Here is a 142,239-nt window from a genome sequence, read left to right on the forward strand (position 1 = left end):
TCCAGAAGGTTGGATCAACTGGGTGCAGCTACAGGCAGATATGGACCAAGGACCGTTGGAAGAATGGGCGGAAGGGTGTGCAAGCTGAGTGTCAAGACTCTATCCAGAAGGTTGGATCAACTGGGTGCAGCTACAGGCAGATATGGATAAAGGATTGATTCTCTTCTGCTCAACATATTATTGTGAAAAACTTCAAACCTGCAGAAAGTTGAAGGAAGAGTACAACGCACAGCTCTTCACCCTTCACCTAAATTCATCATTTGTTAACATTCTGCCTCATTTACTTTCCACACACACACACCTATTCATTTTGGGGTGAATCACTGGAAATAAAGTTGCAGATACGCCTAAATACCACAGCATGCCTTTCCTAGGAACAAGGCCATTCTCCTACATGACCTCAATGCCACATCCCACCCAAAGAAATTTAACATTGAATCGGTAACATCATCTAGGAAACAGACCATATTTACGTTTCCCCAGAAGTCCAGACACGGCCTTTATAGCTGCTTTCTATTTCCTGGTCCTGGATCCAACTGAGGTTCACTCCTTCCCTTTTGTTGTCAGGTTTCCATACTTTAATCGGAAACAGTCCCTGGCCTTTTTCTTGTCTTTCAGGGCACTGACATGCTTGAAGAGTTCAGGCCACTTGTCACGTTGCCTGTCCCCATACTGGATTTATCTGATTGTTTCCTCATGACTGGATTCAGGTTAAACATTTTTGGCAGGAATACCACATAGATGATGTGAGCTTCTCAAGGGAGAGTTTTTAAAAGATGGAAAATACTCCATCGACTTGAATGCAGATGTAAATGATGCAGTAGATCAGGATGATGAAGGGGAGGGAAATTGGCTCAGTGAAGGAAGTCATAACATCCTTAAATTGGCCAGAGGTAGGGTGCGGAGCCGGGGGATGGGGAGGGTGGAAACGGATGAAGGGATAGACATACCTGACTGGCAGCAGGTACGTCTCCTTGGTTGTAGCAAACAAGGAGAAGCAGAAGGTGGTGTGAATGAATGAACATAGTCTGAGGCAGGGAGGGTGAGTCTGTTTGGATCTGATAGCTTCTACCTCCTCACTGAAATGAGGTGGCTGGTGGGAATGTAAAAAGGCACAGCCGCTGTGGAAAACAGTATGGCAGTCCCTCAAAAAATTAAGTAGACAGGAATTCCCTGGTGGTCCAGTGGTTAGGACTCTGTGCTTCCACTGCAGGGGGCATGGGTTCAATCCCGGGTCGGGGAGCTAAGATTCTGCATGCCGTGCGGCATGGCCAAAAAAAAAAAAAGAAAAAGAAGAAATTCCCAGGCCTAGATGTTTTCACTGGATAATTTTATAAAGTATTTAAGGAAGGCTTAACACCAATTTTATACAATGTCTTCCAGAAAATACAAAAGTAGGGAGTACTTTTACAGGAGCAATGAGACATCCACAGGCAAAATAGAAAAGTAGGGAGTACATTTTATGAAGCTAGTATTATCCTGACACCAAAACCAGACAAAGATAGTACAGAAAAGAAAACTAGAGACCAATATCCCTAATGAACATAGATGCAAAAACCCTTAACAACGTATTAGCAAGAAAAGTCAGTCATATATAAAATGAACAATACATATTGACCAAGTAAGATTTATTTCAAACAATAAAATATTTGAATGCAAGTTTGGTTCAATATTTTAAAAATCTATCAATGCAATCCACCATACTGACAGTCTTAAGAAGAAAAATCACATAATCATATCAATCAATGCGGAAAAAAGCATTTGCCAAAATTCAACATCCATTTACGATTTGTAAAAAAAAGCTCTTAGAAAAATAGAAATAGAGAGGAACTTAACTTGAAAAAGGAATCTACCCAAAAAATCTACCACTAATGATATACTTAACGGCAAAAGACTGAATGTTTGCCCCGTAAGAGCAGGAAAAAGGGCAAGTAAAGGCTCTCACAACTTGTATTCAGCATCGTGCTGTAAGTTCTAGTCAGTGCAATAAGGCAAATACGAAAACAAAAGAAACAAAAAAAGTAGGAAGGAGTAAAATGCATATGAGTGGAAGAAAAAAATTGTTCCTGTTTGCAGAGAACATGACTATCTATGTAGAAAATCCCAAGGAATCTGAGAAAACAATTCTAGAACTAATAAGTGAGCTCAACAAGATCTCAGGACACAAGTTAAACATATAAAAATCCATTGTATTTCCATGTTCTAGTAATGAACAGTGGACTCCAAAATTAAAAATACAATACCATTTACAATTGCACAAAAAGAAAAGGAAATACTCAAGAGTACACGTCTAACAAAACTTGTTCGAGATCTGTATGCTAAAGTGACAACATGCAAGTGAAAGAAATGAAAGCAGATCTAAATAAATGGAGAGACATAGTATGATGGTGGATTAGAATACCCAACATAGCTAAGACGTCAGTTCTTGACAAATTGATATACAGGTTTAAAGCAAACCCTATCAAATTCCCAGAAAAGGGTTTTTTTTTTTTAGATACAGACAAGATTATTTTTAAACTTATAATGAAAGGCAAAGAAACTAGCATAGCTAAAAGAGTCATGAGAAAGATAAACAAAAAGAGAGGAATCAGCCTATCAGATTTCAAGACTTGCTGTAAGCCTGCAATTATCAAGGATGTATGGTATTGGCAGAGGAATATACATATAGGCCAATGGAACAGAGTAGAATATTCAAAAATAAATGCACACAGACTTGCCCAACTGATTTTTTACGAAGGTGCCAAAGCAGTTCAATGAAGGAAAGAGAGCCTTTCCTACAGGAGCAATTAGACATCCACAGGCAAAAAAAATTATCATCAACCTAAACCCCACATTTAATACAAAAATTAACTCCAAATGGATTGCTGACTTAAAGGTAAAATGTGAAACTATAAAACTTTTAGAAATATGCATAGGAGAAAATCTCTAGGACCTAGGGCTTATACTTGATACTAAAAGCGCTATTCATAAAAGGAAAAATCAGTAAATTGAACACCAAAATTAAAAACTTTTGCTCTATGAAAGATCCTGTTAAAAGGTAGAAAGACAAGGTACAGAGTGGGGAAAAAATATTTGCAAACCATGTATCCAACAAAGAACCATTATTTTGTGTATATAAAGAACTCTCGAAACTCAACAATAAGAAAAACAAACAATACAATTAGAAAATGGGCAAAAGACATGAAGAGAGATTTCTGAAGAGGACATACGGATAGCACGTAAGCAGTTGAAAAGATGCTCAACGTTATCAGCCATCAGGGAAACGCAGTTTGAAACCACTATGAGATATCAATACACATTTATCAGAAGTCTAAAATAATAATAGTGACAATGCCAAATGCTGGCAAGGATGTGGAGTAAATGAATCCCTCCTACATTGTTGGAGGGAATGTGAAATGGAACAGCCCAACTGGGTCTTGGAAAATCTAAACATGCAACTCCCATATAAGCCAGAAATTGCACTGTGGGTAAATCATCTCAGAGAAATGAAAACTTATGTTCAGACATAAACTAGTACGTGAATGTTTATAGCAGCCTTATTTGTAATAGCCAAAAACTGGAAACAACCCAAATTCCTTTAGGGGCAAATAGTTAAAGCAACAGTAGTACATCCATACCATGGACTACTGCTCAGCAATAAACAGGAACAAACTATTGACATGAGCCGTAACCAGGATGAATCTCCAGAATGCTGAGTGAAAAAAACCACCAATTGTGAAAAGAAATCTAAAGAAGAATGAATATATGTATAACTGAATCACTTTGCTATACACCTATATAACAAATTGTAAATCAACTATACTCCAATAAAAATAAAATATTTAAAAAAAACAAAAAGTTTTTCAAAAGCCAATTGCAAAAGATTACACATTGTGTGATTCCATTTATGATTCCATTGTTGAAATGGCAAAATTATAGAAATGGATTAAGGAGGGAATGGCTGGGCTTCCCTGGTGGCTCAGTTGTTAAGAACCTGCCTGCCAATGCAGGGGACATGGGTTCGATCCCTGGTCCGGGAAGATCCCACATGCCACGGAGCAGCTAAGCCCACGTGCACAGCTACTGATCCCGTGCACCTAGAGCCCGTGCTCTGCAACAACAGAAGCCACCACAATGAGAAGCCCGCGCACTGCAACAAAGAGTAGCCCCCCCCTCGCCACAACTAGAGAAAGCCTGCGCGTAGCAACAAAGACCCAACGCAGCCAAAAATAAATAAATAAATATATATATATATATAAAAGGAGGAAATGGCTGCAGGAGGCAAGTGGGTGTGGCTATAACAGCTCAACATGAGAGCCCTCCCCATGTACACAGGATCACTCTGTATTACTTCTTCCAACTACATGTGCGTCCACAATTATCTCAAAATAAAGTTTAATTGAAAAAATTCCAGTTGAATTATCAGGAGATAAAGTCAATGACATTTTCCAAAAGTAGAATGGCAACAAAACATGATAACCTGGAAACTAGGAAAGAAAACGTTAGAAAAATACAGCATTCATCCAGGTGGTCTGACATCCAGCTAAGATGAGTTCCAGACAAAAGAACAGAGAAAAACAGTGGGGCAGGAGATTATCAAGGAAATTATACAACAAAATGACCAGAATGAAAGGAAGTGATTTTCCTATTGAAAGATTCATATAAATGTAAATCATCACGAATGTCAGGACTCTAGGGTGGAAGAACCCAGAGAAGGAGAAAACAGAAGTGTCTCTGGGGTCCTTTGGTGTCAGTACTTTCCACTTCCCCACTGCCGGCCACTATGGATCCCTGTGTCCTGGCTGCTCAGTCAAGTAACAGCCCCTCCAGCTTCTTGTCTCTGTAGGGTTTCTCTCCCTTTACTGTCACTTGGATTCAGGAAGGAGCCGACACTAATACCTGTGCTCGGTCTACCCTCAACTCAGACGTCAGGTGCTAGAATTTTACTCTGTGTTTGAACCTAAAATCTAAATTCTCTCCTCTGCCACCTCACAAAAGGCTCATGTACAACCAACAAGCCAGTCCCCTCCCAGCCTCTCAGTCTGCAACTGTGCCTTCTTCACGGGAGTTCACACCTGACTCTTACTGTTGTCTAGTCCACATTTCACCTGCATGGCAGAGTGAGTGCTTTATCCCTCGGTTGGGAGGTGGGGCGGAGTCTGGAAAATTCACTTTCCAGTGTAACTTGCCTGCCTTAGATCAACATTGCCTAAATGTCATGTTTTTTAATTATACGAGTAATATTTGGATGCATTCTTTTCATAAAAATTAAGCCCTTACAAAAGATTCTGCCTTTACCCAGCATTCCCAATACAGGCAGACCTTGCAGGTTCGGTTCCAGGCTACGGCAATAAAGCAAGTCAGGGGCTTCCCTGGTGGTGCAGTGGTTGAGAGTCCGCCTGCCGATGCAGGGGACACGGGTTCGTGCCCCGGTCCGGGAGGATCCCACATGCTGCGGAGTGGCTGGGACCGTGGACCATGGCCGCTGAGCCTGCACGTCCGGAGCCTGTGCTCCACAACGGGAGAGGCCACAGCAGTGAGAGGCCTGCGTACCGCAAAGAAAAAAATAAATAAATAAAATAAAGCAAGTCAGATGAACTTTTTGGTTTCCCAGTGCTCGTAAAGCTATGTTTACACTCTACTGGAGTCTATTAAGTGTGTGATGGCATTAAGTCCAAAAAACAATGTACACACCTTAATTAAAAAGTACTTTCTTGCTAAAAAATAACTCTCATCTGAGACTTCAAGGAGTCATAATCTTTTTGCAATAGTAACATCAAAGGTCACTGATCACAGATCACCATCACAAATATGATAATAATGAAAAAGTTTGAAATATTGCCAGAATTACCAAAATGTGACGCAGAGACACGAGGTGAGCAAATGCTGTTGGAAAAGTGGCACCAATAGACTTGCTCAACGTGGGGTTGGCACAAACCTTGAATTTTTGTGAATATTGTAAAACATGCGATATCTGCAAAGTGCAATCAAGTGAAGTGCGACAAAACGAGGTGTGCCTGTACCAGAGGGATGCGTTTCCAGTCCCTTTTCTATACATTTTCATACATATTCACAAGCCCATAGAAAACATAGAGCATTGTTTTATTGCAGATTTTCTTTTTTACATTTAACACTTGAGAAAACTGTATATCCTTTTTCTACTCAATAACATGTCTCAGCCACCTTTGCACGTCAGGTCTTATAAATCTCCCATCTTTATTTCTTACTACTACACGGATTTTATGCTATGGACATAACATGTTTATATAGTCATTCTTCTATTGATAAGTATTTAAGCTCTTTCCAGTTTGTTTTGCAAGCAGCACCGCTGAGCATCATGACTCAGAGTCTGTGGTCCAGCAACCAGGGCTGACCCCGAGTTGTGAGGCAGGGGGGTGGGAGGGAGTGGTAAATACTGAGAAACTTTTAGAGCGATTTAGCAGTGATGTTATGTCAAATCTCACAATAAAAATCACGGGCTTGTATTTTGTAAGCCTTTCATTTTTAAAACTTTATCTAGTGATTCATTTTTACTGTAAAAGCAAAAATGTATGAGTTTGTGACAGATTGGAAATAAAGGCTAGAGCTAGCCCAGGACCGCTGAGAAGCCCTGCTTTTGTGAACAACCTCACGCACACCCAAGACCTTACCCTCCTGCTCAAGGGTCTCTGTCCCACAGATTCAAAGACGTGATTCTCTGGGTTATAGGATGTGGACATTTTTTTTTTTTTTTTTGCGGTACGCGGGCCTGTCATTGTTGTGGCCTCTCTCGTTGCAGAGCACAGGCTCCGGACGTGCAGGCTCAGTGGCCATGGCTCACGGGCCCAGCCGCTCCGCGGCATGTAGTATCTTCCCGGACCGGGGCACGAACCCGTGTCCCCTGCATCGGCAGGCGGACTCTCAACCGCTGTGCCACCAGGGAAGCCCTGGACATTTTTTTATTGCAATAGATAGTCTCAACTTGCCTCTTTAATTCACTAGTATTTTTTTTTAAGAATTTATTTATTTTCTGCGCTGGGTCTTCACTGCTGCGCGCGGGCTTTCTCTAGTTGCGGCGAGCAGGGGCTACTGTTTATTGCGGTACGCAGGCTTCTCATCATGGTGGCTTCTGTTGTTGCGGAGCCCGGGCTGTAGGCGCACGGGCTTCAGTAGTTGCAGAACGCAGGCTTCAGCAGTTGTGGCACACGGGCTTAGTTGCTCTGCAGCATGTGGGATCTTCCCAGACCAGGGATCAAACCCGTGTCCCCTGCATTGGCAGGCGGATTCTTAACCACTGTGCCACCAGGGAAGCACCTTCACTAGTATTTTTAATTCATATGTTCCTGAAAACCGGTGAGGTGGAGCTTCTTTTTAGATTGTTTGTTTTTTAAAAATATTTAATTATTTTATTTTTGGCTGTGTCGGGTCTTAGTTGCCACCACGGGTTCTTCGTTGGGATCCTCCACTGCAGCGGGTAGGCTCCTGGTTGCAGCGCATGGGCTTCTCTCTAGTTGTGGCCCACGGGCTCAGTAGTTGTGTTGCGCGGGCTTAATTGCCCCAAGGGCATGTGGGATCTTAGTTACCTGACCAGGGATCAAACCCACGTGTCCTGCATTGGAAGGCAGACTCAACCACTGGGCCACCGGAGAAGTCCCAGAGCTTCTTTTTATATGGTTATTGTCCCTTTCCGTTCCTTGCAGGCCAGGAAGTCAGCCAGGCCCTGGGTTGTGACAACCCTTTTGTCACCTCATCTTCTTTGAAGCCCTAGGCAGTCCTAGGAGGGGGACCAGGCGAGGGTAATTTCCTCTTTAAATTTCCTCCTATGGGTAAGGGAGGCGGGGGCTGCACCCGGGCCCCACATCCACGGATATTTATTGGCAAAGCCCAGGTCCCCACCTTCCGGACTCAGAACGAAAGCCCAGGCCCAAGAGTTCACCAGGAGAACAGGCTGGGAATACAGGAGGGGCCGGAGGGGTAGTGAGAACATGAAACAGGAACTAGATGCAGGAGGTCAGGAGGGCCAGGGGAACAGTGCAGAGCTGGGACACACGAAGCGTGACTCGGTTCCCTCTTCTGGAGCCGTCAGAGGGGCTGCCTGGGGCCAGAGACAGCGGACTATCCATCAGCCCGACAGTCTAAGTCAATAAGAAGCCAGGCGTTTCGTCTGCCTATTCACCTAATCTTTTAACACTGTTTATTGGAGGGGTTGACATAACTCAAGCCTCCTGAAATAATGCAGGGGCTTTTCCCCAACCAACTCAAACATCGAACCTGCAACTACCAAGACACTAGGCGGAACCATCACAAACACACACCCTGCCCAGCCTGGGAGGCAGTTTCCAGGCTAGCAAGAGGGCTGCAGAGGAGGAACCTGCCGTGAGAAGCAGGGGCAAAAGGAGAAGGCTCTAGGGTGTTCGGTGGAGACTTAGAACTGTCCTCACCCAAATTCATATCTTCAAGCGCCAGCTCTCAGTACCCCAGATAAGTCACTTAGCTTCTCTGTACCTCAGTTTCTTCACCTGTAGAATGGGGCTATGCCTGGAGTGGATGATATGGGTGTCCTGCCCGTAACCTGTAGACCCTCACCATTCCTGGGCACAACTTTGCCTGAGGACTTTCTCCAGCCACCATAGCCTGCTCTGCCTGCATCCTTAGAAGAACTAGAGAATGAACACGCCCAGGAGCAGCCATCAACCCAAACTAACGGGAATCGGTATATAAGCACCCCTGCTCCTGAGGGGCCGGAGAACTTAGGTATGAATTCCACACTGTCTCCCAGGCTCTCCAGCAGGACTGAAGTCCAGTTGCTCATGGTGATGATTTGCTTGATTATACAATAATAATACAATAATAATAGAGCAATGGCTGCCCTTCTCTCCCTGTCTCACCTCCCCACACCCCCGAGATCACTTCCCACAGAAAGGCCTTGCCCTTGAATCGTTATAACAAGGTCAGCTTCTGAGGGACCCAAATGAAGGACCTCCCTTCCAACAACATTCTCAGTTGTTGGTAAGCTCAGTCAAAGCTCGTAGACAAAGGTCAAGGTTATCATCATGATATCTTGGCACTTTCTGTCTGCCACGCAAAGGGAGCTCCTGGTCAGCATGACTTGGGTGTTCTCCAGCTTTTGAACCCTAGGGGCTCCCTGGGGGGACTCTAAGGTAGAAGGAACAGAAACCATAAAAGACAATAATTTGGAGCCAAACTAGGTCCTACCTGGTTTGAATGGCTCCCGACAAAACAATCACAACTTCCAACCTCCAAATGGTGGGGATTTCTGCAAAGACCCAGCTCTGCCAACACACCAAACAACTAAGATATATGTTTTAGGTATAATCTGGCCCATAATTGATTCAAACAGAAGATGTGACCTGTGGCCTCAATAGCCCACAGAACCCAAGGAGAATATCTAATAATTAGCCGAGTGAGGGCGGCAGCAAATCCTAGAAAACCGAGGGGAACCAGAAAACACGGGGCTGGTCCAAAGGGTACAGGGGCCCTGAAGGAGCTCCCAGCAGCCAGGGCTGAGAAATGTGAACAATAAAATAAAAAATGATAGTATCAGATTATCACCCACAGAATAAAATATCCCTAAGTCCACACAGATATAAATAAGTATTTGATTAAATAAGTCGGAGCAGAAGGGACAGCTCTTTCTTTTTTAATTTTTTAATTTTTATTGTGGTATAGTTGATTTACAATGTTGCGTTAGTTTCAGGTGTACAGCAAAGTGAATCAGTTATATATATATATATATATATATATATATATATATACGTATATCCACTCTTTTGTAGATTCTTTTCCCACATAGGCCATTACAGAGTATTGAGTAGAGTTCCCTACGCTATACAATAGGTCCTGGGACAGCTCTTTCTTGCAGTGGAAATCCAATCAACACATGTGGAAGGAAGGAGGGAGGGAGTGAGGGAGGGGAAGCCAAAGAAGTGACGCTGCAGACAAGATCTGATGGAGGCTAGAATCTTGAAAGGTTTAAGGAGAAAAGACATTCTCCTGAGATGTCTGTCGATGGGGCTGGGGGTGGGGATGGGAGGTGAATATAACCTTACAGAGGAAAAGCCCCTCAGGACCACTTGACCAGAGAGCCAGGCATCGCTGCACAAACCAGCATCGTGACCCCGTGGCCCCAGGTCCGGAGCTCCACAGCAGCGGTGCCCTTGCCAGATGTACGCCCTCCACCCAGGCATGAGGACCCCACAAAGCCTGGGCTCAGGGGTGTCGGTCAACACTCCTCGCGGGTATCCGGGTCTGGGCAGACAAGGAACAACTTAGGGACTGTTGCTGATAGCAAAGCAGCAGAGATGCAGAACAACCAAATGCACGGGCGGGATCCCGGATGCATCCTTCTGGAGCCAAGAAGGACGTTCGTGGAAAAGCTGGTGAGGTTCACGCAGGGTCTTGGGTTGGATTAAGGGTGTTAGGATGAGAGCTAACCTCCTGGCTTTGATCTCTAGGCTGCGGGTTTGTAAGTTTGGGGAAGTTGGGAGAGGAGGACAGGAAACTTTCTGTACTGTTTTTGCAACTTTAATACTATACTTACTATGTTTTACTCCTACTTTTTGACATGTAGTTCAAAATGAAAAGTTTAGAAAACAGCAGCCAATGTCCAGTTTGCCAGCAATGTCCTTCTTAGAAAAGGAACAATCGCCACACCTGTGCTGATCGGAGCAATGCTCAAAACTGGGACGACAGACCTCAAAATATTTTGCCGCGTGTGAGTGGGGAGGTAAGAGCCAAGGCCTTTTCTCTCTGCAACGCGCCCCCCAGGTTCAGAGGAGGCAAAAATTGCAGGATCGCATCTGAATAAACTTGGCAGAAAAAATGTTTGGTGGCCTGTCCGAGGGCCGGTCACACATTTACCAACAGCGTTCGCAGCTCTGGGCTCCCCACTGGGGTCTCCCAGGCCTGTGCACAGCATCCGCCAAGGCCAGGAGCTGATTTCCTGGAAAATAACGTGCAAAACTGTTTCAGGCAACACGTCCTTTCACCACAACCTCTACGTGGCTTGTTCGAACTGGGATCAGGAGCCCATGTTGCAGCCAGGAGCAGTTTGGGACATTTAGAATATTCTCGGGACCTCACTTCTAGGCCCGTGGACCAGACCCGACATGTGTGGAGCCAGAGGACAGGTTCGAGGTGGAGTCGAGTGACCTGGGAAAGCCATGCTGGGCCCAGGGAGCCTGCTCGCAGAGAAGGGGGAGCCCCCAAGGAAGGACAGGGAAGCAGAGGGCAAGGAGGCGAGGGCTGCCATGTCTGCTGCCGCCCTTTAAGTAAATACCAGCCTGTTTGAGGAATAAATATTGACCAAGGTGAAGAGCAGCACAAGGCCAGGAGGCTGAGGCTGCAGAGGGAGCCTGGCTTAGAAAGGGTCCCCTGGAGAGAGCTCTCAGGATCCCCAGGCCACTGAGGTCCTCTCCCCAGGGCGTTGGAGAGGGGCCCTCACACACGTCCTCGATGTCTTTCAGCTGATGCTCCTGGGGGACTTGGGGTCAGTGGCCAGGATGGGAGCCACACCAGGGGCAAAGGCATAGCCCAAGGGGCTGTCCCTGGTCTAGGATGAGTGCCAGGCCTAGAAGGTCCTGGGTAAACACAGTCCTGCTTCAGCGGGTGCTTCATGGGTCCCGGGTCCAAAAGGCCTACCAGCATTCTCAGGGTCAGGGGAGCTTCTCAGTGTGTGGGTACAGGGCTCTCATCAGAGGCCCCTGGGGCGCTGGGTAAAAATGCACATTCCTGGGCCCCCCGGGCCCCTCCATACACTCAGAGGTGAAGCCTGGGACTGTGCATTTTTAGCACCTTCCCTGGTGATTCTGATGCCGGTTCAGGCATGAGGCCGGTTAGACCCATTTCGCAGAAGAGTAAGTCGAAGTCCAGAGCGGGAAGGGTGGGCACGGCTTCCTTTGGCTGCAAGGCGGGTGAGGGGCAGTGAGGGAGGAAGGGGAGCCCTGGCTTCACCTCTCCTAGCCCCCGGGAACAGCCAGCCGCTTCCACCCTTTGACTGGGAACGTCTTTCCCTCCCCCCACCCAGATTGTACAGATGACTCCTCTGGGCCACGAGGGTCTCAACCTCTGCCTCCAGCCCAGGAAGGAGTCCCTGCTTGTCCTCGGCCCCCAGCCCTGGCCCTCTCTCCCGGCACTGGCCACGGCGAGTGTGACTGACCACGACCCCCGGAGGCCCCACAGCAGCACGGACACGGGTGCTGGAGCCACAGCCTCAGGGAAAGCTCTGCAGCACCACACTGCCCACCTCCACCCGGCAGCTCTAACAGACAAGGAGCTGGTCCTCCAAGTCCCAGGGCCGTCCCCCATCGGCCTGCCCAGGTCAGGGGAGAAGCTCACCCAGGCCGGACCTCAGGGCTTCAGCCTCACCAGGCATAGGGGCAGCCCTAGCAGGAGGGCAGGGCTGGGAGTGGGGGAGAGGCTCCTGGGATGGGGGGGGTTCCTCCCAGAGGAGGGAGCAGCTGGGGAAGCAAAAGCCAGCACCTGTCACCCCGCCCACCCCCTCCTGACCCGGGTCTCACCTTCCGTGAGGGCTGCATCTCCTGCCCATCCCTTTCGCTCACCAGACGCCCCCTAACGGGCTTGCTGGCAGCTCCCGTGTCCACCCCCAGCCACCCCAGGCTCCACTCCCCTCACACGGGTGTATCCCTGGCCCAGCACTCCCACTTCCTTTGCCTAGAATTGCAGACCCCTCCCCTGCCCAGCCATGGACACCTGCCCTTCCTCGCACGTGGCCACTTCCCTGCTCAAACCCTCAACGGCTCCCTATTACCTGCCGTCTGAATCCTCACTCTGGGGTTTAAGTTCCACCTAAATCTGGCCTCCAAGGTGTCACTGGCAGTGTCACTCTTCCATAAGCCTGTTCTGATTACTTATAATAAAAAAGGTAAATATCTCCAGATTCTCTGACCCTCATAGAGATTGGACCTGCTTGTGGCCACTCTTTTCTTCTTTATTCCCACGTGGGATGGAGAAGACACCAGCCATTACCTTCCCTCACTTTTCCTCTGAGCCTAAAGCTGCTCTAAAAAATAAAGTCTTAAATAAAGCCACCCCCCGAAAAAGTACCTGCGAGAGAGGAAGGGAGAAAGTGAGTGTGTTTGGGGTGGGGTGGGGGACCCACACTTGTGCAGAAGGCTGGAAGGCTGTGTGGGTGTCTCACCTCTCCGTCCTGCCACTCAGTGACTTAACGTGTAATTTGGGGGACATTAAAAATCAGTTTAAGGAACTTGGGGGGCAAGAGGCAGTTTGCATGAGAAAAGGCACCAACCACTACATTACACAGGCTGGGTTGGAATCTCCATGGTCACATGGCCTTGGGAGAGTCACTTGTGCCTTTTTCTCTCTGAGCCCTGGCTTCTCACCTACAATGTGCGGGATTATAGTAAATTGCAAACGTGGCCGCAATCTTTGCAGCACCTGCTATCAAAAATTGGATCGATTTGCCCTCCCCTTGAATCTTATATGTTGACAAAACATGTCCGAAGTGACCGTGCCTGTTCCAAGCCCAGACTTGCTCTCCTGGAAGCTTGTCCAGCGGCCACGAGCACAAGCTGGGTAAGGCCTGCTGGGGGCCGGGAGCCGAGAACACTCACCCCAGTGGAGGCTATCTGAAGCCCCCCACCCCAGCCGGCCTGGCCGCTGACCTCAGGCAGTTGAGTAAGCCCAGCTACCAGAAAAACTGCACTGCTGGGTCCAGCCAGTAAAAATAAACAGCTGCTATTTTAAGCTACTAGGTGCTGGGGTGGCTGTTACACAGCACTAGCTAACAGATATACTCACCAAAAATGCCCCGACCTTGCAACCTTTGCCCTTGCTCTTTCCTCGGCCTGGACCCTCTTCCCCAGATACCCACATGCCTTTCTCTCTCATTGTCCTCAGGTCTCTGCTCGGTGAGGCCACCTCAGCAGGTCCACCCCCACTCACCCTCCCAGATGTGTACCTCACCAGAGCGCCATCACCTTGCTTCTTTAAGTGCCTGCTTGTTTGCTTACTGTCTCTCTCACCCCAACACTCACAGTAGATTAAAGCTCCACAAGGGCAAGGACAGTGATTCCTGCCCGGCTGGCTCTGCACCACCCTTGGTGGCTTCATGCCTGCAGCCCCCCATTGGCCCGCCTTGCTCTGGATTCTCACTGCCCTGGTCTTTGCATTCGAACCGTCCCTTTACCACACCATCTATTCGTCTCCTTTCCCTCCATCCACCACTGGGGACACTCCCACCTCTATTTTTCAGAGGGGAAACTGGGGTCTGAGTGACTTGCCAAAGGAGATGGGGGTATTTCAAGGCACATCTTGCCCAGAGCTCCCTCAGACCACTGGACAGAGGTACCTCCTGCCTCCTAGCCCAGGGACCCACTGGAACCCTGGTCATGAGACCGCGCTGGAGCCTTTTCTTCTGCTCCAAGCTGCACTGGGGCCTGACCTGCCCTCCCCGCAGAAGAAGTTCCAACAACCCCAGTGCCTCATGACGCTGACCTCAGCATTGTTTAATGTGAAGCACACCACAGGGGTCTTCGACTTTGGCCTGGGGTCCCTCTACACCGAGAGCTTCAGAGACTAAGGAAGAGGGGCAAGGAGGGGGTCCCCTGCAGCCTTGGGGCTGCTGCCACCTGCACCTCAACCTCCCTCCCACCCCCATGGGCACCTCGGGGTTGTCCTAGTAATTTGGGAGGAAAAGCACCGAGGGCAAATCTCTGGAGTTCCCGGGTGGGCGCTCCATCCTGTTTGCCGTGGTTCGGGCTCTTCCCAAGCGTACGGGGAGGACTTGGGCATGTTGTATTTGGGATGTGGCCCGGGAAGCCCTGGAAGGGGGTGTGGAGGTGAGTGGGGTCTGGGACTGTGGACCCACCTCTAACTCATCCCACCGAGGGCCAAGGACCCCCCAGCTCCTGCCCCTCTCTGGGTGGGGTCCCTCCCAGGAGAGCAGCCAGGCCCGGGGGCACAGGGCCAGCTGTATGTGCAGCAACAGCAACAGGTGGCCTTGGTGGCCAGGGTTGAACCCAGGGTACCTGCAGTGCCGTGCGGGACAGAGACCAAAGAGTGGCTCCCCAGTGGCTGTGTCAGAGGAGAGCAGGGCCAGGAGGAGGGCTCACGTGGCTGACTCTCCATCTCCAGGCTGAACGCAAGGTTTTCCGAGCCCACCTGGCTAAGGGCCTTTGCCCGCAAAGGCCCCTGTGTGTACACAGTATTCTCGGAGGGCAGCTCCAGTCTGGGGAGCAGGTCTAGGCCACTTCGGGAGCTGCCCGCCTGGCCAGAGTAAAGCCTGTTGCCTCTGGCTGCCCTGCAGGCGCCTGAGATATGAACTCTGGCGGAGCTGGAACTCCTAGAATTAGCCCCAAGGAAAGTGGCTCCAAACCAGTGGAACAAACAGCAGTGATTGGGAGTCTGCTGTGTGCACGGCCCTCAGCCAGGAGATGGCAGGATGGATAACAGGACGACCTCACTTTTGTGAAGCACTGACTGCGCCGCTCAAGGCTTTGCGTGGACCATCTCCCTCGGTCCTCACAGCCCCTCCAGCTAGTCGGAGCTATGACATTCATCCGAGATGACACTGATATTCCAGCATCTCAGGTATGTGCGGGGGCCCATACCTCCCCAGCTGGACCCTCTACTGTGCTCAGAGCAAGCCCCACCCTGTCCCCCGTCCCTGCGCACACGTGCAGAGGCCTGAGCTTCGGGAGCGGAACCCCTGTCACCGCTCATGGGAGGGAGGTAGATAACTCGGCCTGGATGACGTGGAAGCGTCACAGAGTCCTTACCCACGGGAGACACAGTCCAGGCAGAGAAACAAGCCCGAAGGCAAATGAGCAAGAGAAGTTAAACCCCAACACAACGCAGTGACACAGGAGACGGTACCACCCAGAGCCAGACGCTGGGCACCAGCTGTCCTGCCCCTGCTCTTTACCAACGCTGTGGTTTCTAACAAGTGTCTGAAAAGGCACTTAGAACAGCACTGGGTGGATGGAGGGGCCGCTGCCCCCTACTCTAAACTGTTCACAACAGATCTTCCCACCCCTTGCAAGGCTCTGCAAACAGCCGCTGTCCCCCTCCGCTCTCGCCCAGAGGGGTCAGCCAGCAGGAAGGCAGTCCCTTCACTAAGGCACGGATGGGCCTCCTACTGCAAATGGAGCCCCCAGGCCTTGGGACACTGCTGGGGAGACAACAAAATTAGAGGGAAGGGCAGTGAGCAAAACACAGAGTGGGAGTGGGCGGTTCAGAGAGCCTCTCGTTAGGCTGGTGAGCTGTGCAGTGTGAGCCCAGGCCCTGCGGAGGGGTTACCTACCTCCTGGGGGGTTGAGGGCCCCTCTGAAGCCCAGGGCACCCCAGCCTTGGCTTCCGCCTTCTGGGCAGACCCTGTCCCCTCACTGTAGGGGAGGAGCCAAGGGGCTGCCGGAGGGACCCTTTGACCTGTGTGCCCGGCTGAGCCTCATTTTCCTCATCTGTGAAATGGGGCTTATGAGAACCTGACTCACAGGCAATGACCAGGGATCCACCTAAACAAGTGGTTCTGATCCTGCCTCTCCATCAGAACCACGGTGAGTGCTGTGAACTGCCAGCACTGGGGCTGTACCCCCCAGCACTGAAATCAGAACCTTGGGAGTGGGCCCAGGCATCAGCATTTAAAAATCTCCCACACCAACAGCAGGTTGAGACTAGACCAGGCCTGTGAAAGCAGCTACAACTCCTTGGTTCGTGTCACCAACACCAAGTGGCCGATTTGGAGTCGCCCTCCCAGATCCCCACCCTCCTAGAACAGAGGCTACTTGAGGTCAGGGCCCTCATCTGTCACAGCCACCTTTGCAGCCCCAGGGCCTGGGACAGTACATGGCATACGGTGTTTGTTGAATGAATGCTGGTAACAGAACAAAACCTTACACCTACAGGGAATCTAGGGTCAGCAATCAGCCGTGCTGAATACTCGAGGGCGTTTGGAAAGACAGCCCTGCCTCTCCACTAAGCAGTGGTCACTCCTTCCACAGACGTCTGCCAAGGACCCACTGCATGGCAGGCACTGTTCCAGGCGTCCAGGCACATGAGGGAACAGAAAAGGTGTGGAGCCCTGCCCAGCCTCCTTGAGCTCACAGTCCAGCAAAGAGAGACAGAAAATGAGCTGAACATATCAAGAGTAAAGATGGAGAGGTTTGTGAACATTTTTTCAATAAAGTAGGTAAAGTAGATCAGGAATTAAGTAGGATGGTGAGGGAGGCCTCAATGAAAGGCAAGATCTGAGCAAAGATTGGAAGCATGTGAGGGAAGGAGCCAAGGGCGTGTGGGAGAACATTCCAGCTCAGGGCCCGGGGTGGAAGTGAGCTGGGTTCCTGGGGGACTGAGGGAGTTCCAGCTACAAATGACCACAAATTTAGCGCATGAAACAAGCACCATCTTACCGCACTCAGGGATTCTGTGGGTCAAGGACTCAGGGCCTAGGGGGACAGCTTGTCTCTGTTACACATCGTCTGGGGCCTCAGCCAGGGAGCTGCAACTGTCCTGAGGTGAATGACTGGACCTGGCTTTCTCTAGAGGACACTGGCCAATACAGTAGCCACCAGAAACATGTGGCTGTTTATTCAAATTTTTAAAAATTGAAAAGTCACTTCTTGCTAATTCCCTGACAGTCCAGTGGTTAGGACTCGGTACTTTCACCGTCGTGGCCCAGGTTCGATCCCTGGCTGGGGAACCAAGATCCCACAAGCTGTGGGAAAGAAAAAAAAAAAAGTCACTTCCTCAGTTGTACTAGCTGCATTCCGGGTGCCAAGCTTTGCAAATAAAAATGCAGGATGCCCAGTAAATTTGGATATCTGAAAAACAACACATAATTGTTTTGGTATAAATATATTCCAAATATTGCATGAGACATACTTAACACTAAATAAGTAGTGTTGAATTCAGAAACAATTTGACAGGGTGTTCTGTGTTTTCTCTACACCAGAACTACCATGTGGCCGACAGGCACCTCGCTAGACCACACAGACAGAACCTTCCCATCACACAGAAAGTTCTATTGTCTGCTTCCTGGGCTGGGATGGCTTGAAGGCTGGGCTTAGCTGGGACCCGTGACCTCCTGCATGTGGCTTGGCTTCTCCCAGCACAGAAGCTGGAGACAGAGAGAGACAGAGACCAGAGGCAAGAGAGCGAGCAAGGCTTCCTCTGGTCCCTACCGGGAAGTTCCACCCCCACCCCACCCGCGGTGTCACTCTGTCCCATTCTATGGATTACAAACATGTCACTAAAGCCAGCCCAGGTTCAAGGGGAGGGGAAGTAAATTCCTGTGCCAGGCAGTCACATTACAGAAGCACACAGGGGACGTGGACACCTTTGGAAAATACCACCTCAGGGTGGGGTCTACAAATCAGGTGGGGTCTTGCAGTCGTTGTAAGGACTTGTGCCTTTATGTTGCATCAGATGGGGGCATCCTGAAAGGGTGTTTTGTGGATGAGGGTAATGATCACATTCAGGTTTTAAACTGAAACGTTAGGAGTGAAGTGGGGGACCGTGAGCTCGTCCAGCAAGTGGCTGCCAGTGCTGCTGATGCGGAGGCTCCCTGACAATCCCGGCCCCTGCCCACCTCCTCTCTGCTTACCCAACAAGGACCCTTGCGACAGCATCCCACGCTGGCCTGTCCCCCCGCCCCCCTCAGTGGGACAAGCGCTTTGCAGGCGGTGTGAACGGGCCCAAAGGCAAAAACCAGACTCCAGAAAAAACACTTGTGCAAGCCCCACAGGCTTCTGAGCAGGCGTTTCCAGAGTTTCCCTCTCGACATGAGCTTTATCCATCACCTGTTTGTGGGCGCTCACCGGCTGCTTCCCTTTTCCTCCCCCTCCTCCTCTGGCCACTTTTTCTGCCCCCAAATCCATGCCGCATGCCTCCCAACAAGACCAAATGGGCTCGTGATACGATCAACACCGAGGACAGGGAGGCCCCAAGAGCCTCTGTTGGAGCCAAAGGCTGACTCACCCTCGAGCGACCTGCTCAGCTGCTTTGCAGGAACCTCCCTTCCCCAGACAGGACAGGCCACTGTGGCGTTGGGACTCCCACCACTAGGCCAGGAATTAGCACGTGTACCAGGCCTGAATCTGGGGAAATTGGTACTAGCCTAAGCCCAGCAGCAGCGTTTTAATTTGCTGTCCCGGAATCTTGCCCTGTCTTAGGTTGATCCTCCAGAGCAGGCAGAGTCCCCTCCTGTGATTCTGCAGTGTGAGGGGACATGGCAAAGTACAGACACACAATCTCCATTCCATCTCCAAACTCCACCAAAATGACAAGAGTCTGCAACGTGGCAGTTAAAAAATAGGTCAGTAAACAGTTCCTGAAACGTTAAGCATCTGGCCAGCCTTCCACTACATGATCTGTGCAGCAAGCTTCAGCGGAAATCCTATCCCGACCCCGCAAGCCTCTCCCCTTTGACTGATGCTAAAAAATCCTCCTTCAGCTGAGGGTGCACCAGATGAATTAATGCAAGAGCTGGAAGGCAGCCATCAGAAATAAAATGGCTGTGGGCTGGGATTATGGGCTCTCCTTTTTCCTGAGTGTTTTGAAGATTACAGGTCTCACAATTTAACAAGCTTTAAAAAGAGGTTTTGTAAAGCATGAAAGTAAGACCCAATTAAAATTAAAATCTTCCTAAAATGGCTATGTAAGTCTTTGGTTTAACAAGTGAAGACTGCGGGACCGGGAAAAAAGATTGCTGAAGAGACGCCCGAGGGTGGGAAGGCCAAGAAACCCTCACTTCCTCCACACTTGACTTCCGGGGGTCCTGCCCTCTTTCTGGTGGGACTGGCAGTGGAAAGACAAAGAAACAAAAGGTGTTCAGGCCTCTGGACCACGGAGACCATTCCAAAGGGAGAGAGAAGGAACTCAACAGTTAGGAACCTCCAGAAACCAAGCCCTACTCTGGCATCCTGAACTGTAAAATACACTACCTACACATAGATAGGGGGAAAATCAGAAACATATTAACTGATTTTTATGGGATGTGGTAAAATAGTATTTTTACTTCCTAGTTTAGTTTGTATTGTCTGAATTCCTTTTTGGTAGTCAGAAGTAAAAATTAAAAACAGAAATTAAATGCCTTTTGAATGGCAACAAACTAAACCTGCAATAAGGAGTCACTTTGCTCTGCCCACCCAAGCAAGGGGAGCCATGCATCTGTTTTGAGGGGCATGGGGAACAGGGCTGGGGGAGGCTCCTCCTGGACCGCTCAGCTCCCAGCTGTCTCTCAAGTTCACAACCGGCCCCTGCCCAGCTGTGGTGCTCCCGGCCTTCCTTCCAGACTTGTCACACGGCCCAGCTCTGAACCCATTACCTCCCGTCTGACACCAGTCCCAGAACGCAAGGAGCAGCCTCAGCAACAGAGAGTGTCTTGGGTCACCCAGAGAGGGCTGCTGCTCTGGGAAGAGACCATCGGAAACAACTCAGCAGACACCGTGCTGCCCCTCTGTCCCACAAGCTGAGGGCACGTGTGGGATCTGGGTGACTCTGCCCCTACAGGTGGAAGTTGACAGTGCAAGGTGACTTCCAAATGGAAACCACATCTTACAGCTGGGTCTAGGCATCACCTCAGATGAACCTCGAAGGCAGCACCTGACACGCGCTGTATGTGGTACAGAAGGGTCACTAGCTACCAGGTCTCTCAGAGCAATCCTCAACCCTACAGCACACTCACTGAAGCTTTCAGAACACCCCAACAAAAGTCTCCCACACATCACTCAGAAGTGGCCCCAATTCACCCATGGGCTTGAGGAAAAGCATTTTAGAATGCTCTGTGCCCACCTGTGCCCCTGGAAGGTGCCTAGGCAGCTGTAAGTTTCCCACTTGGCTCTCCTCCTGCTGAGGCTGCACAAGGTAGCCCCTCCCTTGGGTCTGCACCCTCCGCCGCCCCCCAGGCGGCACACAGATGTCAGCACCCAGTCCCACAGCGAGCCTTGCCTTCCTGCATCAGGTCGTTGGCTCCCTCTTAGCCAGGTCGCCTGGCTCCTCAGGAAGAGCCCAGGTTTGCAGAGGCAGCAATGGCTCCACTGGCCGACGCGGGCAGGGAAGGGGAGGACTAGAAACACCCTCACCCGCCCAGAACCCCGTGCAGTTTCACGAATGACCAGCAGGTCCATGAAGACTTTAGTGCAGAAGGTAAACACAAACACTCTGAGATCACTCGTATAAAATTAACTTGAGGGGCACCTAGTTTAAAGCACTGCTGCACCTTACAGATCTGTCTGGTTCAGAAGGGTGCCCCCTTAGCCACCAAGCAGGGCCGGGACTTGGACCCCAGCGTCCCAACCACCTGTTTCACATCCAGCAACAGACCTAGTCCAAAGTGGCCCCCAGTCAAGGGCTGAGGCAAGGCGAGCCATAGCCAGAACTCCTGGGACCAGCTGTGACCCAGTCACACTAGGCAGAGTCGCACACCCCAACGCCACATGACGCCTGTGTTACTGTGGGGGATCTGGGGGTGACAGGTGTGCGGGAACCGAGATGTGCTTAGGAACCCAGACTGGAGCACAGCTTGTTTAAATGCACTCGCTTCCAGCACCACGCCTCCCTCCCAAACGCTTTACGTGAAGGGAGCAGGAATTACTGTGTCTAGGCTCGTTTAGTAAATTTCAGTCACTGTAACTGGCTGGGAGGGCAAGACTTCAGCATCAGTTTAACATCAGAAAAAGTCACCTATGGTGTCCAAAGCCAGAGTTTTACAACCCTCACACCAGTTACAGCTGATTAAAACACAGGCTAAAGGAAGTAAACTTTTTACATAGTCTCAAAGTACCTTTCGAATAATTACAAAAGATAGACATAAACCTGGCAGGCACCACCTTAAGGCTCAGTCACACCGATGATGGGACAGATATACCCTTAAAGACAGGTCTGTAGTCTTCTCAACTGTTAAGATTAGAACAGAGGCTGGGACAACGCTTGGCAGATACCAAAGCCCTCACCATCCCCAAGGCTTAGCTGCAAGTGCAGTCTCAGGGCGCACCTGGTCTTGTTTCCCACAAAAACACTCCATAGTAGAGCATGGATTATTTTATTGTACACTTTATAAAAAGTCCAAACACACATACCGGCCCTCCCCCCATTAGGTAGGGGGTTCACATCTTTCTTAATGTAGATCTGGCCACCTTCTAAATTAGGCCTTATTACTTGTTCTTATACCCTTAAGATGCTTCTCTTCCCTCAAATATTTATCTCCCAACTACAAAAATGGAGTTGCAAAGGGTGTATATAAAGATATGAGATTTTTCTTGCTCTTGTTATAGTACAACCAACTCAAGGTGCTTAAAGAACCAGGAGAGTAAGAAGGGGAAATTACCTAATGAAGAGATGGAATGTCCCTTACCTGTAACAAGCGGCTGACTCATCTGTTATAATTGGCACCTACCCTAAAGTAACCGGTTTGTAGGGGCATGGGCACAGGGAACAGCGAGGCAGTGTATGCCAGACCACTGCTTACACAGACTCCAGAAGGCGCAAGATTCCCGCACCCTTTCTTAATTACGAAAGACAAATTAGAGGAGAACCCAGTACTTAGATTCTACCCACTCTGAGGTATTAAATGCATAAAGATTAGTTATGTCGAAGTAGCATGCAATAGAAATATTTTTGAACCAACATGGTTAAGTGTTAAGATCTTTAGAAATCAAAATATTTATTCACATAATTTTAAACTAAAACCAAAGGTAATAAATCTTCCGTGGTAATGATCTGAGTGCAAGTGATGCGGGCTTTCTTCACATTCACGTCCTTCGTTCAGTTGTTCTTGAACAAGTCGATGCAGCTCTGCAGGAGGGAGACGTTGTTCTAGAAGACAGACGTCGGGGCACTGGTGAGGCATGGACCTCAGACCCACCGACTTCACTTGTCACAAGACATCTGGCCGGGTACTTGTTTTTCATTCAATGACCCCTGAACCACAATTCCCCTCATCCCAATTTCACGTTGGGGATTTCCTCACCCTCAGAAGGGCTGGTCAGCACTTCAGCACCTCCACCCCACACCCCAGGTTTGCTCCCACTGCAATCATGCCAATCCCACTCATGTGACTTAACCTAAATGTGGTATTTGAAAGCCTTGGAAATACTGGATAAAAAGTTGTTAAAAAGTAGTTATGGGTGAGATTATAAATGAGATTACAAATGATAAATATTCACATAGGACTTGGCAGGAAATACTGTACAAAGTACTCACTTTAAAGGAATTCAAAAAACCTAGAATACTCAGAACACTATCATAAATGACCCATAAATGATACTTTAAAACTCCAATTTAAAAGGTCATATATACAGCAGGACTTAAAGAGGCAAGTGAGTAAGCATCTCTGTTGTGGTCAAAATAAAGGAATTCAAAATACATACAAACGTTCAGTCTTCCTGCTTTAACCAGCACAGATGGCCAGTGACAGTGACCTGACTGCCCTGGCTCAGACAGCACCCTGAGGCTCAGTATCTGCTGTACCCAGGAACCACCCAAAGAGCCCAGAAACCCTGAGTGAATGAGCCTGGGCACAAACAAAAACAAAAACAAAAATTCCCTAAGAGCTCCCCAGTAGGATTCTAATATGCTCTAGCACTGAGAACCACTGTTCTCCATCTTTTCTGGGCTAAATTATGCTACAGACATTATGAGGAAGTTTTCCTCCTTTTTAAACCAAAAGGGAATTAATATCAGAAGACACTTAGCAAATTAGAAAACTATTTAAAAAAAAATCTTCCATGAAAACTCCAGATAACGAAGAGCTTATAAATGCTATGATGGATGCTCACAAATTACTGGAAAAACTCCTTCAGGGTGTGGCCCACAAGGACGTCAAGAGAGAAGCTGGGTAACCGCCACCAAGAATGCTCTTCCCAAAAAGCAGTATTTCATCAAGACATACGGAGTTTTGCTTTGCAGTGGAAAAAATACTCTGACAAGTGGCTCCCACCCACACCTCAGGGGATTAAAACCACAAAGCAAATGCCATCTGCTTGATGACAGTGGAATAGTGAATTGGTAAATAACTTGAAAAAGACCCCCCAAAGTTGACTTAGTTTGAAGATAACACTTACCCTGGCATGCTTTATTTCCAGTTCAGACATTTCAATCAGATTCTTCCTAAATGCTGCCACTCTCTTTCGTTTGAAATTGATTAGCTCTACAAAGCAAAGTTTACCAAGAAAAACAGAACAATCTTCATCTTTAACTTCCAAATACCATTTTTACAAATAAAATGATCTCCAAAGCTTTGGTACCCTACACCACATTTTCTCACATTTTTGTTATCTCTGCCATTGGAACACACCCCCAGTCACCAAGAATGGCCCCTGAACACCTGGAGGTTTCTGAGTTGAGCTGCCTTGCCCTTTCCCTCTAGGAACCAGTGCTTGTGGAGGGTGGGCTAGGGAGGTAGTGGGCCACACATACTTGCACCAATGACCTTTTTTATGGATCATTTTTAAACTTTGAAAACTGCTTTTTTGTGGCTATTTCTACAGAACATGCCACCTTTGTGTCTATATCCATCATGAAAATTCAGGATCACTGTCCTATCAGACTCCCTCTGATTCCTTCCACACACTTGTGAACTCAGGCTCCACCCTGCAGCTCTCACCATCATTCCTGTAATCAAAATCCTCCCTTAGCTTAAGCTGGTGCTCAGAGTCCTGTATCCTGTCTACACAGCACCATCCAACAGAAATGTAATACAAGCAGCCACATTAAAAAATAAAAACTCAAAAAATGTATAGTGATGTTAACGATAGTAACTCGGATACATCAGGCTGGTTTTGTCAGATGTCAAAATAAGCTCTTCTCCGTCCCTCCAGGACCAGAACTCCAGACTGACCCATCTGTCTCCCAGGACACCTGCCCACTGCCCTGTGCTTCTGCAAGAGTTCCCATCAATTCAGCCACAACCTTAGAACCTCAACCTAAGACAAACAGGCTAGGAGCCATTTATCTCATTATTCTACAGAGTACTGCACTTTTAAATAGTGTACACCCAGGCTTACATTTTGAATAAGGAGGGTAAGATCAAACAACAAAGGGACAAACCTTGGGAAATAGAGACAAGCCTAATCTGGCACCATTGTAAAGCTTTGTGGCTTCTCTTTAAAAAAATTCTCAAAGCCACTAAACTCTGGCCTATATAATAACCTAAGATTTCAACTCAGTAGTTTTGAAGTGTTCTTTTTCCTTATAAATTTAAATTAGCTGTTTTTTTTTTAAAAAGCTAGAATTTTTATTTAAACTACAGTGCAGCGAGAAAGAGGTTCCTCTGAAAGAATACAAAGGGCAGCCATGGGAGCATGTCTGCAGGCCATTTGCAAAGACTGTACAGAGAAGCCCTGTCCCTCAGTGAGGGCACGGGAGTCCTGAACAGAGAGAAGCCAAGACAAAGGAGCAGAGCGTTTCCAGATACACCGGGACTGCAGCGTCACAGAGGGGGAAGTTCTGAGGAAACAGTCTTATTAATGAGATACGGATTCCACATGGAAACCTGAGTTTGAAGGGGGAGGGTGTTTTGAGGGTGAATCAAGTGTCCACTCTAATTTACATTCACATTCTGGAAGACACAGTCTTTACTTTTTGCTCTGGCATGTTCCATGGCCCCTAAGAACTTCAGGGCAGGGAGATTCCCACTAAGGAAAAGACTATCTAGAGTACACTCATGTTCAATGGATATGGTACACCATCTCCCAATTTTATTTTATTTTTTTGGCCATGCTGCGTGGCATGCGGGATCTTAGTTCCCTGACCAGGGATTGAACCTGTGCCCCCTGCATTGGAAGCACAGGGTCTTAATCACTGGACCACCAGGGAAGTCCTAAATTATATTTTAAAAGCCCCTTACTCTGGAATGGTAGAAGGCAAGAACCAACCCTGTGGAGATGGAATACAACTGAGTCATTATCACAGACTCATGATCCCTGAAGAGTATATACGTGTATGCACGCATCCTGATATTTCCCCACTGTTGGCTGAAAGGTCTAGAAGCAGAGGCACCCCAGAAGAAATGAGCACACGTAGCACTCAATCTGGGCTCCTGGAAGAAATGGCGATTTTCATGGCTGGAGTAGAAAAGGTCTAAGAGTAGCACAAAACATCTAATCCTCAAAAATACGGGGGTGTCATAAGGCCATGCCAGCTTTAAGGGCGCTCTCACTGGCTCAGTCTGGACAGTAGGAACACCAAAATAACTTCGTACAGTCATGAATTTTAAAACTTTTTGAAAACAGGAATCCATGGGTCTAATGAAGATGATAAAAAAAAAAATATGGGAGAGAAGGGAAGGCTTGTGTTAATAAAGGACAGACAGCACCAAGTACTGACCTGGAGGAGAGGGGGAGAGGACAACTCTGTATTGTATCAAAGGTTACCAAAGTTGGTAACTGTACTGTAGGGATGTAAGAGAAACACAGCGAAGTTTTCAGGGATAAAACGACTAAGAAAGATACAACTTAATCTCAAATGGTTAAAAAAAAAAAAAACCCAGATATGTTTATAAAATCACACAAGTAGGAGCACATGTACGTGTGCAAGTGACAAGGCAGAGGATGTATGGGTGTTCTCTGTACCATTTGTGCAACTTCTCTCTGTAAGCTTCAGATTATTTCCTAATAAAAAGCAAAAAGTAAATAAAAAGTGGCCCCACTCAACCTTCTTTTGCAGATTCAGAAAGCTGTTCAAATTTCTGGCAGCATTCCTGCTGGTGTGCCTCAGCCAGCTTGACATCTTTGCTTTTTAACCGGGCCTTATCCAACGCCTTGTTTGAATTCTCATAGTCAATGAGGGCTTTAGTGCGTCTGTATAAGAGATCCTGAGAAGAAAATTAACAGATATGATGCATGGTAGTTAAACCAATACCGAAAAACCTCTAGAACAGAACAGGAAGACTATCTGAAGTACTCTAAAAAACAGACAAGTACCTTGGGGCACTGCCTAAAATGTCAGACATCAACCACCTCCTGCACCGCCCCCGCTTTAAATCTCAACATTAGGCTGGTAATAGCAGTGCTTAATGCATTGCTGACGGCCTTTCCAGCATTCAAGGCTGGAGTAGAAAAGGTCTAAGAGTAGCACGGATCAAGAGAAGGAACCAAACAGTGACGACTACAGGATTTTTTTTCTCTAAGAAAACATGTCACAAGACAAGTCACCTAAAATAAAACTAAACTATGGGGGAAAGAATGAATTTCTACTTCCTGATGACATTTTCCCATTAGGTATTTTCCTTACCTAATTTTATGCTGCCAGGTTTAGTATATTTCATATAAAAATAATTTAAACATTTTTCTTCAGGACAGTGTAGACAGTGAAGAATGCACGTTCCATTCCCAAAGGTCATTCTGCTGACCACTTCACCTTGCTTTTGGTTAAGTAATGCTCTCTATGACTCAAAGGCTGCAGTGACAACTGCAATTCAATAAAAGATCACAACCCCAAAGCCTTTTCTGCCTCAGAAATAGCCCCTTTGGCATGTGTCCGGTTATCTCTGCATCCAACAGCATATAATCTCCCAAGCCATTACCTGTCTACTCGGCACCAGCCCTACTGCCCCTAAGTTCCTAAGCAATGCAAACTAAGGACACAATGTCACAAAAAAGGCACGTCACTGTGAGATGATTTCAATCTAAAACGGAACTGGAGGATACACACCCGCACCCTCAGAATATAACTATACAACTTAAGAACTGAGAGACTGATTTCCCACAAACACCTGATATACAGGAGACCCAGACTTACCTCCTGACCAGTGAACACCAGCCAATGAGCTTACTGCTGGGGACCAGCTCCCTCATGCCAACCATCTTACTGCCAAAGACTCTTCCTCTTTGCACTCCTTGCCCCAAAATACATCCCACCCCACACCCTCAATGGACTCTCCTGTGGCTTGCTACAGTGTTTCCCACACTGCATGCAACTCCTCTGCTACTCCTGAAGAAACTCGAGCTTGCCTCAGTTTACTTCTTTATTTAGGCTGACATCACTTACATGAACAATCCTGACAAATTCCCATCTTCTTTCATTTTTAACAAAGAGAATACATCGGTATCATCAGACCTCTTCTGGGAGAACTCCCTCACCTTAGCAGCCTCTATGTTGAGCATGTAGTATCGGAGGAGCTCTGTCAGCTTTAAGTCTTCATCTGAGGAGACTCGACTCTCTACTTTCTGTTAAAAAATCAAAGGCCACCGTCATCTAAGCAGAAATCTACAGATTATAAAACACATACCTTGAAGACCAACATAAAAATCCTTACCCTAAGTTTTTCAAATAGCTCAGCCGCCTTCAATAGGTACCTGCAAATATACACGATTTTGGCTTACGGTCTTAAATCATGTATGAAATATGATCTTATCAATGCTCTAAGACATGAATGGGCAAATTCAGGAGTCCTAGTCTGTGGCGCTTTATAATTAACTTATCAAAGCAATGCTTTCATCACAAGTGGCCCAAACTAGCAGAGAAGATGGTTACGAAACCGAGCACATTTCCAGTGCCGCACTCACCAGCATTGGTCTCTCTTGCTGCCCCTCAGCCACCTTGCTGTGCAGAACCTGTGTCCCCAAGTTTTTATCCGCTGTTAAACTTGTGTTAGCCAAGGTCAGGTTCTAAGCCATAAATACGCTACTAGTTTGTCTTGGTTCTGCCATCAGCCTGACTCCCATTTTCAAGTCTGAAATACTAACGCCCCCTAGACCAAGCCTAGGTGTAAGTAGAACACAGTCATTTGACAGTAACAGTGAGGGGTGGTTCCAGGATACAGTGCCCACCCTGCACAGAGACTAAAATCCACAGTTGATCAAGTCCCTTATCTATATGGTGTACTTGCATATAATGCACACACACACTCCTGTATATGTTAACTCATCTCTAGATTCCTTATCACGCGTAAAATGTAAATGCTATGTAAATAGTTGTAAGTACACCATAAATGCTACGCAAATAGTTGCTGATGCACAGCAAATTCAAGTTTTGCTTTTTGGAACTTTCTGGAATTTAAAAACAAGTATTTTCGATCTGCAATTGTTTGAAGCTGCAGATGCAGAACCCACAGACATGAAAGGGGCCAACTATACCATCTCACACCAGAAATAACTAGAATGAAGAAACTGTGAAAAATTAATATAAAAAAATGCTCAAAATCAGACTGGGGTCATTACTTTACCCTTATGGCTACCTTAACCAAATCTCTTCAAGTCAGCCCAGGGCATTACCGAGTAAAGCGCAAGCACCATTTGCCAGAAAACACAAAGCAAACTTCTCTCAAAGACAATTCCAAAATCAAAAGAATCAACAACAGACACATGTAAGTTTGACAGAAATAAAGGCTTTGACAACAACTATCACGTTTGGTACAGAAGTGCCCTGAGTCCCCTACAAACGTCTTACAAGTATTTATGTTCAGAGGGTGTATAGTATAAAGTGAGTGCTGGAGACTATGGTCCACCCGAGATGGGCTTGGCTCAAGAGCGGAACTGAACCTGTGTAGTCATTACCCATTTTACCACCCAACAGTTTTCAATTAGGGGATTAGAGAAAATGTTTTCCAACAAAAACTTACTTTTTGATGACCGTGGGCTCTTCTAAAGCCAGGCTATGCAAGCAGGCTGCGGTGTGGATGTAATCGTCTGCTACATCTGCAGGAACAAGGATAGCCCTTTTATGTGAGCAGAGCTGGCACATTAGCAGACTAAGGGGCTAATGGGCAAAAGTATTTACTTTTATGAGCGCTGGTCATTCTGTCAGCCTTTGCACAGGAACCCTTGATCCTATCGTAATAGTTACTGAGGAAATGCTTCTCTTGCTCAAAGAAGTCATCTACTTCCTAAAGGGAAGGAAAAAAGAGGTCTAAGAAGCAAAACTTCTTACAAATATGTATTTTATATTAGAAAAAAACACTAAAAAAATAAGCTTATGCATAAGAAGTTTAACCTCTAAAGACTAGGGAAATAAAAATAATTTTTTTTTGAAATGCACTTTTTATACCTGGGATTAGGAAAAGTGAAATGCTGGCAGGAAATGTCAACAGAGAGAACCATTTTGAAGAGCCATTTAGCACAGCCCAGTAAAACTCAGCATCCTCTCTAACCTCCAGCAATTCCGCTAGAGCAGTGGTTCCGCCCAGTGGGTGGCTCCCTCGCCTCGGATACCTGCACCTGCCAAACGTGTTCGGTTCCAGACTGGGAGGCAACGCTGGCATCTGGTGGGCACTGACATGGGATGCCAAATGCCCCCGCAATGCGTGGGGACAGCACACCTTCAGCTGTGCCAGAGACAGCCCCAGAGCTTCCACATTTCTGACAACGCCCTGTCTTTCTCAGCACCTACACCCTGGGCTCCCTACTCAAGCCCTGAAGTGGCAAAGTCAGACACCAGACAGTAACTGTTATGGTAGAAGGGAGGGGCGCTGAGGAGTGAAGAAATAAACCACACCTACAAGGCTAGTGAGAAACTTGTACATTTATTTGATGTTCTAGAACAGCACTGTCCAATAGAAACATGTGAGCTACACGTGCCGCTTAAAACTTTTGTAGTAACCACATTATAAAAAGAAACAGGTAAAACCCATATTTTATGGTTCTTTCTTCCTATCAAGTCCTTGAAATCCAGCATGTAAACAAAACATAAAATTCAGTTCCTTTATTACACCAGCCAACTGCATCTGTCAAGTGCTCTACTGCCACCTGAGGCTGGGGCTACCGGGGACAGTGCAATTCGGGAGAATAGCATGAAATACTGGTCTTGTAGCTTATTTTTTTTAAAAAATAACTGAATAACCTCTCCTTACAGAAAAGGAGAAAATGAAGATTTAAGTGTGGAAAGGTTCTTATCCCTTCTCCTGGGAAAGAAGAGAGTATTTTTGGAAAATAAGTGAAAATTCAATGAGTAGATAAAAATAACCAAATTTGAAAAAAATTATTTACATTTTTGAGAAGCTAATACCATTTGTTTCACAAATATCTATTCTGAAGAAACAAAAGGTCACCTATTCACACAAAGAGAAGAATTTTCTCAAACAGCTAGAGGCCACTTACCTTAACTCCTGAAAAAAGAACTTCATCAGCACTTTTCACCACACTTTTGAAAAAGCCACCAAACATCTCTTTGGTATTTTTCCGCCTAACACTTAGCTAAGGAGAAATCCAAAACAGTTAACGGTACATATATTTCCCATCAAGTCCTGAACACATTCCAAGTAACTGTTTACTAGTATAAGTATACACTTAAGATACCTCTAATTCCATCGTTAACAACAGATCTAAAATATCAAATAAACAGCTAAATCTAAGCACAGGTTGTAATTCTAAAAGTGTGACTTAGGAGATATTGTGAAAAACTATCTAGGTATCAATATCAAGTCTTAGTGCCTTTAAATTCTTGATAGAATTACTGTGCTGTTATGCTGATTATTCACTGGTTAGAAGACCTGTGAGGAAATGTCTAGGTCAGGCCTTGCCTCATACATATTAAACAGCAAGAAATGTAACGTATTTTTGTAAAAAAAGCAAGCATATGTCTCCCTTTCAATGAATAAAACAAATGTGGATCAACTTAAATTATTTTGAATAATCCCAAGCTTAACAGAGGGGAAAAAGGTCAAAATATTTACATGCAACATTTTATAAAAATGCCTTACACGTTGGATCTATTGCCCTGGGGGAGGTAGGCAAGGGGAGGAGCATCTAAGAAAGGTTTCTGTTGTGTTGATAAGAAACTCAACCTTGAAAGTCAATTTTTTAGAAAATATATCAAGTATATTCTTTGTACATTTTAACTGGATCATGGAAATGGAATAAAAATGCCTTACATCTTGATCATACTCCAGGAAAATGTGAAAGTTGCGATCTTTACTGAGAACAGGGTGAGAGGAGAGCCGCTGAAGAAAGACTTCATGGGAAGACACAGTCTTCTTGAAGACCGCGAGATACTCACTGGAAGAGAAGCGCACAAGGCCTCAGCTCCTGACCACCCAACACTGCTCCCCGGGACCTCACTGCGCTGCTCCTGCAGCCATGCAGAACACCTCAACTGGACCCAAAGCAGCTTGGTATAATGTAGCATCCAACTAGGTAATAAGGCAGTTCTCGTTTTGGAATCTGTGGAACAGCCACCGAAAGGGGAAGCGATATAACCAGAGTTGATAGGGTACATCTGTGAAGCCCAAACCCACGTGTACTTAAGCACAAAACACTGGCTTCTTTATAACCATGAAAACCCTTTAATTTTGCAGCCATGTACACGGCAGTGAGTCTAACAAAGCCTGGAACCATCAGAAACTACTAAGTGGCTTCATCTTAATCTACACACTAGAGATGACTCTAAACTTCCCAACAGTAGGAACTTGTCTGTTGTGTTCAGCGCTCTATCCTCAGAGCTGTCCACGGGGTACCAGGCTAATGGACCTGTGGCAGCATGCTGAAGAGACTCGCTGAGATGGACCCCGAAGAAGGGAGGGAGCCAACGGAAAGAAGTGCAAGGATGGCGTCATAAGAAACTGTATGCAAACCTCCAACTATGATACAGAATAAAGAATCCATTTTTCTTTGAAAGAATTACAACCAGATTAAAAGAGCCATAGCTGTGGCTATTCTTAGAATGCTTCTTTGTAGCAGCACTCACTGCCATCTAGTTTCAACTATACTTCCAGTAAACAAACTTCAGGGAAGAAAGTTTTGTAGATTATCACAGCCTGAAGACTTGTTTATATATAAAGACAAACGTTTAGTTCTTCACTTTATGCCAGACCAACACTCCATGACAAGCATGATCTACAGATAGAACCACCATCTACTCAGCATCAGCAGTCCCCAGGCAATCAATGTCTAAAGTACAAAGACCAGGCCCCTTCACCCACACTCTGCAAAATGTGGTTTGAGAAGACAATAGCCAGGTAACTAACTGAAATTAGCTGTCAGATTCTCGTTTCTGCACACATCACCACTTTTATTCTCAAAGGGTAGAGCCCCCATCAAGAAAATGCACTTACGCTTCCAGCTCTTGCTTCATCTTGGCAAATTCTTCTTTGGTCATAGACCCTTCACCCTCTCCCAGTTTCTGCATCTTCTCTCGAGGGCCGTCGAAGTCAGGCTTTGCAGGCGCGGGCGGAATCTGCAGTCAAGGCAGTAACTCGTGAGGGTTCTTGCCCCCGAGATGTGCAACTCAGTGCCTGTGCAAAGGAGGCAGGGAGCCCAGTGGGGCTGCCTGAAAATCAACTTGCACTTTTCTCTTAACCTTATTCCTTTCGGCCATTTAAAAGAAGTGTTCCCTACAATGGGCACTCACTTTGACTGTAATCATTTGTTCGGTTAATCACTGGACAGTTGGTAGGTATGACAGTTTATCCTGCTTCAATTGTCAGTTTAATTTATATATTACAATCAATGCTAAAATGCAGCCAGTGAAGTACGATGAAGATAATAATCTCTGGATTTATAAAGGAATTTATTCCAGAGGATAAAAGATTCTAATTTTGTGTGGACATTCTTAAACAAAAGCTTCAGTACTGATTTTGTTTAACTATTTGGCCAGATTCTTCAGCTGGCCTGGCAGGAAAAGCCATGTTTCTCTCTCCCTTAAAATCGGCTAAGGGACTTCCCTGGCAGTCCAGCGGTTAGGACTCTGCGCTTTCACTGTCGAGGGCGCGGGTTCAATCCCTGGTTGGGGAACTAAGATCCTGCGAGCTGCACAGTGCAACCAAAAAATAAAAATAAATAAAATCAGCTAAGTCTCTTCCCAGAGCCACGTATTAACTCTCAAGGGCCAAGCACAAAGACAACTGCCCCCTTTACGCCTTCAGCAGAACACACCTGAGAAACCCAGCACACACTACCACCAGCAGAGATCAATTCCACTTGATGGCTGAAAGGAAATGCCAGAGAAATGCTAAACCCAAAGGTAGACAAGACTTTACACCATGAAACTGCTTACTCTCTTTTATTGTACAGAATATAAGACTATGCTTCATCTTACAGCTAAAACGCTATTTTCACATACTTTAGATTTTACCAGTAATAGCTAACACATACTCTAGTTGACAAATGAAATCAGACTTTTTTCACAACCTATTATAAAAAAAAGTGGGTAAAAGTCTCTCAAAACAAAATGAACAGCAAGGTAGAAGAAATTGGCTTCAGTAATTATCTGATTACCCAAAATGTACTTACAATAAGCCCAGCGTAGTCTGTAGTTTCAATAAGAGTGTCATGTAGCCACACAAAGTCTTCATGTTGCCTTGTAACAGAAAACTCTGGGCTCTGAAACGTGGGCAGCGTGGTCTGTAAAGAAAAAAGAAGTGACTGTTAACTACTATTTTCAGATAAAGTGGCTTGGGTTTCATGCAGTGCACTATGGGAAAATTCTGCATAACAGAACATCCAGTTTTTTAATGAGATCCAATAAAGAACAAAGCTAAGATTCAACACGTTCTTTACGGAATTCTAGTCACAAAACTCCACCTTTCAGGTCAACTCAAACAGACATAATCACGTAGGCCTCACGATGCCTGAGTGACAGGTATGTTAATACCACCAAGCCACCAAGGTACACAGAGAAAACCTCGTGGGAGAGGACCTCATAGACAACATATTACCAATATTATGCTGGAGATGGCATAAACCAAGAGCTCTAGCTTCAAACTTCCTGACTCAAATTGTGCCTCAGCCATTTACTTCATTTAAACCTGTACCTCAGTTCCTCACCTGTAAGATGGGGATAACAGAATACCATAAGATTGTTAGAAAGAGAAAATTAAGCCCATGTAAACCCTTTACAAAAGTGCCTGGCATAAGACAAGCACTCAATATATTTTAACTAGTATGGAAGGAGAAAGGAGGCTAAAAATGTTCCTGAAAAGATCCCAAGGAATTAAACTTTCTATATTTTTCACAGATTGGCATATTGCTTTTGTCAAATTAAAAATCTGGAGAAAAATTAACACAACATTATTAATCAGTTATACTTCAAAGTAAATTTTTTTAAAAATCTGGAAGAAAAAAACCTCTTCTGAATCATAATAGGTGGGGTGACAGCCAAGAACTTAGTAAATATGGGAAAAGCAAGCACTTCCCACGCATGCAAATTACAAACAAAGGTGGAGTTCTGTGGCAGGTGGCTCCAGCTCTGTCGCTCTGCCTGGTTTGCTTCCCCACGGAGCAGAGCACAAGCCACACTAAACACCAGCAAAGCCCACAGCCCCAGGGCTCCACCACAGTAGAAAATGCTGTAAGAAGAGCACTCATCTGATGCTTACTAGGAGCAAGTGGAGGGAGGGGCCTCACTTAGCAGGAGTGCCACACTGCACTCAGGTCACTAGGTCTCTTCTCACACCCACTGTGAATAACAAGGCTGCAACCTGGCACTGTTTTTATTACTGAAGTCATTCTGTCACTTACCTTGGTGTGCACCGTAAATTTGACTTTATCCCTCTCACTGAGTGCATCAGGTATGTCAATCTGAAGCGAGGGATCAACATTCAGGTCCACTGACACAGATCTCAGCTGAAATACATTTTTTGGCTATTAGTCTCAAGTTCATTTTAGTCCTAAAAAGTATCCTTCCAAAAATGGGGAGCTAGTAATTAAAAAGCAGTCTATACAAGACTTCTATTTAGAACAAAGTTGAGATAGTATTTGAAACTGTGGGGAAACCTGCTCTTAAATGCATGGGTGGGTCCAGCGAATTCCTGTAATCTAAACAAAGCAACTATATAATTCTAATATCATGTACATTACATACTTTATGTGTACATGAAAAATACATTTAACCAAATAATTGAAGAACTGTACTAAGAATAAGAAGGCTTCAACTGGATAAAACGAAATCTTGAACTTCTTATTTACATAAATGCCCAAATTACAAGAACATTCAAGAGGCGTTAACAGACTGTACGTATATCTGAAAGTTAGAGGCTGGGAAAACTTGGAAGTACAGAGAACAGTCAGGTGGTATGGGATCTTGCGTGGAGAGATAAAAATCCACTCAAGAGTGGACCTATTGATATTAAGGGACTGTCAAGGAGATGAGAAATCTAGACACAAGAAGTGAATTGTAAAAACCAACACAGGCCTTAATTATCAGAATTCCACTGCAATTACACATAAGGAAGAAGTGTGAGCACTGCCCTGGAAACAAAAGTAAATGATTTTTGTTAGTTGGAAACTCAGAGGAAAATAATATCCAACTCCAGTTTTGACCGTTTAAAAAGAATTCTTGGAAGAAGTGGACTGTTAGGAAAAAGTGGTTAAAATGGTCTTCCTTAAAAAAAAAGCTTTCCTACTGAATCTAAAATATGATAATTTCTTTCATTCTTAAGACAGACAAGCTGACAGTGGATCTGAAGGCCTGACACAAATAAGAGATTGCAGGGATTAAACATCTCATCCTTCCCCCAGCCCCCAATTGTAAACTAGTGCTAAAGTTGCCAGAACCCTCTAGACTATTAAGGAAAATGCCAAGTGAAGACTGGAGTTAAGAGGATGAGAGAACAGGGAATCCTGAGTATTTCCCTTTAAATTTCCCTTTGAATTCCTTTCTTCAAAATAAAAAGACCAAAGACTGATGAACTTCTGAAAATAGAAAAACTGGTTCTATTAGGTATGAAAAGATTAAACATATTCTCTAAGAACACATGGATTACTTCTCTCTCCTTTGTAGTATCTCAGAAACTGTCAGTACTTCCCTTTTTCCTTCAGCACTGTGACCAAGAAAAAAATTTTAATTGCAAAAACCAGAGTAAGCCCTTAGAACAATGGCTTTCCTCTAAGAACTAAGGCTCACGTTCTTGCCACCCGAACTTGATTTTTAATATCAAGTATTTTAAGATCACAATATACTTAACAGTTCCTTACATGTCAACCTAAATACATCTTCCAAGTGAACTCGTGATGACTCCTATGAAATATTTGCTTGTTTGGCTTAATTTTCACATGTCCATTTATGAAATCTCTGCAAAGAAAGATAAAGCTTCAAGGTCAGGGATACTTCATTTTATCACAGCTGTGACTCTCTGACATATTTCTGATAAAAGCTTCCTTCCTTCTGATAATTTATCACTGGGCAAATGCAGCATTCAAAAAGACCTCAAAATATACACTAAATTTGACTGCAGAGAATACTGGCCACCCCACTGATCTCATGTTTGTACACGTCAAGAGTCAGTACACGAATAAAGTGGGTCAGGTTACTGGTGGAAAGATGGGGCCGGCCCAGGGACCGTGTCTAAGGTGCATTTCCCTGAGTTCAGCAACAACAGCCATGTTTCCTGAGATTCCATTTCCTAACGAGGTCACAAATCCTGGTTTCCAGCAGTCTCTCAATTTCTGAACATACTGTCAATTCCATTTTAACTCACTCCCAGCCCAGTGAGCCTGTGAGCACCAAAAGGACTGCCTTGGGAATTAGGGTTAGAAGACCCAAGGGGAATGTAATCTAGTAAACGGGGCTCATTGAAGCACGAGTCAAAGCGGCAATGGACTTCACCAGCGAACATCAGATGTCACCTCTTTCCCACACCTCCAACCATACAGAAGTAACAGCCCAGGTTATTCACTGTGTTACTATCTTCTTGTCAGCAAAGATATTTTGTTTTTTAGTCTAAGAGTGTGATGAGAACACAAAATAACAAAAACCACCAGAGGTTTGGAAAGACTGTGCACTATAACAAGATGCCAAGCACCCAGCTTCTCCAGCAGTAATCACTTTTGCCTAAATATACCACCCTAGGAAGGGACTCAACAATCCCACCACCTGACATGATAAACACTCCCACCCCACCACGAAAACAAAACAATTTAAAAAAAAAAAAAGAAACCCACAACAGATAACACGAAAAAGTCTGCATTTGGGCCTCAAAGAATTGTCTGAAAAAGGATGGTGGCAAAATTCTGAGTATGCAGACCATCACCAACTCAAATGATCCCTATTCACAAGTCAAAGGAACTTTCTTGTATTGCAGCAAGATAACCCTCCAGATAATGAAGCCCATAAATCACCAAGGAGTAAAAAGTTGTGAAATGTTTAAAGCTTCTAAGTCAGCACTGTCTCCTCACTCCGGAAGTATCAACTGTGATTAAAAGCTCAGCATTCCTTTTTCTGCTTGGTCAACAGAACCAACACTCCATAGCCCCATGGCACAGTACTTGCTAAATAATCAACAGGGTGGAGGGTACAGCGAGTGGGTGACACGCCTCCATACACTTTCGCCCACTCACCATCTCTGCCCCCTAGCCTAAGTAAGTGCCCAGAGTGCTGCCTTAGCCCTGTTGGCCAACACTGTCTGACCTGGGCCACAGGTGTCAAAATGACTGGGACAGCTGTTTAAAGCAGCGGGGAGAGGCAGGCAGGAGAGGCAGGCTTCAGAACAGAGTCTAACCTTAGGCACGTTAACTTTCCCTTTCCCATTCCCTTAGGTCACTAGTGAGAATCAAATTTAAAACACATTTACTCTCCAATGTGCAATGTTGTTTTAAAACAGACTTTCTTTTGTAGATTTCCAAAGAAACCACTACATCACATACTCCAAGTTTTAGATGGAGTTTCAGTCCCCAATATACTTCCTTATCAGACTAATCCTTACAGTAAGGATTACAGTGATCTTTGTGAGAAGAAAAGGGGGTAAACAAGCATCGCTTCATTTAGAAAACAAAATTTTAACTGTTTTAAGAAATCTGAAGGCTTGGTAAGAGAGCTGAAAAGGAGAAAAACTAAATCAATCCCTGTGCATTCCCTCACTTGTTCATCAGCCTCCCAGCTGGGGCACCTGACACTGGCCATAGGACAGATCTGCAAAGCTCTGAGCTGCTAAAGACCACTTTTGGTCCAGATCTCACTTATGACTCACTTTGGTACACAACTTTAATTTAACGCCATTGCAAAGCCTCCTCTTCAAAAGATTAAGTGGCACACAGATGGCAAAGACCACCTCTGTGGCTGGACGACACAGAAAGCCAGATTCAGAACCCACAGAAGAAGATACATAAAGTATAAAAAATGTTATGGCAGCTGCAGACTCCAGTTTACATTACTGCCATATAGCCAAATGACAAACACAATGAGAAGAAATCATCTCCACAGTCACTCTGATCTGCTAGAATGGCGTCTAGGTGAATAGCCACGTAAGTCTAACCAGTTTTGTATACATGCAAGAAATTGAATACGCCAGCCCCTATATTTCCATCTTAATTTGAATGTTGCAAGGAAACTACTGCAGATAGAAGAAAAGCCTGCATGTATACACTGAAATGACTTTCCATTCTCCAGTACCGAAGCAGAAATGTACTTAACCAGCACATGCTACATCAGTGTGCCTCTCCTTCAAACTGTTTCTCTCCTAAGGATTCTGCTTTGCTTTCCCTTCACCCAATGGCTAAGGTACTAAAGACCCCTACCAGGGAGAGGGCCAATATGACAAATAATCTTTGAATGGTCTGTAAACAGCATGGAGCCAGAACAGGCAAGAAACAACCAGGCCATATTTCAGCTAGACAGGTACGGATACCTTACCTAATCCAATACTCACTAGTGAGGAAATAAATCCAAAAATGCTCTGCGGCAGACACACTGGATTTGCAGTAATTTCTGAAAACTGACTCACATGATACATACTTATGAAACATATATTACTTTGTTACTGTTTCAGCTCACAGGAAGGAAGTGCTCTGTAAGAAATTCTAATACTGTATCTTTCTCCGAACCCCTCTTTATGGCTCAAATACTGTAATGGTACTGAATTATTTCTCACTATCTCCTCCCACCCTGAAGGTAACCAAAACTTGTCTGTGTTCTATCCCACTTATCCCTGAGGCACTGGTGCATAAAAAACAATTGAACTGACTGTGTGCAATACATGAGCTGCTTTTACAGGTATATGTGCTCAATCTCCACCCCCACCCCGCCACTGGCTCCCCCCTTCCTATAATTCAGGCCTGCCAGTATCATATCATAGTCCTCAAGGACAACAGAACCAAAGACTTCTAGATCTCAGTCTACTAACATAGATAATAGTTATGGAAATTAGCCACAAGCTTAACAACTAGATGAAGAGCTGCAGCAAGTGATCAGATTTCCACCACTCATCTTGGTGAGATGAGACCCACAGGGACCCATCCCTGCTGACACCAACCACTCTTACCGGTAGTCCACCAACACACAAGCTGTCCACAGTAGAACACTGCAGACTGCAGGGCATTTGGAGGCTACGCAGCCCAGAGTTCCTAGAACAGAAATCCAGGCTTGGAAGAAGGTCAGTGCAGCGCACTCAGCGAATGGATAAACTGAATCATCATTTCACAAGGCTGCAAGCCCACGAGCCAGTGGAATCCCAACATGGAACCAGAAAGAGATTAAGTTGAATTATTGGCTAAAATAAAATTCATTGTGACATTCATCTAATTACAATCCATCTAATTGCAAGATACCTGGATTATTTTCAGGAGTTCACAAAGTGAAACGCTGAACCACATGATCTATAATGATCTAGCACAGAAATTCTATTGGGAATCAACATACCACTGCTACAGAGGAAGCAGCTGCCACAAACAAAAAACTAATTTCCTCCATTCAAAGCTAAAGCCCTTCACCTACTACTAGATTTCATCAAGTCTCCCTTCCAAAAGTTCCTGGTCTATCAAGTCCACAGCTCCTTACTACAAAGCAGTCTTACTTTATGATCAACCCAAGATAAAATAGAAAAAGATTTGAGAATAAAATTTACCTTCACCAACAAAGATGATTCAGCAACGTGGATGGAGCTGAGCTTGAGCTTGTGTCATGAGTTAAAGATACAAATGGCAGCGTGGAGAGAAGAAAAGCTTGCCTGCTTCCTGGTGGGATTCCTTGTATGCTAGTCAGAGGCACCACACATTTCGCAGATCTTTCAGATATAAATATTTCAGCCCTTCATCCCTCACCAGATACCTGGTCCCCACTAGCACAACATGTAAGCTTTGTACTGCTCTTCATTAAAGATCAGGTGAAAGCCTTAAGGCTGGTGACATTTGCATTTGTGCTCCTCACCATTTACACTAACTAGACCCAAAGGCTTAGGGCTCTGCCCCTCAAAAACAAGTAAACCATAAACTCTTCTGGCAGAAAACGCATACCACAGATTAACATAAGCAACTATTTTGAGAAAACTACACTTTTCTCTCCGGACCATATAGCAGTGCCTGAAAAAGTGACACCGAATTTCTAAAAGGAAGGGGGGGAGTCAAGCCAAGAACCCAATCTCTAAACTAAAGTTCAGTCTCTCCTGAACCTCAAACTACAACTTCACTCCTCTCTGTGTATTTACGGTTTGCCTTTGGGGTATGAAACAGTTGAGAAATTCCATATCCCCCTTTTAGGGGGAAATCTCTCTTAAGAGTTAACTCAATGGCCAATCAGAAAATATACAGGCGTTGGAGGTGAAGTATTTTTTTTTTTCTTTTGGGGGGGGAGCTAGTTTCTCATGTAAAGATGTAGAGAAACTTCTCAATTTGAACCTGTAAAAAACAAATTTGCTATTCATTCAAGACAAGATTTCCCACTATCCCTTCGCTATTTCAAAAATAAAAGGCAGAACTTATAAAGCCCAAAAATACTTTTCTCTGAATAACTGGGTTCATTAAAAGGTTGTTTCCCTAAATACAGCCTAACGTCACTGTATGTGCCTTTCACCACTGGCCAGTGGTACTACTGACCTACAGAAGTACATCCTAATATCCTCAAGCAATCAGGACAACAGAGCAAAAAAGCAGGATTTTTAAACCAAGTTCCACCCTGTAGCACATTTCTCAGTGATCTTCAATTCTGCCCCACAATGCTTTGTGAGTACTGTGGCATCCGAGCCTCAGGTTTCCACTGTCCAAAGGGGGCAGTGAACTCCAACATGGTAAACACAGCAGAGTTTGTAACTCTCAACTGCCCAGAACCCTTTACCATTTTTTGGTAAGGCTCCTCAATACTGGGGGGAAGGCTAATTCTACCAAAGACAGTCAACGATCTGACCCACCCATATCACACCATTTTAGAAAGTTTAAATTGGTGATTCTCAACCAAGGGACATTTGACAGTGTCTGCATTTATTTTTGACTGTCACTGATGAAGGGAAGGGAGCTACAGTCACCCAATAAAGGCCAGAAATACTGCTACAATATGCAGGAAGGACAATTCCCCACAACAAAAAATTATCAAGCCCAAAATGTCAATCAGTAATGCTCAGGTTAAGAAACCCTGGTTTAAACTGAAGCTCTACATTAGATGTTAGTCACTTACTACGTCTCATAGCAAATGAGAATTTGGATCTCAGAATCCAGAAAATTCTCTCATAGTTGCCCTAAGCCATTTCTTCCTACAGCCAAAAAAAAAAAAAAAAAAAGTGGGCAGATCATGACCTGCTATAGTAGTATTCACAAATGGGGATCTTAAGACACTGTCTGCAAGTTACTGATCCAGAACTAAGGCTTGGGCAGCTTTGAGAAGTCACACTTCCCGAATTTAAGAAGTCAAGCCATAAACATAGTACAAAACTTCAGTCCACACGAATCAGTTACTCTGGACTTGCTGCAGTATTGGTGAAAATTCAGGACTGTTCCTACACTAACATAAATTTTAACACTCTTCATCTAAGCTGGTGGAGAGTGGTGTCCCTAGAGACAACTTCCACACCAGTTAACAATCTGCAAACCAGAGCAGCAGCATAAATGTAAAACATTAATGACTGGCTCTGGGAAGGAAACACTGTCCACCCAAAGCCCATGTAACCAACTAGTGAAAGTTAAGGTGAAAGTAACAGCACTAGGCTGGGGAGGGCCCTTACAGATTCTCCTGTGTGATCATTTGCTTCAGTCCACTAACAAGTTAAGAATAATAAAAATCCCAGGAGACAATCAGGACTCACACTCCATTTGCCGTAGGTTGGCAAGACAAACGGGACCAAGACTCATCACAATAGACATACACCGAGTCTGTGAGTGGGAGCCTAAACGCGATGCCCACTGCTTAAAGGACCATTTGGCAAACAGGAAGCCTGGGTAAATACCTTATGGGAACAAGGTTCTGCATAATCTCCATGTCTCCCCCCCACCTTTAAAAACTCCAGACACCTTAGAATGTTGATGCAGCCAGTGCGAGAGGCAGGCGGGGACTGCACTACACCAGTTTCTTTATCGTGAAGATGCGGCCTAATGGTGTTAAAGGTTCAGTTAAATTTCTCAGGGGCTCGACTTAGCAAAACCTTACTTTTCTAAATTTAAAGACCAGAACACCATCTTTCCCATCAGTAGAGGACTAGTTAAAGAACAAATTAATCATGCAACTGCTTTCTGGGAAAGGAGACAAATCAACACCTTCAGCTCAAAAGGATATGACTAAATGGAAGTGCCAAGCTACCGGATATAGGCCAGTACTCCTGTTTTGCTGAACTAGCCAAAAGTTCTGCAGGAGCACTCAAAATCCTCAAGAATTAATTATGTTCCCTGCCTTATTAGCAGGTCTAAACCTCAAGAACCCCTATCCTCATGGAAATTCCAAAGCAATCAGAAAGTTTAAACTTACATTTTCAGCAAAAACGTAAAATATTTCAGTTAACTAACAAAGTTGAATTACAGCAAGAGAACAGTTTGCCCAAGATTTGCCCTCCTGTTATTCCACTCTTGTCCCAAACTCCCCTTTGGTGAACAATAAAAATCATCTAGACTTGATCCACATCCCAGGACTAGTATCAGATACCAGGAAGAAAAATGAAGCCACGTGTTACAGTAATATTTTATTAAGTTTACTATTTCCTTATTTCTGCAATTAAAAGAAAAGCAGGAAGACAATTCTATATAATCCTTTCCTGTAGTCACTAAAACCAGGAGCCTTCAGAATCCTCTTTTGCTCAAGGATCAGGATGGTGGGGAAGTTATTTTAAAAACCAACCACAGGTATACTATACTAACAAATAGGAAGATCGGTTGAAGTTTTAAAGAGCTGTCTAAAATAAATTCTGGACCAAGAAAGAAGATGGAAGGTAGGGGATGGGGTGGGGGGAATCCATCTACCCAAATTTCTATTCAGCCATCTAAACGTCTAGAGAGAAAACTACCTTTGGAATGTTCTAGAAAGAATGGTTCTCAAGTTCCCACTTCCGGCTTTAGGGAAGGAAAAAAAATTACTTCTTTCCACTTTGAAAGAAATAAAAATACCCCAACCAAGACCCTATCCTCACGCTTCATTTCAGTAACTAATACAGCAGTGACCCCCTTGCTGAACAATCCCGCAGCCGTGTGCGACCTTTAGCACCACTAGATGAAAAGGTCTCTCCAAAGAGCTGTGGATCAAAAATGCCTTTGATTTCTTAAGAGATGCCTTCCACGTTACTTAAATGTCAGAGCGCCTCGAATTTCTAGATTAGTTATTTTGATTTTCTGTTAGAAAAACGTTTCTGTTGACGATTCTGCACAAAACGTTGCGGCTCATACCAACCCCTGTATATTTCAAACTAACTTATAAGTAAAGGACCAATCAAAGTGGAGGGTTACCTCAATCTTCAATTGGTTATGGCGACATAAATTGACTGCATTAGTCACCTTTTAGACCTCAAGATCCAAGCGGCATGGGGGTACCTTACATCAACACGCAAATCTTAAGAGCTAAACTTAAGTTCAACTATTTGAGCACCTCCTAAAAATGACAGCACTCCCTCCCGGAGCGGTGCACTGAGCGCTTATGAAGTTGCAAGAGACACTCTCGATACCTGACTCGACTGAATCTCCCCAGTATTTTGGAGGGGCTGGGGTGCGGTTTCGAGCTCCGTCGTTTGCTGCAAAGCGGGTCACGCGTGCACTGCGCGGTCTCCCCCGAGAAGTTTTAGCAACTTTCCACGCCGAGCGCGCGCTCCCGCGTCTCCGGCCCCTGCCCCGCGAGCCCCTCCCGGGAACCAGGGCAAGGAGCGTGGGAGTCTGGGTGACCGCCGGGGCCTCCCAGCCCGGGGGCCGAGGGCGGCCAGGGCCTCACCTTGCTGCGGTCCTCCTCCTGCTGCTGCAGCAACTCGGGAACCGCGGCCATGGCGACGCGGGCCTCGAGCGTGGCCGCCTGGCTGTGCGAGGAGAGAAGAGGCTGGGCCGCCGCCGCCGCCAGGGCTCGTCTCGGGGGCGGCCGCGGCCCCGCCTCCGCCAGCCTCTCTGCCCGACGGCGGCGGGAGGCCTCGCGACTCCTCCACCGTCCCAGCAGCCCCAGGAAAGGCGAGCGGCGCCCCACGTGCTCCCCCAGGGCAGCCTCCCCCGTCCCCGCTGCCGTCCATCTTGGAGCCGGGCAAAGAAGCTACGCGGGGCCTACCCTCGCTCCGAGCCACGCAGAAGCCGCCAACCACCGGCCGCCACGAGGACGCGGTGCCCCTGACACTCTCCCAACGAGGCGCTTCTCAAGAAAGGCTGCGCGCTCTTGGGGGGAGGGAATTTATTATTCAGTCAGAGTCCAAGATGGCGACGAGCTCTGACGTAAACGAAATCTCGTGAGAGAGAGAGAAGGCGAGATTTGGAGGCGCCAGCGCTTCTGCGTGCGGGGAGGGTCTCCCCACGGATCGCTCGAGTGTCCACTGAGGTGCACGAGGGGCTGGGGTGGGGCGTGAGCACCGCAGTGTATGCTGGGGCCGCTGTGCCTGGGGCGGGGCCTAAGTCTGGAGCAAAGCGCGGGACTGACGAAAGTAACTGCTCGCGGGATTGTCGCGCCCTGGACCTAGCAGAGCGCGCCGGCTTCCGAGGTACCTCCCCTGCTGGCCCGCCCTAACTCTGACGCCCGCCCGAGGGGCCGCCGCCGTCCTGTCCCCGCTGGGGCTGCGCCTCCGCCGGAGCGGGGATTGGGCGGTGGGCCCTGCTGATGGTCTCTGGCCGGCAGGTCAATGGGGACCCTTCAGGAGCGCGAGTGTGTCGCGTCTTGAGCGGGCCGGGTCGCAGTGGTGCCCACCTTGGAGGGTGTGAGGGGTTAGATGAGAACTCTCCACGCAGGATACGTAGCAGAGAATCTGGTGTTTAGGGATGAGTGGAGGCACTGTTAACTGCCTGTCGCCGCCCCTCGAGCGTCCTGTGTTTCTTTGTCTCACACACGCCTACCTTCGTGGCCGGCACATGGCTCCATAGCTGGGGACATGTGGCCCCAAGCTGTCTACTTCACGTTTAATAGGTGCCGGTCCTTTAGAAATAGTTTTGTCCGAGTATTACCGAGTCCAAGCTCGGCTGCAGGACAAGCCAGTAAATTGACAGATGAGCTGTTAGGGCAAAGTATAGAGACCTTATTCAGAAAGCCAGCAGCCAGAGAAGATGGTGGACTTGTGTCCCAAAGAACTATCTTCCCCAGTTAGAGTTCAGGCTTCTTTTATACTAAAAGGGGAGGGGGTGTGGCTGCTTGTTGCCCACTTCTTGGTGCCAGAATCCTTTGTTCTTACAGCTGTCCACGCAGGTCTGGTCACAGTGTTCCTATATACCTGCAACAAGATCGTTATTTTCTGTTCTGCAACTTTTTAATCTCTATATGATTGGAAAAGTGTTAATACCTTTAAAGGTCAGAGCCTTGAGAATGGATTCTCCTGTGTATTTCAGGCTATAGGCAACGTACTTTTCCAAAAGGTGCAGAGCAGAAAAAACTAAGCCCCCTGCAACAGGGCACAAAGTTTAGAGCTAAAGTAATAGATTCAGTATGGAGTCAGGTTTGTTTTCCTCTGTTAAACATGTCGAAAAAGCGTACCGAATACAATTTTAATGTGCAATATCATACTGTTGCAGCTTTCGCTTTGATGGTTCAAATATTTAACACATTTGATATCTAACACCACTTTTCTCTTTGATAGGAAAGCGAAAATTAAAAAGGTCCTCGACATTACAAGTAGACTAGAGGGAAGTGAAAAAAATCTGAAGATGAAGGTATTTCAGACCATCTGCAGGCGGCTTAAAAGTTCAAAGGGGTTTTCTGTAGATCCAGCCCCCCGTGTGGTCTTCTCCACTTCCTCTTATTTGTGTGGCCGGAAGAAAAAAGTGAACCCCTATGAAGAAGTGGACCAAGAAAAGTACTCTGATTTAGTAAGGTCTGTCTTGTCATTCAGAGGCCATGCTCAGGCGCCACAGTCTTTGTTTGAGGAAGATGCTTTACTCTACGGACCTGTGAGGAAGTGTAAGGCCCCAAAGCAAGAAGAAGCAGGAGTTCCACGAAACTGGTGTCCTCTCTTCAATCCAGAGAAAAGCGGAAAACCAAATGCAACAAGTGATCCTACAATTCCTTTGAAAATCCCTTTGCAAAGGAATACGATACCAAGTGTGACCCGAATCCTTCAGCAGACCATGACCTCAGAACAGATTTCCTGTTTGGAGAGGTGGAAACGTCGGATGATTCTGGAACTGGGAGAGGATGGCTTTGCAGAATATACTTCAAGTAATTTTCTTAATCCTGATTCTGTATGGTTATTATGTTTTCCAGAATACAGAGCACCAGTGTCAAAAGGATGAGTTGTTCTTTTTCTAACGTTAACTAGTGAGGAACTACTTTCAAATGATAATTAGTATTAACAGCATTTTTTATATATTAACCCATCCTCATGACAACTCTAGGAAGCACAGATACTATTACCCCATTTCACAGATAAAATTGAAGCACAGAGATCAAGTACTTTGACTAAAGATGTATGAAATTCATTTATTTTATAAGCTACAAACTTAAGTATTAGAATTGCCTGTTTCGTTTGATTATGGGAGAGTCAATCGCTTCATAATGGAATTCTAGTTGTTTGCTAGGCATTCTGTTCAGAATCTAGTAAATACCCCCTTGCTCTGCTTATCAGCAGAGACTGACTCATAAATTTAAAGATGGGCAAAAAGCCAGAACATGTGATCTGTATTTAGGTCTTAGTAAATTGAGATGATCGGATGTTCTTCATTAGGAACTGAGAATTGATAAACTTCAGCCTTCAACTCCTAACTCACTAACTTCTTAGACAAGTGAGGAGAATAGCTTTCTTAAACTAGATTGCATTCAAAAGCAAGATGAAAGAAAAGACCAATGGTACAGGAGAATTAGCTGGTCCCCCATCAGGATTATAGTTGTTGAAGCTAAGTTTTACACTGAGCATTCCTTAGGCCATGCTTCCCAGAGAGCAGTACATGTACCCCTCATGGTACACAAGAACTTTAATTTTTAATTTAAGAGCAATGCACTTATTTTGAGGCATCTTAGAAAAAACCTGTGTGTATGCGTAACACATTAAACCTGTGGTCACGTGTTTTAAAGAAAAAATATTAAGTATTTAGGTGGCACTTGGACATGGCAAAAATGGTCAAGGCCAGAGCCCCATGTAAATTCCTTGGCTCCCTGGGGCAAGGACTATATGCAGGAGCTAATTACCTTTTATTTTTATATAAATTTATTTATTTTATTTACTTTTGGCTGCGTTGGGTCTTCATTGCTGCGCGCGGGCTTTCTCTAGTTGCGGTGTGCGGGGGCTACTCTTCATTGCGGTGCGCGGGCTTCTCATTGCAGTGGCTTCTCTTGTTGCGAATCACGGGCTCTAGGCACACAGGCTTCAGTAGTTGTAGCACGTGGGCTCAGTAGTTGTGGCTTGAGGGCTCTAGAGCAAAGGCTCAGTAGTTGTGGCGCACGGGCTTCGTTGCTCCACAGCATGTGGGATCTTCCCCGGCCAGGGCTCGAACCTGTGTTCCCTGCGTTGGCAGGCGAATTCTTAACCACTGCGCCACCAGGGAAGTCCTACACTGACTTTTTAAATTCTAAAATATCCACGCTGTCAGTCAGAATATAGGAAACTCATGTTTGTTTGTTTTTTAATACGGTTTATTTACTGGGACTTGAAAACATTTCACTTTTATTCCTTTAATTTATTGAGTGAATACTCTGACTTGATGCTATCTGCGATAACTCTTGAATCTTTTAAGATTTATTTTCACATGTTTAATCACGTTTAATGTTCTCAGCTTTACAATCCTAAGGGATTCTGTAACCCAGATCCCATGTTTGTTGCCCCTTAAATATGAAGACCTCCCTGGGGTTAAGACTGCAGTGGGGAATGAGTTGTCTATTTGCTTGGCTGTTGATAAACAAATTTTTTTCCTTCATGTTTTTAATATGTTTGTGTTCTGCTTCAGTAAAACTAGTCTGTAGATAAATACTGCTCTTCTTTTCCCTAGGTTTTAATTCCATAAGTCTTAAATTTGTAGGCCTTTTATGTGCTAATAAGTCCAATTAAGCCAAGTAAATTTGGAGTAGAATAACTTATTTCCTCAGTTGAATTTCACTTCACTTTCCAAGTAATTTCCCTGAAGCAATTCCACTTTTTGCCAATGGTAGAACTGACCTTTCAAAATCTTTGTAAAAAATACTTGACAAAGGTAATATGGTTTGATATTACCTCATTAGATGAGATGGTTTTCCTCATTTTCTGTGGGTCTGTCTCCAAGCATGTATATCTCCTGCTCTGTTTCTGTGTGTATCTTCCTGATGGTCCCTCATTTTTCATCTCTCACTCTGCTGTGTGAGGGACCAGAATGACCTTAGGCTCTGGTGCCAGGCCCCAGGCCAGCATTTTGCTTTGAGGCAGATTAACAGCACTGCCTAGGCCTTCTTCATTAAAATGGGGGTGATGATCCTTATCTTGCCAGGTTGTTGTGTTTGAAAGTTAACAGTTTGAAAGCACCAAGGCCACTGCTTAGCATAGCAATACCCTCTTTTTCTTTCCTTCTCTCCTTCCCTTATCAAAAGTCAAGTGAATATGTAGTGTTTCTTGCATTTGTTGAATATGTTTGTGTCCTCTTTTCTTAAAAGTGTATGAGAAGGGACTTCCCTGGTGGTCCAGTGGTTAAGACTCCACACTTCCATTGCAAGGGGCACGGGTTTGATCGCTGGTCAGGGAACCAAGAACCCACATGCTACATGAAGGCCAAAAAAAAAAAAAGTGTACGAGGAAAAAAAATTCAGGACAGAGCCACTGTCGTAGGCTGTTCTTGCCCTAAAAGAAAGTGCAGGAGAAGAACGTCATATATTTTCCTCCCCTCTGCCCCAAATCCTACAACATTAATTTGTGTGTGCCTTGATTTTCACTCTTTGCCAGTCACTAAGCCTGTTGGTAAAAGGATGCCTCCACCTATGTTCATAATTAAGATTTGGTTGTAAAAAGAACTGTAAACAAGCACAGTTCCCTAATATTTATCACAGCTAGTTAACTTACTGGTTACCTAAATTAAACGGACACTTAAATTCACACTTAAATTCTGTGTGAATTCACTAGGTGTGGTCCTATAAGCCCAGATCTTCAATTCTAGCTTTGACCTAATGCTACTAGAAATACTTCATTTTAATCTATTTTATTATCTAAGCTCTACTAGTCCCTTTTGTTTTCAAAGTGCATTCTTAGTGTATTTCACAAGAGGCTGAAATACGGTGTCTTAGGGGTTGTCACTTAAAGGTAATTCATGTAATTTTTAATTTGATCGTTGAGAGTTTTATAGAGTATCTGTTCGTTAGTATTAGCTTTGTTTGGGGTTTTTTTGTTATTGCTGTTGTTTTCCTTTTCCCCTGATTTTCTTTTCAGACATGTTTTTACAAGGGAAACGGTTTCATGAAGCCTTGGAAAGCATACTGTCACCCCAGAGGAACTTAAAAGAGCCTGATGAAAATCTCCTCAAATCTGGCTACATCCAAAGTATCCAGCATGTTCTGAGAGATGTCAGTGGAGTGCAGGCTCTGGAAAGCGCTGTTAAACATGAGACCCTAAAGTATGTAGGTCTGCTGGACTGTGTAGCTGATTATCAGTAAGTATTCAATTTTTTACATCAAGTGTGGAGGTGAATTCATTCTGGGTGGGACACATGGTTCCCTTCCAATGCTAGTTTTTCCTTTTAATTCCTGCTTCAAGGTGTGGCCTCTATAAAGTCACATCAGGTAAGAGCCATCTCATCCTTGTAAATCTACATTCCGAAGTCAGTGTTTCGTGGAGAAAAGGTAACAACTTTCCAGTATCCCTAGGATGGCCTTTTTTCCAGCATGTTCTCCTCCCCTCCCCCCACCCACCCCTAGCAAAGTACCAGCCATGAGATCCAATTTGATTCCTGCATTCTCCTTCCTGTTTCCCTAAAAATAGCACCTTGATCTGTTGGCCCTGAAAATCAACTCTTTGCCTGGCTTCCAGGCCATGTTTGACATGGATAGGAACTCTGAGCTTAATAAAGCTTCCCGTGGCTTTTATTGCTGCTCTGTTACTGTTTTCACCACTTACTCCAGATTTCAAGGGTAGATATAACCTGCAGTTACCCCTATTCCCAAAAAAAGGAGAGAAAAAAGCATATGAGCGATACAACAGGATAAGGGGAAAATCTGTGAGTGAAACCCTTGGAACTCTAGTTAAAAGTTACTGGGCTCTGGAGACAGGCTGCCTGAGTTTGGTTTCTGGCTTTTCTTCTTAACCCTGGGCTACTTACTTGGCTTTGGCTTCTCTGTACCTCAATTTGTTTATCTGTAAAATAGGGCAAATAATAGTACCTACCTCATAGGTTTGTTACAGACGTTAAATGAGACATTCCCTGTATGGTACTTAAAATGCACACTATCTACTCAGTAAATGTTAGCAACATTATTTTGATCCTATTCTCTCTTGATCCTATTCTCTCTTTTTAACTGCTGTTGGGTATGAATGAACCATATCCAGTTCCCTGTTGGGAGCACTCAGGTTATTCTAGTTTTTCAGTTACAAACTACAGCAATGACCGTGTCTCTTCCTATTCTGTCGTGAGTTTCTCTCTGCAGGCGCACGGGTTCGTTGGTTTGTTTGTTTTGGTGAATGATATGTGAGGTTTGGATAAATTCCGTTGATCTGAAGTAGGCCTGGGCGTGAATACTTCTTAAATTTTCCAGGCATGTGTCACTTGCACCCAGGATAGCAAACCGTTGCTCTGTGGTACAGACCTAAAAGGGAAATTGCGGGGCCACAGGGAACACGCGTTTTAACACTGTTTTGTCATTTCAGCCTGCATTTCAAAATAAATTAGGCTGAGCAAAATAAATTAGCTCTTTTTATTTGTTAAAGAGCTATTTGTGGACAGTCTCATTACAATTTTAATTTGGGTTTATACTACTAAGTTTTTTTCCATGTTATTAAGTTCTACAAGTTATAGTACATTGCTAGAAACAGTGGTATGTGGCAGAAGTCTTTACTGTAGGGTTATTTTGATTTTTTTCAAGAGAGAGAACTGGGAATGGTAGTGCCCTGGGGATGCTGGGGCCCTCTCTTCATTTGCATAGATTGTCAAGCTCTACAGCAATAGAAAACAGTTATAAAGATGACATGTTACCTCTATACCTGCACCGTCCAGTAGAGTAGCCTTTAGCCATAAAAGGCCATCATTAAGCACGTGACTGTGGCCAGTCCAAACAGAGGTATGCTGTAAATATACAAACTAGATTTCAATGACTTTGTACAAAAGAGAATGTAAAATACCTCATTAATAACTTTTTAATATTAATTATATATTGAAATGATATTTTGGATATGTTGGGGTAAATAAAATATTAAAATTTCACTTTTTTTTTTCTTTTTGGATGTAGCTACTAGAAAATTGTAAATAATGTGTGTAGCTTGCATTTTATTTCTTTAGACGGTGCTATTCTAGACTTTATAGATTTTATAAATACCTTGCATAAGTTGTAATCTAGTGCTACGGTGACAGGAAGGTAACTCTGTACAGATCTCCCTCTACACTGCTGGTTTTGAAGCTGAAGTGAGCAGATAGAGCCCTTTGAGAATCACCGGTTCTCAGTGCACCCACCCTGCGGCCCTTTTGACATCTGTGCTTGGCAAGTGTAAAAGTCCACCGGGATGGGGTGGGGGTGGGGGATGTACTGGTTATTTAACTAAAAAAAAGTGGCAGGAATTTTTCTATTTTCCCAATATCCCTAATAGGAATATCCCTGCCCTGTGTGTAAACTTTTAGGACAGGGACCATGTCTTCTTATTTATATTTCTGCATATAGTTGGTGCCTGTTAAGTGTTGATGGGTTTGAACTCCAGCTTTGGTTTCTGAGGCACCACAATGCTTAGTCCTTTAACGATGGGGACTTTGCTACTGGTCTGTTGTGGTTCGTTCTGATAGACGTTTGAAGCCAAATTAACTAAGATAATAATAGTTTCAATTCCCTTGTCAACTGTTAAACCATGGAGGTCCAAAGAAACGTCTAGAAAGTTTAGAAGCTTGTGCTGGAGAAGTTGTTTCCCAGCACTCGCACCGGGGCCCGCACCTGCAGCTCCCATGGGTGCACTTAGGAAGCATCTTCCGTCATACCTCGTGGCTGACCTGAATGAGGGGCTCAAAGGAAAGAGAACGTCACACCTCTTCAACCCTAAGTAAAGCTCAGGAGAGCTGACTTCTTGGAATGTGGGGAATAGAAGCAAGTCGTTGGGTGACAAGTAGCAAACTATGTGTAAGAAGAGGCTTAGCCTAATAGCGTTTTAGTGTGCACTGTTACCTTCAAGGGCTTCCTTTGGTTTCTCTTTAGGGGCAAGCTGTGTGTGATTGATTGGAAGACATCAGAGAAGCGAAAGCCTTTCATCCAAAATACATTTGACAACCCGCTGCAAGTCGTGGCGTATGTTGGTGCCATAAACCATGACATCAACTACAGCTTTCAGGTCAGGATGCGGAGCCTCTGCTTACTTAAAGCTTTGCTCGATGCTGGGTTATAGCTCCTTCCCTCCTTAGGGTTTTATTCTGTTTGTAACCCACTGCTTACTCTGTTGCTGTCCTTCTACCACTTCAGAAAGCACTTTCCCCCTCTTCCTGGGCTTTTTGTTGTTGTTAATCTTTAACGATCACAGTCCATTCTTTAGCATCTTAACTGTCATCTTTGTGTTCTTGTGTATCCTGGGCCAGTCTTTCATCAACCCGCCTTAGAAATTGAGTTAGGAGCTGTTACTGTAGATTGTTTTGTTCTGAGTGTACCCTGGAGTAAGAAGGAAATGGACCTCAACTCTCTTGCTACGGTGGAGATGCTGGAATTGCCCTGTGTTCCTTCCTAGGTTCAGTGCGGCTTGATCGTGGTTGCCTACAAAGACGGGTCCCCTGCCCACCCACATTTCATGGACGCAGAGCTCTGCTCCCAGTACTGGGCAAAGTGGCTTCTTCGACTAGAAGAATATACAAAGAAGGAAAAGAACCAGAATATTCAGAAACTAGATTAAAGGGCAGGAAGCTGTGTGGGAACGTTCAGGGCTTTCTCAGAGTTTGGGAACATGTATCGCTGTTGCCTGTGATCTGGAACGAGGTGCCACAGGGTCTGAGAGCTGCAGTAACACAAGCAGAACTAGTAATTTGTTGAAATTTATTGCAACCAAAAAGGCAAAGCCAGAAAAGTTAAATTTAAAGAGCTGGACTTTAGCACATAAAAGACCAGCTCTGCTACCTCTGACTAGCATTTACCCGAAAAAAAGGCAAGCAACACTGGCACAATGTTGGCGGCTCTTGGACCCCCATAGACCTTTCTGTGTCCCAGGCAGGGCGCCCAGTCTTTGAACTGAGAGATTCAGGGCGGTGAGGCTTGGTGTGCCAAGCATTTCCCCTGGGTACGCCGGGGGGGGAGGGCTGTGCGCACCCCTAGGGTATGTGTGCAGTGAGAATTTGTATCAGCCAACTACTGCTGCCAGTGCCGGCTCCTAAAACTTGTTTTATGTATGTGGTTCCCTGTATTTAATTTGGGGGAAAAAGCTTCCATTTGACATTTTTGAAAAATAAACATGATTCCTTAGCCTCAAGTAGACATTGCTCTCTGGACAGATGGAGCACACTCACATTATCGTGGGCAATGCCCCTTGACATCCCACCAAATAACCCTCAGAAGCAGCCAGGCTCCAGTCTGAGAATCGTAATTGTAGGTATTTTGGTAGCTAGCTTCTGGTTTGAGTCAAGGGATTGTGTACATGTAGAAAATGTATTGTTTGTGGAATTTTCCAGCTATGGGAAACAATAATAACATGTAATTTTTTCCTATGTTTAATAAGTAATAAAACTGACTAGTTGCCCCTGGGTTCGGGAGACTTAATAAACGCCCACTACAGCCCTGGGGGAAGGCTCCCTGTTTTATGGAGTAGATTAGCATTTAAGTTACAGTTGCTGTCTTAAAATAGTAGGGTGCTACAAACACTTTTTTCCTTCGTTAGCCATTAATTATAAGAAATAAAATATAAGATGTGATTAAGGAATGAGGCTTTTGGTTTTGCTTTTCATTTAAATTTGTGCATTTAGAGTGATTTCACAAACCTGGAATTGTTTAGATTTTGTTTCTAAATTCAGAATTTTACCATTGACCCAGTAGCTCTGGGGTGTGTTGTATGTACATGCACACACGAAGGAGGTGCCCTTGACCACGGTCACCTCACACGGAAAGTAAGCTTCGGGTAGGAGGGGGGAGGATTGAGGGAGACCTGGTGTTGACTCCACACACCTCACATATTTTTCAAGCAGCGTATATTCCTGTAGCCTGTAATTTCCAAAGTCAGAAACCAAGTGAGAGCATTCGGAGTTGTCCCAGCAGGTGTGACCACTGCTCCACCAAGCCTCACCCTAGAGTTGGGGAGCCCAGACCCAGCAGGCTCTCTCGGCTTAAGATAAACACACCTCGGACCTGTCACTCTGTCCCAAGTCTCCCAAGCTGAGGTGGCGCGAATTGTTCCATGAAAGACCCTCAGTCCAACCGACCGGGAAGGTGTGGTGGGGGTGGGGGTGAGAACAGTTAAGGCCTCCGGAACTGCACCGGTTCCTCCCTGCATCCACCACACGCCTCAGGCTCACCAGTGAAGGAGGCTCTCAGTCCCCTGAGCGGGGGAGGTCAACTGAAAAGAGCTTGTCTCGCTACTACGGCAGAAGAGGAAGTTTCTCACGGAGTCACAGCTCTTCCAGAACTATCGTGGGTGTTCCTAATACTTGGAACCATTTGTTCCCCTAAGCGATGTGGCATATTAAACTCCAGGGAAGGGAAACAGGATTTGCAACAGGATAATTAAAGTATTTGTAAAAGGAAGTATAGATTGCTTTTCTGAGGCCTCCTCACAGAAGTGCAGAACAGAGCCTTACTGTCCTGAGCTTTGAGGCAATCCGTTAGAGTCAAAGCTAATCTGCACGCCAAGCTATTCCACCTTTCCTCTGCAATTCTACACTTCTTCCCCGCCCTGCCACCCCCCCCCGCCCCCCGGCTGTGTGGCTTGTGGGATCTTAGTTCCCCGACTAGGGATTGAACCCAGGCCCCAGCAGTGAAAGTGCAGAGTCCTAACCACTGGACCACCAGGGAATTCCCTACACATTCTTATTAATGCATTTGGCAGCTGGCAAAAGCTCCATGCTGGCACTAAAAACCAGTTTTCGATTTTTTTCCCCTCAGACCTGGCTTCTTGTTCAGAGCCATTAGCCCCCGTTAATCTGGGAACATTAACCTCTATAAACCTTTCAGAGTTCTAGGAAAACTTGTCAACGAATGACCTATGGTTTCATATGTGTTGACCCTGGTCAATACAGGAGGCCGGTTAGTCATAAGTCATTGTGTTTCTAGGTAACCAATTTGCCTACAGCTTTAGAAGAAGTTGGAGGGGGGAAATTTGTTTTAATCACTGACCTTTCCACCTGAGCAATTAAACATTTGATCGTAACCTACCCTACCCTCCTCCTACACACAAAAAGCGAAGCAAGGGAACAGTTGGAACTTTTATGTTTAAAGAAACACTTCAGTTGTTTGGAGCTGGTGTCCTAAAGAGAAGCACTGTCTTAAAGCAAACCAATTACTAAGTAAAAGGCAGAACTGACTCCCGGGCTCCCTTCCTTTCCCTCCATCCTTCTTTTCCAGGTTAACAAAGATGTGCTGTGGCTGGAGGCCTAACCTGCTGAACTCATGAGCTATTTACACCCGAGGAGGGAGCCTGAGGGAATCTCTGGGGAGATACCCTGCCTGAGCAAAGGCTCACCTGTTGCCTTGACAGTCACAGCTGTCAGGTGTAAGAATTGCGTTTGTGGGGACTTCCCTGCAGTCCAGTGAGTAAGACTCCACGCTCCCAGTGCAGGGGGCCCAGGTTAAATCCCTGGTCGAGGAACTAGATCCCACATGCCTTAACTGAGATCCTGCATGCCGCAACTAAGATCCTGCATGCTGCAGTTAAGACGCGGCGCAGCCAAATAAATATTTTAAAAAAGAAATGTGTTTGTGAAGATCAATCATAAAATGCTTTTCTGAGTTAGAGTAGGGTTTGAGTTTTTTCCTTTTTGCTCAAGAGGGAGGGAGGAAGAGAGAGAAAAAAGATAATAGACACTACAGATAAAAGCCGTTTTCCCTAATCCCACTTGCCTCTCCCCTGAGACAAACACCATCATAAACGGGGTGCGCTATTTCGAGCGTATCCTTTTATAGTCTTACTACTTATACCTGTGCTGGTCGTCATGAATAACACAGCTCTAATTTCTGTGTTTGGTTTTTACTGCTGTGTCTCAACATCAGTCTCTGAGATCATCCAGGTTGACCACCACTAAATCTAGCGCACGGCTCCCAAGCGCCCTGCCTTGTCCCCTTGTGCTTTACGGTCTCGCCCGTGGGCTGTTAGATCAACAGTGTTTCCCTGCTGCAGACAGTGCTTCAGTGAGCACCCCCAGGTGTACCTGTTTCCTGGAACACGAGCCGTGTGCAGCGCAGTGGAAGCAGGGTGTGGGTTGTGGCTCTGCCACTTGCGAGCTCTGTGACCTTGGGTGAGTTACCTGACCTTTCTGCGGCTGACTTCCTCATTTGTAAATTGAGGGGAAATAATAGTACTTCTTAGAGTTGTGGGGATTAAATGAGGCTTCGTGCCTGGCACACAGCAGGAACACAGTACATGTTGGCCATCCTCGTCCTTATCAAGGGTGAGACCTGCCATGTCTGCCAGGTCCCAGGACGTGCAGGGCGTGAGCATCACTGCCCAGTCCCCCGACAAGTGCGATGTCAGCTCACGCGCCCACCAGTGGCTGCTGAAACGTCCTGTTTTCCCTCATCTTCACTCACAAAAGGGTTTAAGACTTATTCCAACATAATGGGGTGAAAACAGTTATTTTTTACTTTTTAACTTCAACAGTGTTATTGCTTGAATAAAATCTGCTTTAAAACACGATTGCCGACGGGCTTCCCTGGTGGCGCAGTGGTTGGGAGTCCGCCTGCCGATGCAGGGGACACAGGTTCGTGCCCCGCTCCAGGAAGATCCCACATACCATGGAGCGGCTAGGCCCGTGAGCCATGACTGCTGAGCCTGCGCGTCTGGAGCCTGCGCTCCGCAACGGGAGAGGCCACAACGGTGAGAGGCTCGCGTACCGCAAAACCAAAAACAAAACCAAAAAAAAACCCACAATTGCCGGGCTTCCCTGGTGGCACAGTGGTTAAGAACCCGCCTGCCAATGCAGGGGACACGGGTTCGAGCCCTGGTCCAGGAAGATCCCACATGCCGCGGAGCAACTAAGCCCGTGCACCACAACTACTGAGCCTGCGTGCCACAACTACTGAAGCCTGCACACCTGGAGCCCGTGCTCTGCAACGAGAAGCCACTGCAATAAGAAGCCCGCGCACCGCAACGAAGAGCAGCCCCCGCTGGACGCAATTAAAGAAGGCCCGCACGCAGCAGCGAAGACCCAACGCAGCCAAAAATAAATACATAAATAAATTAATTAATTTTAAAAAACGGGATTGCCATCTAGTGGTGGGAGAAGTGGACTGCAGTTGGGGGCCTAGAGCCAAATGTGAGTGGACCCACGTATACCTTGGGATAAACTGGGCATTTTAGTCACTCACAGCTGGTTTGAATTGAAGCAACTGCGTGAGAGTTCTTCTCTTCTCCCCTTTTGAGGCAGCTTGTGATTTTGTCCTCACTTTTCCTGGTGCAGCGGCATGGAGACCCGTCTGCACAGTTCTGGACAGAATCTTCCAGCCAGTGCACTGGGTCGCTGGCTCAGAAAGGAGCAGGGAGGTAGATTAGGAACGAGGCTGTTTATAAAGTGGCGGGATTCTGTGGCTCCAGCCGGGCAGGCTTTCCTTGAGCGACCCTCATCCTCCAGGGGAGAAGGCTCAGGAGCAGGTAGGCGTCAGAGATGTGCCCGCAAACTGCCTCCGAGGGCTGAGCTGAGCCCCAGTGAAACGTCCTTCCAAGCCAGGGCCTTGGACTGTCTGCTGTGAAGAGTTCTAAGATCACAGCTGAGGAAGATGAGTGCACGAAAATGTTAGATACTGTTCATCAAAGACAGAGATACCTGTTAATGGATCTGTACAGAAATGTTCCACGGAAGATTAAGGGTGTCAAAAAAGCAGTGTTGCTGAAATGTCATATAACATGTCTTTAAGTCAGTACTGTCACTAAATGAATGGGATAGTGAAAGTTAAAAAAAGAAAACAAAGTCTAGGACTTCCCTGGTGGTCCAGTGGTTAAGAATCCACCTGCCAATGCAAGGAATCATGGGTTCGATCCCTGGTCTGGGAAGATCCCACATGCTGCGGAGCAATGAAGCCTGTGTGCCACAACTACTGAGCCTGCACGCACTCTAGAGCCCACGCTCCACAACTACTGAGCCCACACGCCACAACTACTGAAGCCCACGTGCCTAGAGCCCATGCTCTGCAACAAGAGAAGCCACCACAATGAGAAGCCTGCGCACTGCAACGAAGAGTAGCCCCCACTTGCTGAAACTAGAAAAAGCCCATGCTCAGCAACAAAGACCCAATGCAGCCAAAAAATAAAATAAAGAAAAGTAAAAGATTATTTAAAAAAATAACTACTTCATAGGGTTTTTATAAAGATTAGAAATAACAAATTTAAAGTCCCTGGCATATAACCGATACTCAGTAGTAGCTGTTTTATTGTTATGAATAATGAAGACGTTTAATCTCTATTGGATACGAGTATTTCCTAAACTTCAGTCACTCCTGTGCCACCACCAGGTCTTTTACCATATGTGAGGGCCATTAGACAATTTTTTAAAAATAAATTTATTTATTGTATTTATTTATCTTTGGCTGCGTTGGGTCTTTGGCGCTGTGCGCAGGCTTTCTCTAGTTGCAGCGAGCGGGGGCTACTCTTCATTGCGGTGCGCAGGCTTAGTTGCTCCGCAGCATATGGGATCTTCCCGGGCCAGGGCTCAAACCCGTGTCCCCTGCATTGGCAGGCGGACTCTTAACCACTGTGCCACCAGGGAGGTCCCCACTTAGACAATTATTTACACGATGTTTTTCTTTCAACAGGTTCACTCTTCTTATTTAAAGAAATTTATTTCAAAAGCAAACTGTATCTCACTACCACCTTGAAAAACAGCTATGACTCGCTGTAAACAGAAGGCAGCCGTATAATAAATACAAGAAAAACAAAACAGTGCTATTCATTCTAACTCAGTTCCCTTGCTTTCCGAAGGCCAAATCTGAGGCCTGCTTTCTCTTGGTTAAAGAAGGTATTCGAGCAAAAGAAGGGCCAAAAGGTACAGCCTACAGCGGTTTTCTTCTCAATACGGAGAGAAAAGAGGCCTTTTTCACTGCGTGCTCGTGTTATTTAGAGTAGCACATGGGCAGCACACAATATGGTCTCAAGCCATCTGGGAAATGCTGAGGCCCGACCAGAGACCAGAGGGAGAGAATGGCCTGTTTAGCCCCCTCCCACCCTCGTGACGGCCCTTGGGCCTCTGGGGGGCTCTAAAACGAGGGAGACACATGGGACAAGGACCCGGGTGTGCCTCCTGGACCTGCCACGTCCTGGCTACGTCACCTCGGGCCCATCCGTTGGCATTTGGGAAACCTTGGTTTCCCAAAGCTAATAACTTCTTACCTGCCTTACGGAGTGGCTGTAAGAACCGATCATGAGCGTGTATGTCACTTTGCTTCTTAATCTGTAAGCTACTGTGTAAACAGAGCAGGTCATAAGGATATTCCCTGAGGCCAGGCATGAAAAAGTGGGCACAAGGAAGGGATGGTCTGCTCCTTAATCACTGGCACAGGTGACAAAGCGTGGGCACACTCCCCACCCGTGTGGTCTTAAAAGCAAGGAGCTAGCCAGACACGACTTGGGCAAGGAGGCAGGGCCAGGGGCCTCTCCGACCACTTCCAATGCCAGGACCCTCTGATTGGTCACCAGGGCCACTGGGCTGCTGTCCCTCCCCACCTGGCACCAAAGGTGTCACCCTGGGATGTGGGGCTGCCTGAGTCCAGCCCCCTTTGCTGAATGCCTGGGGGAGCAAGTATCCCAGCCGTCCAGCCTCACAGAAGGCAGCCGCCACGTGAGGCAGAGACGCTGTGAGCGGCTGACCACGCGCACATGACCCTGAACTTCATGCGGCTGTCAAGAGGTGGCTCACGTCCCCTGCCCTGCGAAGCTCCTCGCGGCCCTCAGTGTGGTCTGCCTCCCGTGGTGTCTGAACCAGGCCTCTGCGTTAGTGTCCACCTCATCTGCTCATACAGCCACTGCCCCCACTAGACGGTTTGTGTTTCTTCTACCCCCAGGTCTGGCACCACACCTCACGTGCAGCGGACGCGCAGGCAGTGCTGGTCGGTGTAGCAAACCCCGCCTCGCCCTGTCCGCGTCCCCTCAGCGCTCGCTGTTCGAAACCATGGTGCAATGGGCCGTGTCCCCTCAAACTCGTATGTTGAAGCCTCAATCCCAAAGCGATGTTGTTTGGAAGTGAGGCCTTTGGCAGGTGATTAGGTCATGAGGGTGGAGCCCTCATGATGGAATTAGTGGCCTTACAGGAAGAAGAGCTGGCTTGCTTTCTTCCTGCCATGTGAGGACACAAGAATTTGGCGAGAATTTGTCTACAACCCGGAAAAGGACCCTCACTAGAACCCAACCATGCTACCACGCTGATCTTGGACTTGCAGCCTCCAGAACTGTGAGAAATACATCTCTGTTGTTTCTAAGCTACCCTATTTATGGTACTTTGTTGTACCAGCCCAAGCTGACTAAGGCATCTTAGTAAGAACCTGAGAACTTCTGCCTGGAGGTTTCGTTGGGCTGCAGGCAGACCGAATTCCACGAGGGTAACGCCCGGGGGTCCACCCTCAGCCAGTGAAGCATAGGAGGTGGTGAGTGAAGAGCCCAGCTTCCCCACCCCTTGGGGTGCCCTGAGCCCCGCAGTGGGGCTGAGGCCCGGTTGGCCACAACGGTAACCTGCTCCCGGTTAACCCCGGGCTTTCTTCTCTTATGTTTCACTTCCCCACAACCACCTCACACTTCCTGGGGGCAAATAAGCCACTGTTTCAGGTGTGCTGCTGGGTCAGTCCGTAAGTTAGTTGGTCGACTGGATGAATGGACGAGGACGCTTAGCAGCACAGGACATGGAAGCAGCTCGCACGGCGTCCCCAGCACAGGCTGCTGCTCCCAAGGCACATCCAGACTCCAATGGGCACGTGCACAGCCAACAGCTCGGGCACAGGAGGAGCACTTCCCAGCTGTCCTCACCAGCCTGCTAGCTGTCATCCCATCCATCTGCTGTCCCCACGAAACACTCCCCCACGTCAGCTAAAATGGTGCACTGGGCTTGGAATCCGATGAGAAAACGTCAGGCGGATGGAACCAAGGAGAGACCCGAAATAGCAACTGTGTGGACCGTGGTGGCAGCCGCAGGACTCAGGCCCTCTGCAGAGGAGGCCGGACTCTGGGGCCCGAGAGGCCTCTCCGGGGGATTATTCCGTGGCGGGGTGTGCAGGGCGGGCCCTGGGAGGCATGAGCAGCCCTCCATGCATCTCCTACCTGGTACGTGGTGCCTGGTACCTCCGCCCCTTCCTCTGGCTGGCTTCCCATCACCTACTGCTTCTTGTCCCCTCTTTGGGAACACAGGGGATTCTCCAAACACACAACTGGATTCGTTTAAAGTTGCTGTTTTATTTTTAAATGTTTATATGTTAGTTTTCCAAGCAGTCTTCCATGTAGCAGGAGTTCAATAAAAATGTGCAGATTCTCATGCCTAAGGTCAGTTACAGGAGGTACTCACAGAACAGTGTGTGCCCTTACGAGCTGGGGATTGGATTTTTTTTCTTAGAGGAAAAGGGTCATTCTAAAACCAAGGCCATTTTGATCTCAGAAGAGGGGATACTAATCCACTCATCCATTCAATAAGTATGTATGGAGGGCTTGTTATGAACCAGCCACTGTCCTCAGCTCCAGGGATAAAGCCGTGAGCAGAACGAACAAAATTCCCACCTCATGGAGATTGCAGGGCAGTGGGAGAGATGGATAGTAAACAAATGCATGTATAAATGTCAGGAAATTTAAGGGCTGTGAAGAAAAATAATGCAGAAGAAAGGAAATAGAGACAGAGGCTGCAATTTGAGTGGGTGGCCAGGGGCAGGGTTCCAGTTATTTGCAGCCTCATCAAAACTAAGTGATGAAAACAATCAATTTATTATCGTTCAAGATTCTGTGGACTCAGGGATATCAGCTCGGTGCTTTGTGACCGCCTGGAGGGGTGGGATAGGGAGGGTGGGAGGGAGGGAGACGCAAGAGGGAAGAGATATGGGAACATATGTATAACTGATTCACTTTGTTATAAAGCAGAAACTAACACACCATTGTAAAGCAATTATACCCCAATAAAGATGTTAAAAAAAAAAAAAAAGATTCTGTGGACTGACTGGGCTCAGCTGGGTGGTTCTTCTGCCCCCTCCCCCACCCCCCACCCCGTGGAGTTTCGCTGGGGCTACAGTCATCTGAGGCTTCCCTGGGTGGGAACAACCAGGGTGATTCATTCACACATCTGTGTCCTGGCAGGATGGCGAGAAGCCAGGGCTCTGCTGGGATATCAGGAGAACTGGGCCCCTCTCTCCATGCAGGCTCAGGGCTGTTCCCTCTCTGGGTGGCCTGTCCATGTGGCCTTTCCCACAGCCTTTCCAGCAGGGTAGTCGGACATCTTACGTGGCAGCTCAAGGCTCCCCAAATTCAAAAGCAGAAGCTGCCAGGCCATCTTTAGGCTTAGGCCTGGAGTAGCACAGCATCACGTCTGACACAGTGTTGGTTAGTGTCACGGGGTCAACACAGATTCGGCGTGGGAGGGGGCTGCACAGGGGGCAGAGCACTGGGGGCCGGCCACCCAGAAGGCCTCATCGATTGTGCAACATTCGAGCAGAGACCAGAATAAAGTGAAGGAGAGAGGCATGTTGCAGTCAAGGGCGTGCAAATGTCCTGAGGCAGGACTGTGCCTGGGGTGTGAGAGGAAAGCAAAGTCACCGAGGCTGGAGCTGAGCTCTGGGCCACGGGGTCAGGGGGAGGCCTGCGGGCCATGGAAGGGGAGCAGGGAGTTGACCTCGGCGTGACGGGAAGCACCAAACATGCCGTGACCCACAACAGTCATGTGATCTCGATGCTACTGGATCCCAAGCTTTTGGGTGCAGACTCCCCGTCACCTTCCCACCAAGGCCCAGGACCACCTGTTTCACCCACAGCCCCCCACCACCCGGCTCTCGCAGGCACCTTCTCTGCTGTGTGACTCCACAGCACTGAGCACCCCCTACACGCTCCATGTTTCACTAATTTATCTATGTCCTACCTTCTGTAAATCAAAATGTACTGTAAACAGACAGGTAGGGTTTTTTGCCTGCTTTGTCTGTAGGCCCATGACTAATACTTGTACGAGTGAACTGATGGGTCACTCCCTGCAGCCCCCCACCCCGGGTCTAACACGACATTTGAGACACGTGGGGTGGGGCTGCCTAGTAAACAGTGAACAACATAATTAAGTTGGCAGCAGAATAACTTTTTTTTTAACATCGTTATTGAGGTATAATTGCTTTACACTGTTATGTTAGTTGCTGCTGTATAACCAGGTGAATCAGAATAACTTTTACAGTTCACTCCGCTTATCCAAAAGTCACGTTCCAGGAAGCAATTATCCAGGGAAAATAAAGAGGTAAGGAAAGCAGCCTAAACAGGGACCAAAGGTCACAGGACAGCCCCCGCGTCACCTGTGATTCCAGGGTGCCCCACGAGCCGGTCATCAGACAAGTCCTGGATGAAAGCAAGAGGCGCGGTGAGAGGACAAGGAGAAAGTGACGGCCGGGGGAGGGCAGATGCTTCGTGCAGCGGCAGGTGGGACGGCCTGGGCTGCAGGGCACGGGAACAAGCAGCCGGTGGGCCACGGCGCCTCGCCAAGGCTTGCACACAAACGGTGTGACCACAGGCGACGTTTATAAAGTGACCAGGTCACTCGTAACAGATCAGATTGTGTTCACAGTCCTTCGCTGAAGATGAGGAAATACACACAACGGAGAAAGATTTTCGTTCAAAGGGATGAGCAGGTGCCCACTGGTGACGGAAAACACCCGTGAAGGTGCACCCGCCCCACTGCCTCCACCGCGTCCCTCCTGTCCGATGACAGCTCCTTTTAAGTCCCCATCACTGGGTCCCCCCTTCACTCCCTAACCTCCACGCCGGCGTGCCCACGTGCCCGCGGTGCTTCTCTTCGCTGGAAGGACAGCATCCAGCCTTGTGGCTTCTCGCTCTCTGCTCCAGCGAGGCTCAGGTTCCCATCTCCACCTCCGACCTCAGGAGGGAGCTCCCACCTTCCCAGGCAACGTGGATGGCTCACCAGCAGCTTGAAAAGCTCAAAACCAGAACTCCTGACCCCACCCTTCCCCAACCCAGCTCCTCTCGCTTGGTCGGCCCCACCTCAGTAAGTGGCACTGCGACGCTTGCACAAAAACTCTGGAGCCATCCTTGACTCCTCTCTCTTTCTCATCACCAGGGTGATGATCGTGTTGTTCATATATATGCTGGAACTGCCCCAGACAAAGAAAGCTGTATGGTCTGTCGATAACCCACGTCCAACTCATCAATAAACCCCATTAGCACTACTTTCAAAAACACATCCGGGGCTTCCGGTGGCGCAGTGGTTGAGAGTCCGCCTGCCAATGCAGGGGACACGGGTTCGTGCCCTGGTCCGGGAAGATCCCACATGCCGCGGAGCGGCTGGGCCCGTGATGCATGGCCGCTGAGCTTGTGCATCCGGAGCCTGTGCTCCGCAACGGGAAAGGCCACAACAGTGAGAGGCCCGCGAACCGAAAAAAAAAAACATATCTGGCATCTGGACATTCCTGCCACCTCCCTCCACCATCACCCTGGTCCAAACGTTCCTTGTGTAATGCATTTCTGCAGTGGCCTCCTAGCTGGCCTCCCCACCTCCACCCAGGCCTCCCACCTCCAAATCTGTTCCCACAGCAGCCACAGCCAGTCCGCTCAAACCTAAGTGAGATCTTGTTACTCTTCAGCTCAAAGCTCTCAATGGTTTCCTGATTCATTCAGAAGAAAAGCTGATGTCTTCAGACCGCCTGCAGTGGCTGCCTGCTGCCCCCAACCTCCCTGACCTGTCAACACTCGCCCCAGCTCTCCTCACCCCCTGCTCTCAGGCAGGCTGCACGTGCTCCTGCTTCCCGGCCTCGGCCTTTGCTCTTCCCTCTGTCCTCACCTCTTCCAGGCCACACGTCCCTGCCCCCCAAAAACAAAACACCAACACTCCCCACCAACATCGCCTGTCCATCCTGGTCCCAGCCTCCTTGCTGTAGGTGGCAGATTCCATTTTCTAAAAAGGGCCGTAGCAACATGGATGGTTCCCATAAGCTCTTCTAGAACCACTCCTCCCATCAAAAGGGAGACTCATTTCCCTCCCCTCAATGTGAACCAGCCTTAGGGACTCGCTTCTGACATAAAATGCGGCAGAAGTGACCCTGCAGGACTCCGGAGGCTTCAGAACACGCCCCTGGGAACCCACCACGTTGGAGGAAACCCACAGAGAGACCCTGTAAGGAGAGGCCCACAGCGAGGGGAATCGAGACCCCAGGTGACAGCCAGCATCGGCCCCCAGATGCACGAGTGAACAAGCCCTCAGACAGTCCACGGGCCCAGACGCCCTGGAGCAGAGGAGAGCCATCCCCTCTGCCCCTGTGCTGCACCCTGTCCCAATGCCTGCCCCAGAGAGCCCCGAAGTTTTGACACAGTTTTTATAGCCATAGTAACTGGAACACCAAATTTTATTTTTTCTATACTAGTTAACATAGGGGAATTCCCTGGCGGTCCAGTGGTTAGGACTTGGTGCTTTCACTGCCCTGGGCCTGGATCCAACCCCTGGTCGGGGAACTAAGATCCCACAAGCTGCACAGTGCAGCCAAAAAACCCAAAAAAATCAGAAAACAAAATAACACAGTCTATATTTGCTTATTTCTTATCTGTCTCCCCCCAGTAGAATAGGCGCTCCCGGAGAGCAAGGACTTGGGTCCATTTCTTCCAGCCTCAGTATTTAGAAAAGTACCGAACACACAGTGGGCGCTCAGTTAATACTCGCTGAACAAATGAATCTCTGCTAATTAAAGAAAACTGCTCCTCACTATAATTTGCAATACCTTCTGCTGAGGCATAAGACCTTTTCCTGAAGACAGCGTTTTCTGGTGTGTTTTGGACCAGCTCCCTGTTAAAAAATATCTCTTGTCAGCCATCTGGAAAATGATAAAGTTGGATCCATACCTCCCACTATACGCCAGGAAATAGTCCAAATGGATCAAAGATTTATACGTGATAAAATGAAACCGTTAAAGTCCTAGAAAAAAGCATGACAGGATTCCGGTACAACCTTGGAGTGGGAAGGCCTTTCTAAGTATGACTCGGTCTCCAGCAGCCATAAAAGAAAAAGATGGATCAATTCAAACTACATAAACATCACAAAACTTCTGCTTGGCCCAAAAACAAAAAACAAAAAAAACAGCATGAGCAAAATTGAAGAATAGATGACGACGATCAGGGAGAAAACCAGCAACTTCGACCACAAAGAACAAAACTTCCCGATATATTCAAAACAAACAAATTCCTACAGGTTGGGCAGAAAAAAAGACCAACCACCCCACAGAAAACTGGGCATTTGGGCAGCTCCCAGGAAAAGGAACTACAAACAGCCCTTAATCATGTGAAAAGCTATGTAACCTCTTTCACACAGAATAAGAAAAACGTAAAACAAAATTACACAGAGAAACTATTTCTCCCTATCAGATTGGTCCAAATCCCAAACCATGGCAATATAAGGTCAGCAGGGTGGTGGGGAGAAGGGCCGTCTTACACTTTGTTGGTGGGACTGCTAATCAAATTGGTACGTCTCCATGCTGGGCAATTGGGCCATGTTGATCAATGTTATGGCAGGTCCACCCTTAGCCCTAACAATCGCATTTCTGGGAATTTATCCCACAGATATATGTCTGCACATATGTGAAATCACAAATGTACAGAGTTACTCACTGTAGCATTCTTCGTAGTAGCAAAACTTTGGAAACAACATAAATGTCCATCAGTAGAAGACAGATAACCTAAGTTATGGTACATCCATACAATACAATAACAGATAGCTATAAAGAAGAATGAGATCACTTTTTTGTACTACTATGGAAAGAGCTACTAGATGTATTATTAAAAGAAAAATGGAGGGGGGAAGGATAAATTAGGGGTTTGGGATTAGCAGATACAAACTACTATATATAAAATAGATAAACAACACGGTCCTATTGTATAGCACAGGGAACTATATTCAATATCTTTTAATGAACTGTAATGGAAAAGAATATGGAAAAGAATATATAGGTATAACTGAATCACTTTGCTGTACACCAGAAACCAACACAACACTGTAAATGAACTATACTTCAATAAAAAATAAATAAAATTCAAAAAAGAAAAATGCAAGGTTCCGAAGAGTATGCATAATGCTATACGTTAATTTTAAAAACAGCAGTGGGGAACAAGGATACATATATTCCTATTTGCTTCTGTGTGAGTAAAGAAACTCAAGAAAGGTGCACAAGAAGCTAAGAGTGGCTGATGACGACAGCAGAGAGGTCTGGCAGATGAGAAGCGAATCTGGGGGGAAGACATTTCTCTGCATACATCTAAAAACATTTTTTATTTCCCCCCCAAACACCACATAATTTGCAGTAAGTGATTCACTCCTTTAGCTCCCAAAGAGGGCCCTTATCAAAGTATAGCTATTGGACCTCAAATCTCCTTCACCCCTAAGAATCCACTCCTGTGATTTCTCCCTCCCTCACCCTGGAAACCTCCACGTGAACCACCCCCAGGTTCCAAAAGGGTTGGCTGCTGAACAGCCGGTGGTCCTGCCTTCCCCCTCCCCGGCCCAGGGATAAGCCACAGCCAACGGCCGGCCCCTGGCCTCGCGGTGGGACACTGTCTATGGCACCTCACACTCCAGAGCTCCCCCTGGGATCGGGCTGAGGCTAGACTCCAGCGGAACCCACAGCCTTGCCTGGTTTCTCTCTGTTGTAACTTGCATCCCTCACCTCCTCATTGGTTTCTCCTGAGAGCCTCCCCCAGTAAATCACTGCTGCTTCAAGGAACCCAACCTAAGACATCAACCAAATAAAGCACATAGGTTGATAACAGATCCCTCTCTCTGAAACAAACCACCAGGGGCACTTCTGATGAGCACAAGAATCAGTTTCCATACTAGGTGCTGACCTAACACCAACCAAAAGCAAAGACGTTGCTGGGTAGACTTCGTACAGGCTAGTAGATGGTTTCCAATGAGGGACAGAAGATACTGACAATAGCTCATCCATCTCCACCCTCACCACTTACAGACTTAAGGTTCCAGGGCTGCCAACCTGAGAACCAGTGCCCTAAATCATGACCCTGGAGACTGTAGCTGAATTTCCTGACAACTGGCTGAGAGCAGGACAAACAAACAGGGTTGGGAGGAGGAGGGGGTCAGAGGCTCGGGTGATCGTCAGCTGGCTCTGCCTGCCACGCCAGAGACCGCAGAGTTGCTCCCATAATCCGTCCCCCGCTCTGGCATACAAGAGCCTGTGGCTGAGAAGCTGCATTTTTCTGTCCGCCAGGTAACATGGCAAAATCCTCACCCTGGAATGTGAGTGGAAGGGCTGTGTGCCACGTCCGGGCAGCAGCTTCAGAGGGTGGGTGTGACGCGTCCACACCTGTACCAGACCCAGGGCTGCCCCACCCATGTCCCCTCGGCATCTGCTGTATGTGGCTGGTACATAAGATTGCTCACGGCCAAGCCCTTGAACTCTGCCTGATGGCTTTTCCTGGCACAGGAAGCATGCCTGGCCAGTGCACAGGGCAGGTTGGAAGCGCCCAGAAAGGAATGCCTCCAGTGCCAGCACCCTCAACCAAACCCCCAGGCATGGGGAGCTAGTGGACCATGGCTTGCTATGCCCCTCCTGTGGGGGAACAGTCTCCCAGCAATCCCCTCTTGGATTAAGCTCCAACTGCCCACATCAGTAACTTCTCTGGTTACAGCCCTTGCATTCGTTGTCTTTCTTTTCCTGTCCCACTTCCCCACCTCCCTACATCTGTTGCTTTCTGGGATCACCTGCTAAGCCAGCAACTTGAACTTGAACTCTTGACTCAGAAGCAGCTTCTGGAGGAAACCAAACCAGAACAATTCTTACTGGCTGAAAACCAGAACCCCAGCTCCAACCATGCACATGTTCACAAGGTCCCAGGGCAACAGATGAAAGAGGTTCCAGGACTTCCCTGGTGGCGCAGTGGTTAAGCATCTGCCTGCCAACGTAGGGCACACGGGTTCGAGCCCTGGTCCAGGAAGATCCCACATACCGCGAAGCAACTAAGCCCGTGCGCCACAACTACTGAGCCTGCACTCTAGAGCCCACGAGCCACAACTACTGAGCCCGTGCCACAACTACAGAAGCCTGCACGCCTAGAGCCTGTGCTCCCCAACAAGAGAAGCCACCGCCATGAGAAGCCCGTGCACCGCAACGAAGAGTAGCCCCCGCTCACCGCAACTAGAGAGAGCCCGCGTGCAGCAACGAAGACCCAAAGCAGCCAAAAATAAATAAATAAATACATTTATTAAAAAAAAAAAAAAAAAAAAAGAGGTCCCAGTCCCTGAGTGATTGTATGGAGGAGAACTACCTGCCAACCCAGAGCTGCTAGGTGAGGAAGAAACACCCTTCTCTCTTCTTTAAGCCATACCACATGCTGGGAGTCTTTGTTCCAGCAGCTGTGCCTTGTCTTAGCTGGTACACCTACCCAACCTCCATTTCCTCCCTGGGCACTGCACCCTGCTTTCTGCCGGGGAAGCACTTTCCCATCCCTCCCAAGCCAGAGGTGTAGCCAGCCTGCTCTCTCCAGCCCTGCTTCGGAGGAGGCAGGAGCACGTGGCTCAGGCCTGGGCCAGCAGAGCACAGTGATTGGCTAGGGTTGGAGGGGAGAGATGATGACAAGAGACAGACGGGGCCAGTCAGACACAGGAAGCATCAGCCCAGGATCTTTGGCTAAAAGATAAACCCCCCTTCTGCTGGCTGCTGCACAGACGTCCAGAGCAGTGGATGGCCATCCAGCCCCCACTTGAATCTGCCTGAGAAAGAAGCCACCTGGAGGAAAACTGGATAAAAGACAGAAAGATAAAGGATATGATTTAAGCACCTAGATCCAGCCACCCCTGAAGCTGGAAAAACCCTAGACGTTACAACTAATACATTCTTTTCTTCTGTTAAAGTCATTTTAAACTGAGTTTCTGTCACATGCCACCAGAAGAGTTCTGTTTAATAAAAATCTGACCCTAAAGAGACCACCACGTCAGCTAGTTCACAATTCCCTATGCAAAACCGGCCACAGGCCAGCTGGCCCAGCCAGTCATTGAGATATTCCTTTACAGGAATGCCAGGTAACTGAGGAAGGCAAATCAGCCACCTTCTAGCCTCTCTCCCCTCTATCAACTGCTGAGACACAACCCAGTTTGCCCACTGGACCAGGGCTGAGCCCTCAGCACTGGCTGTGTCCCTTGAGGCTGCACTGGGCAACCACCACACCCCACATGCCACTGTGGGTCCCAAGGGCAACCCTGCCACTGCTGATGCTCGAACGTGGCCATTTAGACCACGTGGAACTGCAGCCTCGGCCCAAACACCCAGACCTTCAGATGCAGCAGAGCAGGACCCATGGTGGCCCCTCAGGCTGGCCCACAGCACTGAGTCTTACCTTCAGAGAAGCCGGAGGGGTGAGGATCCCCCAAAGCCTGCCCTAGTCTCACGTTTGCCTCTTGTGTAGCCAACACTGGACCTGAGGCCTTGTCTTTCCTTTTTGAAGGGAGGGTGGGGAGAGGGAGGGAAAAAGGAGTTCTGACCAGACTTAGGGGCCCAGGACCCTTCCTCCAGCGGCCAGCCCGGCCGACGGCCTCTGTGGTTGCCTCCCCTGCCCCCAACCACCTGGCACAGGGATGCTGACCCCCCAGGAGTGCTCTAGAGGACATCATGCAGCGAGGGGTGCCTGGTTCAGTGCCCGGTGCATCGTAGGTGCTCGGAAAGAGGGTTTATTTCCTCCCTCTCTCCCTTCCTTCCTTCCGAAAGAAAAGTGCTGACTCAGCAAAGAAATGTTGAGTTATACGGGATGTACCACTTAAACTGCCCGGATCCTGACATGAGGCCCTGCCCACAGTGGTGGCAGGGGAGGGGGCAGGGGGGAGAAGTAGGGAGAGAAGGTGGGAGGGAAGGGGGGAGGGGAGGAGAGGAGCAAGGGAGGATAACGGATGGGAGGGAGGAAATAAGAAAGAAAATGGCCTCACCATCCAAACGTTCCCAAAGAAAGACTTCCTTGACTTTCAGAGTGGAAATGAGCCTGCGCGCACCGCCCCGTCAGCGCCCAGGCACAGCTGATCCACACCTCCTACAATTCAATCCCTCCCGGCCACAGAGGCTCCTGAGAGTTCTAGGTCCTTCCTCCAGCCCCTGCAGGCACAGAAAGACCCTGGAGACCACCTCACACACTCGCCCCATCCCCCCGTCGGCTTTATTGTTAACCTCCCACACGAGAAGGTGCAGGTGGCCAAAGGTCACCTCGCGCAGCAGTCACATGCCCGGAAGGAGATGCTGACGCCGCCATCACCTCCCCCCCCCGCCCCCCTGCAGGGGCACTGAGGGCCCCCAGGGTCTCCTCATGCTCCAGCCTCGGCCCCGCGATGTCCACGATGTCCCTGGTGCTGGACTCACGGAGGGGGGATGGCCTTCAGCCAGCAGGCCCGGTCCTGGAGGCCAGAGCATCTCTGCAGCAACACCCTGGCCCAAAGAGCATCTGTGAGCCGCCTGCCAAGCTGAGCCCAGCGCCTCTGCCTGGCAGCCACGTGTGGGGCTGTCTTGTCACCAGCTGTCTGTTTACCTTTACCCAACGCTCAAGATGCCCTTCTTCAAACCCACCCACTAGTACAAAACATCAACCCCCAAATAACCTGAAGTCGAAGGTCCCACGATATGCCCTGGACAGGGAGCTACAGGTCAACGCTCTCCTGTTTCATTCTGATCAGGAAAATGTCACCAGGACGTTTCCTTTATTAAAATAATTCCTGCTAACTCTTTCAGAATAATAGGATTCATTTTCCCTGCTGGAGGAGCATTTCAAGTGGAAGTACTTTTATTTCAAGGCACCATATCAATCTCTCCAAGGGGTGTCTCTCTTAAGAACACCCCTGCCTCCATGTGTGAAAATCCTAAAAAAAAAAAAAAAAACAAAACAAAACAAAAAAAAACCCAAACCCCAGACGGTGATCATAACCATCCACAAGCTTTCATTCATGTGACAGTGTTCCTGAGGATACGGGTTACGGGGGGTCTGAAGCCACTGTTATCACTGAGAGCCTTGGAACGGAGCCCCCCATCAAGGCCCCCAGAGGACAGAGAGATGGACGGAACACTTGGACTTAGAAAGAGCCCGTGGGTCAGGGGGCCCTCAAGACTGGGAATCTGTGGACACGTGGCAGCATTGGCATCCACGCCCTCTCCTACTTCTCCTCCTCCTCGCTCAGGTTGGCATTGCCCTGGAGCGTGGATGTCAGCTTGTTTTGCAAGAGGGCTGCCAGTTTCTTGGATGTCTTTTTGAGGAACGCGCTGCCCGGGTGGGCACCATTCACATGCAGGTACAGGTCCTCCTGGGTGGGGCCCGTGTAGCCACAGTCTTCGCAGACGTACAGCTTGTCCCGGCGCTGCTTGTAGGCATACTGCTGCTGCACCCCATGGATCTTCTTCAGGTGGGATTCCAAGGAGCAACGCTGGGTGAAGGCTTTGTGGCAGACGTCACATTTGTAGGGGCGAATGCCTGCAGGGTGAGGGGCAGACACAGCACCAGTCGGTCACAGCCCAGCCAGAGCCTCCCACTATGAAGCCATTAAAAGTCATCCTGCACCACCCAACGGCAAAAAACCAACAACACAATTCAAAAATGGGCAGAGGAACCGAACAGGCATTTTTCCAAAGATGTACAAAGGGCCGACAGACACATGAGAAGATGTTAACCATCACCAATCATCAGAAAAATGCAAATCACAACCACATAGAAAGGAGAGATCACCTCACACCTGTCAGAATGGGCATTATCAAATAGACAAAAGGTAACAAATGCGGGCGAGGGTGTGGAGAAAAGGGGACCCTTGTGCACTGTTGGTGGGAATGTAAATTGGTGCAGCCACTGTGGCAAACAGTATGGAGGTTCCTCGAAAACTTAAAGACAGACCTTTCTGTAGGATCGAGCAATCCCACTGTGAGTATTTATCCAAAGGAAATAAAATCAGGATCTCAGAGAGATATCTCCACAGCCATGTCCACTGTAGCACTATTCACCATCGCCAGGACATGGAAACAACTTAAGTGTCCACCAACAAATGAATGGATAAAAGAGGTGTGGTATATATCTACAATGGATTATTATTCAGCCAGGAGAAAGAGGAAATCCTACCATTTGCAACAACATGGATGGACCTTGAGGACATTATGTTCAGTGAGATAAGCCAGACAGAGAAAGATGAATAGTGCGTGGTGTCACTTAGATACAGAAAAGTCAAACTCTCAGAAACAATAGAAAAATCATCGCCAGGGGCTGAGGGGAAAAAAAAAAAATCATCATGACCAAGGATGAGAAACATGAGGAAAATGTTAAGGCAGGAGACAAAACTGTCCACAGAGCAAACATAATAAAAAAGGATGCATACAGCAAAACACCACCACTCGCCTGCCTTAATGTCTGGGTTTCAAAGCGGGCAGAGTAAACCTTGTTTTCATTTTAGTTTGGGTTTCACTGGAAAAGGAGTTATTTGGGAGGTTGCCCTCAGGAACGGTGACCCCATGAAAAGTGGGAGGTGACTCCCCAGCTGCAGGGGAGGGAAGATGATGATGACAAGGGGGAGAGGGGTCATCCAGCCAGTCACCACTGTGGGCATCCAGAGTCCACGTGGCCAGACAAGGTGCGGGACAGAGCAACACACACCTCCCATTTACCCTGGCCCTCGGGAGCTGGAGTCTTTGTTCGCCTGCTCCAGTAGCACCGCGGAGAGCACCCTGGGTGGGACAGGTTCTCTCTCCCCAGCATGTACAGCCTGCCTTGGGGTAGAGTGGCCTCCAGCAAGGACACCCTCAGGCTGGGCTGCAGGTGTGGGCAGCCACGACATGGACGGGTGTGCCCAGAAATGGCAGGGGTCACAGGACACTGATGGCGTCGGCTACAGTTAGGAAACCATTTCCAACCTAGATCTCCTGCTGGCTTTAAAAGTGAGCTACCATGAGTGGGGCCTGCCTTCCAGATGGAGAGGCCACAGGTACCATATGAGCAGGGAGCTCAGCCAATCAAACCACAGTCATGCCCATGCCCACCGTGGGCACCCGACAGTGTGAGACGGGAACTTAGGTAAGGAGACCTCAGTAGGTGTATCTCAGGCTCTAAAGTCGGGGGGGATTCAAGGAAGCATATAGTGTCCCATGAGCACGGAAGCCCAGAGAGGGTGAATGCTGTGTTCGGGGTCCGTGGAACAGAGTGGGCTGCCAGCTCTCAGAGCATCTCAGAGCCCAGAGGCCAAGAGGTCCACTGCCCGCAGTAATCCCCAAAGCTTTAGGCTCAAAATTTAAGAGTATGTGAAAACATCAATCAAGATAAATATTTTCAAAATTAAAATACATACAAAAAAATCCATGATGAACAAGTTATCAAAAATTTAAGTAAGGACAGGATCCACCAGGGCTGCATGGAGTCATGTTGGACCTTGAGGCGAAAGGGAAAATGTGCATCCCCATGTAGACGTTTTTATTTGTTTTTTTAATGGTTAATTTTTTTTCCCCAAGAACGTTCGAGTTGCTGAAAGAATAGTGAAAAATTGAAAAACAGGTGTATTAAAATTCACATTCTAAAATGCTTAAATAGTTTATTTATGCAATAATGGGTTTTATCATGATTTTACTATCCTGGCTTTAACGGAAGCAAGCTATTATCAAAAGATATTTTCAAAATCTACTTTTCTCGCTTAACAGTATTCCTGGTGCACCGTAACACACTGATCAGAATGGCCATCATTTAAAAGTCTACAAACAATAAATGCCGGAGAGGGTGTGGAGAAAACGGAACCTCCTGCACTGTTGGTGGGAACGTAAGTTGGTGCAGCCACTGTGGAAAACAGTATGGAGGTTCCTCAGGAAACGAAAAATAGAGCTACCACGTGATCCAGCAATCCCACTCTTGGGCATACATCCAGACAAAACTATAATTTAAAAAGATACATGTACCCCTATGTTCATAGTAGCATTATGCACAATAGCCAAGACATGGAAGCAGCCTAAATGTCCATCGACAGATGAATGGGTAAAGAAGATGTGGTGCATATATACAATGGAATATCACGCAGGCATAAAAAAGAATGAAATGATGCCATTTGCAGCAACATGGATGGACACAGAGATTATCATACTAAGTGAAGTAAGCCAGACAGAGAAACAAATATCGTATGATATCACTTATATGTGGAATCTAAAATATGACACAAATGAACCTATCCATGAAACAGAAACAGAATCACAGACATAGAGAACAGACTGGTGGTTGCCAAGGGGGAGGGGGTTGGGGGAGGGATGGAGTGGGAGGTTGGGGTCAGCAGATGTAAGCTATTATATATAAGATGGGTAAAAAACAAGGTCCTACTGTATAGCACAGAGAACTATATTCAATACCCTACGATAAACCATAATGGAAAAGAATATCAAAAAAAAGAATGTATATATATATATATATATATATATATAAAAATAACTGAATCACTTTGCTGTACAACAGAAATTAACACAACATTGTAAATCAACTATACTTCAAGAAATAAATAAATATTCCTGGAGATTTTCCCATATTGGTGCTTACAGCTTGGTCTCATTCCTTTTTAAGAGCACCGTGGTGTTTTGTTGTACAGCTGCACCCAAATCCCATCTTTTAAAAACTGTAGAGACTGAGGAAGCCCTGCTCCAGCCCACACCCTCCCATCACATGATGCTGCCTTGTACGACCTGGTACTAAGGTGTCGTCCACCTCACATCACATCACCTAGGAGCTCGTTGGAAGCGCAGAGCCTCGGGCCCCACGCCAGACGTCCTGATCCAAGCGAAAGCAGTGTTTCTCAAATATGAGCCCGAAACAGAACCACCTAGAGGGCTTGTCAAAACACAGATTCCGGGCCCCCCTGCTGGCGGATCTGGTTCCGGGGTGGGGATGAGAATCTGCATTTCTCACAGGTTCCCAAGTGCTGCCGAGGCTGCTCATGCTGGAGTCACAGGTCTGAAGCAACGCGTGGTGAAGACTTAGGACGGCACTTGGGGTGTCTGAGGCAGCCAGGCCCCCCCAAGTCCTCTCTTCAAGGTTAAACGTCCCCAGTTCCTCACTGGTGGCGCGTGGTGGGGGGCCGGGAGACCTATGTCTGTTCATGAAGTTTTTTAAGTACACAGATGACAAAGGAAGTCAAAATGGAAAAAAATACTCCCCCCACCCTCGTTCAACCACCTGAAAAAATCGAGTCGCTTCCACTTTTCTTCCTGTCCACATCCAGAAGCTCCCATCCTTTCCTCTAACGTTCATGTGAAAAGAATTGTGTTAGCTCAATGCCGTGGTGGGGTGTTCCTCCAGCCCACCCACGCAGAAAGCAGGCCTGTATTATATTCTACATGTTTCAGAAAAACTGCTAAAAGAAACTCCTTTATAATCCTCAGCACTTGGCGCATAATAGGTGCTCAGTAAATCATTTTTATTTTTTATTTTATTATTTTGTTTTTGGCCACACCACGTGGCTCGTGGGATCTTAGTTCTCTGACCAGGGATCGAACCTGGGCGCTCGGCAGTGGAAGCGTGGAGCCTTAACCACTGGACCAGCAGAGAATTCCTAATAGGTGCTCAGTAAATAATTTTTGAATGAATGAATGAATGAATCCTACTGGCCCAGGAAAAAGAGAGGTCACATCTTGGGGCTAGTTTTCTACAAACGTAGGGGCCGTGAGGCCTCTCCAAAGGAATACACCACGTAGGTTGCATGTCTGGGCCACAAGGGGCTTTGTGTTAACCAGGCCTCTGCGTCCACATGGCAGCTGGTTCCCACCACCTCTGGCTGATCAAGCAGCAACCCGACTTCAGACCCGAAGCTCATCAAGACAGAAATTCACCCAGAGGTCAGCTGCTCCTTTCAAGGGTGACTGGAAACAGCCCTCGACTATTTTAAAACATCCAAACTCAACCGGTGGGGAAACCAGCACACTGACACCAGGCTTTAACCTGGATTCTGGAAGTGGACGCTTCAAATCCTGCTCCTGGGGGTCCCCACTCCCAACGGTGACCTGAGAAGGTGATGCGGACAGGGCTGCATGGCTTTGCCTGAGCCCTGCCCCTTGCAGAGGGCATCGGGCCAGGGCCAAGTCCACTCGCACGGTCACGTCTCCTTCCTCTCTTCATTCCGCAGCTCAGCCGAATCCTACGGGCACAGCACCCAGCAGAGCCTGGATAGCCAGGGCTAGAGGGTTTCAGAGCCCTGCACCGTGCAGATGACGGCTAGGATGAGGATGACTGCGGGGGGTGGAGCAGGGTAGACAGGAGGTCCCCACACCTCCAGTTATGGCAGTTAATTCTGACTTTTGCAAACCTACCCTCCCCACCCCGCTCTGCAAACACCACATTCATCCCTCGCTCGCTGGTGCAGGCAGACATGGTCACCCAGCAGCTGTCTCTTGGTGACTCTTTCTGGGCTGGGGAACAAGTCCCTCCCTCCTGGAGTCCTCCTCTCCCCCAAACTCGGGGAGCAGGGGATGAAGGGGGCCAGGGAGGAGCCCCAGATGAGGGGGACAGATACCAAGGCCTCCCTGACATTGGGCCTCACCTGTCCTGGACGTGGGCGCTCTCGAGCAAAAGCCAATCTTGTCCGAGCCTGGAGTGGGATCCCGGAACCATCCCCGCACCAGGCATCATTAACCTACTGACACCTACACAGTAACAGAGTCCAAGGCCACTGGAAACCCAGGCACCACCCATCAGCCACGCATTAACTCAGTCCACACCTCAGTTTCCACACCTGTAAAATGGGGATAATAATTGATACCCCTTGTAAGGCTGCTCTGAGGATTAACCGAGATCTCACAAGCAAAGGATGCAGCACACACTGAATATTCAACAGGATGCAGCTCCAACAGCTTACAATCCAGGTCAACAGAACGCAAATACGCTCTATTCAGAAGCTGGCTGGCTGGTGGGTATGTGAATATTTAGTATCTGTCTTTAAACTGTATCTATATGTACACCTTTTTGTTCATTATCTATTTTACAATAAAAAAGGATAATTTTTCCTATAATAAATCATAATGGAAAAGAGCATGGAAAAGAATATATATACACATATGTATAACTGAATCACTTTGCTGTACGCCAGAAACTAACACAACACTGTAAATCAACTATACTTCAACTTAAAAAAATAATTTTTTTAAAGGCTAATTTTTTTAAATGTCGTTCCTAGGCAGCTGGTGGAGAGAGGAGGGGACAGACTTCCTTCCCCGTCCACCCTCCAGACTACCGTGCTGCGGGTCTGTATCACCTCGAGCAGAAAATACTGTGTGTTGGGTTATCACAAAGAGTCTCTTCTTTTCAAATGTTCTATTCCTACTACCAAATCAAGCTTCATGTCACTCATCCCCAAAGAAAAGTCTTTGTCATTGGCGCTCTCTGCTTGCTGTAGCTAAGTCTCCTTTACTGAACTTTATCCAAACATGGACAGCTCTCTGCAGGCCTCCTTGTGGGGCTGGACATTTAGGACAAACTCTTCGGGAGGCAATGTGACCACCCCATAAACATCATAATGGGTCTACCCTTTGGCCCACTTCAGGGAAATTATCTGCAGAAAGACTCACACAAGTAGGCAAAGGATTTACAAGAATATCTGTGGTAGTCTTGTCTAAAATTAAAAGAGAGAGACAGAGAAAGAGAGGAAGGAAGGAAGGAAGGGAGGGAGGGACGGAGGGAAGGAGGGAAGGAGGAAAGAAAAAACCGACCCTGAAAATGTAAATAAGTGTCATCATTTGGGGCAAGAGAAAAAAATGACAGTGCCTCCATATTTGAAATTACGTCATAATCTCATATTAAGAAACGCTCTAACAACTTTTCAAAAGAGTGATGTATGTCTACCTCTGCAGATGGGAAACAATCTCCAGGATAGATAGTGCACGAAAAAAGCAATGTGTGTTAAAAACTTCTGGAGAAAAAAAAATTAAGTGGTGGCTTGCTTTCAGGAGTGGAACTAGGGCTTGGCGTGGAGAGGAGGCTTCTTTTTTTCTTTCTTTCATTCTTCCCTTTCAATATTATTTTTTGTAGCTAAAAAGTCAGTCAATATAAAAGAGGGGAGAGTTTGGTGAGTGAAGGAGGCCACCCTACAAGGCAGCATTCAGCTCCCTCGGGGTGGAGGTAACTCTATTCTTTTCTCCCACCCGCCCCACTCCAAACTTCTCCCAGCCTGCATTTTTCCCAGTCCAATCAACCCTTCCCCGTAGGCTCCAAACAGACACCATTGTTTCCTCTTCTTCAATCAAGATGGGATTTGTTTGCCTTCTCCTCCTTCTCAATGTGGCCCAGATGGAAGATAAGGCCCGAGGGCCCCACCAAGGGGGGCAGGGCAGACCCTGCGCTCCGGCCAGAGCCCCCTCCCCACTGCCCGGACCTCAGATCTGAATTCCTCAGCCTCCCTCCGTGGAACTCAGAAGCTTCCGTAGGAACAGCAGGCACACCTCGAACCAACTCCTTTACTCTAGTCAGGGTCGTAAAGTTATCACCAACCCGAGTTATGCCCCCCTGGAGCCCTCACAAACCGAGCGGGGGACCCCGCACGTATGTGTGCCCTTTTCGACTGGTTACAGCAGCGCAGGCTTTCTCCTCTGTAGTCTGTATATTGACTGAAGTCTTTTACAAAATAAGTAGTCGCTTTACATACGAGAAAAATAAAATGCATTCAATGCAAGCTGTACTTGTCTGATGAGCCTGGCACACCTGGTCACGGTGGCGAACAACGCCCAGACTACACCTGACACCACAGTAAACGTTCACCACGCCCCCAGGTGCCACTGGCGCCGGGGTCCCTGGGCAGCGAGGGGGGAGACACTCAGTGCTGAGTTTGGCACCTGCTGGTTGTTGGAATCTAAATGACAGATTTCCCCCACCCACACCCTGCCCCCAGCAAACTCTCTCCTTCCCTGGATGGCCAGCTGGCTCAACCTAAAACACGTGAACAAATCCAGAAGAATATTCTGTAAAACCAGGCCCGTGACGTTTTTCACGGGCTATGAACTGAATATACAATCCTGTCTTGAAAGCTCATCCCTCCCACCCCCCGTCTCTATTTTGTCCTGAGGTGGGTCAACAGCCGTAATTTCACACATTGGCCTAAGTGACCCTGTCAACTCCACTTAAATAGAGCAATTCCCTCTATTATGTGTGCAGTGGACCCTCTTGGTCCCCCATCAGGACCCCCTTTTCTGGGCCAGTACTTCACTCCCCAGCTGTCACCTATGTTGGCAGCTAACAGTTCCTGGATGCCCCCTTCTCCAAGGAACGGGCACTGGGCAAGTGACCTGCCCACCCAGGGGAAAGGCAGCCTCTAACTCACATGGGCACAGAAATGTCCCCCACTTGCCTGGGGACAGGACAGGCCTGTAGCACCAGTCACACCGCAGAGCCCTGGTGTGATCAAGCTGGGGCCACATCCCTGCTACCCTGTCCTGCTCTCTCCTCCCTCACAGGTTTCTCCCAAGAGCTCTCCCTCAATAAATCGGTTTATAAGAATCGCCATCTCAGAATCTGCTTCTAGGGAACCCAACCTAAGTCAATTTGGATTGAAAACAGCCACTCATTTGCAGACGTATTTTCACAAAATGTTAACCGAGTTTCTTCTGTTCCAGTTTCTCTCTTCCAATCTGGACTCAGATGTCATTTGCTGCTCCCCCTCCCCATCACACACACACACACACACACACACACCTCTGATCTACTCTTTCCTTGGTGAAGTCATATCCAGAAAAGAAGTCTTAATCTTTTCTTTCATCTGCTTGAATATTAAGGTAAGACATTTCCAGGCTCCGGTTTCCCTGGACCTTTTCCAAGAAGTTTCCTTGTGTTCTGAGTCTTTCCTTAGAGGCCCCGCTCTCTCAGGAGGAGACGTGGGGGAGGGGATTAATCCCGATCCCCGGTCCCACCGTCTTTGCCCACCTCATCAACACTGTCGCTGCAGTTCTCAAAAGAAGGGTCCTGGGATCCCAGGCAAGTCTTCAAATTAGTCATGGTCTGGCCCAACCGGACTGGGAGCAACCGTAACCTTCACTCATCTGCCTGCTGTAGTTGTGAGAACATTGTCCACATCTTTGCTTCTGGTCCAAACACAACATTTACTTGTAATTGTCAAGAGCCAAAATCCAACATTCACGTCTCCATCAAAGGCAAAACTGAATTCCCAGAATTCTGGTGAGATCTTTTGGAGCCAGTGAGGTGGTACACATGAACTACAGAAAGGTCTGAGGAGCCCAGATTTTTGCTCTTTTTACTGATTATCCCTTTTGCACAGAGCTCAGAGCTTGCAGGGCAGGCCTCTGGCGCCAGGAGGCCAGGCCTGTCCCTCCAGCTCCCGCAGAGGGGCATCCCCAGAGCTGGGGCCCCTTTTTTCCGTTTGCCACCAGCCAGTTTGTCAGCAATGTTTTGACTCCTCTTCCTGGTCATTATTACCTGGAGGCACATCTCCATCAGAAAATAAACCAGGGAATTCGTCCCACCCTCCCCTTCCTCCCGCGTCCACATCTCCGTTCTCTACATCTGCATCTCTATTCCTGCCCTGCAAATAGGTTCATCTGTACCATTTTTCCAGATTCCACATATCTGCATTAATATACGATATTTGTTTCTCTTTCCGGCTCACTTCACTCTGTATGACAGACGCTAGGTCCATCCACATCTCTACAGTTGGGAGATTAGAATTGACTTATATACACTACCAACGTGTAGAATAGATAGCCAGTGGGAACCTGCTATAAAGCACAGGGAGCTCAGCTCGGTGCTCTGTGACGACCTAGATGGGTGGGATGGGGGGTGGTGGGAGGGAGGTCCAAGAGGGAGGGGATATAGGTATACATAGAGCTGATTCACCTCATTGTACAGCAGAAACTAACACAACATTGTAAAGCAATTATACTCCAAACAAACCAAAACAAGACAAAAACAAAACAGGGAATTCCCTGACTGTTCAATTGTTAGGGCTCCCCGCTTCCACTGCAGGGGGCACGGGTTCGATCCTTGGTCGGGGTACTAAGATCCCACGTGCCTGGAGGCATGGCCAATTAAATAAATAAAATGAACCAGAGGGAAAATAGGTTCAAGACATTTCCATAATGCTATTTGTTGGTCACTTTAAGAGTCAAAATTATAATAAAAAAATTTTTAAATCATTAACTGTAGATTCAATGACCTTAGAGCTATCCAACAGAGATTAAAATGCAAGCCATTTTGTAATTTTAAAATGTCCAGTAGCCTCATTAAAATAAGTAGAAACAGGTGAAATTATTTTAAGGATACCTTTTGTTTAACCCAATATATTCAAAATATTACCACTTCAACATGAAATCAACATTAAAAATTGATATATATTACGTTCTTATTTTGCATTAAGCCTTTGAAATCTAGGGTCTGTTTTACACGTAACCACACATCTCAATCGGACCAGCCACCTTCCGCGGACCCAGAGCTCTCCGTGCGCAGAGAGGCTGCAGGGTTCCAGTCCTAAATGACTCCTGAGTGCCAGCCTCGCCCCTCATGGGATAAAGTGCATGATGCCCTTTGGGGAAGCATCAGGTGGAAGGCATTTTTATTCAGCAACCCGGTGATTTTCAGCCCCTCCTTTAAGAGTCACTAGAAGTTTCATCTTTGAGGAGTAGGAGATGAAGGAGCCCAGGGCCTTGGGGGTGGGGGTGGGGCGGGGTGCAGGCCACCCCCTTTCTGCTCACTCTGTGGCCAGAGGACATGCTGGCACCACTGAACACATGCTCAGACTCCTCAGCAACCCACTATAACGCCCAGGCTGGAGGGTGCGGTTTGCGCCCGGCCCGAGTTCCTCTCTATCTCGCCTCTTGCAGAGCAAGCTGGCTTCTTGAAACTGAACCGGGGCGGCTGGTAAGGCCCATCCTCGGGAAGGATGCTGAGTGAGCACAGTACTGAGGGGTGGAGACAGAGAAGGGGCCTGTGGAAGGCGGGGGACCTGGACTCAGGAAGGCCAGCCGTCCCCAGCTCCTCACCTGTGAACTGCGGGTAACAAGGGCTCGGGGCTCCTCGGGGCTGTTGGACACAACAGGATAAAGCCGAGGGCCTGGCCTGCAGAAAAGCCACCATTCTGAGCTCGCTACCACCTGAGGAAGCTGTGCAAGCCTCCACAGGCTCTCCCGTCTCTGCCAACGACCCCCCCACGCCCCCCGGCCGCTAAGCCTTGTTCTCCCTGGCAGACACTGCTACCCCCCCACACCGAACCCCTCAGCCTCCCACCAGGCCGGCTCGGACAGTCCCAGGAGGCCAGTGGCTTCCTGCCGCTCCTGCCCGATGTTGCTCCCCGGAAACGTGAGGTCTGCAAGGGGCTTCAGAGAGGAAGTGCCTAGGAGCAAAGGGTCCCAGAATGGACCCCCAAACAAGGAAGGATGGGAGTTGATGGATAAATACCCCACTTCCTGCCCCTGGAGCAATTCTGGGGTGCACTGTGTGCATTCAGAGGACCCCCAGGGGGCTTGAGCCCCAGTTGCTCCCAGTGGTAACCCACTCAGTAAGTAACTAGCTCTCACTGAGTCTCCTTCCCTCTGTCTCCTCTCCTCATCCCCTCACTGTGCCCCTGGGACCATCTCCCAAATAAACGGCTTCACCCAAATCCTCGTGTCAGGGTCTGTTTCTGGGGGAACCCAAACTAAGACATTCCCCATCTGCAATGCCCTTCCCTCCCCGTCCAACTGTGAAAATCCTGCTCACTCTTCAAGGCTCAGCCAAAAGGACACCTCCTCTGAGAAGCCTCCCTGGTGCCCCTAACAGCAACAACGCAACTTCCGGGCCTCCCCACCAGCATTCGCCACTTTTTCTTCTGTCTGGCACACCTGCTGGTTTCCTTGGGTCACAGTCAGGGGTTTGGGTTCTTTCTCCCTATGTTGGCTGAGCTCTCCACAAGCACAGAGGTGAGTCTTCAAGCCTGCCACACCGCAGGGCCCCAGGAAAACTCTGCCAACTATTTCAACATTTACCACCACTAATAGCTCATAATTACTAAGTGTTTACAATTTGTGAAGCACTTTATATGCCATTATTGCCCTGAAACCTCGCAGCCATCACTTAGGTGATAGGTAATAAATCCTTGCCCATTTTAGAGATGGACACACTAAGGCAAAAAGATAAGTAATTTCGACAAGGTTGCAGAATCAGCTAGCTCAGATCCAGAGTGCTTAACCACTGTGTGACCAACAGTGCAAACTCTTACAAACTCTTCCCTGAGAGCAGTCAGTCCCTAATATTTCTACTAGTGGAGAATTAACTCAGTCACAGATGAGGAAGCTCCATGTTTACTCCAACTGAAGGTACCAACAGCCCACAATGCTCCCCAAGCCCCCTTCACTCTGTGGGGGAGTGACCACAGAGCCCACCAGGTGAGGAGTTGCAGAAGAAATAGGCCATGCCCTCAAGGACACCCTCAGATAGAGAGGAAAAGCTGAGAAACTCTCCAGGACAACCAACGACAAATGACGGCATGAGTGGTCCCCAATTTCCTCCAGCTTTGCCTCTAGTTGCCTAGAAGCCCAGCTTTGCAGTCACGTAATGGGTCCGTTGATAACCAGGGGTCCCCCCATCACCCACAGGACCCCCACCCTTCACAGGACCCTCTACTACCCACAGGACCCTCCACCACCTACAGGACCCTTCACCCTCTATAGGACCCTCCCTAATCACACAGGACCATCAGTCTCCCTAAGCACTCTCCCTGCCCCAACCCAGGTGTCAGCCTGGCCACACAGAGGTCAAACTTTTACTGAAGTCAGGCTACTGGTGCCTCTTGGAGGGAAGGTGACAGTGACCAGAGGGGGCAGGAGGGAGGGGCCAGTGTCTTATGGGGGCTGGAAATACTCCAGCCAGTTATATGCTTGTGTTCGCTTTGTAAAAAGTCCTACATTCTCAAACTATGCACTTATGATTTGTGTGCTTTGCTGGATGTATGTTACATTCAAATGAAAACTTCACTTAAGAAAAGTTTTTTTTAAAGGAAAAAGAAAAACCTTTTAGTATGCCAGTCCACTCTCTAGGGTGGAGGACACCCTTCTGAGGCCAGGGAGGAAGCTCATGGCCAGTACTCTAAGAACAAAGAAGTGTGATAAGGGCTTAAAGGAAATCTGAATACAGAGGATCTGAGAAGGGCCCTGTGTGGCGGCTGGGGACCTAAGAGGTCCCCTGGGAGAGAGGAGTGGTCATTTTCCCACCCCACCCCCAAAATGCTGAGGGAAACCCTAAACCCGGAAAGGGCTTGATGGGATCAGCGGGACTATAATTAGTAAATTCTATGAGGTTGTAGGGAGAGTGCGTGGCACCAGGGCAAGACTGAATGGTTAGGATGGGATGGATTTAGATGAGATGAAATGGGTGGGATGAAAAGATGGAGTGGGATGGGGTGGGAGGGGCTGGGACAGGATGGGGATTTGAAGATGGGACCCAGACTGTGAGGGGCTTTACATGGAGCCCATCAAGATGGGGAGTTTGGATTCTGTCCTGCCCAGAGCTGGAGAAGGTTTTTTTGTTTTGTTTTGTTTTGTTTTTGCGGTATGCGGGCCTCTCACTGTTGTGGCCTCTCCCGTTGCGGGAACGCGCAGGCTCAGCGGCCATGGCTCACGGGCCCAGCCGCTCCGTGGCATGTGGGATCTTCCCGGACCGGGGCACGAACCCGTGTCCCCTGCATCTGCAGGCAGACTCTTAACCACTGCGCCACCAGGGAAGCCCTGGAGAAGGTTTTTTTAGCAAGGAAATGGCATCTTAGAATTCTCCTCCAGGGATCGCTCTGGCACAGGTGTGGCCCTCAAGGAGCAGCCTGGAGGCCAGGTGTTTCCTAGACAAAACTACCGAGTCTACGAACAGCCAGAGTGGGCGGGAGGGCGGCCAACCGGCACCCCAGGGCTGTCTGTGGAAGGGAGCTGGTGAGGACCCAGACCCGCGCTGAGTAAAGCTCAGGGTGGGGGTGACACTTGCCCACCCGCCCCCACAGGAGGCTCGGGCAGCGCTAAGTCAGCTGCGTGTTCTCTTTCTGAGCTCTCAGGAGGAAGCCACGTGATGCTATTTTGAGACAGACTCACTTCCCGAGAAAGGAGCACAAAATACCAGCAGAGGGACCAGGGGGACCACATTCCATCCCTCAGCCCGGCCCGAGGGCTGCACCGAGTGGGCATCACAGCTCCCAGGACACTTCCGGCCAGTGATGCGCCGCCCATCTCACCGAGGCGAGAACAGGCTGAGAGCGGCGCGCGGGCCCCAGGGGACACCAATGGCAGGTGGCAGAGCCGGGCGGCCCACCCCAAACACCCCGCCCCGCGATTCTTCCGGAAACATAACTCTGCCCCAGGCTCCCGACTGGGTTCCTTGCGGGGAAAGTCCAGGGGCTCTTGGCTGCGTCCCTCCCTCACCTGTGTGCGTGCGCACGTGCCTCTTGAGGTCGAAGGTGTCGTTGAAGCCCTTGCCGCAGAAACTGCACAGGTGCCTCTTCACCTGGCTGTGGCACTTGAGGTGCCGGTTGAGCATGCGCTGCAGGCGGAAGGCCTTGCCGCACAGGTCGCAGGTGTGAATCGCCGCGTCGCCGCCGCAGGTGCCTGTGGTGAACTGGGACAGAGAGAGGGGTGAGGACCCGTGTGGGGCGGCGCGCCCACCGCCTGGTGCGTCTAGGCTGCACCTGACTCGGGCTCCCGCACCCCCCCACACCCATGCTCCCCTTGGTCCTCGGGACAGACCTCTGATTACCAGCTGGGCACCCCGCCCCCAGCTACGCGCCTACGTTTCCCAGCCTCACAGCAAGTCCTGCGGGTGGGACCACCTGGCTGGTGAGATACACTCTCTAAAGGGAAGGATGGTGCCCTCTCCCCTGATTTACTCCTTCCTGCTCGGGAGAGCAACAGCCACCTCGGACCCAAGGCGGAAGCCAGTGCTGAGGATGGAAGAGCAGAAAGGAAAGAGGAGTCTAGGTCTGATAACATCACAGAGCCCGCAAAGACAGCCACAGTCAATTCCTTCCTCCCGGCCAGCATCCACCAAGAGACTGTCTCCTCTCCCCCTGGATCTGGGCAGGGCCTGTGTCAGTTCCAGATCTTAAGAAACGGTACAGCTCTTCTGCATCCTCCCTCTTGGAAGCCAGCAGCCATGAGGAAGCCTGAGCCCACCATACTGTGGGGAAGCCCAAGCAGCCATGCAGAGGAGCAATGAGGTGCCAGGTATGAATAAAGACTCACTGGACCTTCCAGCCCAGCCAGGGCTGCCACCGGCTGAGTGAACAAACCCGGCCCAGAGGAAAACTGCCTAGCCCAGCCGTGCCCCAGTTCCTGACCCAGAATCATGAACAAATAAGACGGTCATCTTGGGAAGTGACTTGGTCAGGATCCCACAGCTTTGTTATCAGAAAAACTATAACCAAATCCCAGGTTCTGGACTGCCTGGTTCATTCTCTCAACCGTGTTTGCTGCCTCAAAGGAAGAAAACAGAATCTCTAACTGTGTGAAGAAAAACACGAGATCTGATATATTCATTAAAGGTTTCCTAGTTATCAGAACCTTTAGAAGATGGATCCAACCGTTCTGCCAAAATTCTATTCATAAAAGGACCTAAAAAACTTAATTTTCAGACAAACATTATTAGCAAGAAGAGTTGGTCTTTTCCTGGCTTAACACCTTCCTTGTCTCAAACACCCTCCTTTCATCCACTGGGGTACTTACTGCCTTCTGCCAAGCCTCAGCTCACCTGTTCCCTCCCTGATGAGCTTCTACAGCCACTGCAGCCCCTGCCCAAACTGGTCTGTGTACCCCTAAGACCAGTGCCTCTCAAACCTCAGTGCACACACAAATCCTCTGGGGGTCTTGTTAAAATGCAGGTTCTCTCTTGCACTGTTGGTGGGAATGTAAATTGATACAACCACTATGGAGAAAAGTATGGAGGTTCCTTAAAAAACTAAAAATAGAACTACCATACCACCCAGCAATACCACTACTGGGCATATACCCAGAGAAAACCATAATTCAAAAAGACACATGCACCCCAATGTTCATTGCAGCACCGTTTACAATAGCCAGGTCACGGAAGCAACCTAAATGCCCGTCGACAGACGAATGGATAAAGAAGATGTGGTACATATATACAATGGAATATTACTCAGCCATAAAAAGGAACGAAATTGGGTCATTTGTAGAGACGTGGATGGATCTAGAGACTGTCATACAGAGTGAAGTCAGTCAGAAAGAGAAAAACAAATATCATATATTAACGCATGTATGTGGAACCTAGAAAAATGGTACAAATGAACCAGTTTGCAGGGCAGAAATAGAGACACAGATGTAGAGAACAAACGTATGGACACCAAGGGGGGAAAGCGGCGGGGGTGGGGGTGGTGGTGTGATGAATTGGGCGATTGGGATTGACATGTATACACTGATGTGTATAAAATGGATGACTAATAAGGACCTGCTGTATAAAAATAAATAAAATAAAATTCGAAAATAAATAAATAAATTTTTTTTTAAAAAGTGCAGATTCTGATTCAGGAGGGCTTGTGGAGTCTGGATGCTGCATTGCTAGACAGCTCCCAGGAGATGCCACCGTGCAGTCCATGGACCACACCTGAGATGTGAGGGGCTGGCCCTCACACGGTTCAGGACTTTATTCCAACTCATTCCAGAGGCTTCCATCAGGCACGAACGTTTCCTCAACTAAACGCCTTGTGGAAGCCAGCAAGCATTCGCGCAGGCTCCTGCCCCCCCCGCCCATGCCCCAAGCGCAGATGAGGGCCCTGCATGGTCAGAAAGTGTTGGTGGGCAATGGCTCACAGGTGGCAAGAGGCGAAGACCCCAGAACAGGGCTTTCCAGTCAGCCCCCTCCACCAGTTCATTCTCACTGCTCCATCTTAGTCTCAGCCGACACTGATGTGTGCCTGATCCGAGACAGGGCCTGTGCTCAGAGCACCAGGATGGCTTGTCCCCAAGAAGCTGCCAGTCTAGTCGGAGAGCAGACCGGGCAACAGGCCACTGCCATCTGGGAAGCCCCAGGTGCAAGGGATGGCTGGGAGGGGAGCCTAGCCCAGACAGTGGGCGCACGGGAAAGTGTACCCAGAGAGGTGAACATCTCAGCCAGGCCACGATGAAGAAGATGGGGGAAGGGCAAGGAATATCCCAGAGAGGGCGCTGGGAAAAGGGGGACTGTGTGTAGTCCAGCCTGGCCAGCCTGAGCCCTGGAGAGTAGCTGACAAACAGAGCTGAGGGAGGAGAGAAGGGCAGGGCCCCCAACGACTGTCAGAGGGCGGGGGGAGGGTGGGCACATTGGAAGATACAGGAGGACAACCACAGGGCTTGAGTCTGATGACCCTCCTGCCTCATACCCCACCTCTGCCCCCCAAAGGGGTGGGGCCTGGCAGGGCCTGAGGGAGACCCAGCTGTGCCCAAGGCTCTCCTATCACAGGACAGGTCATGGTCTCCTGCTAATCCACAGTCCCCATTCTAGTCGCTGCCTCCCTTGAAGGGATGTGAAGAGACTAAATATGGCCCAGGTCTTGGCAAACAAAATGCCGTGAGCTTCTGAAGGCCAAGCCTACACAGGATAAAGGTCATTTGAGAGGTAGTGCGGCTAATGAGATAGAACAGAGGCACATGAACCTGGTAATTCTGATGAAAAACGTGAAGAAAGCTAGAACTGTCTTCTGAAAGTCTTGCACCATGTGCCCGAGGACTCGCCAACTATGGTACCAACCTGAACCCTTGTTTACTTTAATCCTTTTGGTAAACTCCTATTTTTAAAATGTTCAGCATGTAACATGAATACCTCCTATTACAGTCCAGGATGGAAATCTCAAATCACTGGCATTATTTGGTTTGAAAAGAATAAAAATTTTGAGGGCAGAGGGGGTGGAGATCAGTGACAATTTAAGGGAGTTCAGGGTCAGTGGATCATCTGACTGAGAGAGATACAGAAAGCTTTTTAACACGGGAGAAAGAGGGAATGAGGTGAGGGGACTGGAGAGGGAGGGCACCCCATTCTCTGGGGAACTTCCCTCTGGTTTTCTCAGAGCAAAAATAAAAGATCTCCAATTGCCTCAGCAAACGCAGTGTTCCCATTTCTCCACTTTTCACAACATGGAAAACTGAGTCAACACAAAATGCTCATGTAGAGAATTGCCATAAGGTGCACCCTCCAGCCCATGAAGGGTTGTTCGCCAACTATAAACGTATTTCTGACCAATCCAGACTCCAGACGTTTATGAATTATATCCAGAACGTCTGAAGAGGGCCTTTTCAAAAGAAGATGGAGGGTTAATTCAACAGCAAAAAGATCATGGCTGACGAAGCCAGCTTCTGCCAGACTTGTTCACTTTTCAGGGGAAGGAAAACTTCCTTCGTTAGAAAGGTGAGAGTCCTTATTATTCAGCCATAAAAAAGAATGAAATCATGCCATTTGCAGCAACATGGATGGACTCAGAAATGATCATACTAACTGAAGTAAGTCAGACAGGGAAAGACAAATACTATATATCACTTATATGTGGAATCTAAAAAATAATACAAATGAACTTATTTACAAAACAGAAACAGACTCAAAGACAAAGAGAACAAACATGGCTACCAAAGGGGAAAGAATGGGGGGAGGGATAAATTAGGAGTATGGGATTAACAGATACCACTATATATAAAATAAACAACCAAGATTTACTGTATAGCACAGGGAATTATATTCAATATCTTGTAGTAACCTATAATGGAAAAGAATCTGAAAATATATATACACATATATACATATATGTATACAGACATATGTATAACTGAATCACTTTGCTGTACACCTGAAACTAACACAACATTGTAAATCAACTACACATCAATTTTTTTTTAAAAAAAGGAGAAATTCCTCAGAAAAATATTTGGAGGATAAATTCCTAAACATGAAATTTATCCACAGAGTGTACTTCACATGTGCCTTGCAATTTGGTCTGTGATAGCAAAAAGCTGGAAACTACCTATATGCCCATCAATAGGGACTTGTTAAAAAAAAGATGGTATAACCATATAATAAAGTAGCTAGAAAAGGACAAGAGTACCAACTGCCAGTCACATGAGTGAGCCCTCCTGGATGTTCAAGCCCCCAGGAGACTCCAACCCCACTGTCATCTGACCGCATCCACAAGAGAAACCCCAGGCAAGACCCACCCAGCTGAGCCCAGCCAATCCGCAGAACTAGAAGACGTCATAATAAAGTGTTATAAGCTGCTAAACTTGGGGTTGTTTGTGAAGCAGCAACAGAACACTAGAACGGTGAGAGATGTATCACATTCTCTCTAGAACACCAGAGCTGCCACATTTCTGCGTGTTCTCTCCCAGGATGGGCAGCATGATACAGAAGACACCCCCGATTCCTGAAATGATGCCCCATGTGCTGGAGGACCGGCAATCTCTCCTCGGGTCACCTGTCTGCTCACTGGGCCATCTTTATTATGTTTACACAGGCTTACACCTACCACTCTACTTCCTAGAAGTCCAAAATAGGGTTAACCAACTACCTTGTTACTCTGCAAGGGGTAGACCAAAACTAGTTACATCTTTGTCACCTGGTCACAAAATGAGTGGGGTGGAGAGACAAGAAATGCTGAGGATCAAATAAAAACCTAGACCTGGATGGCTGTGTGATGTCATTTAATATCCCTGGGCCATACTTTCCCACATGTAAAAATAATAAAATGGGATTAGATGGGCTCTTTTCCTAAGTTCAAATCCTGCTCTACCACCTACAGTCTGGGAAGTAGGCAAGTTATTACTCAACCTCTCTAAGCCGTAATTTCATCACCCATAAAATGTGGACAATAATGATACTTGCCTCTTGGGACTGTTAAGGAATTAAATAAGAAAAGCTACTTTAAAAAGACTGGGTGCTAGGGACTTCCCTGGCAGTGCAGTGGTTAGGACTCCGCACTGCCACTGCAGGGGGCATGGGTCCGATCCCTGGTCAGGGAACTAAGATTCTTGCAAGCTGTGAGGTACAGCCAAAAAAGAAAAAACAAAAAGACTGGTTGCTGCAGTAAACGCTAACTCTTTAGAGTTCGACAAGCTCCAGAGTCCTGTGATCCTAAATAAAAGGTAATTGGTCAAAACCCATTGTTTCTCCATTTGTCTTTTGAGTTTTTCTCTCACTGATGGAAGAAAAAGGGAACCAACCTTCAGTGTGAGTCACTAGCCCCTAGTCCTTCACCTGCGACTCTGAAATCCAAATAGCTCTGAAAACCAACATTCGCTCCTATCTCCCTTGGCAACAAAAGTGGAAGCTACCCATTTGGTGTCAATATTCGTGTTCTGATATGGAAAGTATTAATGTGTTCAATTACAGTATACCGCTCCAGACACTGTTATACTCAGAAAAAGCTTAACAGTCTCATCCTTAATCCAAAATTAACTCTCCAAAAGGCTTATTACTGAAGTGAGGAAGCTACCACGAGGATGGGAGGTGACATCAGTCTGGAGATTAATTAACTAACTGGAGATTAACTCAGGGCAAGAAAGATGAAGAGAGATAGCAGTTCCCCAACCCTGAAGCTTGGCGCTTTCTTATTTGCTGTCCTGTTTTCTGCAGGATCTCGGCTTTCATTTTAAAAAACACACAAAGTTCCCCTCTAGTTCTTCTAAAAACAGGCCTGTGCAGCAGAAACAAACCCATCATTGTATCAGAGCTGCTGAAGGCTTCAGGAGCATCTAGGGAGGTAGGGACCTGGGCTGGCCCTCTGACCAACTTCAAAAGCTGGCTAAGGTCACTTGCCTGTCAACTTCTAAAGGAAAAAAAAAAAAAAATCCTTTATTTTCTGTGGATGCTTCCACCAGACAAGTTCCTTAAATTAATGGTCCTATTTCCTGTGGGAGGCTACCGTGAGTGCAGGCTACCTTCCGGTGGCCGCGCAGACGAGATTTCCAGTGACACATGTGCTTATGCCTGAGCGCTCAAAACATGCTAAGCGTATTTCCCCAGCTCCTTTAGGATAAAAATTCCCCTCCTGCTCCTATGTACTACTTCCTTAAGCTTCACAACTCCACTACATGGCAGAATGCAGAACCTTCCCAAATGCAGAGATGCTGAAGGGAACATATCCTAATCATCCAGAAGAAACAGATTCAAATACCTGAAACCCGCCTGTGGCCACAGGGCTTGTAGGTGCCCACACCGAGATTCTGATGGGGCTTGTTGTCTGCAAAACGTGTGCCTGCACTTCCCCGGGACAGGCCCATGGGTCTGGGCATGACGTGTGGGAGAGGCAGGGGTGAGCCCTGTGGTTTTGTCTCATGTCACGGTGAGAAACTGCTTAAATTCCTTCATGTCAGGCTGTCAGTGCTAATGGCTAAGGCGTCAAAGGTGGCTTCCACAATGCAGTACAACAACGCTAAAGAATAAGGAGCCTTGGGTTGGGCTTTGCCACTAGTACCTGTGACGAACTCAACAAAACCTCTCTGGCTTTACCTTTCTCCCCACAAAAATGAGGAGATTGGACCACATAAGGGTCCCTGAAGTAGATCCTGTGGGTGGACACGCTCAGCCTCTATTCCCGCTCCTCTGGTGGGCCTTCCTGTACAGCAGAGACTACAAAAGCTAGACACTACATTTCCCAGAATCCCTTGCATCTGTGGTCTTTAGATGTGACTTGGGTACCACCAGTTACATGCACCATCAGGAGATTTGACTTCGGGCCTGAGTTAATTGAGCCGAGGCAGGTATGTGGCAATTGTTTCACACCCTGCATTAGCAGAAGCATCGTGATGCACGACAGCAGCCAAAGAAGGCCACGGCTGCAGTTCCCTAGGCAGCCCAGTTCTGTAGTGTGGCTCTGGGAGTCACTCCTGGGAGCTCAGCCTGGTCTCTCTTTAGCCCATTTAGTACCCCATAATTAACCACTGTCTGCTTAAGTGAGCTACAGTGGATTCTGTTTCTGCAACAAATCCATTCAGACCCTTCCAACCACAAAAACCGACTTCACCTATATTCCAGTTAAAAGCTGGCTGCAGTTAACACTTGCATTGTTCTCCTATTCCTTTTTCCCCCTTTAAATTAATTTAAGCTTTTTCAAGCATCCATTCCAAGCATTTTCCCCTTTTGTCTTGCTTCCTATTTCCCCCCAGATGCTATTGACTCCTTCCCTGCCTGTATTCCTCTTCTATGTTGGCTTATGTCCTCCTATGAGTCAGGCATTACTGCACCGGGTGCTGAAAATACAAGCTCAGCAGGAATGCTCCCTGCCTTTGGTGGGTCTAGAGTCAAGAAGAAAAGTCTGGTCAGCCAAGGAGATGGTCAGTGAGTTACAAGACTGGTGGGGGGAATTGGGACATCCAGTTCTGTCTTGGGAGACTGAAGTCAACAGGCAGGGAATTAGGGATGGGGCTTATGTTACCTTCCAAATATCAAATGGGTGGGTTTTTTAAAAATACTTAAATCCAGCCAATCCAGTTGGTAAATCCCTTGTCCCTGCTGTAGGCAACAAAGTATTGGACATTAACAAAACTTGCTATGAGTCACTGTCGGCTAACTCCCCACTGGGCAGTTTACACACACACGAAATTGCTCAGCGCGTTGCCTCCATTGTTTCATGTAATCTGCCCAATGCTTTGGAGAGGCCGATTCGCTTATTTCTCTATTTTGCAGATCAGAGAACTGAGGCTCAGAACAGATAATGTATCCCCAACCACAGCTGGTGAGATGGACCCAAATGAGGTTTTCCTTCTCAAAAACCTTCCAGAGCCCCTCCTCTGCCCCCACGGGAGCACCCACACTTCTCGGCTTGGCCCCTTTACCATCACAGCCTATCCTGGCTACATGTCCAGTTCCTCACCTTGACTCTCCCTGACCCCAGGCCCATTTCCCATCCTCCCTCCAGCTCTGAGTCCTGTCCTTACTCAAGCTTTGGGCTCAGCCCATACTACCCTAAAGCGTGCCTCTCCCCCTTCTCTCACAGCCCTCAAATCCACACCAAGAATGTACTGCTCAGAATGTACTGCATCTTTGCTTGTGCTTCTAGTTGAGCATTCACTTTCCTGTAATAGGGTTAATAATTAATTTAGTATTTGTGTCTCTCCACCAACCCAAATAATTCTAGCTAGAGTTATCGGACACCTACCATGTTTCACGCTTGACTCATTTATCCTCACAACTCTATGAGGTTTCATTACTATCCCCATTTTTACAGGCGAGGAAACTGAGGCCCAGAGGGACTAAACCAGAGCCTAGAGCCCTAACCGTTACTGTCAGAAGATTCTGGAACACCAGGGTGGCAGCATCTTTATCTCCTGGCTGCCTTGTGCACAGCAGGCACTACATACTGTTGGATGGGATGTAGCTTCTCTCTGCCCTTCTCTGGTCCTAAGAACCAACTGTCCAGTAAGTGTCTTCAAGTCACTGAAAAACATGCATCATGCCTGAGTGGCTTCCCCCTCTTATGGTCAGGAAACTAATTCTTAGACAGTTCAGCATACTTGGCATAGAACTCTACAGTTACACAACGTGCTAATTCACGGGCAATTGGACCGGTCATTTGAAAATGGCCAATACCACAGCTGATAATTCTGTAGGCTTGGAGCATCTTAACCCCAGGAGTTCTTGTGGAAGCTGAGAGGGAGAGGGAACCTGAACTTCGGCCTCAGTAAACAAACAAAAACTCCTCTGGAAACCTTGTTAAGGGTTGAGGAGCAAACTCTATGCCCTCCCCCCCACCCCTGGCGTCAGCACCAAAACAAGGATCCTGGGAATAAGATTGGTTTATTCATTCCCTTAATCCAGGGCCCCAGTGGAGCTGTTTGCCTGGGGTGGCAGAGATCTCCTAAAATGGTGGTTAAGGGACTGGACATTTTTCCTGTGCCACCTTGTCTCCAGGGCAATCTGGGCAGCTGGGGGACAGAGGGGTGAAGTATCTATAGACCACCTGAACACAATGTTGCAAAGTGTCCTTCCCCCGGATGATAAATATGCAAGTGGATACTTGGTAGCATTTCCTGGAGGGCAGAGCTACAGGCCTCAGGCAAATTGTCCCTCCCAGTTAACCCCATCTGGCCCAGAAAAGCCTCCCATCAGCTGACTTTGAACCTCGTCAGCGCACTTAACACTAAGCAGGATGCCTACACCCAGTCCCAGCATCCTTTAAAGGTGTCTTTCTTAAGGATTCCAAGCTCCAGCCTCTAGCCTCAATTCATAACCAAATGCACGCCAGCCCACCACGGAGCCAAGCCCCTGGAGCCAGGAATATGCACAGGGGAGGGAAGACCTCTCCCAGGAAAAGTAACGGAGGAGGCTTTCGCAATCCACAGCGAACCCTAGGGCTTCCGCCCCATCCCGGTGCCTGGGCAGGGGGCTTCGGGACCACCCTGGAGCGCCCAAGAATTAACACCTACACCAAGGGCCTGGAGCCCGAAAAGGCTCACACTAAGGCCCACCTGGCTAGGAACTGGGGTTATGTGATTCCTAAAACACCACTCCCAGGCTCCCTTCGCCCGTGAGTCAGTGGAATGGTACAGCTTAGTCTTAGAGGTAGCGGATACCTTTGAGCAAGCAATCATGGCAGTTCCACACAGGAAAGCGCAGATGGGCGTCCGGATAAGCTGTGGCCTACAATTCCAGGAGGCTGGGTGGGGGTGGGGGCTGAAGCACGAAAATAGAGGGAAACAAACACTCCAACCCACTGGGGGCGGGGCAGTAGGCCAATTTGCAGTTGAATCCGTTCATCCGTGAACATAATTCAAGAAGATTTGACAAACACAAGTTTAAAGTGCCCGGCACAGACCTCGTGTCTAACGGGCACTTCATAATTGGCACGGGGAATAGTTGTGATTGTGAAAGACCCACTGTGTGCCAAGCTACCACCACTGCCTCCAGAACTCGAGGAAGGGGGCGAAACTCAGAATTCACAAAGCTGTAGGAACTGCACCTCAGAGGAGAGGAGCCCGGGGCCTGGGGTCCCTTCTTTCCCACCCCAGGAACTCCGACGGCCAGGGTGTTCCTCAGGCCCTGCGCACAGAATGGACTGCTGGGGGGAGGAAGCTGTGCCTGAGCCTTTAGGCAGCTCCGGCGGCCACGCGGGCGGCCTGTGCCCGCGCGGGAAGCCAGTCTCCGGGATGCAGCAGCGCGGGCGGCCGGCTACCTGGCAGGCGGGAGGACGCGGGGAGGCGCCCTGGCCGCGACCCAGGGGCAGGTGCAGGAGCTGCGCAGCGGGCGCGCTGGGTGCTCGGGTGCCGGGGCGCGCGGGCGGGCGCGACAGGGAGAGGCGCCGGCCCTGGGAGCCCGACGCCAGGGCGTGGTGCAGGTGGCGGCGGGGGCAGAGTCGACATCGTACCTTGATTTTCGATCTGGCGACCGGGCGCTGCTTCGCCGCCAGGTGTCCACCGGGGACCTCGCCATCGCCAGGCTCGGGGGTTTCGCGCTCGGGGGCGCGCGGGGACGAGCTGCTCTCCGCGCCTCCGGGCTCCCCCGCGCTGTTGCTGCCGCCGCCGCTGCTGCTGCCGCCGTCGCTGCGGCAGTCCTCGGGAGGGTCGTGGAGCAGACGGCCCAGGCCCACTGCAGGGGAGGGCCGCGCCCCGACACACAGACACGCGGCGTCAGGCCCGGGCGCCCGCGGCAGTTTGACCTGCGGGCGGTGCCGCCGCCGCCCCGCCCCGGACCTGGGCACCTCGCCAAGTGGGCAACGCCGCGGGGGTGGGCGAGAGAGCCCCGGACTCGGCCTCCTGAGCGATCTCGGGGTTCTGGGAGCCGCTCCTCAGTCCCAGTTACAGCGCCCACGAGGAACAGAGGGCCCAGCGCGGCTGGGAACCCGCGCGCCAAATTTCCTCTCCCTGGGATGGGGGCGGGGGTCCTGACCTCGACCCACCCAGCCCCGGAGAGGTTGACCCATCCCTGTGCAACCCCACGAGGACGTGGGACTGAGGGTTGCCCCTACTGGCCCCTAGCCCCCTTCCCGGGCCACCCCGGCCCGCGCTGCAGCCAACGGTCCCGCCGCCGGGCAATTAGAGGCGCCCACTAGGGGGAAGGGGGCGCAGGGCGTCCCAGGTTCCCAGCCTCTCACTCTCGGTCCTCCCGCACCTCAGTGACTTCCTCCTCCCCTTGAAAGAGGGACATGGGGGAGGGGGAGAGTCCAGCCTCGGCCGTAGAGCAGAGGGGACCCGGCCACCCTTGCCCACACCCCAGGAACCCGGCGCCCAGGCCCGGCCCCGGCGCGGCGCTCACCTGGGATGTAGGTGTCTGCCCTCTCCTCGTCCGGGAGCTCATCCCAGCTGCGGACCGAGACCCCCGGGCTCCTCCTCTTCACCAGGAAGACTTTGGGCATCGTGGGGCCCCCTCCCCGGACTGCGGCCCCTCGTCCCGGCTGCTCCCCTCTAGGGGCGGCGGCGGCTCGGTCCCCGGTTCCCCGCGGCCAGAGCCCACCTTCCCGCCCGGCCGGCCCTCTCCCTCCGCCCCCCGCCGCGGCGCGGCCCGGCCTCTCCCCCGCACGCCCGGCGACTCCCAGCCTCCCGGCTCGGCGACACCTATGCCTCAAATCGCGGGTGAGACCACGCCGAGGAAAAAGTTTCATAAGGTGGAATAGAAAAGGCACCAGGAAACTTGGGAGTGAGCATGCGCCCTGCAACATAACGGTGTCAACAAGCTCGCTACCTGTCCGACCGGTTCCGGCGGCCGGGGCTGCCTGTTCCAGCCCTTCCTTCGGCACGAATGTTTGCAAAAGAATTTAACGTCTCAGTCTTTCCCCCCTCCCCTTCTTAAAAAGGGAAGAACGTTTTTCTCTCAGCCCCCTGCCCCATTCCCCATCACAGGCACCGCAGGGCGAACTCTTTGAGGAAAGCACCAAGTCCGCTCCCCGGGCGTCCCCCCTAGAGCTGGAGCCCCCGGGAGTCGCCCCCTCCCCCGCCCCCCCCCACCCCGCCCCAGTGGATTCGCCTCCGACAAGCAAGCCAGAAAATGGCTCAGTTCCTCTGGACTTTGTGGATCATTCCCGGGGTTTGTTGAAATCTCGGTGTGCGGAAGGGGGAGGCCGCGGGAGACTCCCCAGGATTCTGATCTGGTAAAGAGGGAACTTGGGAGCTTCAGCTCCCCCTCATAGACAACAGTCCCCCAAATAAACACAGTAAAATTAAATGTTAAAATTCATGCATCTTTAGAACGTTATTTTGTGCCATACAATCTAAGAAAAACAAGTCCGCTTGTTCCACCCCAAGAGTCGCCTTACCCCAAATAAACACGATGGAAAAAAAGCCAAGGGCTGGCTATGCAAACACAGCTTTGAAACAAATTTCTTATCCTCGCCCACTCCCATTATTGCCTCCCCTAACCGTTTGCTCCCCAAATTCTGAGGCTGAGAAATACTTTCCAAGAAGCCAGTGAAGATGGGCTACATATCCCCTCACTGCCCCTACTGGGGAGGTGGCTGGAGAGCTTGGTATATATTTTGGGTTTGGGGTTTTTTGCTTGTTTGTTTGTTTTCATCTACCTTTATACCTGGAGGGCCGAGGATGGGGGAGAGGGTAGAGAAGGAAGGGGAGCTGGTAAAAGAAAGATGCCAAGTTTCTAAGAGCAGCTGTACCCGCGTTGCGGGATTTGGGGGCGCGCTGCGGGTCCTACGGCCTCTGCTCGGTGTGCCCAGGGACGCATAGCACCGCCTCCACGGCCGTGGCGGCCACCCCCTTCCCGGGGTGATCAGACGTGTGCCAGCTCCGGGGGCTGCGGGGACGCGGCCGGCCAGGGGTGCCCTGGCGCCAGCAGCTCGCCCATCCGCCCGACTCACCTGTCTGTAACCTGACCCGTTGCGCGCCCAGCCCACAGGGCGGGAGAATCAACACAGCGGTTTTCCCCGTCCTCTTCCGCCCTGGAATGGCCTTTGGGGACACAGCAGCCTGGTAACGGATTTCTTGGCTCGGCTGGAATACTCTCCCCGCGCTCGGAGACGGGGCGCAGCTCGGCCCAGACTGCTCAGGGTGCAGACGCGCCCCGCCTCCGGAGCTGCCCTCAAGGGGTCACCCTCTCTGGACTCTTCCCTGTCCGGACTCCAGATTTTCTCTGAGAACGACAAACAAAGAAGGAAAAAGACTTTGCGCCGGGTGAGCCAGGGGAGGAGGAGGAAGACATTTCCATAGCGGCACAAGGAGACCAGGCTTCTTTCTCGTCCACGAGGCTGATGGCGCAGCTTCTGGGAGAGACTGCGAATGTATTTTTATCCGCCAACAAACTGGAGCCTTGCTAGAAAGAGAGAGCTTGGCTGAATGAAAGTAAAAATAGAGTAAAACTGTGAAATCACGGAAGTATGTCCCATCTCATAAAAAGCTTAAAAACTTCACTTCATTCAAAATTCCTTATTTTACAAAAAAAAACCCCATTAACAGAGCTTTTTCTTCTTCTTCTTCACCTTTCACTGGATTTCAGATCACCGAGTGCCTGAGACACTTTGTCCATTATTTGGAAATATTATAGAATGATAGGATCTAAGAATAGAAACCTCAAAATGCAACACAACCTTCAGAGGATTGGAGGTGAAAATAACAGGTATAATTACACTTTTATTCAACCAATTGTTGTATGCCTGCCTATTCTGATATTTGCTGGATATTTCTTTGGAAGAAGGGAAATCTAATGTGTTATCTTTCTTTTTTGTGTGTGTGATCATACTTGAGATAGGTTTATCAACAGTATTAACATTTTCAAAGAAACAGTTTTGCCTTTGTTGACTTTTCTCTAGTGTAAGGTCAGATTTCTAAGTATTATGAGAGGTATTGATAGAGTATTGCCTAAAACTAGGATAAGAAATGGTAAAAAAAAAAAAAAAAAAAGAAGAAAGAAAGAAATGAAGCCAATTCTTTTTAAAAATCTCAAAAGTTTGGAGTTGGAAGAGACGGAAGACACGCTATGGTCCAGAGCTCACCCACTATTGCGGGGAGGAGGTGGTCCCGGCAGAGTGCCCTTGATAGGTGTGTCGCCAGCCCTGCTTGAATACTTCCAGTGCCGGAGAGCTCATTTTTCCAAAAAGCAGCCTATTCTCTGGTTAGACAACACTGATCTTGAAAGCTTTTCCTTCTGCTATATGGAAATCTGTTTCCCTGCATTTCCATCTACCCTCCCCATTCTGCCCTCAGGGGCTGCTGAGCCCCCTCCCCCTGATAGTTCCTCTAAAGCATGCAAGCACCATGGGTGTTCTCAGTTAAGACTTCTTTTCTTCAGTAATGTATGGTGAGATTGAAATAGACAGGTACAAACCTGCTCAGTGGCATCCTTGGAGCAGACAGTTACGAGGAGAGGTTAGGATGTCAGGAAAATATTCCTTAAATTTTTTTAAAACATTTTATTGAAGTATAACACAGTGTTAGAAAAAATGCACAGATCATAAGTCCACAGCCAGATAAATTTTCACAAACCAAATTCACCTTTGAACCAGCATCCCAGAACAAGACAAAGCTGCCGGCTCTCAACATTCCATTCAACATTAGACCAGCTTCCTTATAGGTTCAATAAGGCAAAAAAGAAGAAATAAATGTATAAGGATTATAAAGGAAATAACAAACCAAGATGATTTGTAGTCAGTATGATTGTCTGTGTGGAAAACTCAAAAGAATCCTCAGATAAATTATTAAAATTAATAAGAGAGTTTAGGGCTTCCCTGGTGGCGCAGTAGTTGAGAGTCCGCCTGCCGATGCAGGGGACACGGGTTCGTGCCCCGGTCCGGGAAGATTCCACGTGCCGCAGAGCGGCTGGGCCGGTGAGCCATGGCCGCTGAGCCTGCGCGTCCGGAGCCTGTGCTCCGCAATGGGAGAGACCACAACAGTGAGAGGCCCGCGTACCGAAAAAAAAAAAAAGAGAGTTTAGCAAGGTTGTTGTGTATAAAATCTGTATGTGTGTGCCTGTGAGAGTGGATATGTGTTGTGTCAATTGCATTTCCATATGGCAGTAACAGAAAAATTAAAAGTCTAATAAAAAAATTGACTTACAACAGCAACCAAAATAAAAGTGCCTTTAAGTAAATTTTTTAAAAATATTGTGCAAGTTCCTTGTGGATAAAATTAGAAAACTTTTTATTGGAATACATTAAAAAAGATACTAATCAATGGAAAGATTTACCATACTAATGGATTGGAAGACTCCGAGTCAAAAAGAGGTCAAAAATCCCCAAATTCATCTGCAGATTTAATACAATTCTTAAAAATACTTGGGGGGAAAAAGATCTTTTTGTGGGGCCTGACAAAATTATTCTGAAGTTTATATGAAAGAATAAGCAACACACTCCCGAAAAAAAACCAAGGTGTATAGATTTGCTCTATCAGACATCAGTAGTAATTAAAATAGTGTGCATTGGTGCACAGATAGACATTGGTGCACAGGCTGACCACCATTACAGAACAGAGAGCCCAGAAACAGACCCACACATATGTGGAAATTTGATTTATGAGAAAAGGCATGGCAGAGCAGTGGGAAAAGATGAGTCATTCAATAGGTGGAACTGGAACGTTGGTTATCCATTTGGGGAAAAATAAAGGAAATTGACTAACACACACACAGAACAATTTCCAGTGGATTAAACATTGAACTATATATGTATAATTATACATATATATTGGTTTGATCAAAAAGTTCGTTTGGGAAAAATCCGAACGAACTTCTTGGCCAACCCAATAGAGAGCTAGATAATGTAAAAGAATATATTTATGATATAGGGTAGAGAAGAATTTCTTAAGAAACAAAAAACAGACCATAAAAAATTTGATAAGTCTGACTGCCGAAAAATTTTAAAGGTACCAACAGGCACAATAAAGAGAATAAGCTAAACAACATACTGAGAGAACTTTTGCAACACATTTATCTTACAAATGCTTAGGATCCAGAATATATAAAGAACTCTTACAAATGAATATGCAAAGACAAACTCAACAGAAAAATGTCAAAAGACTTGGATAGACATCTCCCAGAAGAGAAAACATGAATGGCTCATCAACATATAAAAAATACTCAATCTCATTAGTAAACAAGAAAATACAAACTAAAATGACAGTGAAATGCGATTTTATGTTTACCAGGCTGGCAAAATTTTAAAGTTTGACAATACTAAATGTTGGTGAGGATATGGACCAATGAAACTGTTCAAACGTTGCTAATGTGTATGTACATTGATTCAAACATTTTGGAAAAGAGTTTGACTTTACCTAGTTAAATTGGACATACACATATTAAATGACCCAGAAATTCCACTTCAGGTTTTGTAATCTAGAAAAAGTCTTGCACTTTTGCACCAAGAGTCACAGACAAGAATATTCATCATAGCATCATTCGTCATACTCAAAAAAAATAAAAACCTCAACACAACCCAAATGACAATCAATAACTGATTGGATTAACACATGGTGATAAATCTGTACAGTGGAAAGGAATGGCTCACAGACACACACATTAACAAAAGTAAATCTCAAAAGCATATTGTTGAAAGAAAAAAGCAAGTTACAGAAGAATTGTACTATAAGATTCAAATGATTTTAAAAAACATCAATGTAAACAATATATTGTTTAGGAATACAGACACTTGTTAAAACCATTAGGCAACAAGCAACGACTTGGAAGAATCTCTAGAGACTATGCTGAGTTAAAAAGGAATCCCAGGGACTTCACTGCCAGTCCAGTTGTTAAGACTCTGTGCTTCCACTGTAGGGGACACGGGTTCGGCCCCCAGTTCGGGAACTAAGATTCCCGCATGCCGTGTGGCCCGGCTGGGGAAAAGAAAAGAAAAAAAAAGTAATCCCAAAGGTTACCCATTGTATGATTCCATTTATATAACATTCTTCTTCTTGTTTACTTTTTATTTAAAAAATTTTTATTCCATTTTTATTTGTAGTAAAGAAATGCAGGAAGATAAAATTTCAGTTGTTCTAACAGGCTTACCAAAAGGCCATTGTAACCCTTGACAGTTTCTTAGAGGCAACAAAATCTTTTCTGGTTCTGCTTGTTTGTTTAGTTTAGAAACTAAATATGCTCACAGTGATACCTATGTATATTTGAGTTTAGTGCATTATCTTTTAATATCCTACATGGGAAAATAAGGATTTAGGGCAATCTCCCTTCAGTCTCCGATCCCTCTGAAATTAGTTATTTTCTCTTTAAAAAAAATAATTTTCCATCTTTATATTACTTATATATTTTGTATTATTTTGCTAGGGCTCCATAACATTCTTTTTTTTTTTGTAAATCTTTTATTTTTTGCCCTATACTTTTTTTAATATAAATTTATTTATTTTATTAATTTTTATTTTTGGCTGTGTTGGGTCTTCGTTGCTGTTCACGAGCTTTCTCCGGTTGCAGTGAGTGAGGGCTACTCTTCGTTGTGGTGCGCGGGCTTCTCATTGCAGTGGCTTCTCTTGTTGAGGAGCATGGGCTCTAGGCACAAGGGCTTCAGTAGCGTGGCACGTGGGCTCAGTAGTTGTGGCTCGTGGGCCCTAGAGTGCAGGCTCAGTAGTTGTGGTGCACGGGCTTAGTTGCTCCGCAGCATGTGGGATCTTCCCGGGCCAGGTTTGAACCCGTGTCCCCTGCATTGGCAGGTGGATTCTTAACCACTGCACCACCAGGGAAGCCCCCCATAACATTCTTGAAATGACAGCATCATAAAAATGGAGAAAAGATTGGTTGTCAAGAGTTAAGGATTTGTAAAAGGTCAAGCAAGGGATCCTTGTGTGATGGGACTGCTCAGTGTCTGTAGTAGCTGATACACGAACCTGCACCTGTGATACAATTGTTTAGAATCAGACACACACACACATACACTCACACACCAGTGAGTACAGGTAAAACTGGGTAGATCTGGATAAGACCTGTGGGTTGTCTCAGTGTCAATATCCTGCTGATAACACCCTCTCTCGTTCCGTAAAATTTACCATTGGGGAAACTGGATGAAGGGCACACCACTGCATGTGAATCTGCATTATCTCAAAATTAAAAGTTTAATTAAAAAAAATTGAAAGTTGCTAAGAGAGTTGATCTTAAAAGTTTTGATCACAAGGAAAAAAACTGTAAGTATGTGTAATGATGGATGTTAACTAAATTTATTGTGGCAATCATTTTGCAATACATACATATATCAAATCTGCATTGTACACCTAAAACTGATAGAATGTTATATGTCAGTTATATCTCAATTTTAAAAAACAGTAGGCAAAGCAAGAAAATGATCGATACAAAAGTCAGGTGAATGCTGCTCACTTGGAGAGAGGAACGGGTCTGAAATTAGGGTGGGATAAACAGGGAGTGGGGCAGGCGTTCCAAAGTACTGGTAATACCGTATTTCTCAACCTGGGAAGTGAGAATAATTGTTGTTGTTATTTAACCATGTATACATATTATACACATTCTTGTCTATGTAATATGTTTGACAATATTTTTAAAACTAAAAATCCAAACCAGCTGATGTAGCGCGCATGAGCCCTGCTTGAGGAAAGCTAGTAACTTGGCACACCTTCCCTTTTGGGTAATTTTCCCTTAGGAGTCTCACCTCCTCACAAGGGAGCCAGAAGATTGCTTTCTCAGACTCTCTCGCTGCTGGGTGCAAGCCTGTGACCCGGGATCCATGACCGGGGGTTCACACACACACTGGGTTTAGCACAAGGAGCGGGGGTCAGAGTCCTGGAGGCCCGTCCTGTGCTCAGCGAGGATGGGACCCCGGGCACGCGGACCACGGCGACAGAGCCCCTACTGGAGACGCCCGGAACTGCAGTCTGAGCATCGTTTCTGGCGGCTCGCTTCGGAGACTGATTCTATGGTCTCCTGGAGATTCCACGAGCTACCTAACAAGCTTCCATAAATTCCTTTTCGCATTAAACAAGCTAGAGTGGAGCCTGTTGCCACATCTTGGGTCATCTATTCTGCAACTGGCGTTGTCTCCAGGACCTCATTAGGTTGTCTTCCAATCAATGACAAGATTATGAAGTCTCATTCCCACGCTACTATAACTCAAAATAAAAACAACACGAACCACAAAATATGTATCCTTATTTTAAATCTTTGCTTTCTAGAATAATTTGAAATGTTCTGGTTAAACTCCTGGATGTGAAACTTCTCTCTCTCTTCTCTCAGCCCCTCTCATGCTCTTGCTTTTCTGGTGCCCTAAACTGACACCTAATCTGCCTCTAGTCCTGCACTGTCCAAAACGAGAACCACCAGCTTGTCATATGCGGCTGCTGAGCACCTGAAAGGTGGTTGGTCTGAACTGAGATGTGCTCTAAGTGTAAAATACACATTGGACTTTGAAGACACTACTGGAAAAAATAAAAGACTGCAAAATATTTCATTAATAGTTTTGTATATTAATTTATATGTTGAAATGATAATATTTTGGATATATTGCATTAAATAAAATGTATTATTAAAATAGAGTTCAGGGTTTTTTGTTTTGTTTTTTACTTTTTAATGTGGCTACTTGAAAATTTAACGTGACATCTGTGGTTCGAGATGTAATTCCATCTGACAGTGCTGGTCTAGACTATTAATGACCAGCATGAGGAGCCTATGCTGTTCTGGAAGGCTGTCCTTCAGCATCCCCACGTGTTCCTGGTCAGCATTGTGATTTGGGGTGTGAGAGGGAGGTCGCATTGAGAGACCAGGACTTGGCATTGGACCATGGCTCTGCCACTGACACACTCCAGGGACATAGCAAAGTCATTTCAGTTCTCTGAACCTCAGTGTGTTCATCCCTAAAATGGGACGATAACATGTCTCTTACCTACTTCACACAGTTACTGTGGGTATAAAATGGGATTATATTTGTGAACGTACCTGTAGGAAGCATTTTCCTATTGTTTAAATGCCAATGACCAATGTTAATCGAATGCCTTCTCTAATCCAGACGCTGGGTAATATGCACTAGCCACGTTGTTTCACTAAGCAACCATCTGTGGGAGAGAAAAACTCTTTTTATACCCACTTCACAAGTGAGAAAGCAAAGGTTTAGAAAGGTCAAGGACCCCTTCTCTCGAGCCCCTCGTTAGAAAAGCACCAGATGCCGAGAACATCCATCCTACGCTCAGCAGAAACCAGCAGTGTGTCCATCAGGGTCCCCAGCTAGACTGGGATGTGCCATGCGGGGGACCCCCCTCGCCTGAGGGTTACTCTGTCTGTAAACACACTCAGAATCTTCCAAGAACAGGATCTCGGTGTCTCTTCCACACTAATGAGCTCTCCCTGCTCCTGGGCGCACCTGTGTCTGGGGAAGGGCAATGTCTACCTGTGGAGGCCACCTGGTGTTTCCATCTGCCCCCCCGGGCATCCATTCCCCTGTCTTCCAGTAACTGAACATACGGTTCTGGACAGGCTGACTCTACGCCTCCTGCGGGAGGCGGGTGCTTAACTCGGCTAATTAGAACCTTCAACTTGGCCACAGGGCAGAGATCCAAACTGAACCAGTGCTGGACAGGAGCTGTTGCCGAGACTCTGATTCCCTTGAGATTGAGAGAGCATGCGACACAAGCCCGGGGCAGGCAACCACCTTTGCCACCAGCAGCTGCCTGAGAATGCTGCCAACACAGAGGAAAGCAAAGCCAAAAGATGGAGAGAGCCAGACTGAGTCCTCATGACAGCCTGAAGCAAATCTACCCCTGGAAACGTTGAATAAATTCTCTCTTTCGTATTTTTGCTCAAGCCAGTGGGAGTTGTGCTTTCTCACTTTCTACCAAGAGTTTCAACTAAATACCTAATAAAAATGACACTTGTTCGCTTCTCTGCTGTCCTGTGATTCATGGAAAAGACAGTGTGTCCCTTCCCCATGAACCACAAGCTGGGTCTCCAAAGGCCACCAGACCACAATGACTTCTTAGCTTACTCCTATGAGACAGAGGGCATGCTTCTGTAAATTAAGGACGTACATGAGAAACAACAAATCTCCATCATTTGGGCACCATATAAATATAAATAGATAAATGGCTTGGGAGTGAGTTGATTATCATTGTGAGTTACTGATCTAATCTTCTAAGATGCTTACAGGTGTGTACGAATCCAGATTCACAACTCAGGTATAGGGACAACGTCACAATTTTATTTTCTTTTACCTGACTCCAAGCTCCCATCCCAATGTGGTGGGTTTGCCATGAAGCCACTTTCTCTACCTTTTCTTCTAGAGCCTGTCCCCAGTGAGGGGCATGAGGGTCCTCATTGCTTCTGGATCCTGGGATCCAACCTCCCTGCCCTCCCTCGATCCACACCTCTCCCCCCAACTTGTGAGTTTAGGTTTTTTTTAAAGACTGCAAGAGAGATGCCTCAAAAGCCTTTGCTTTTTCAAGCCAGACCTCCCCAAGGACTAGAAAGCATCAAGGAACATCTACCTGATTGGTACTGATGGAGGAAAAATTACTACTTGAACATAATAAAAGTTAATATCTCAATAATTTTCCCACCACAAGGCTTCCCAGCAATGAACTCAACAAGGCAAGGCTCTGTGACTGTTTGAGGCGTATTTACTGGTCTCAGGTAAACACGAACATGGAAGCCCCAGGTGAGAAAGTTGTTTTCTTTTTAATTCTCTTTGACCTTTCTGATTAGGTCCAGGAGAAAGTCTCAGCTTGGTGCTAATAGGTCTTTAACTCCTTTCTAGTACTGGCAAGACTCCCCTGTAAGGAGCAAGCCAACCTCAGGCTTTGATCCTCTGTCAGGCAAGCAATGGGTACCTGGTTAAACTTTAACAGCATCCTTCTGTTGGTCTATATTGCTATCTATATTTTCAGCCTTCCCCCTGTTTATGGCAAGTGACATTGGCTTTCTATTTCTTGTAGTGGTGTGAAATGTCCTATTTATTTATTTATATTTATATTCTATTAGATTATTTTATTTAATTTTTGAAATTGAAGTATAGTTGATTTACAGTGTTATATTCGTTTCAGGCATACAGCATACTGATTCAGTATTTTTACAAATTCTACTCCATTAAAAGTTATTACAAGATGATGGCCAGGGGAAAGCAGGGAAGGGGGTGGTGGTGGGATGAACTGGGAGATTGGGATTGACATATATACACTAATATGTATAAAATAGATAACTAATAAGAACGTGCTGTGTAAAAAAATTAATTAAATTAAATTTTAAAAAAAGATGATGTCTATAATTCCCTGTGCTGTACAATATACCCTTGTTACTTATCTATTATATACATATTAGTTTGTAGTCCTTAATCCCCTATCCCTCTCTTGCCCCTTCCTGCTTCCCCCTCCCCTCTTGGTAACCACAAGTTTCTTCTCTATATCTGTGAGTCTGTTTCTGTTTTGTTATATTCATTCATTTATTTCATTTTTTAGATTCCACATGTAAGTGAGATTGTGCAGTGTTTGTCTTTCTCTGTCTGACCTATTTCACTAAGCATGATGCCCTCTAGGTTCATCCACGTTGTTGCAAATGGCAGAATTTCATTCTTTTTTATGGCTGAGTTAAAATTTCCTTTTTATTTATTTATCTATTTTTACATTTTATTTTATTTATTTATTTTTGGCCACGTTTGGTCTTCGTTGCTGCACGTGGGCTTTCTCTAGTTGCGGTGTGCGGGCTTCTCATTGCCATGGCTTCTCTTGTTGCAGAGCACGGGCTCTAGGCACGCAGGCTTCAGTAGTTGTGGCACGTGGGCTCAGTAATTGTGGCTCGCGGGCTCTAGAGCGCAGGCTCAGTAGTTGTGGCGCATGGACTTAGTTGCTCCACGGCATGTGGGATCTTCCCAGACCAGGGCTCGAACCTGTGTCCTCTGCATTGGCAGGCACATTCTTAACCACTGTGCCACCAGGGAAGCCCTAAAATATCCTTTTTAAATACATTTATTTAATGATGAATTACTTAAAGATAAGTATTAGGTAGGTAATATGTGTTCATCTAGATTATCTAAGAAGCAGATACCAAGAAGGAATTAAATGTGCAAAAAGTTTATTAGGGGATATGCCTGGGAGAAAACGGAAAGGAGGGAATTCCCCTGTGGTCCAGGGGTTAGGACATGGCACTTTCATTGCCTGTGGTCCTGGGTTCAATCCCTGGTGGGGCAACTAAGATGCTGCCAGCCATGTAGTACGGCCAAAAAAACAAAAACAAAACAAAACAAAACAAGAGAGGGGACTGGGAAAATTTGGAGAACTGTCCAACCAGGCTCCAGTCCGGACCCCAGTGACAGAGAGTGGGAGGGAGGGAGGCTGGGTGGATGGTCTTAGACAGCCATGAAATTCTAAGGCCTAGCCAGCAAGGCCTTCAGGGAGTCCTCAGCCAAAGTCACCTCTCAGAGGGGCCTCCCGGGGGTCGGCGGCAGCCTCAGTATCCCTGCTGTGCTCAGTCACCGGCTGGAGCAGCCCCTGCTTCAGAGCAGCAGCTGAGGTCCAGGGCCAATCACACTCCCGCAGGTGGGGACAGGAGAGGCATGTTCTCACAGCCACCATGTGATGGAATGATGGTGCATACATAGAGCTAAGATACCGCAGGCTGGTGTTGGAAAGAATGATTTGGAGCCAATGTAGTTCTAAAGGGAGGCGGCTTTTCAAGTGGGGGAGCTGACGCATCCATGTCCTCTCCTCGGCTGAAAAATGCCCCAGAAACCAGGAATGTGATATTATTTGGAAAAGGGGTCTCTGCAGAGGTGATTAGGTTAAAGATCTTCAGATGAGGAGGTTATCCGGGATTATCTGCTGGGGGGAGGGTAAATGCCATGACAAGTGTCCCTGTAAGAGGAGACAGAGCGGGGCATCACACGGACAGAGGAGGAGACCATGCGCACACGGATGCAGAGACTGGAGTGATGCGGCCACAAGCTAAGGAACGCCAGCTGCCCCCAGACCTGCAAGAGGCAGGAGAAGTCTCCTCTGGAGACTCCAGAGGGAGGACGGCCTTGCTGACACCTTGATTTCAGCCCAGGGATACTGATTTCAGATTTCTGGCTTCTACAACTGTGAAAGAATATATTTTGGGGACTTCCCTGGTGGTCCAGTGGCTAAGACTCCACGCTTGCAGTGCAGGTGGCCTGGGTTCGATCCCTGGTCAGGGAACTAGATCCCACATGCCGCAACTAAGTGTTTGGATGCAGCAACGAAGATCCCCCGAGCAGTAACTAAGACCCAGCACAGCCAAATAAATAGATATTTTTAAAAAAAAAGAAAGAAAGAAAGAATACATTTCTGTTGTTTAAGCCACCAAGTTTGAAAAAGAAAGAATACATTTCTGTTGTTTAAGCCACCAAGTTTGTAGTAATTTGTTATAACAGCCCCAGGAAACCAACATCCACCTTCCCTTCCTTCTTTCCTCCTCTCCTTTCTTTTCTCCCTTTCTTTTGTGCTTTTTCCTCCTAATTTCTATTCTCTTTAACCACCTTCTGGATTTGTTTTTTGTTGTTGTTGTTTTTGGGTTTTTTTGTTGTTGGTTTTTCTTTTTTTTTTTTGGTTTTACTCTTCTTTTTACTGAATCAGCATGAGTAATTTTACTTGCTAATTAATGCACCTTATAAGTCTATTTTCAAGAGAATTTTGTGACTGGCTCTGAATGTTTCTTCTGTTTTGTTTTCTCGTCTTCTGATTTCCTTCACTTTTCCTAAGTAGACCGCCTATTATCAAAAGTCCCCAAACCTGGAAGTCAATAACACATTAATTTCCCCATCCTGGTAGGTGATGGGGACCCAAAGGGGAACAAATCTGGGCTCCTGACCTCAAAGAGTCACATCAAGAAGAAGGAGACAGAAATGTAAATTTAAAATGAGTCCTAAGTCTTTCACATGCTTTGATAAAAGCCTGTCCTGGATATTGCTGGGCAGAGGATGTAGTTAATTCTGTCTCAGGGTGAAGGGTAGGGACTCTCCCTTAGAGGAGGTGACCTGGAGTCCTGATTTCTAATCCACAGTGGCCACAGTCCATCATTGTTGCATATTTACGACCTACCAAGTGCCAAGCAATGAGCTACTTAGGGAAACATGGCTGACACAATGTGGCCTACTAGATATCCATTCTCCATTTTTTCCTTGGTGACAGACCTCCAGTTTCATGTGGCATAGTAACGTACCAAGCTCCACTCTCTTTCCCAGCCTCCCTTTCAGCTAGTTATGGCCATGTGACATACTTTCATCCAAGGAGTCCCAAGCAGAACTCGGCTTGGATATGATGTCTGGAGGTGTGGCAGCCATCTTGTGACCATGAGGACGGCAGCATAATGATGAAAGCCCATGTGCCAATGTTGGCAGAGCAGAAAGAAAGAGCATGGGCCTTTGAAGGAATCCTTGAGCAGCTGAAGGAATGCCTGCAACTGTTCATTTTCATATTCTTTATAATGAGAGAAAAATACCCTGTATTGTTTAAGCCACTGCTAAGAGAGAGAGAAAGAGAAAGGGTGTGGGGAAGAAGGTCTATTTATAATAAAGAGTAGGTTTGTTTCACAGCTGAATGACTTTGAGACTTTCTCCTTGGTACTTCACCAAGTCCCCTGCTTTGGAATCCTAGCAGGCCCTGCAATAGCTTTGACCAATAGATATGGTGGAAGTGAGGTTGTGCCAGATTCCAGACTGAGAAGTTTTATTTCCTGTCTCATTGAATGCTCACTCTGGGGGAAGCTAGCTGGCATGTAAAAAGTCCAAGTATCCTGAGAGGAAGCCCGAGCTACCTACGGAGAGAGGTCACACGGGGAAAGCGAGATGCCCGGCCAATTCCAGCTGCTCCAGCCACTCCAACCTGGGGCCAGGCATGTGAGTGAAGGCAACCTAAGCCCTGGGCACCATCTGACTACAGCTGCCCGACTGAGACCACTAACCCCCAGAACCGTAGGAGATCATAAATAGTGTTTCAAGCTCCTCAGTTTGGGGGTGGATTGTTACACGGCAGTAAGTACCCAGGACAGGCAGACACTATTATTATCATCATTTTTTGAGTTGGGGAGATGGAGAATGAGAGCGCTTCTCCAGTAAGATCAAGCCAAGATGTGGCCAATCTGATACGAGCTCTTGTTGTCTGACTCTAGTTGTCCTGGTTTGGAGAACTTGAAAAGAAAGATGTGACCAATAGTGTCAGGGAAGTGAGGGCAGAAGAGCGTTCCCTGTTTTGGAGGATCTTAGGCTGAGCAGGTCTGAGAAAGGAACACGGGCAGATCCAGACTGCATGGTGCAAGGCGTGAGCAGAAACTAAGGATGTGAAGAAACAGCAGAGACAATTCCTTCAAGATGCTTGGCTGTGAAAGGAAGGAGAGAGACAAGTTCATATCTGGGAAGAGCATCCAGTGTAGGAGGGATTATTTTATTTAACCTTTTCATGATAGAAAATTTCAAATATACAGAAAGTAGGAAGAATAGTATAGGGACTTCCCTGGTAGTGCAGTGGTTAGGAATCTGCCTGCCAATGAAGGGGACACGGGTTCGAGCCCTGATCCGGGAAGATCCCACATGCCGGGGAACAACTAAGCCCGTGCACCACAACTACTGATCCTGCACTCTAGAGCCTGCGAGCCACTACTACTGAGCCTCTGTGCCACAACAACTGAAGCCCGAGCGCCTGGAGCTCTTGCTCTGCAACAAGAGAAGCCACCGCAATGAGAAACCCACGCACCGCAATGAAAAGTAGCCTCCGTTCTCCGGAACTAGAGAAAGCCCACATGCAGCAATGAAGACCCAACACAGCCAAAATATAAATAAATTAAAAAAAAAGAAAGAATAGTATAATGAAGCCCCCAGTACCCCTCATCAGCTACCACTAATCCTCCAGTGGCCCCTCTTCCTTTATTTATGCCCCCACCATTGGGCTCATTTGGAAATGTATCCCAGATATATAATTTCACCTGTGAGTATTTTAGTCCATATTCTTAAAATATAAGGATCGTAAACAACATAACCACAATCAGTTATTACTGACGTGTCTCACAAATCTCTTTTAGATTTCTTCTCCATCTCTTTTTTCCCCCCTTGCAATTAATTTGTTCAAGAAGCCAAGTCATGTATCTGGTAGAATTTCCCACAATTTAGATGTGCTGATTCTATCCCCCTGGAGCTAACATGTTCTGTGAAGGGGTTGTTGGATCTAGAAGCCAGGTCAGACTCAGAGCTGGTTTTTTGGCAAGACTGCATTTGAATTCTTCCATCAAGCAGCATAAAATATCTTGTCCCTCGTTTTTGTGGTTTTAGCAGCCATTGGTGAGCATCGCCTATATCTGTTATTTCATTAGGGAGTTATAGATTGTTATCCTCTAATTCTATCATCCCTTCTTTATTAGCTGGAATGTTGCATAATGAGAAGCCTCCCCATGTCAAAAATGTATCCTTGAGATACAGTTTACAGATAAAGTAAGATAAATGCTTTATTCTGTCCACAGTGAGGACACATTTGACAGTCCTCTTGTCTTCAATGTTCTTCTTGTTCACATCCTGCACCAGACACTCTACAGTCCTGCATTGTAACCACTCCATCCCCAGTACCCTTGATGCTTTGGTCCTCTCTCCCTTTGTCCTACAAATCTGAAAAACTCCACCCTGAAAGTCCTGTATCATCCCCCTTCTCTGGCCCTGACCCTGAACTGGTGAGCGTTGCTGAAGAAAAATGACCGACCAGGGCCGGCTGGTTTCACAAACCCCAGCCCCACCTTCAACTCAGTTCCACAGCCCAAATCTGTTTCTCTAAGAATGCGCCACTGAGGCATGAGATGTGCCTAGTGAGTTAAGGAACTAAATCTCTACTTTTATTTAATTTAAATTAAGTTAAATATAAGTTGTCTCATGTGGCTAGTGGGTACCATACTGGACAGCACAGATTATAGAACATTTTTCTGATTTCAGAAAGTTCTATTAGGCTGGTCCAGGAAATTGACTTTTTGTTCCCTAAGACAACAGGTTCATACATTGTCCCCTTGCCTCAAACCTCCTCCATCATCTTCTCCACTCTGCTTTCATTCTTCCCTGAGAATACAGAATACAAAAGCTTCCAGACGCACTCTTCATTCTTTATGGCGGTTATGGAAGCTCCCTGGTACAAGCTTGCTCAATGTTCCACGTCTAATCCTCCAAACCTATGCACACTTGCTACCATGCGGTAAAAGTCCAGCTCCTACCAGAGGCCAAAGCCCCTATGATGCTCCAAATCCAGCCGCATTTGCAGAATCAAGGACTTTGCCCCTTCATTTATCCCTTTTTTTCTGTATCGTCCATCTCTCTCACCCTATCAATCACTCCCATCAGCAAGCAAATACCCTTCATCTTCAATCTTTAAAAATTCTTCCTTTATCCCTCCTGCCCTCCAGTTTTCTGATGCCCATTCATATCAAAAGTGTTTATTTTGCCTGTGGGTCTCAAGCTGTCGTCCTCAGGCTAGCAGCATCAGCATGACCCATGAATTTGTTAGAAATGCAAATCACCAGGCGACACCCAAGACCTCTGGGCCCAGGAATCTGGGCTTTACAAGCCCTCCAGGTGATTCTGCTAATCCTCTGGGTTTGAGAACCACACTACGTTCTCTACAATACGTACCTACACTTTTTCACTCTCTCTTCACTCTTCCTCCCGTGAACCCCCTCCAGCTTGGCTTTTGTTCTCAACTCTTCCTCAGAGCTTGGTGCTGACTCCTTTCACCTCCCTACCTGCATTCTTTCCCAAGGAGATCTCACCTATTCCTTATTGTTAAATCTCTTGACCTTCAAAGTCATAGGTACAACCCACACCTTCCTTAGAGTTCCAGATTCCCCCAGATCAGCTGTTTATTTGGTATCTCCATCTGAGTGTCTCCTGACCATCACAGTAAGTCTGAAAAAGTCTTGACGGTTTCCTCGAAATTTCTCCTCCACCCCCCCCGCCCCCGTCCCTGCCCCAGCCTTCCCTATGTCAATAAATGGCATTCATTCAGCAGCCCCAGAGGAAGAATCCTTGATCCCTCCTTTCTCTCTCCGCCCCTCTGCATCCTTAATTCCTCTTTGCTGTCTGAGACATATTGACAGGTTCCAGGGACTAGGGCGTGGGCAGCTGGGGGGAGGGCAGTATTGTGCTACTGCACCGTCCTCAGAGAAGTGAAGCCTGACTCTCCATCCTCAAGTGTGGGGTGCACAGTGACTTTTTTTTCCCAAAGAGGACAGTACAGAAAGGAAAACAAGAGTAACTGTAGTGGAGAAACCTGATAAACACTATCTCATCCAGGTGATCAAGATCGACATCAAATGTGATAAGTCAGGTGCATAATACGCACTCTTGATAAGACGTGAGGAAAATGGCACTTCACCTCCCCCAAAACTTATAACCCCAGCCTCACCATGAGAAAAACCTCAGATAAATTCCAATTAAGAAACATTCTACAAAATACTTGCTTGTACTCCTCAAAACTGACAATAGCACCACAAAACAAGGAAAATCTGAGAAACTGTCACAGTCAAGAGGAGCTTAAGGAGACCTAATAACTGAATGCAACGTGGTGTCCTAGGTAGGATCCTGGGACAGAAATAGGACATTATGTGGCCATCATTAAAAAGTCTACAAATAATAAATGCTGGAGAGGGTGTGGAGAAAAGGGAACCCTCCTACACTGTTGGTAGGAATGTAAATTGATGCAACCACTATGGAGAACAGTATGGAGGTTCCTTAAAAAACTAAAAAGAGACTTACTGTATTATCCAGCAATCCCACTACTGGGCATATACCCTGAGGAAACTCTAATGCACCCCAATGTTCATAGCAGCACTATTTCCAATAGCGAAGACATGGAAGCAACATAAATATCCATCGACAGAGGAATGGATAAGAAGATGTAGTACATACATACAATGGAATATTACTCAGCCATAAAAAAGAATGAAATAATGCCATTTGCAGCAATGTGGATGGACCTAGAGATTCTCATACTAAGTGAAGTAAGTCAGACAGAGACAAATACTATATAATATCACTTATATGTGGAATCTAAAATATGATACAAATGAACTTATTTACAAGACAGAAACAGACTCACAAACAGAAAACAAACTTACAGTTACCAAAGGGGAAAGGGAGTGAAGGAAGGATAAATTAGGAGTTTGGGATTAACAGATACAAACTACTATATATAAAATAGATAAACAACAAGGTCCTACTGTATAGCACAGGGAACTATATTCAATATCCTGTAATAACCATAATGGAAAAGGAAAAAAAGAAGACATTACATAAAAACCAAGGAAATCTGAATAAAATATTAACTTTAATTAACAATAATGTATCAATATTGGTTAATTAATTGTAACAAATATATCACACATATACAACACTAATAATAAGGAAAACTGGGCTTGGGGTATACGGGAGGTCTTTGTACTATCTCTGTAATTTTCCTGTAAACCCAAAACTGCTCTGAAGAATAAAGATTATGTTTTAAAATAAGAAAATGTAAGCCCCTCCCCTTTAAAGACAAGTACTCTATTTCTAACTCAATTACAAACTCCTTACAAAAAGACACATTTATAATAAAATTTTTTTTAAGTTTAAATACTTTAAAACTACTTTGAAAACTTTTTAAAAAGTTTAAATACTTTGAAAAAATCACTTAGGACCAAATAATTTACCAGTGAAATCCTTCAAGCGTCTAAGTCATAAAGATCAGCTAATTCCCATGTTATACAAATTACTCTATGAAAAAAGAAAGAAAAGCAAAGAAGGAAAAATATTCTTTTCTGAAGCCCCTGCACCAAAAAAATCAGAAGATCCAGACACCACAAAGTAAACAGATCATAGTAAAATAGTTTTAAAAACCAAGTAAACAGGGGCTTCCCTGGTGGCGCAGTGGTTAATAATCTGCCTGCCAATACAGAGGACACAGGTTCAACCCGTGGTCTGGGAAGATCCCACATGCCACAGAGCAACTGAGCCCGTGTGCCACAACTACTGAGCCTGCGCTCTAGAGCCTGCGAGCCACAACTACTGAGCCCGTGTGCCACAACTACTGAAGCCCACGTGCCTAAGAGCCCGTGCTCTGCAACAAGAGAAGACACTGCAATGAGAAGCCCATGCACCGCAACGAAGAGTAGCCCCTGCTCGCCGCAACTAGAGAAAGGCCGAGCGCAGCAAAGAAGACCCAATGCAGCCAAAAATTAATTAATTAAATAAATTAATTTTAAAAAACCAAGCAAACAAAAACCCCACTGAGTCAAGCAAAAGAAGTATAAGTTCTCCTTTTAAAGTTTCAAAAGGATAGATAGATAGATAGATAGATGTGCATATGTGTGTACAGATAGGTGGGTAGATATCCTCTTGGTTCTGGGTAGATATCCTCTTGGTTCTGGTTCTGATTTTCCGAGAACCTTGACCAATACAAGGATGAAGCCTGGATTTGCTGGAGCCATCTTGCCAGGCCATCTGAAAAGAGAGCCCACAGAGAGGCTTCCAGAGGCTGAATGAAGAGCCAGGCCCTGTGGTGACATCTGAGCCCCTGAACCAAACTGTGCTTCAAGGCAGAATTACTCCTCATGTTTTCACTTAAATAAGCTAGGAATCCCCTATTTAGTTTAAACCCAATTTGACTTGCGACTAAGATTCCTCAGGGATATCAGATGGGGGAGAAAAGGGGTCTCCCCAGGTCAGCTTCCTGAGAGAGAGGGGATGTTTGCCTCCCGTGGCCCTAGGCTGTTAGCAGGTTTATGTAGAGAGACATGGAGGTCAGGGGGACAGTTCTCTGCCTCCACAGGAGGGAAAACCTGCCTGATCCCTGCGAGGCCAGGCACCCCCAGCCCAGGAGAGATGGCCAAGATGTCCCACTGGGGCTCCTCCCTGCAGGCTCTCTGAACCCAGGACAGAACAAGATGCCAGCAGCTCCGCTGAACACCGCAATCTAAACCCTTAAAAGGCAGTAGATTTCCACTTTTCTTCCAGGAATATCTGAGCCCAAAACAGACAGAGCAGGATTTACATGAAAGCGGAGTCTGTCCCCTGAAATCACCTTCACGAGGACAGGAAGCCTTCCCGTACTCTGTAAACACCTGCCCATAGATGAGCCCAGGCCAACGCTGGACACAAGACTCCCCCCTGCCACCACCAGCAGGTGTCCCAAGTCAATATGCAAAGGCCTCTGGGAGAGGCGGCGCTCTTAGCTATCAGACTTTAATAATAGTAATAGAATTTCACAGACAGCAGATTTTAGAGGTGTGGGTGGGGGTGAGGCAGGGAACCTGGAGTGGAGGCTCAGCCACAGAGGATAAGGGACTCAGAATTGGGAGCCCTGAGGGTGCCTGGTATAGACTTTAAGACTGACCACAGGGGAGACGGAGACTCGGGGGACATTCTCTTCCTCAAAAATAAGATCACGTTGTCCTGCATTTAGCTGATTCTCTAAGGCCCATTTCCATGTGGTCTGTGGCTGCTTCCACCCTGTCCTGGCAGAGCCAAATCACTGCCACGGAGACTGTGTGGCCTGTAGAGCCTAAGATATTTACTACCTGGCCCTTTCCAGAAAAAGTTTCCTGACCCCTCTAAACCAGTAGTTCACGAACTGGAGTGGGCATTAGAACCCCTGGCAGGCTTACCAACGCATACATTGCTGAGCCCCATCCCCGAGCCTCTGATTCATTCCATCTGGGTGGGACCCAAGAATTTGCATTTCTAACGAGCTCCCGGTGATGTGGTGGCTGCTGTTCCGGGGGCCTTGCTTTGAGAATCAGTGCTCTAACCTCTCATATCCACACTCAACATTTCTTTCAATGCCTTCCCACGGTTATGGCTTCAAAGGACCCAGAGTACACGGTAATTCTGACTGACTTCGGCGTATTCAGCTGTTCCACAGCTGCACCCCTGAGCCCTAAGACCCTGCTGCCTGTGGGGATGTGAGGACAGCTGCCCTGTGAAATGTCTGGGAAAGGACAGAGGATTAGCTGCTGTAACAAAGTGATCCCCAAATACAGGAACTTAAGAGAAAAAGAGGCTCATTTCTCCCAAGTCAACATTCCAGCTCATGCAGGATGACAGGGTGATTCTGAGTCACGTGGACATCAGAGACCTGCTTGCTTTCCATTCTGTGGCTCCACCATCCCCTGGGTTTTTTCTTTTTTGTCTGTATGGTCAAAGGTGGATCCTTGCCATCTCCACATTGAGGCACCTGAGAAAGCCACAGCATGTTGCTCGTTGTAAGCTGTAGGTAACTAGAAAGCTGCTCACATCCTTCACATCTGCCGACTTCCGACTGGCCCAGGATGAGAGACTGGGAAATGAGAGGCCAGTTAGGCTGCCCTGTATCCAGGACGACGGAGAAGAAATCAGAGAGGACAGTTAGCAGCCGTCCCAGAGCACGGCAGTATTTTCTAGATACTTAAGAAAACAAAGGTTCTCTCACGCTACGTGTCCAGGCCAGGTAGCTAGAGGCTTGCCCCAGATCAAAAGAGAAGTGCTACATTTTTCAAATCTTGCTTTTTAAAAATTTGATTGAAATACAACATACATATAGAAAAGTGTACAAATCAAAAATGTATAGCTCAGTGAATTTTTTACAAATTGAATACATCCATGTATCCAGCTCATAGACAAGTAACAAAACATGACCAGGGCACCAGAAGCCCCCTTACACTCAGTCCTGTCAAGAGTAACCTCTATCAGCCTAAATCATAGATTAATTTTGCCTATTTTTGAACTTTATATGACAAGTGTTGGTGGAAATGTGGGGAAACCAGAACCCTCATATAATGTATACCATACTGTATGGTTTCTTCCATGTCTAATTCTTTCACTCAACATTTTGTTTGTGAGATTTATCTACGTTTTTTTCATGCAGTGAACATGCAATACATTTCTATTGTATGTGGGTATTTGTGTGTGTGTGTGTGTGTGTGTGTGTGTGTTTGCATTGTTGTGTAATACTCTCTCTCTCTTTTTTTTTTTTTTGTTTTTTTGTGGTACGCGGGCCTCTCACTGCTGCGGCCTCTCCCATTGCAGAGCACGGGCTCCCGACGCGCAGGCTCAGTGGCCATGGCTCACGGGCCCAGCCACTCCGCGGTATGTGGGATCTTCCCGGACCGGGGCACGAACCCGTGTCCCCTGCATCGGCAGGCGGACTCTCAACCACTGCGCCACCAGGGAAGCCCTGTAATACTTTCTTGATCAATGCTTTGTTTATCCATCCTAGCATTGATGGACACTATTTGTTTCCAGTATTTGACTACTACCAATAGTGCTTCTGTGCACATTTCTATACACGTCTCTTGGTGAACATATATTACATTTCTCTTGGGTGTTTACCCTGGAGTGGCATTGCTAGGCCACAGGGATGGGGCAGGTACAAGCTCAGTCTTAGTATTTATTGCCAAACCGTTCTCCAAAGTGGTTGTACCAGTTCACATACCCATTAGATGTGGTTGCTCCATGTCTCACCAACACTTAGAACTTCAAGCACTGATTCTGATCCAGTTGGACTTTGCTGAGAAGCACATAGACCACTTTTCATTCTCAAAAGTCATAGGATGCCTGGAGAGACACATGTGCAATGTATGATGAGTTTGGCACCTCATCCAGAGCTCTCATTCACTGGACTGGGGAGCTCAAGTGGAAAGCCCAACATATTTTATAGCCCAGATATAAAATCTGGAGATTTCATATAAAAATCTGGCTGTTTTGCTTTGGGGAAAAATGGAAGATCCAGCAACGCAGGATCTTCAAGACCATGTTCCTTCAAGACCATGATTGGCTGGAGTTGAGTGCAGGTGGTTCCCAGTCCACTGTTCCCACTGTTCCCTACCTGCCGTCACTGACCTGCGTCATTCGTTGACCTGAGCTCCCCGACCGACGGGGGTAGGTAACTGAGTTTCAACACGTGCAGGGGGCTCCCCAGCTTCCCTCCTAGCCCTGATCAAGGCATCCAATATGACCAACTAAGGCACGCCTTACCCTTCATAGGATACGAGGAATGTGTCAGAAAATTCTTCTCTGCCCGAGAACATCTCCACTATTACAACTTTTACTTTGTACTAAGAATTGCTCTCTTTTCACAGGCATATCTTGAATCGAGTAAAAGCTACTGAGAATGATGAAGCAATAAATTGTCCTTTTGCTGGTGAATACTTCCCGTTTCAGGTATCTTTTGCTGTGCAACGAACCATCCCCACACTTAGGGGCTTAAGACACCATTTTGCTTGAACACGATTTTGTGGGTCAGGAACTTGATGGCAGCACAGTGGGAACAGCTCGTCTGTGTTCTGTGCTATCTGGGGCTTCATCTGGATGGGCTTCCCTGGTGGCGCAGTGGTTGAGAGTCCGCCTGCCGATGCAGGGGACACGGGTTCGTGCCCCGGTCCGGGAGGATCCCACATGCCGCGGAGCGGCTGGGCCCGTGAGCCATGGCCGCTGAGCCTGCGCGTCCGGAGCCTGTGCTCCGCAACGGGAGAGGCCACAACAGTGAGAGGCCCGCGTACCGAAAAAAAAAAAAAATCTGAGGTCGTAAAGTCTAGACTTCAGTCCTTGTTCTTGGCTGGGTTCCCTCCATTCTGCTCTGCGTGGCCTCTCCATGAGGTTATCTTGGGCTTCCTGACAGCATGGTAGCCTCAGGATAGTTGGACTTCTAACAGGGGGCTAACTTCCACAGGCAGCAAAAGCAGAAGCTGCCTGACCTTCTTAGAACTTAGGCCTGGAATTGGCATCACGTATGCCCCATTTTATTGGTACAAGCACGTCACAAGACCACCCCATGTGAAAAGGGGATTTGAGGGTCTCAGTGGGAAAACTGCAAAGAATGGGTGGCCATCTTTAACCCACCCCGCCCCTTCTTGCCTCTCTTTCTCTGTCCCCCCTCATCCTTCTCTGTGACTCTGCTTTTGGCACATGTGTATGGGATGTTCCAGGCACTACGCTCGTTATAGAAACACAGAGATAAACACAGTCTTTGCCCTCAAGAAGCATACAATCTAATGGGCGAGATAAACCAGCAAACTGACAATTACAGTAGAGTGAAAAATGTAATGAAACATGTGCATGCAGGGTCTTTAGGAGAGAGGCCAATATATTGTTCATTTTGTAACCGCCCCACCTAGTTTAGAGCGTGGACCAGGCCCCCTAAAAACACTAATTGAATTAGTGAATGTCGTTAACACCCGAGTACGGATGGCTTTCTTTAATCACTTCCCACAAAGAGGAAGAGCTAGATGGATGTTGTGAGCAGCTTAATGAAATTAACTGACTAGTTATTAATTTACCTCCTGATAACGATTTCAGGATTTTAAAAAATTCAGTTGTTTGGCATAAGATAGTAATTTTTGTGTACAAAGTCTTTGAAGCACCCCAGGAACCTGAAAATTCTCAGGGGGTACAGTTTGAAAATGGAGTGAACGTTCAGAGATCATGGGGACTCACGGAGGGAAAGCAAGGAGAAGGAGGGACCCACACGGGCAGGGGGTCCTGGAGAGCAAGTGAGATGGCCAAGGGTAATTTCGTTTTTCTCATAGTTCTGCGTGGAAACATGCAGCTTAACTGGCACTTGTCACATTGATGCTTGAGAAAATAAACAGACAAACACTTGTTTGTTTAAGCTACTGCTTATCCGGTTTTTCTATCAGTTGTAATCAAATGTCCAGTTTTTCTGAGAAGACAGTAAAACAGAAAGCAGACCCTTTGGGGGCAGAGGACGGAGAAATAACCACTGCAAAGCTGTCTTGGGTCAGGGTCCCTAGAAGCAGAAGCAGAGCTGAAAATGGAGGGTTCTTGTCCGTGTGCTTTATTGGGAGTGCTCAGAGGACAAGCCTGTAAGGCGGTGAGGGGAGCAGGAGACACAAACATGAACGTGGTTTCAGGTGAAGTCAGTCTCAGCCCGATCCTGTGCGGAGCACTGAAGTATAAACTGCAACATTGGGAATCCTTGCGGCAAGGGAACCGGCCTTTTGCACCCCTGGCTGCGACCACCCCAGAGTGTATGTGTGTTTGGGGTGGAGGCGTGGTCGGGGGTGGGGGGCGGATGAAAACTGCGTGGCAGCTCTCATGGTCCAAGGGCAAGCCCTGGATAAAGTTGCAGGTATGAACCTTTAGCAACAGCACCTGCAGCAGCAGGGGGACAGTAACAGGGATCCCAGGAGACTGGGGCAGGGCACCAAGAGCGTCTGCTACAGAAAATGACTAAATCTTTCCATGATTTAGGACAAACTGTAAAACCTAATTTACATTCCCACCTACAAGAATGGCTAAAGCGTACAATCAGACTAAGCAGAATGTTCCCACAAGCTGGTGAAGACAGGGAGCAATTGGAATCGCCTGCGTTGCTGGCTCCACCACTTTGGAAAAATATTTAGCTGTACCTACTAAAGTTCAACATAGGAAGAAAATCTGATCAAGCCATTCCACTCCTGCAAATATACCCAGTAGAATTGAGTGTTGATGTCCATCAAAAGGCATGTAACCTGTCAGCAAATGAAAAGGGATGTACTGTTGATGGATATCAAAGTAATTACGTGAGTGAAAGAAGCCGGTCTCCAGTGGTTCCGTACTATGTAATTCCATCTACGTGACATTCTCAAATGGACACAACTGTAGTGGTGGAGACTAAATCAGTGGCTGTCAGGGTTGAGAGGTGAGGGGTAGCACAGAGTTCTTTGGGGTGATGGGACTGTATTGTGGTTGTATAAATCTACACACATGTTAAGATTCATAAAATGGTACAAACACACAAAAAAGTCATCAAATAAATAAACAGAATTTTTAAAAAAGATATGTATGAGAATGTTCATAACATTCTTTATTTATGACAGCCTAAACTGGGAGCTTCCCAAGTGTCCGCTCAGGAGAATGGGTGTGTAAATTGCAGTATGTTCGTACTATGGAAAACTACTCAGCACTGAAAAAGCACTAAGTACTGGTACATGCAATGGCAAAGATGAAGCTCACAGAGCGGTAAGTGAAAGAGGCAGGACCCAAAAGAGAATACATTGTAAAATTCCATTTCTATAGTGTTCAAAAAACAGGCAAGATTAATCTAAGAGGATACAAGTCATATCCTCTTGGGGCGACATAAAGAAGGCCTCTGGGGTGTTAGAAATGTGCTCTGTTCTGATCTGGGTGGCGGCTTTGCAAATGCATTCATTTGTAAAAGTTCATTAAGCTGCTAACTTAAGATTTGCACTTTTACTTGTGTAATACCCCCATGTTTTAAAATGCTTAAGATTTTAAAATTATTTTAATCTGATTTGTATAATGGTGTACAAGGAGCTAAGGTTCACCGTCAACTGTTGGTTCCTTGGAGGCAGGTTTCTTATCTTGGCTCGACAAACACAGACAGGACACGGTGCTAGGCTCCAGGGGCACGAGAGCAAAGATGAGGTCCCTGCCCTAGATAAATATTTGCTGTTGATAATAAAGGGGGTGATGATGTTTGGAATCCACCAAATTCAGGATTGCGTTTTGTCCTGCTTGGTGAAAATGCAGCTGCATGAGAAGAACAAGTGACTGTTTTCCCCAAGAGGAAAAAGGTTTTGAAAAGGACCTATAACCCCCTCATGGCATTGGGAAGGGATTAGACCTTCCTTACTGCAGACCACTCCTAAAGGAAAACCTTACCATGGACTGTAAAGAGCACAGATTAAAATTCATACCGGAGCCATCGTGAAGCAGGAGCTCTGTGTGCCATTTAGCTTCTAACAGACTTCCCGGGGACATCTCATTCTTTCTTTTGTCCCCACGTTGGTTTGATTTATGCTCTCTTTGCCTTATGCCTTCGTGTTCCTCACAAAAAGTTCCCAAATAAGAATGTAAGCCCGTTCCTTGTAAGAAATATACTAAACCTTGACTCATTTTTTTGAGGAAGCTATTTATATATGTTAGGTTTGAATGATGTTCTGATATGATTTTTTTAATAAATTTATTTTATTTAAGTGTATGGTATTTTTATTTTATTTATTTATTTATAATTTTAAATTTTTATTTATTTAATTTATTTTATTTTTGGCTGCGTTGGGTCTTCGTTGCTGCACACGGGCTTTCTCTAGTTGTGGAGAGCGGGGTCTACTCTTCTTTGCAGTGCGTGGGCTTCTCATTGCGGTGGCTTCTCTTTGTTGTGGAGCAGGGCTCTAGGCGCGGGCTGTAGTAGTTGTGGCACGTGAGCTCAGTGGTTGTGGCTTGCGGGCTCTAGAGCACAGGCTCAGTTGTTGTAGTGCACAGGCTTAGTTGCTCCACAGCATGTGGGATCTTCCCGGACCAGGGGTTGAACCCGTGTCCTCTGCATTGGCAGGCGGATTCTTAACCACTGTGCCACCAGGGAAGCCCTGATATGACTTTTATACTTATCTTTTTCCAAGTTCCCAAATACTATCAGCCTATCCTTAAAATGCAAAACAACAACAAAATAAAACAACAACAAAAACCCATTCCAAACAGAAAGAAACTGAGAAAACTGTACATGTCTTTAACTATTTTAAAAGTACAATGAATATGAAATTGGTTACTATTGGAAAAGGATAGGCGTTGCACATGTTTTCCTAATATTAACTCATTTATTCCACAAAGATCTGTTCATCATCTTTTTCACTTTAGCTCACTTTTACTGACCATGCGGGAAGCACTGTAATAGATAAAGCACTGTCAGAGACAAATAATACACAGCTTTCACCTCCAGTAGTTTAAAATACAACAGGAGGGACTTCCCTGGTGGCGCAGTGGTTAAGAATCTGTCTGCCAATCCAGGGGACACAGGTTCGAGCCCTGGTCCAGGAAGATCCCACGTGCCACGGAGCAACTAGGCCTGTGCACCACAGCTACTGAGCCTGCACTCTAGAGCCCATGTGCCACAACAATTGAGCCCGCATGCCACAACTACTGAGCCCATGCACCTAGAGCCTGTGCTCTGCAACAAGAGAAGCCACTGCAATGAGAAGCCTGCGCACAGCAACAAAGAGTAGCCCCCTCTTGCCACAACTAGAGAAAGCCCGCTCACAGCAACAAAGATCAAAGGCAGCCAAAAAAAAAGACAGGAATGAAGAGATCTACTGGTGTGGCAGATTAAATAATAACACAAGAATTAAATGAACTACATATGACTATGTAAGAACTTATTAAAATTCCTACAAACACATCAAGAACAGGAAAAATGACATCATTAGACATGAGATAATTAAAAGCTATTTCAGTGCATATATTATGCTGCCTTTTTGATAAAAAGGAGGGAAAATATTTGCATTTGCTTGTTTACTTAAACTCTGAAAGATTCATGGAAAATGAAGACAGAGGTTGTCCTAAGGCAGTGGGAAGCCTGGACAAATGGGAAGAAGACCATCTTGTACTTGGAAACCTTCAAGTTTAAGGTCCTGGATTAAAAGAAATCCAGGATTTGTTTTAATCAGGTACATTAAGACACACAGACACAAAAATGACCATGATGAAGGAAGAAACTTATACTTACAGACCACTAGAAACAGGAAGTACAATACACAGGGCCACATGGGGAAGCACCAGGGCTGGTCAGGAGGTAGAGGGAGGGGAGGGAAAATGTAGGAAGGAGGCTTCACTGTGGTTTCCAAGGGGAAGCAGGCTTAAGACTGGCTACTTTGACTTCCTGTTACAAGATAAATAAGTACTAGTGATGTAAGTTACAACATGATAAGCATAACTAACACTGATGTACGTTATATATGAAAGTTTGGGGTTTTTAAAATTTTTTTTGGCTACGCCATGTGGCATGAGGGATCTTAGTTCCCTGACCAGGGATTGAACCCATGCCCCCTGCAGTGGAAGTGCAGAGTCCTAACCACTGGACCACCAGGGAAGGCCCATGAAAGTTGTTAAGAGAGTAAACCCTGAGTTCTCATTATGTGCAAAACTTTTTTTCTATTTCTTTAATTTTGTGTCTACATGAGACGATGGATGTTCACTAAACTCATCGTGATAATCACTTCATGATGTAAGTCAGATCATCATGCTTACACCTTAAACTTTTCTAGTGCTGTATGTCGATTATATCTCAATTAAACTAGAAGGAAAATAATGAAAAAAAAATCGGCTAGTTTGGTGACCTCAGTAGGCTCTGGGGCATAGGGGCTGTTCCTAGTTTCCTCATCCCTGGCCTGAGTGTGAGAGCCTGATAAAGGGGTGGTTGGGGCATGGATTGGTGGTTTGCACATGAAAGGCACACTTCCTTGCAGGCAAGTCCTTTACTATCTCCAGGAACTGGCCAACCCTGGGAGGGGAAGTACAGTATCTCTAGGTTCAGCAAGGCCCCAAGATGTCAAAGCAGCAGGAAATATGGAAAATAAAAGACATGATCACTATAATGCTGCATGAAAAAGATTAAATATTAACATAAAGGTGCATTTTCTCCCTCTTAGGATATCTGCCTGACTTGCAGCTCCACCTTCATCCAAGATGGCCCCAGTGGTCAGTTCTTCAGTTTTACATCATGGCCCCTGGCCATGGCTGATTGGTCCAAAGTAGGCCCAAGATGAACCAATGAGATTCTCTCTTCTGAAAACCTGATACTTGAAACATAGAGACACAGGCAAAAAAATTTCTGGAGCTGAGTTCCCTCAAAGTCAATAACAATGATTCTCCATACCTGACTGTCCAGTATTGTAGCTGCTAGCCACATGTGGCTACTGAAGACTTGAACTGTGGCTGGTCTGAATTGAGATGTACTGTAAGGGTAAATTACATGCCAGATTTTGAAGACTTAGTACAAAAACAAAATGTAAACTATCTCATTAATAATTTTTTATATTGATTACATGTTGAAAGGATATTTTGGATATATTGGGTCAAATAAAATATATAAAAATTGGACTTCCCTGGTGGTGCAGTGGTTAAGAATCTGCCTGCCAATGCAGGAGACACGGGTTCAAGCCCTGGTCCGGGAAGATCCCACATGCCACAGAGCAAATAAGCCCATGCACCACAACTACTGAGCCTGCGCTCTAGAGCCTGTGAGCTACAACTCCTGAGCCCATGTGCCGTAACTACTGAAGCCTGCACGCCTAGAGTCCGTGCTCTGCAACAAGAGGAGCTACCGCAATGAGAAGCCCGCGCACCGCAACGAAGAGTAGCCCCCGCTCGCCACAACTAGAGAAAACCTGCGCACAGCAACGAAGACCCAACGCAGCCAAAAATAAATAAATAAATAAATTTATTTTAAAAAAAGGTGGTCACAGGTGCCAACTCGGCTGATGACCTCCACCTTCTTCCTAAACAAACTGTCGCCTCTCTGCCTCATTTCTTCCTCAGCCCTGCCCACGAAACCTTCTCATTCATTGCCTCATGCCTCCACCCTCACCTGCACATTTGTGCCCACCATCTATTCCACTTTAAACCCAAGCCTCCCTATTAATACCTCCCACTAGAGTAGGTGAGTAATATTCCCTAAGACAGAAGTGACTTGGAAACCCAGCTCTCCCCCAATAGCTGTGGGGACCTGGCCCCGATTCAAGCCCACACAACAGAAGCCAAATTACACACTCAGTAGTGAAAGCATTTTTTCAAATCCCGCCCTTGTGTGAGTGCAGGTGGAACAAGCACTGGGTGACCACATTGTTCAAACACAGGGAGATGACTGTACCCCCTGCCACTTAGTCTCTATTGCGTGGTTCTTCTCCAAGCCGCTGGTCTCCAACTGTCCTTCTTTTTGATGTTTCCTCTTACTTTGCAGAGACTGCAGGGGAGTGAGGAGGGTAGTATGCTATTCTAAAGAGTTTGGGGCTTTATCCTATAGGACTGGGGAGCCACTGAGAGGTTTTTAAGAAGGTCAGAGTCATATTTTTGTCTTAGAAAATAAGTTCAATCTGATGGCATTGGTTAGGTCTCCCAGTGGTTTTACTTAGCAAGAAGTATCACGCAAGCAATCAATTTCAAAGGGACTTCAAGGTTTGAAAACAACTCAGCAAGGGTGCGGGAGCCTGCCCCTCCCGGGCTTCCAGAGCACCTGAGCTCCTGAGGTTTGCATGTCACCACCAGCCTCTTCTCCAGCTCTAATCAGAGCTGACTTTAAAGGGACAGGAGCTGTGAATGGAGCACCGCTGTCCCCTCCAGGAGAGCAGTGGTCACTCTGGGCACATCTGGGTCAGTCCAAAGCTGAAAAAGGCGGGAGCTGACATGATCACTGGATAACCAGGATACTAGAATAAGGGCAGATACACAAGGTTCTGAAGTTCTGTCTGCAAAGCAAATTGTGTTAAATTAGCCATGCTTCGTAATCTTTGTCCCATCCTGATAAACATTTAAAAAAAGGATATTTGTGCATCTCACTGGAATCAACTTGAGGGAGCTTAGATAATTCTAAATGGAGCTTTGTGGATAATAATTACTTACATTTTCTTTACTGATATAAAAAATAAAAATAAAAATCTATGATACTATAAATTATTGGGAAAATAATAAAAACAAAGTATTGGGTAGATTTAAATTGATAACAATTCTGTGATTTTTTTTTAAATGAAAAACTAGAGCATGCTTCCCTGCATCTAACTTTTTTATATCAAGTTTTCTGTTTAAAATGTCTGCACACAATTCCTGATTCAGACATTTTTTTTAAATTCCTTAACTGTTTATTTATTTATTTTTAATTATTATTTATTTATTTTTGGCTGTGTTGGGTCTTCGTTTCTGTGCAAGGGCTTTCTCCAGTTTCGGCAAGCGGGGGCCACTCTTCATCGTGGTGAGCGGGCCTCTCACTATCGTGGCCACTCTTGTTGCAGAGCACAGGCTCCAGACGTGCAAGCTCGGTAGTTGTGGCTCACGGGCCCAGTTGCTCCGCGGAATGTGGGATCTTCCCAGACCAGGGCTCGAGCCCGTGTCCCCTGAATCAGCAGGCAGATTCTCAACCACTGAGCCACCAGGGAAGCCCCCTGATTCAGACATTTTAAATGATAATCTCTTCAATTTTTTTAAGCATAGTTAATTTACAATGTTGTGTTAGTTTCAAGTATATAACAAAGTGATTCAGTTATATATATATATAGCTATACAGTAGGTCCTTCTTCTTTACCTATTTTATTTGGTACATTGTGTATAGTACTGCACACATGTTAATCCCAAACTCCTAATTTATCTCCCCCACTCCATCCCTTTTGGTAACGATAAGTTTGTTTTCTATGTCTGTAAGTTTACTTCTGTTTTGCAAATAAGTTCATCTGTATCATTTTTTTTAAAATTCCACATATAAGTGATATCATATATTTGTCTTTATCTGACTTACTTCACTTAATATGATATTTTCAATCCTTGATAGTCATCATGGAGAAAAAACTTTCTTGGTGCACGAAGTGGTGATAAAACGTGAAGCCATTCATAATTTTATGTAAGATTTTGTATAGCAGTAGGTCATGCATATAGGTATGAGCACAGAATCCATGTACCACTTGATTAATCTTCACGGGTACCCAGTAGCAGCACCCAGGTCAGGAAACAGAATGACACCAGCATCCCAGAAGCCCCATTCACACCCCATTCTCCCAGTAAATACTCTCCCGCCGTGCCCCCCCGCCGCGCCCCCCCCCCACAAAGTAACCACTGTGCTGACTTGTGCAAGTGGGATTTATACAGATATGCTTGCACGTGTGTTCGGGTGCACACACGTAGCAGTTCTGCAGGGCCTCCATCTGGCGCTGAAGTTTCTGGGTCACCAGGTTTGCACCTGTTCAGCTCCAGCACATTCAGCTGAAGTGGTTCCAACAGACACTCCTACCAGGAGTACAGAGCGTTCCACCTGTTCTATGTCTTTGCCAACATGTGATATTGTCAGTTAAAGCCATTATTTTTTAACAATGATTCATAAATTCACAGCAGTCAAAGTTACATTTAAAGCTGTTACATTTAACAGCTCTTTTCTTCCATTAACAACCAGTAACGCTGACGTTTTCCTCTGACTATGTGACTGGGTTTTGAATCCAAAAGAACTCAGCCACACCAAGTATTTTGAAACCACGAAACTCTAATGCACAGTTTGGGCAAGCAGGGCGAGAGCGCTCCCGCTGCAGCCAGCTGGGATGTCACCGAAATGCCCTCCAAGCTGCAAATGAACAGACTTTTCCTGAGGATGCAAAGACAAGGATTCCCCTCCCCCCAGGCCGAGGGGGGTCCCCATCTCATGACTCCCTCCCGGGGAAACACTGAAGGCTCACTGGCCGGGGCGTGGCAGGCATCACCGCCCCACACCTGGCTTGGTGCACTCACGCTGCTGATTCCTCCTCTCAACCAGCAAGCCCGGGAGGCAGCAGGCATATCATCATCCCCACAGTACAGAGGGGGAAACCGAGGCCCCAAGAGGTCAGGGACTGTCCCCACTGAAGCCAGAAGCCCTTTGCTGCTGTAGAGCTTCGCTCACAGATGCCACCTTCTGAGAACAACATCCCACTGGAGGACTGCAGGCTCCTACAAAGGGAGGAATGGGAGACCTGAAAACTGAACCCCAGAGGCCCACGTGAACGGGGCACAGAAGTCAGGTGAATATCCCGAGAGGCCAATGCTATGACCTCAGGACCTACAGATCACCTGTGTGTCCATTCTTAGCGGCCTCCCTTTCTTTCCACTCCTCCCTTTCTTTAAGTAGCTGAAGTATGGAATTGGAAGATTCTACATATACACATTTTCCCTATCCACCGAAGATATATGTTTTCTGTTTTAAACTTTTAAACCTGGTGAGTTTAATCTTTTATGTCTTTTGAAAACAAAACAAAAAACCAATTAGGTCGCTCTGTAACTTTCAGGCTGTGGACCCTGGGCAAGTTACCTACTGCTCTGTGCCTCAGTTGCCTCATCTGTAAAATGGGGATAATAATAGCACCTACTGTGAAGATGAAATAAGTTGATACATATAAACGGCTTTATGTTTTTTCACCTTCTTTTAACAACTTTATTGAAATAGTAATTAACATACCTTGAAGTTTACCCTTTTAAAGTGTACAATTCAGTGGTTTAGTAGATTTACAGAGCTGTGAACCCATCACCATGATCTAATTCTAGAACATTTCATCTCCCCAAAAAGAACTCATTAGCAGTCACACCACACCTTCCAACACCCCCTGCGCTTGGCAACCAGTAATCTACTTTCTGTTTCTATGGATTTGCCTATTCTGGACATTTTATATAAATGGGATCATACAATACCTGGTCTTTTGTGACTAGCATCTTTTACTTAGCATAATGGGTTTAAGATATCAATATTCATCTGTGTTGTATCGGGTGTCAATGCTACATTTCTCTCTTTTTTGAGTGTGTATATGTGTGTGTATGTACATAATTTATTTTTCTTCTTGGTCCTTAAAATTTTTTCTAAAATTTCTTTTTTCCCCAACTTTATTGAGGTATACTTACAAATAAAAATTGTACATGCTTAAGGTGTACACTGTGATGATTTGATATACATTGTGACATGATTACTACAATCAAGGTAATTAGCACATCCATCACTTCACATAGTTTACCTTTTTTTTGTGTGGTGAGAATACTTAAGATCTACTCTCCTAGCAAATTTCCAGTATACAAGTATTTTTAACTATAGTCACCACTGTGTATATTAGATCCCCAGAATTTATTTATCTTATAATTGAAATGGTCAACAGGCCCATGAAAAGGTACTCAACATCAGTAACCATCAGGGAAATGCAAATCAAAACCACAATGAGATATCACAGACACCTGTTAGAACGGCTATTATCAAAAAGATAAGAGAATTCCCTGGCGGTCCAGTGGTTAAGACTCCACATTTTCAATGTTGGGGCCCGGGGTTCAATCCCTGGTTGGGGACCTATGATCCCTGCATGCTGAGTGGCTCGGCCAAGAAAAACAAAAACAAAAAACCAAAAAGATAAGAGATAACGAGCATTAGTGAGGATGTGGTGAAAGGGAACCCTTGTGCACTGATTGGTAGGAAAGTAAGTTGGTACAGCCATTGTGGAAAATAGTATGGAGGTTCCTCAAAAAATTAACTAGAACTACTGTATGATCCAGCAATCCCACGGTTGGGTATATATCCAAACAAAATGAAATCAGGATCTCGAAGAGTATCTGCATCCCCACATTCATTGAAACATTATTCAAAATAGCCAAGATATGAAAACAACCTAAGTATCCACTGACAGATGAATGGATAAAGAAGGTGTGGGATATGTATACAACGAGATATTATTCAGCCATAAAAAAGAAGGAAATCCGGGAGGACATTTTATTATGCTAAGTGAAATAAGCTGGACACAGAAAGACACTACGCTGTCACTTATATGTGGAATCTAAAAATGTCAAAGTCACAGAAGCAGAGAGTAGAATGGTGGTTGCTAGGGGCTGGGGGGTGGGGCAAGTGAGGAGATGCTGGTCCAAGGATAAACAGCTTTAAAATGTGCATGGTGCCTGAACGTGCTGAGGGTTTGCACATCATGAAGTGACTCTTTTCACCCTCCCTGTGGGTGCGTGGGCCTCAATTTTAAATCTTCCACCCTATAGTAGAAGCTCTGCCTGTACTTATTTCTGTGATTACTTCAGGACCACCTCTCACGCAGTGGTTAAGCAGGACTTTTCCATTGAGTAGGCATTAGTGATGATTTACCACAGACAGGAAGGGAGTGAAGAACTCAAGACAAGCTGGCACCTGGCTCCCAGAGTGCTGGAAGGTCCTGACAGAGATCTGGGTCTTGAACCTTCTCCTGTGTCAGGTGATGCTGACTCTGGAGCAGTAGATCCACACCTGGACTTAACTTTGGGGAACAGATAATTGCTGTCTTAGTCAGCTTGGGCTGCTATAACAAAAATACCATAGACTGGGCAGCTTAAACAACAGACATTTATTTCTCACAGTTTCGGAGGCTGGGAAGTCTGAGATCAGGGTGCCTGCCTGGTCAGGTTCTAGTGAGGGTCTCTTCCTGGTTTGCAGGTGCCATCTGTTTGTATGTCTAGTTTCTTTTCTTTCTTATAAGGACACTAACCCCCACATGGGGGCCCCACCCTCATGACTTCATCTAAACCTAATTGCCTTCTAAAGGTGCCACCTCTTAATACCATCCCGTTGGGGATTATGATTTCAACATAAGAATTTGAGGGAGACACAAACACGCAGAACATAAGAACTGCTACTTGACTGATAACAATCACCTGTCTCCCTGTCTTTTTTATTGTGTTTATTTGATACTAGTCTGTATTCCTTCCAGGTGTTCAGCTGCGTGAGGGATGGGGGCTGCCTTGAATCTACTGCTCCTGGTAATTTCAATCAGAGTCTGTTGGAAAAAAAATGAGCCAACCAGCAAGTCTGGACTTTCCTTTTTGAAAATGTATTCATTGGTAGAAACTCTTCAAGTTGTCTCAGAAAACTGTTTTTATTCAAACATACTGGACACACTTAAAAATATACTGAGACTAGATGGAAATTGTTTAATGAAAAAAAAATTTGGTTTCAATGTTTGATGATGTGCAGTCACTCTCACAACTCTGTAATTTATGTGACAATAACCACAGAAAACATCCTGCTTAGGTTTACAAATAGTTAAACAGATAATCCATTTCTGAATTTGACACCGTTAACACATAAAGGATTTTTTTTTCTTTTTGGGTGGTGACTGGCAGCTTGCGGGATTTTAAGGTGTTTTTTTTTGTTTGTTTGTTTTTTTGCGGTACGCGGGCCTCTCACTGTTGTGGCCTCTCCCGTTGCAGAGCACAGGCTCCGGACGCGCAGGCTCAGTGGCCATGGCTCACGGGCCCAGCCGCTCCGCGGCACGTGGGATCCTCCTGGACCGAGGCACGAACCCACGTCCCCTGCACCGGCAGGCGGACTCCCAACCACTGCGCCACCAGGGAAGCCCGCTTGTGGGATTTTAGTTCCCCATCCAGGGAATGAATCCAGGCCCTGGCAGTGAAAACACAAATCCTAACCACTGGGCCGCCAGAGAATTCCCCATAACGGATTTTATTTTCTTTTTTAAATTTTATTTTATTTATTTGGCTGTATTGGGTCTTAGTTGCGGCATGCAGGATCTTTGTTGCGGCATGAGGGCTCTTTCGTTGCAGAGCACGGACTTCTCTCTAGTTGTGGTGTGAGGGCTCCAGAGTGCACAGGTGGGCTTCTCTCTAGTTGTGGCACAAAGGCTCAGTAGTTGTGGCACAAAGGCTCAGTATTTGCAGCACACGGGCTTAGTTGCCCCATGGCAAGTGGGATCTTAGTTCCCCGACCAGGGATATGAACCCATGTCCCCTGCATTGGAAGGTGGATTCTTAACCACCGGACCACCAGGGAAGTCCCCCCATAAGGGATTTTAAAAAGTAGAATAACAATACATTTCAAGAAAACAAGCTGAAACATCAGTCATGATAGAATGAAAGGCCATCTCACTCTGACATACATTCTAAAGACACGCAGCTTTATTGAAGATGCACTGAGTTAGAGGAAAAAATACCTGGAATCTACCACAAGTAAAAAGCAGTCGAATATAGATTTTTTTTTCTTTAGAGACTAAACACCCAAATATGTCCTGAATTAAACTGCTTCTAACTCCAAGGTCAGCACAGGGACCCCGTTCTCCAATTCAATGGTGCTTCCTCCTCTGCTGAGAAAAATGCTGCAGACAAAATGACATTTGAAAAGGGTATTTGCGTTTTTTAAATTTATTTTTATCTTATTACATTTCTTTTTAAAAGTAATTAATTAATCCATTTATTTTTGGCCGCGTTGGGTCTTCGTTGCTGTGCACGGGCTTTCTCTAGTTGCGGTGAGCAGGGTCTACTCTTTGTTGCCGTGTGCGGGCTTCTCATTGTTGTGGCTTCTCCTGTTGCAGAGCACGGGCTCTAGGCGCGCAGGCTTCAGTAGTTGTGGCACGTGAGCTCAGTAGTTATGGCTTGCGGGCTCTAGAGCTCAGGCTCAGTAGTTGTGGCACACGCGCTTAGCTGCTCTGCAGCATGTGGGATCTTCCCGGGCCAGGGCACGAACTCATGTCCCCTTATTGGCAGGCGGATTCTTAACCACTGCGCCAGCAGGGAAGCCCTTATTACATTTCTTGAGAGCAACACTCACCTCAAGCCATTGACGCTCTCACAACAGACGATGGAACAGCAAGGCACTACAGAGATCAATGTCGAAGAAGCCCTGGGGTGAGGCTAACGGAGACTCAGCCCAAATCAACAGCGTCCACAGTTGCTTGCCCAGGAGGAAGTTTGTCCTTTGGGAATTCTAGTGGGAAAGAATGACTTGATGATAATACCTTTTCACTGGAAAGCCCAACCTCTGTGTGCACCTTGCACAGTACCTTCTGCGGCGGTTCTCGACGCTCTGCTTCGCTCGATCATTTCGGGCATCTGAGGGCGGGAACTGGGTGTAGAAGGGATGCCACAAGGATTACCTGGGCGACAAGGGGACAGCGCCTTTCGTGCCAGCAGGCGAAGACGTGCCGCTGCCCAGAGAGCTTGCTCTGTAGCCAGAAGGCTTTTTGATGTCAAGAAAAACCAGACCTGACCCGCCACCCCACAGCGTCAAGGTGAAAGCAGGTGACCGTGTCTACAGCATCTAAGGAGAAAAACTCCATCTCCTGGCACCTCCCCGCCGAAAGGGCAACGAGGGCTGCGTTTGGTGAGGCTGGCATTGAGCGAGGCAGCCCCGCGCTCCGAAGGGATGCGCGCGGTCAACGGTCCGCAAGGTACCGGGTCCGGCATCCCGCCCCCCGGACTCTCCCGCCGCTGGGGGCGGGTAATGAACTGAGAAGGCTCAGGCCTGGAACCCCGCCTTGGGTGGTGCTGGGGCCAGCTCTGGGCCGGGGCTCTTGGAAGTGTTATTACCCGCCCGCCCGCAGGGCAGGGAGGGGATGCCTGCGATTCCTAGGCCCTACCGGAAGCCGCGCCTTCCGCGGAACCTGGGCATTGCTCGGAGCTCGGCTCTCGACTGCTCGCGCCTGGCGGCAGCTGGGGCTCTGCGCTCGAGGGGTCGAGCCTGGCCCGCCCCGGCAAGGGCGCGCGCTCGGCGACGGCCCTGGGCCTGGGAAACGGGGAGCGGAGGCCGCGGCGGCCGGCGCTGGAATGTCGGGGAGCTCGAAGGTGGTGCTGGGCCTCTCGGTGGTGCTGACGGCGGCCACCGTGGCGGGCGTGCATATGAAGCAGCGGCAGGACCAGCAGGTAGGTGTCAGGTGCCCGCGCCTTCGGGCCCGCGCGGCGGCGGAGGCCTGGGGCCTGGGGTCCGGCTCCGCGTGGCGCCGCTTCCTCCTCGCCTTTTCTTTCTCTCCTCCCGCTTCCTCCGAGGCGGGGAGACCGCTCCCTGGGGCATCCGGGAAGTGTGGGCGTTGGTCCCCGGTGCTCTGGGCCGGCCCCGCCCCCGCCCCGCGGGTGTCGAAGCGCTGGTGAGGCTTCCCCCGCCTCTCGCTTTCGGGAATTGGGAGATATACTCGTGTGGGGGGTGGGTTTTTCCTTCTTAAGGAACAGTTTGCTATGGAAACTAGATTCTGGGGACGATAGAGATAGCGGCCTCCAATTTTTCTCTTTGCGGTGGTTTTATGTGGGGAAACATCCTTGACTTGATCGCTCAGAGGCCTGTCAGTCTTGCTGTGTCTCCCAGTCTTATTTTCTTCCTTTTCCCATCGGCTGACGTTACTGCCGGGCCCCCGTGCGCCACGCTCCGCCCCGGGCGCCTCGGGAAACAGAGATGAATACGCACAGCTGCTCCGGGGGCGAAGGCCGAGCGCGAGCGGGGGTAACCGGGGTGTGTGTGTGGGGTGGGGTGAGGGGTGCGGTGGAGCCCGGTTGACCCGAGGTGGACGCAGGACGCTGGGTAAGTCACTGTAAACAGGCTTGTCTGCGTGGGACCGCGCCGGGTGCTCGGGGTGCAGAGATGCAGCAGGTGAGGCCTTTGTCCCGTGTTCACACTCTGGAAGTCAGAGGAGAGGAAGCCTGTGATGATACAAGATTTTAGGGGAGGGAATGAAATGATTAATGGTGACAGGGCGCGGAAGAGATTAGAGATTGGGATTAATGTAGCCGTTCTAAGGGGTTAGCTTTTGGAACAGAAGCGGGAGATTTTCTTCTCTAAGAAGGAAAAGATGGTGGCTGGAGAAAATTTGAGATAGGGTAGAAGATGCTATGTCAGATGTAGCTCTGAGGTCAGCGAGCAGGGATTTTCCGAGTATGGAGTACGGCTGGGTGAACGCTTGGTTCTGATCTCCAGCTACACTTGCGATTGTTCCTGGAAGTTTTTACCAGGTAGCAGCCTGGGCCCTGCTCCTGACCTATTGAATCAGAATCTCTTGGGGATGCGGATCCCACTTAGGTACGCTTTAAAAGCGACCCAGGGATTCTAACATGCAGCCAGGGTTGAGAACCACTGTCAGAATGGGACAAGTGTAAGGTTTAGGTATTTGGAAGTTAGAGGTTGAGATTGACCGGAATAACCTGTGTTTGTTTTACGTCCAATTATTCATTGCGGGGTTACTTTCTAGCAGCGGGAAAGAGGAGGACAAATGTTTGACACAGTGGGTGTGTTGGAAGGTTCAAGGAAGCAAGAAATAAAACGATGAGTGTTGTCCCCCTTCCTGACTGAGTGCCACGTCCCAGGCGCTGTACTAAGCACTTTACATACGTCAGCCTTGATCATCACAGGAGCCCAGCAAAACCAGCAGTGAGCACTACGGGAGGAGCCGCGTCCTAGGAGTTAGAGCTGTGATGCTGAAGCGGCCTCGGAGCTTAGCAAGGTAGTCAAGTGGAAGTTGCAGGAGGGATGTGCGAGGCAGCTGGCACAGACTTTGAAACCTGGAGGAGACTAGCGAATGCTGGATGGAGAGCAAGATCCCAACCCGAGTGCTGAAGTCCCTGAGAAAGGAGGGGAGGACCTCAGAGCAGGTGTGGACGGTGTGGGCTTTGGGGCTTGGGTGGCGTGTGTAGGTGTGTCCTGATGGAAGAAGCACAGGAGAGGATGAGCTGGGGAGGGAGGAGTGGAATGAGAGCCTCCGATTCTGCCTGGAGATCTTGCCAGGGGCACAGGGTTCAGGACAGTTGGTTTTCAGTTGTGTTATCAGTCCCAGGACTCTTAAATTACCCAGCTTCCCCTGTAATGGGGACTGGAGCCCTAGGCCTGGAGGAGGGCCAGCAAGTAGGTACTTGGTGAGTTGTTAAAATAGACATAATAGTAACTAAAAAAAACCCTACCCAGGCCCCAGGCCTTGCCCCCATTATTCTGCCTCACAAGGCCACTGTTAAGTTATTGGAGTATTTTATGACCTGTAAAGTGTAAGTTACTAGTAATGACTGGATTGATGCTTTAGAAAGTCTCATCTTAGATGCCAGGTCCATATTCTGGAATTTTCTACCTGTCTTTAGTGTTTATCAGAGTAACGACCATCAATGGGCCGTTATTTTTTCCTTTGCTGGTAGCGTTCTTTTTCCCCTTCTCTCCCCATTATGTAATTGTAATTTTTACCTTTTCTCTGTACATAACAGAAGAAGCCGAGTTCTTTACTTTCTTGCATCCTTACAGTTTGTTCAAATTTTAGTAATTTTCTTTCTTGGATGTTTATTATTCAATTAGGACAATTGCTAACAGGAATGTAGTTCACAGTTACTCAAGTAACTCTCATCAAGTTGTTTTTTCTTTTTTTTTGGCTGAGCCGTTGCTTGCAGGATCTTAGTTCCTTGACCAGGGATAGTGTCCATGCCCCTTGAAGTGGAAGTGCGGAGTCCTAACCACTGGACCGCCAGGGAAGTCCCTCATCAAGTTTTTAAAGCACCATATATTAACTAAACTTTTAAAATTCAGCATAGTGGCAGTTTTTCTTTTTTAATTGTTATTTCCCATTTTTATATTAAATGATGCAAAATTTCTTAAAGTATGATGAGAGGTCTGTAATAATACTATCACGCTACCAAGTTAATTTGATGGTTTATTACATTTACATCTACACAGAAA

General features: G+C 47.0%; 4 protein-coding genes and 1 non-coding gene across 13 annotated transcripts in view; 2 read left to right on the top strand and 3 right to left on the bottom strand.

The window, feature by feature from the left end:
* Nucleotides 1-22,586: 22,586 nt before the first annotated feature.
* On the bottom strand, nucleotides 22,587-45,366 carry SNX5 (sorting nexin 5). 3 transcript variants are annotated; one of them, XM_022594266.3, is made up of 14 exons: nucleotides 45,250-45,366; nucleotides 44,929-45,010; nucleotides 35,346-35,450; nucleotides 34,119-34,229; nucleotides 32,942-33,063; nucleotides 31,763-31,886; nucleotides 30,990-31,085; nucleotides 29,674-29,779; nucleotides 29,516-29,591; nucleotides 28,211-28,250; nucleotides 28,035-28,121; nucleotides 26,608-26,767; nucleotides 24,018-24,103; nucleotides 22,587-22,770 (listed from the first exon to the last, which is right to left on the bottom strand). In XM_022594266.3, the coding sequence occupies exons 2-14, from the start codon at nucleotides 44,977-44,979 to the stop codon at nucleotides 22,720-22,722; spliced, it is 1,215 nt and encodes a 404-aa protein (XP_022449974.1). In that variant the 5' UTR covers nucleotides 44,980-45,010; nucleotides 45,250-45,366; the 3' UTR covers nucleotides 22,587-22,719. The 3 variants fall into 3 exon arrangements, with proteins under 3 accessions (XP_022449974.1, XP_089752611.1, XP_089752610.1); XM_089896485.1 differs by having other exon boundaries at nucleotides 44,929-45,006; nucleotides 45,250-45,316; XM_089896484.1 differs by lacking the exon at nucleotides 45,250-45,366 and having other exon boundaries at nucleotides 22,587-22,749; nucleotides 44,929-45,157.
* LOC115803813 (small nucleolar RNA SNORD17) lies at nucleotides 40,004-40,240 on the bottom strand. Its single transcript, XR_004024603.1, has one exon. It is a non-coding gene; the product is annotated as a small nucleolar RNA SNORD17 (small nucleolar RNA).
* On the top strand, nucleotides 44,959-54,244 carry MGME1 (mitochondrial genome maintenance exonuclease 1). Of its 2 annotated transcripts, none has more exons than XM_022594269.3 (5): nucleotides 44,959-45,513; nucleotides 46,757-47,334; nucleotides 50,498-50,717; nucleotides 53,455-53,587; nucleotides 53,975-54,244. In XM_022594269.3, the coding sequence occupies exons 2-5, from the start codon at nucleotides 46,824-46,826 to the stop codon at nucleotides 54,134-54,136; spliced, it is 1,026 nt and encodes a 341-aa protein (XP_022449977.2). In that variant the 5' UTR covers nucleotides 44,959-45,513; nucleotides 46,757-46,823; the 3' UTR covers nucleotides 54,137-54,244. The 2 variants fall into 2 exon arrangements, with proteins under 2 accessions (XP_022449977.2, XP_022449976.2); XM_022594268.3 differs by lacking the exon at nucleotides 44,959-45,513 and adding an exon at nucleotides 45,553-45,673.
* OVOL2 (ovo like zinc finger 2) lies at nucleotides 52,351-99,987 on the bottom strand. Of its 2 annotated transcripts, XM_089896486.1 has the most exons (5): nucleotides 99,737-99,987; nucleotides 98,850-99,070; nucleotides 98,059-98,125; nucleotides 87,940-88,132; nucleotides 52,351-74,038 (listed from the first exon to the last, which is right to left on the bottom strand). In XM_089896486.1, exons 1-5 carry the CDS (start codon nucleotides 99,776-99,778, stop codon nucleotides 73,725-73,727), a joined length of 837 nt encoding a protein of 278 aa, XP_089752612.1. In that variant the 5' UTR covers nucleotides 99,779-99,987; the 3' UTR covers nucleotides 52,351-73,724. The 2 variants fall into 2 exon arrangements, with proteins under 2 accessions (XP_089752612.1, XP_022449970.2); XM_022594262.2 differs by lacking the exon at nucleotides 98,059-98,125 and having other exon boundaries at nucleotides 99,737-99,970.
* A 38,868-nt stretch (nucleotides 99,988-138,855) lies between these two features.
* Nucleotides 138,856-142,239, top strand: part of PET117 (PET117 cytochrome c oxidase chaperone) — a 3,672-nt gene continuing 288 nt past the window's right edge. The window contains exons 1-2 of one of the 5 annotated variants that reach the window (XR_016387855.1): nucleotides 138,856-140,181; nucleotides 140,922-141,176. Coding sequence is in view for 1 of the 5 variants with exons in the window: in XM_022594261.3 (XP_022449969.1) it covers nucleotides 139,368-139,463 (96 nt within the window). In the remaining 4 variants the exon portion in view is untranslated. The remainder of the gene's footprint in view (nucleotides 140,182-140,921; nucleotides 141,177-142,239) is intronic. The other 4 variants (XR_016387858.1, XR_016387856.1, XR_016387857.1 and 1 more) reach the window with 4 other exon arrangements.

Source organism: Delphinapterus leucas, chromosome 15 (genome assembly GCF_059928025.1).
Source record: "Delphinapterus leucas isolate spDelLeu-1000000601 "Yukka" chromosome 15, BTC_Dleu_Yukka2, whole genome shotgun sequence".
NCBI lineage: Eukaryota > Metazoa > Chordata > Mammalia > Artiodactyla > Monodontidae > Delphinapterus > Delphinapterus leucas.

Excerpts from the sequence above, each read along its gene's own strand:
- SNX5 (XM_022594266.3), bottom strand. The coding sequence starts at position 44,979 with ATGGCCGCGGTTCCCGAGTTGCTGCAGCAGCAGGAGGAGGACCGCAGC. Across the intron at positions 34,230-35,345 it reads AATTTACGGTGCACACCAAG|ACCACGCTGCCCACGTTTCA; the intron begins GTAAGTGACAGA and ends TTTTCTTTACAG. Across the intron at positions 33,064-34,118 it reads CAGACTACGCTGGGCTTATT|ATTCCGCCCGCGCCTGCAAA; the intron begins GTAAGTACATTT and ends CCTTGACTGCAG.
- OVOL2 (XM_089896486.1), bottom strand. The coding sequence starts at position 99,778 with ATGAGCTCCCGGACGAGGAGAGGGCAGACACCTACATCCCAG. Across the intron at positions 99,071-99,736 it reads GGCAGACACCTACATCCCAG|TGGGCCTGGGCCGTCTGCTC; the intron begins GTGAGCGCCGCG and ends CCTCCCCTGCAG. Across the intron at positions 98,126-98,849 it reads TCGCCAGATCGAAAATCAAG|GCCACAGCTTATCCGGACGC; the intron begins GTACGATGTCGA and ends CTGGAATTGTAG.
- MGME1 (XM_022594269.3), top strand. The coding sequence starts at position 46,824 with ATGAAGGTATTTCAGACCATCTGCAGGCGGCTTAAAAGTTCAAAGGGG. Across the intron at positions 50,718-53,454 it reads GACTGTGTAGCTGATTATCA|GGGCAAGCTGTGTGTGATTG; the intron begins GTAAGTATTCAA and ends GTTTCTCTTTAG. Across the intron at positions 53,588-53,974 it reads ACATCAACTACAGCTTTCAG|GTTCAGTGCGGCTTGATCGT; the intron begins GTCAGGATGCGG and ends GTTCCTTCCTAG.